This window comes from Trichomycterus rosablanca, chromosome 27, assembly GCF_030014385.1.
Source record: "Trichomycterus rosablanca isolate fTriRos1 chromosome 27, fTriRos1.hap1, whole genome shotgun sequence".
NCBI lineage: Eukaryota > Metazoa > Chordata > Actinopteri > Siluriformes > Trichomycteridae > Trichomycterus > Trichomycterus rosablanca.
The window spans coordinates 10,632,246-10,776,424 of NC_086014.1; the positions used below are offsets into that span (position 1 = coordinate 10,632,246).

General features: G+C 42.9%; 3 protein-coding genes across 6 annotated transcripts; 2 read left to right on the forward strand and 1 right to left on the reverse strand.

The window, feature by feature from the left end:
• Nucleotides 1-4,353: 4,353 nt before the first annotated feature.
• Nucleotides 4,354-5,376, forward strand: rxfp3.3a1 (relaxin family peptide receptor 3.3a1). Its single transcript, XM_062989315.1, has one exon. The coding sequence runs from the start codon at nt 4,354-4,356 to the stop codon at nt 5,374-5,376; it is 1,023 nt and encodes a 340-aa protein (XP_062845385.1).
• Nucleotides 5,377-8,870: 3,494 nt separating this feature from the next.
• Nucleotides 8,871-16,747, reverse strand: lctla (lactase-like a). Of its 3 annotated transcripts, XM_062989520.1 has the most exons (13): nt 16,621-16,747; nt 15,711-15,871; nt 14,720-14,807; nt 14,516-14,625; nt 14,279-14,407; nt 13,605-13,700; nt 13,404-13,458; nt 12,761-12,926; nt 12,397-12,667; nt 11,634-11,760; nt 11,349-11,548; nt 10,201-10,264; nt 8,871-9,285 (listed from the first exon to the last, which is right to left on the reverse strand). In XM_062989520.1, exons 1-13 carry the CDS (start codon nt 16,745-16,747, stop codon nt 9,170-9,172), a joined length of 1,710 nt encoding a protein of 569 aa, XP_062845590.1. In that variant the 3' UTR covers nt 8,871-9,169. The 3 variants fall into 3 exon arrangements, with proteins under 3 accessions (XP_062845590.1, XP_062845591.1, XP_062845592.1); XM_062989521.1 differs by lacking the exons at nt 10,201-10,264; nt 11,349-11,548; nt 14,516-14,625; ... (1 more) ...; nt 15,711-15,871; nt 16,621-16,747 and having other exon boundaries at nt 14,279-14,368; XM_062989522.1 differs by lacking the exons at nt 10,201-10,264; nt 11,349-11,548; nt 13,605-13,700; ... (2 more) ...; nt 15,711-15,871; nt 16,621-16,747 and having other exon boundaries at nt 14,279-14,368.
• Nucleotides 16,748-24,394: 7,647 nt separating this feature from the next.
• On the forward strand, nt 24,395-76,050 carry uacab (uveal autoantigen with coiled-coil domains and ankyrin repeats b). Of its 2 annotated transcripts, XM_062989554.1 has the most exons (18): nt 24,395-24,407; nt 24,523-24,605; nt 49,668-49,798; nt 59,147-59,235; nt 60,136-60,200; nt 61,572-61,629; nt 61,713-61,783; nt 62,573-62,679; nt 63,911-64,092; nt 65,514-65,551; nt 68,097-68,129; nt 68,235-68,321; nt 68,413-68,443; nt 68,959-69,008; nt 70,316-72,967; nt 73,187-73,339; nt 73,874-73,939; nt 74,935-76,050. In XM_062989554.1, exons 2-18 carry the CDS (start codon nt 24,558-24,560, stop codon nt 75,004-75,006), a joined length of 3,933 nt encoding a protein of 1,310 aa, XP_062845624.1. In that variant the 5' UTR covers nt 24,395-24,407; nt 24,523-24,557; the 3' UTR covers nt 75,007-76,050. The 2 variants fall into 2 exon arrangements, with proteins under 2 accessions (XP_062845624.1, XP_062845626.1); XM_062989556.1 differs by lacking the exons at nt 24,395-24,407; nt 24,523-24,605 and adding an exon at nt 48,646-49,193.
• Nucleotides 76,051-144,179: the final 68,129 nt, after the last annotated feature.

Consider the following 144,179-nt stretch of genomic DNA (forward strand, 5'->3'; position numbering starts at 1 on the left):
CTCTTTCCTAGGACCCCTAATAGCCAGAAGTCGAAGTCGGAGCAGTGCCACAACGCCTCATCCATTTTCATAAGGGGCCCAAAAGCAAGAGGCCCTGGGGTCAAAGTCCCTAATAGTCAGAGGATCCTTAAAATGGAGGGCCCTCGGAAATAAAAATATATTGTATCATAAATGTTGATAGGCATCGCAAAATGTTTTGGGCCGGGGCCCCCTGACCTCAAGGGCCCCTGGGCGCTGGCCCCACTGGCCCGGTCAGTAATCAAGCCATGCATGCAGTCAGGTTAATTGGAGACACTGAATTGCCCTATAGGTGAATGAGTATGTGTATGTATGTGTGTCTGCCCTGTGATGGACTGGCGCCCCGTCCAGGGTGTTACTCTGTGCCTTGCGCCCATTGAAAAGCTGGGATAGGCTCCAGCACACACACACACACACACACCCCATTCATCTAGATCTTTTAATTAAGGATTCATCATGTATTCAAAGCTTCAGTCAAACTGCCATCTCTGATATGTTGTGCTTTCATTTCTGTGCTTTGTTGCCAGTCCCCTGTTAATCCCGACAGTATTAAGAGCCGAATGGCGCACGTAGATGCTGTGAATGACGCCCCCACTAACAAACCCACATAATTAAATGATAATAGAAGCTGATTTATACTGAAGTCCAAGCTACACTCCCTACACTCGACCAAACCTGGCAAATCGTATTAAGTGACCGAGACTAATTTGGAAGTTGTACCGCTATTCCTCATGTGATGCACAGAACAGGCGCAGCCTATGTTTGAACACCGAACAGCTTTCGTTATCTCGAGATTACAAGATTAAACACACACACACACACGGCCTTTCTGGACTGTGTGTTTATTTTCAACCGATTTCAAGTCAAATCCATCTAGGCCTCTATCGCTTTTGGCTCGACCACTTCAGATTTTATTTAGACTTGAAGTCAGTAAACATGGAGAGAATCCAGCTCGTCCTGATGATTGAAATGAGCTTTTCAGAAATGTGTTTCAGTGTGTGGGTTCGCCTGGGTTTGGGTTTGTCATCTTAGCCAGAATAGCATTTTATATATATATACACACATACGCATATGTTCAGCTATTCGGGTTCAATTAAAGGATCAGAAATATCAGTTGAGCTGGATATCGAGCAACTTGGAGCACTGTGAATGCCAAACAAGCGGGAAACACTCACGTTTATGAGAAACTCATCTCTGAAAATGGCAAATTGTGTCTGTTCAGGTTCCGTTTCTTTGGTTCTATTTACTGTATTTGAATTCTGCTTATGAAACCAACTAATGATGCTTTGAATGACGAGCAAAATATCAGTAAGTTTCAGCAGCTTGGATTTAGTATGTGTTCTGTAATGACTGATACAGAAGTGTGTGTGCCTGTGTGTGTGTTCAATGTAAGGCTAATAATATGAACCCAGATGTTCCCGTGACGTGATACCTGGAGCATCACATCAAATCAGTTCGACTGCGCGACAAGTCTGATCGTTTTATTATTTTTCTGTTTGAATTTAGCTGCCATCTGCTCTCACTGCCTTAAACCTGATGAAATGGACTTCCTCTGTCTGTGGCATGTCCGCTAAGAGACACGACGGCTTTTCCAAGAAGATGTGGAAGTGATATTGTACAGTAAAATGTCAGTTTGTATAAAGTACTAAGGGAAAACATATTTATTACGTGCGTTGGAGGAAATTGTTTACTACATGAATGTTACTTGTTTATTTAGAGATGTTTAGGTGTAATAAATGCGTTGACATAACTTTCGATGTCTAATTCTATTCATTTATGTGTATTTTTATCTCTTATATGATTAGAAGCATGTGGACACCTGAACTTCATATCGATGTGTTTCCAAACACTGGCTGTTTATCTGAGAGTGATTTTCCTCTGCTTATGGCTTACAGTTGGCATTCCAATACACTCCAGAAGTCCTGTATGAGATCTGTCCACCAAGTTTTATGACTCTCCTTCTTCTAGGACTCAGGGGTCCAGCATTAACCCATTAAGAACAACTCCAGATGTTGTTTTTGTTGTTGTTTTTCCGTCCCACTGCTAGATGATGAGTCCTACTACAATGTGCTTTACATCATGTCAACCAATACTAGGCCAAACACGTGATGGTCTCTTCTAGGACTCGGGGGTCCAGTATTAACCCATGAAGAGCAACTTTAGATGTTTTTGCTCTACCGAACACCACAGCTGTCGCATCTGTCCATCCATCCGACTGCTAGATGCTGAATTATAATGTATTTTCTTGCTCCAGAGTCCTACTATAATGTGCTTTACATCATTTCAACCAATACTAGGCCAAACGCGTGATGGTCTCTTCTAGGACTCAGGGGTCCAGCATCAACCCACATCTGTCCATCCAATCCGAACCCGTTCATCCGTCCGACTGCTAGATGATGAAGTATAATGTATTTTCTTGCTCCAGAGTCCTACTACAATGTGCTTTACATCATTTCAACCAATAATAAGCCAAACACGTGATGGTCTCTTCTAGGACTCAGGGCTCCAGCATTAACTCATAATGAGCATCTACCGAACTCCACAGCTGTCGCATCTATCCATCCAATCCGAACCTGTTGATCCTTCTAACTGCTAGATGCTGAATTCTAATGTATTTTCTTGCTCCAGAGTCCTACTACAATTTGATTTACATCATTTCAACCAATACTAGGCCAAACACCTGATGGATTCAAGCTTGTGTGTGGATGCTCAGCCATAAAAACCCTATAAATGATTTTCCTGATCAAAAGGTCACTGCTTAAAGCCGCACCACTGCCTTAAGCAAGGCCCTTAACCCCTTAATTTCTTGCTTAGGGTATCCATGGCTGAGCAGCCACACACAATCCTAAGATCACCATGCGCAATGTCAAGCATCAGGTAACTGGTCTAAAGTATATTGTCTTTGGACTGTTGGAGAACGTTACATTTAAAAGGGGGGTTAATTAGTAGTAGTAGTTCTACTACTACTACTACTACTAATTGTTGGAAGCTCTTTTTAAGGGTTTAGCCTCTTTATGGATCTTAAATACAGCACACAATAATATAGAGAAACGTGTGCTTATAGAATGCCTTTATTTGTCATATATGTATCCCAGCTTGTTGGGAATGTTGGGGTCAGAGAGCATGGTCAGCCGTTTTACAGCACCCATAGAGCTGGGAGGGTTAAGGACCTTGCTCAAGAGCCCAACAGTGGCTGCATGGCATCTTCAGATTGATAGCCCAACGCTCTACCCACTAGGCTACCACTGTCTCAGCTAGTCAGTTCTTCTAATCATAGACATAGAAATAAACTGCTGTGAGTTTGACGTTAAAGTATCTGATTAGGAGGTCAAGGTCCTAGAACAGAACCATATTCTATATTGTACATTAAACAGCTGCCAGTTCAGAAAGGTTCAACCGTAAACACTTAGAGACGAGAATTAAAGTATCACTTTCTCCAAACAGGCTGCAGGAGACGTTAAGAAATGTGCTTTTTACGGCCCCAAATGTTTTTGGTTGGTGGAACATCTACTAATGGAAAAGGAGAGATAGTGTTATAAAAGATAAGACAGGTGTTAGCATGAGTGTGAGTAGAATGGCTGATGAATTCGTTTTATAACAGCGCTGCTAAATGTGCTCATTAACCTCCCAGACTGAAATCCGGTATCACCAGGAAACACTGGCGCCCACTTTAGGGTGATTCTGCACAAACGTTAAGACACAGCCGATCATGAAATAGCCCGTGTAGACGCCCAGCTAACTGGTAGCACCAATGAGATCCTAATCCAGGTTTAATAAAGCACCGTGCCAATCAAACACCAAAATTCTGGATGTTTCAATAAAGTTCATCATGTTTACATGTTGGCTTTGCGTCGACCCTTTATCTAAGGGCACAAGTGATCCAAAACCCTGGCAGCAAAATACCCCTCACAGCATCTGCACTTATCACATTTATCTGAGGTTTGTGTCTTTTTTCTGTCTTTATTTACTTGGTATTGGTGCCAGATCGCTTCAGGGCTTTGGGTACCTGGGTTTGAATTTTGCTTCAGTCACTGTCTTTATTTTTTCTGGGTTGTCTGGTGGGTCATCTGATTTTCCCCTTCTCCCCCAAACATGCAGAAGGTATTGCGATGGACTGGCATCCTGCCCAGGCTGTATTCCACAGTGTTTCCATTTGGCGCAGAATCCAGCACGACTCAACTAAAGCACAACTTGTTTTAAGCAATTGTCGCAGTTTGAGGTTTAGATCCAGGTTAGACTAATACAGATGTTCAATCAAAGAAGACTCACCAATAGCTAAGGCGGGGCGGGGTGTAGAGTCAGGGAAGCCACACTTTTACGCACGGTTACGCACACATGCCAGGGACGAGCTGTCAGTCAGTTCTGTGCGGCGGCGTCATGGGTAACACTGAGGCTGCATCACCGGAGGGTCCGACTGAAGATCTGTTCTTTCGGAGCATGACCGGGAACACTTCAGTGAGTTTTGGAAGTCTGGAGGATATAGACTTGTCCGCGGATGGCAGTCTGCTTCTGCGGTGCTTTATCTCCCTTACGTACTCGGTGGTCTGCCTGGCAGGGCTGGTGGGCAACCTATTCGTGCTGTTCTTCATCCGTGCGAGTCAAGCCCGCAGCAAATCAGCCACCAATGTATTCATCTTGCACCTGGCTGTTACTGATTTGCAGTTTGCGCTTACTTTGCCCTTCTGGGCGGCTGATGCTGCGCTGGACTTCAGCTGGCCGTTTGGAGACGCCATGTGCAAGCTTGTCCTCTCGGCGACTGTGATGAACATGTACGCGGGGGTTTTCTTCCTCACAGCGATGAGCGTTGCGCGGTACCGGTGCGTGGCATCAGGTGGACGCAGCACCTGGGTCAAAGGAGTCGCCGCAGTTCTGTGGATGTTGGCGATTGCTGCGACTGCGCCTACTTTTATTTTCTCCACGGTCACCGAGGTGGCAGGAGAGGAGCTGTGTCTGTTGCGCTTTCCGGACGGACAGCGCTGGTTAGCCGCGTACCACCTGCAAAAGATCCTGCTCGCGTTCGTCATTCCGATGGCCGTGGTCTCCATCAGCTACCTGCTACTTCTGAGACTCGTGCGCCGCCGCAGTTTAAAACCCAGAGCCGGAGTCACCAGATCGGTCGCCATCGTCATCCTGGCTTTCTTTCTGTGCTGGACGCCCAATCACGCCGTGACCCTTTGGGGTGTCCTGGTCAAGTTAAACGCGGCGCGCTGGAACAAGGCTTACTACGTCGTGCACACCTATGTGTTCCCGCTGACCGTGTGTCTTGCGCACACTAACAGCTGCTTAAATCCTGTTATTTACTGCCTTACGCGCACTGAGTTTAGAAGGAAAATAAAAGACATTTTTCTGCGAAGCTGAAAGCGCGCAAACGTACCGTGCGCTCCTGACTGCGCGTCTTTTACACGTGGAGTACACAGTGCGCTCATAATAGCGCGCTTATGGAGGACATGGAAGACATAATACACTTTCTCCAAGACTAGAATGGGTGCCACAGAGCAATGTATGCCCCGAGGACGCCGGTTTGATCCTTGCGCTCTGAGTGTGCCGTGTTATCTTTATACGCGCGGGTTTACGCGGACATCCCGGTATCCCCCATCTCCTCATGCAGAAGGTGGACTGGCTATTATAACCTGCCCCAGGTTTGACTGAGTGATTAAATGAGCAGACTGGTGTTCTGTACTGGTGCGTGGATCCCTGAAGGAATATATAAATAAGCACAAATGTTGCATTGTGCTTCTTATAGTGTTTATTAATTGTGCTTTTTATACTGTGCACCTTGCTTGGATTGCACTCACAACATATCCCTATACCATGTGCATAAGGTTTCTAGCAGTATTTAACGCTTAAATGCCAGGCTGGATGCACAGAAGGGTCAACTAACAGAGAAAAAAATTAATCAGCAGATTAACCAGCAGATTTAACCAATATTAATTGTTTTATTAATTATTTGTGTTAATAGATAATATTATAATAATATTCCACCTCAGACATGGTCACTGTGTATGTAAATTGCCCGACCATGCAGGTTTCAGAGGTGAGACATGAACCCGGAACTGATGTATCAACTAAACACCTGATTTATGTCATTTACCTTTATCTTAGTCAGGGTCATGGGGGGTCCGATATCACCAGGAAACACCGTCGCCCAGTTTAGGGTGATCCTGCGCTTTGAGCCTTGCGCTCAGTCTATCAAAAGTTAATACATAGCCGATCCTGACACAGCCCATGTAGACGCCCAGCTAGCCGATAGCGACACTGAGATTCTAACCCAGATTTCAGTGGTGGCGTAATATGGGGTTGCGTAATAGAGTGCAGTGCCAACCAATCACCTTGCCCGTTAATGCAATGTTTTAGATTTATTTAGTTCCAAAATTCTGGCTGTTTCAATAAAGTTCATCCTGTTTAGATGTTGACCTTTTCTCTTGGGGGGCAAGCGAACCCAAACCCTGGCAGCAAAATACCCCTCACATCATCTGCACTTATCACATTTATCTGAGATCTATCTCATTATGGCATATTGGACACAACCTATTAGTATCTGAATGTTCCATCATACTGAAAACAAATGGACCTAAAGCATGCCAGCATAACTGAGCCCTTACACCAGACACCCCAACTTTAGGCGTCTATGGATCAGACCTGTGTCATTCTCTTGGTGTATGCCATACATTCACTCAATTGACCTTATCGGTCAGATTCTTTTCCATTTTCCATTTTTTCCATTGACCCAAAACAGTTGTAAAGCATAAAGAACAGCCCTAACCCTAACCTCACCCTAATATTCAGTTCATGGCTACAGCCTGGAAAGAGAGTATTGCCATTTAAGCTTCTAATGTTATTTCTTGAGCTACAGGTTGCTAAGGAGATGCTTTTGTAATTTAGTGTGTATTTTAATATATGGTGTTTTATTTTTCTCTAAAATGACAACATAAATGATCGTATATAATATATTATAGACACGTCACTAAAAAGCTGTGCGAGTGCACCTTCTTGTTTAGCTCTTGTTTACCCTGGACTGAACAGCAACTAACCTGTAGCTTTTAGGGTAATGACCAGTGGTGGATTCTTACAGAATGTAAGTATTTTATCGCTGCTTGTGCAGCAGCTATGTGTCTGTTAAGCGCATGGACAAGTCGGTAGCACTGCTGGCCTAGACTCAAAAGCTCAAACTCGCCACAACACAATAGTGGGCTAGTGTATTAGACTGCTGGTCCTCCCGGCTGGTCTGCTTGGGGTATATTTTTAAAGGTGTGACTGGGATTGAATACATTCTTAATAACATGTTTAATATAATATGCAAAGCAGATTCTAATACTGAATTTTTGTACCTGTGACAAATGCAAGCTAATGTATTTTATTACTGTTTCATTTACTGTTATGAATGTGCTATGGTAGGAGTACATGGGATATGTACAATTATGTGTTATTTTTATTTTAAGTACCAATTTCGTTCTGTAAAACAGGTTATAATGTACATAAGCTGTTGTGTTTGTGGCTAGTTTTACAAAAATTTACCTGTATATTACATTCTAATACTTGAAAACATGATTAACCTTCAATTAAGCTTGAAATTCAGATTAACTCCCTTTTTCAACTGTGCTCTTTAAACCTAAATAAACCCGAGCATTTTAGCTATAAATGAACACGTCATCTCCGTCAAGAGTCTATTAGTTCTGCCACGTTCTCTCTGGTGAGGGAATGACTCACGTCCTTAACAGATTCAGCCGGGGCCCAATCATATCGGTCTCGAAATGTGTCAATTAAAAAAATCGTGCTGTAAAGATTGTGTGATTTGGATTACACTGGTCAGGAAAGAAAAACTAAAGGCTCTGTAATGAGGTACTTTTCTTGTTTGTGTGATACATGTGGTGTTCAGAATTAATACTGTATTCTATCTTAATGGCTGTATATACCTGAGTAAGTGTTGTGATGTCATAAAAATAGCATTGTAGTGGAACATACAGTATATGCAATGAGCTGGTAATCTACAAACTGCATTTCCAGAAAAATGCAATAAAACAATAATCTGTGATTTGTTTACTGTCCTGAATGATTTATAATCTTCCTTATTCCTTATCTAACCAACCTAATTAGGCTTTGTAAAAGATAAACCATGTAGCAACTTAAGATTGCAAATAATTGAGTTTTTTACCATTTACTGTACATAATATTGTGAATAGATCCGGAGAAATGTCTGTGTAGTCTGTGCTTCAGAAAACCGTCGTCACTTAACACAGTCTGCTGCAGGAAATGGAATGGAACTCAAATACACAAAGAAAAAGCCGTAGATTCCATGCAGAAGGATTGAAAGACACTGAACAGGAAACATATTATTTATTACAATATGAATACATATCTAATATTTTGCTTATATTTCTGCAGCAGCAAGGCAACCCAGATGACCTTCCTACCTCGGGCACGACAACTGTACCCTGGACGCCCCTGTCGGCTTGAGATCCAAACCTCCGTGAGTATATTTTATCATGTCAGTATATTGTGGTAAACAATGTACTTGATATGTTGTAGACCAGCGGTCCCCAACTTGTTTTGCACCACGGACCGGTTTCATATAAGATTTAATTTTACGGACCACCCGGGGCGGGAGGATTTAAAGTGGAATAACTATAGAATGGAAAATCAACAAGACACTGCTCCCACCTAGTGGTGATAGGAGACAAAAACACCTTGGACAATAATTGCTCTTGTAGTGATCTCTAATTATTTATTCTTTTGATGCGACCTGGTAATAAATGACCTACAGCATGGTACCGGTCCGCGGCCCGGTGGTTGAGGACCAATGTTGTAAATTGTTTACAGACATACAATAAGTAAAAACAAAACAAGGACAAGAATTTTATACATCTCACAATATTATGTTTAATATATTAGAATTTCCACTGTACAACAAGCCACTGTAAGTAAACAAACTGCAATTCAAAATCTCTTCTCAATGAAAATCCACCTTTAAGTACACCATATTAAGCATCAAACCTTGACTTACCCACTTAAACTCTAATTAAAATGTTTTCCAGTGGAAAATAGAAACACCATTAGGGCCATTTCATTGTCTCCTGAAGCTGGTTAATAGCTTGATAGGCCGCAGGAATGATTATGGGAGAAACATGCTCAACAGAAGAACAGAAATGGGATTTTATAGGCGACCTCGCAAAAGGAACATAAGAAAAACAGCACTGAGCAAAATACAGACGGTGCAAACAGTCGGAACCACAATCTCCGTCACCATCTCCATGTGGCTAGTTAGTGGATCTAAAAAAAAAGAAAGTTTTCAAGGTAAATCAATAAAATAGACACGATAATAACAATGACATGTGAAAACAATTCTCAGAAATACCTAAAGCAGTTCCTAGAACCTAAACCTCATCATGAACTCGCCAAACCTTTGGCATTTCTGCTTGTTCTTTATGTTCTTTGAAGTTTCTTCTAGCTGGAGGAGCAAACAAAGGAAAAGTCCTGTTAGAATTTTAAAAGCGAATTAAATGTGTGTGCATGTTTGTTGTTGCTTTTAAATCACGGTACCTAAATAGTTGATGTTTGATTCATTGAATCATGTCTGTTTTATTTATGATTCATTATTACTAGATTGGACTTGGTTTTCTTTTGTTTGCGTCCTCCTGTGACATTCAGATGCCTGTGTAGTCTTACAAGGCAAAACCAGCGACCTGTTGTTAAATACCACTTTATTAAACTTGGCCATGATTATATAGTCAGGCGTAAGGTTAAAAAAATCAAGGCTGATTATTAAGCCCGCAGTAATGACAGGAATTCACACCAGTGGCCCCAAATGAAAATATCGGCCTTGATAGTATCACAAGTCGCTTCTAAATACCAGCAGTTTTTGTGCTATGACTTGATGCAAATGCAAATGCAAAAGAAGCATTAGTAAGCTTAACTGCTTATTCTCACAATGATAGCAATAATCCTAAGTCATTATTAAATGTACAACATGACCAAATACTACTCTGTTTGGGACATAGCCAGTGTTTTTTACCCACTTTAACTTTACTTTAGACACGTGACAACATTTTTTTTAGTAAGATAAACCATTAAAACACATGAATTGTAAATATAATTATCATTGTCATGTGATGTTGGTTAATTAGCTTTTTTTTATTAAGGTCCTTGTCCTTGTCCTAATAAAATAAGTAGCATATATGTACTGACCTGCTGCTAGAAGCTGGTTACTAGAGGTGCAGGTCTCGGTCGCCTGTCTTTTCCAGATCTCAATCTGTTACAGATATTAAAAAGTTAATTTGAATAAACAGAGCTTTTACATTACATAACATACTTTAATGTAGTTCAGATAGTGGTAAAATAGTAATACAGCCTTCTAAAATAATCATTATTATAATAATACAACAACTACTACTACTTAAAATAGTAATAATTATTAAAATAATAATAAAAAAAACTACTACTACTACTACTACTACTAATAATAATACAAAAATAATTATAATAATAAGAATAAAAAATAATATGAATTATAATAATAATAATAATAATAATGAAAAAATAATAATTATAATAATAATAATGAAAATATTAATTATAATAATATAATGAAAAAATAATAATTATAGCAATAAAAATAATAATAATAATAATAATAATAAATAATATAAATTATAATATAATAATGAAAGAATAATAATTATAATAATAATAATAATAATAAAAATAATAATTATAATAATGAAAATAATAATTATAATAATACAGCAACTACTACTTACAATAATACAACTACTAATACTAATTATAATACTAATAATTATAATAATAATTATAATAATAATGAAAATAATAATAATACAACCACTACTACTACTACTACTACTAATAATAATAATAATAATACTAAAAATTATAATAATAATAATACTAATAATAATAATATAACTACTACTGCTTCTAAGAATATTACTAATAATTATAGTAATAATAATACAACTACTGCTACTACTCATAATAATACTAACAATTATAATAATAATACTAAGAATAATCATATTAACAATCATAATCATAATAATTCATTCATTATCCTGGTCAGGGTTGCAGTGGGTGCAATTCACTGGGCGAAAGGTTAAAAAACACCCTGGACAGTTTGCTGTCCATCGCAGGACAAACACACATTTACACCGTAGGCAATTTTGTATCTCCAATTAACCTGACTGCATGTTTTCGGACTGTGGGAGGAAACCTGACCTCCTGGAGGAAACCCACACGCACATGAGGAGAACATGCTAATTTCACACATGGTTCATAGGGTTGAATATGTCGAATCGCAGCTGTACATATAAACTCACTTCTTTTTGATTGGGGAAGCCGTTGGAGCTGATGATGCGTTTGTAGAAGTGAACGGAGGCTTTGGGGTAGCGCGCTTTATCCTTGCTCCCAAAGTCCACGTAGTAGAGGCCGAATCTTTCCGAATAACCTTCGTCCCATTCAAACTTATCAAGCAGGGACCATGTGGTGTATCCTTTCACATTCACTCCATCGTTTACCGCTGACGGAGTAAGAAGACAGAATCACAGGGCTTATTTACATGACTCGGTAGAGCAAATGCATGATTAGAGATGGCAGATACTGACCTTTAAGCATTTCGTTAATATAATCTTTGAGGTACTGCATCCTCCACTCATCACACAGGTTTGTGCACATCAGCTTTTCTGAGACGCCGTTCTCCGTCACGTAAATCATTGGGTTTCCATACAGTGACTGAACAAAAGAAATAAGATCATTTAAACCAAAGGTTTTAAAGCTGTACGACCTTCTAAAAGTCAGATTCCTTAGGATGTAACCAGCTGTAGCAACCACTGACCCTTAGCTGACCTTATATATGCATCTACATACAGTATGTTTCTTCTGTGGACTGCAATGGGTTTACAGTCTGTGCCAGATACTCTGGCAAACAGGGTACCAAACTCTTACTAAGAGCTTTAGCCATCCTCAGAAACCAGAAGAAATTGTGCCACTGCTTTACCATTCTCTTCCTATTTTTCATCCGACTTAGTCATTTCCAATTCCCCACTGTGCTTCCACTGCCACTTGCAGTTATACGCACCTCTGTTATAACCATGGAGTGCTGAGGCTATTATATGCCCCGCTTACACTATTACACTGTTTCATGTGACTCCTCCCTGCTCATCCTGGCACCCGGACCAGTCCCGGATATTGCATTTTGCAGTCCATTGAAGACCCAGCCAGATTGATACTCTTTGTCGTGTTGTGCCAGCATATTAGACCACTAAGCTACCAGTTTGATAATCTGAAGTAACCCTGGTGTATAGCAACTTCCCCAAATTTATATAACCACAGTTATTGTGTTTAGGTGCTTTATAAAAGTGTAAATACCTTCACATAGTTGAGTAGTCGACGGAAGCCCCATGGTACAGAGTACAGCCATTCGGAACCAGGATCAGGCCAGAGCGGGTCAACCAGCTCAGCTAAGTCCCGGTCAGTAAAATAGCTGCTCCCACGGTTCGAAGGAAAGTTCTTCTGTGTTACGTAACGTGTTGTGAAGTGTCCGATTCCCAAGAAATCACAAGTACCTCTGACGTAGCTCTTCTCTTGCGGGCTGAAGGTGGGGAGGCGAGAGCTACTCAAGCCCTGTTGTGCACTCTTCCTGCCTTGAGACGTCAAATAAAGACTGAAGATTAAAGAATAAAGACTTTCCGAGTTAGAAATGAATATATATGGCAGATACCGAACCATTAACTTGCCTACATAGTCCTTCATGGCTTGAGGGTAATCCCCGGTATAGAGGGGCGCGGCAAACCAGCCTAAAGAAAACTGCACGTATCTGTCTGCTGCTTCGATGTCTCTCTGATGTGAGACGTCCACCGGTTCTCCCCAGTCAGCAGACAGTGAGATGCCCACCATACCTGGAATCAGACAGATTGTAAATACTTTAATGGTTTCCCCTGGTGAAGCAGTTGTCCAGCGTGTACATTACAGAGAATGCATTTAACCCCATTTTTACATTTCCTCCCAATCTAGTTATATCCAAAGACCTGATTGCATTAACCTCCACTCATGATCGAGCAGACCCGTGACTAACACACGCCCCCTCCGACACGTGTGCAATAGCCGACTGCATCTTTTGTTCATATGTGGATCAGCTTTGTGTGCAAAGAGTCACACCCTGATCCAATCACCATCCCCCCCCCCCCCCCCGCGCGCCCCGTGTGCAGGCGCCATCGATCAGCCAGAAGGGGTCATAATTGCATCAACAAGCCAATCGTTGAGCGTGGAGGTGCCCAGCCTGCCGGTATAAATATATAAAAGCTCTTATGTGTTGTATTTATCTACAGTATTTGATTGAAACCATCAGCAAATTTGTGTTTGATCATGTTCCTTACCTTTCTGCTTGCTCCGCCACTGGATGTCATAAGTGTGCCAGACTTTAGCATGTGCCTGAGTTTAAAATTGAGAAAGGATGGAGTTGATCACCCCCAAAAGGGGGCAGATACTTTTACAACCTGTAAGTATAATCATAGTCGTTCTGTTGTGGTTTGTTGCTTGATTGTATATAATGAGAATGTATGTAGGTACTATTTTACCTTAATGATGTTGTGGGCAACCTTGTAGGCACCAGTGCCTTTCAGTTTCAATCCTGGCGCATGTTCACCTGTCTCATAGCCCTCCACTGCTACAGACTGCAAAGGAAATAGGTTTAGGTCATTATATCATGTTGAATTAAACACAGCTTCATCCTACTAGGGTCGCGGTGGGTCCGATGCACTGGCTGCAATGCAGGAAACACCCCAGACAGGTTGCCAGTTCATCACAAATGGATTACATTGCAAAAGTTAATTAGGGAAAGATCATCGATTTTTATGGTTGGTCTCAAATCCTACTCAGACACACGGGGGGCAAGATGGAGAAATATCCTACACAGGGCAACAAACACTCACACACTTACTGGCTTATTGTTTGTCGGAGCAATGGAAACTGAATACCCTCCCCCATCCAAAATAATAATAATAATAATAGGGTAACTAGCAAAGCTCCTCCTTAGCAGGAATCTATATGTAATTTATATAACAGGGAATCCATTTATTCAGGAGCTACAACTGAATTGGTAGCTCTACTCCAAACAAACCTGGCAACCTTAAAGGCGTGATCTGAATGAAGATTTCACAATTACATCAGTCTGAGTGTGTTTCTGGTTCCTGGTTTGCAGTAGGTTGGATGAAAATCAAGGCTCAATTCTCAGCGAGTCCTTTTCTCTTACCCATGGATTGTTGAAGGTGATCCAGTGTTTTACACGGTTGCCAAATCTTTCAAAGCACAGATTGGCATAGTCGTTAAAAAACTGAACCATGCTGCTGTTCTGCCAACCTCCATAATTTTCCTCCAGAGCCTGAAAATACGCACAAGAGTTCCAGAGAAGCAGTTTTATCAGAGATGTGGGTGGAAATATCACTATCACTCAAAAAATGTAAATAGTAGAGCTAGCTGAGATACATACCTGAGGTAAATCCCAGTGATAAATGGTAACAATAGGGGTTATTTGATTCTCTAGGAGCGTATTGATGAGGTTGTCATAGTGCTGAATTCCTTTTTCATTGATGTGGTCAGCTAACAAAGAAACACTTGTCAGTACTGGCTCACAGTGTTACAGGATTAATGACCATGTTAAACACATAATATACAGCCTGTACGTTCTTCTTACATTTAATTCCATTAGGCAGGATCCGTGGCCACGAAATAGAAAAGCGGTAGTGGTTTAGCTTCATATCTTTCATTAGCATTATGTCTTCCTGTTAAAGATAACGCAATACATATACATTATGCTGTCTGTAGTGTTACTACAATTATCAACACCTTTATGTCTAAGAGAATCTGACCCCTGTGTCACCTCATAAATATACCCCAACTTGATCAACTTGAAGTAAAATATACCTGGAAAATGCTCCAGTTACAATTTTTTAAGAAGGTTTAGGGAAGCCAATAATTGTGGCACACAGGGTTTTACATATATACATATATTACATATTTGATATTATTAATATAATGTATGTAATTATTATTATTATTAAATCAATATTTTATACAACATATTTTAAATATATTTAAATATATTTTACATTTAATACAGTTTACTAATTTTTATTTTTATTATTTAATATATTAGATTATTAATAATATAATATTGTTTTTTTAACTAATATTATTAATAAATTAACAGTTATACTAAATACAGTATATTATTATTGGTGTTAATTATATTATTAATATTAATAACATAACATTGCATTTAATTAATATAATTATTAATAAATTCATTTATAATTGTATTTTTATTACATACAATATATTGTTATTATTATTATTAGTAGTAGTAATAGTAGTATTAGTGGTATTATTATTATTATTATTATAAATTAATTAATATTAAATATATGATATATTTGATATTATTAATATAATGTATGTAATTGTTATTATTATTAATAAATAAATAAATATTTTATTCAAAAATTTTTAATATATTAAAATATATTTTATATTAAATACTGTTTTTATTATTAAATATATTATATTATTATTTTTATTAACATAATATTGTATTTTATAACTATTGTTATTAAACATCAACGTCTTACATTTTATGCAGCACATAACACTGACGTTAAAATAAATCATTTTGCATTGTTTATCACCTTGATCTTATAGTAGCCTTCACAGGAAACGTCCCCGGTGTTGTTTAGGTTGATTTTGCCCCTCTTGTGTGAGAACACATCCCAAATGCTCATCCCTTTGCCATCTTTATCCCAGGCTCCCTCTGTCTGATATGCTGAACCTCCAGCACCCCAGGAGAATGCTGCAGTATAACAATTCATCATACTATATTGCACTTGATAATGCTTTACTTGTTTGTAATTATAGAGAGGTTTGGACTGCAGACAGGCCGGTTTAGCACCTGCACCCTCCTACCATTAAGTCACATTGTTGTAACTCAAACAGTATGCAAGTAACAAGTAAATCTTTGTTAAGGTCTTATTAAAACAGCAAGGTGGTCACTGATTGAGGAGAGCTGCAGAGTATCACTCACCCCCACTGACATACAGTCACCGGCTGCTCATTTTCACTGGCTGTTTCACACATTCTGTATGTCTTCTACCCCTTGTGCAGACACCTCGACCAGCCAGCAGAGGTCACATTTGCAGCAGCACTGAAGAACCCTATTTACCTGTTTCCCTCAGGCACAGCCAATTGCAGCCTTGCCAGGTTGACAGCCGAGATTCGAGAGAGAACTCGAGAGATGAGGATCTCGGCAGAAGTAAGAGCTAAACCATTTCTAATCTAAATTGTTTTCCCATGATAAGTCACAGCCCTTTTTGTAGGTTCATTTTGAGTATTTAGAACAAGTCCATTGCTTGTGCAATAAAAATGCCTGCCTACAGAAATCCAGTCTATAAATAGCTACAGGAAGGACACGCTTCCGTAGACGTCATTAACATTATTGCTGTAATGGCCTATGGATGAATATGTATGGAGTCAGCAGGGCTGGTTGTAAGGTTAATATGTAACTTCTGACTCATGTGGATCAGTGGAGTGTGTAAAGATTACCAGTGGGAAATGTGCTGTATTGAAATGATCCCATATCATTATTGGTCCAGTCAAAGTCCTCACTTGCTGATGCACACATTGCCAACGGAAGAAGACGGCACAGTATCAGCACTGTGTACTGCGCCATCCTGTTCTTCTCATATGTATCAGTCATTTACCAGCTTGGCCTGATCAGAAAAAGATGTCAGAGTTAGAAAAGTTAAAACTAGTTATGATTATACCAGCATTATGTTAATAACTCTGGCAATCGTTCACTAAAACGGAGGGTATGGCAACACAATCGCTTGGTTGCTGTATGTTCATTTTGCCATGCATTCATTTATTCATTCATATTGTACTATATGCAGTAAGACGACACAAAAAAGCGCTAGTAAAATAATGTAGGGGCGACACAGTGGGCCGGTGGGCAAGTAGATCCTGGGTTTGACTCCCAGCCGGAGCGGTCCGGGCCCTTTCTGTTTTGAGTTTCTCCTCCGGGTGCTCAGGTTTCCTCCCACAGTCCAAAGACATGCAGTCTGGTTAATTGGAGATATTAAATTGCGAAGTGGGCGGCACGGTGGCTCACAGCAAGGTGGTCCTGGGTTCGATCCCCTGGCGGGGTGGTCCGGGTTCTTTCTGTGTGGAGTTTGCATGGGTTTCCTCCGGGAGCTCCGGTTTCCTCCCACAGTCCAAAAACATGCAGTCAGGTTAATTGGAGACACTGAATTGCCCTATAGGTGAATGGGTGTGTATATGTGTGTGTATGTATGTGTGTCTGCCCTGCGATGGACTGGCGCCCCGTCCAGGGATTTAATGTGTGCCTTGCACCCATTGAAAAGCTGGGATAGGCTCCAGCACCCAAAGCGACCCTAATTGGATAAGCGGTTAAGAAAGTGAGTGAGTGAGTGAGTGAGAAATTATGAAGTATGTATTTGTGTGTGTTTGTTTGCCCTGTGATGGACTGGCAACCTGTCCAGGGTGTTTCCTACCTTGGGCCCAGTGAATCGTACCCACCACGACCCTGAACAGGATAAAGTGGTGGTAAAACAGACTGAATGAATGAATAAAATACTATATTATCATTACATAAATAATCCTGCAACCCTTGATTTCTCTACCTCACAGAAAGTCATTTAGACCCTGTAGATTAACCAGTAAAACCACTTACACCAGTAATATCTGTATAAGTCATTTTATCCAGAGCCGCCAATATAAATGACATAAATAATTCATAATAATATTAAATCTATTAAAAAGACTCATGTAAAATCTAATTAATGTCAATTCTTACTTGTAAAAAGTTTGAATGCCCCCTTTTAACCCCTTTTAATCCCTCATTTACTCTCATGATCACACAAGCGCTCATACCTCTTCCTGGCCTTTGATTCGTCTCTATCAGAATCTACTCCAAAACCTTCCACACTGCTCTCCATGGGTGCTCTTCTGCATCCAGCAGGTCCCTGGGCTATTCACAACCAACACTCATGACCAGCACACCAGCACAAATAGTCCTATTCACTATCAAACAGGGGGGGAGAGGAGAAAAGTGCTGGTACAAACAGATTGAATAGAAAAGCAGATTCGACTCTGTAAGCAAAGCTTATGATAATGAGGCGGATTAAGAGTTTGTGGGAGTTTGATAGTAGTGACGGGGGTAAAGGCTAAAAACAGACAAATTTTTTTTTTACCACGCATATATGTGAAAAGTAGTTGCCTGTCTAATGTAATAACTGGTCATACCTGCTACTAAACACTTTCTGTTATTTAAAGGGCCGATTGTAACATATCCTGATGTGAATGCCATAACATTAAAACCTCCTTGTTTCTACACACTCTGTCCATGTTATCAGCTCCACTTACCATAAAGAAGTACTTTGTAGTTCTACAATAACTGACTGTAGCCCATCTGTTTGTCTTTCATGCTGTTCTTCAATGGTCAGGACCACCACAGAGCAGGTATTATTTAGGTGGTGGGTCATTCTCAGCACTGCAGTGACACTGGCATGGTGGTGGTGTGTTAGTGTGTGTTGTGCTGGACAGTGAGTGTAGAAACAAGGAGGTGGTTTTAATGTTATGGCTGATCAGTGTCTATACATTTGCACATGTACAGTACAAGGACATTCTTTTTTTGCGCATATCCCAAGTCGTTTGGAAGCTGGGGTCAGAACGCAGGGTCAGCAAATGTACGGCACCCCTGGAGCAGACAGGGTTAAGGGCCTTGCTCAAAGACCCAACAGTGGCTGAATGGCAGAGCTGAGATTCAAACTGACAATCTTCCAAGCGATATCAAATGAGGTAAACTGGTTGAATGAGGACGTAGGTGAGCTGTTATACTCTTCACAAGCGCCATATGATTGTTGGTTTCATAATTAAATAATGTGTCATTTTTTGCTTATTAAATTAAAATCATTTAATGTGACAAATGCAATAAGACAGGCAATCAGAATTCCCTTTACACACCAGTCTGTGTGTAAGACTTGCACTGCTTTAAAGAAGAGGATTTGTTTCATAATTACATGTAATTACCTTGAGATTTTCTTTACTTGATCCTGTAACTAAGGAACAGTGATTTACACTCCTGTTTCCCAGAATTACATGCTATTATGCTATTTGGCCAGGAGTGGACGCAACTTTTAAAGCTTCAGTTCTATACGTGGGTGTGAGTTCATTCTGAATTACATTTCCTGTTTCCTGCAGTTCTCTGATGTATTTGTATTTAGGTATACATCTTATGCACAGATGCTAAAAATAAAGCCTGTATTATTTTCTTATTTTCTTGTGTATTCTGGTTCACAGGTGAGAGTTGTGTTGGGTATATGTGACTTTATGAGTTTATTGTTTGTACTTCAATTATAAATACTTTATTTGTTGTTGAATTGGAATCAGTACTTCAGTATTTACCCTGTAAAAATACACCAAAATAACTGTATTTATTGGGTTTTTCAGTGGCTGTTATATATCATTCATTTATTTAGCACTGACAAAAATTCAGACACACAAAACACCAATTTAACAGACACTGGAACTTAACAGCCTACAAAAATAAACAGCATTCGATTAAACTCTGATATTTATCATTTTAATACAAAGATGTAGATGTAACGATGGGTCAGAGCACAACATGCCACCCTCAAATCCTTCTTACTGGCAATAAATAACAAATAACTTAGACGCCCAGGTGCCTGCAGCAGATACTTATTGGCCACTGTATCTGCAGGGTGGGGCCGGACTATGTGTGGGGCGGAAGAGACACCTGTGCAGAATGCAGGGGCGAGAAGAGGAGGGCTGTGCACCTGTCGGAAGAGGCGTGTACAGCGACGTGCTCTCCTCGGATGCAATCGGGTATCCCTCAGCAGCAGAGGACAAATTGAGTGTGCTAAATCGGGAGGAAAATGCATAAAAAACTAATAACTTGGGTATAATAGTGCCGTTTTAATATGGAATATATAGTAAACATTTGGAAGCTAAATGGCAGAGCTGGGATTCAAACTCTCAACCTTTCGATCGATAGCCCAAAGCTCTACCCACTAGGCTACCACACTCGCATATTACTGCTTTAAGCTTCTAAACATGAATAAAGTTTCTGGACCTCTGATGCCTACATAACACATCCAGAATAATATAACGGGGAATTTTCCTTTTGTTGCCGTAACAGCCTTTGGTCCTGTTTTGGAAGCATTAGCTCGGTCAGATAATGATGCTGAGTATTAAGGCCTGCTCTCTATCTGCCTTCCAATTCCATTCCATTTCAGTAATAGTATGTCCATTTCCTTTTAAAATATGGTGTAATTACTAGTGAATGGTCAGGCACATAAAACCATCTAAAACAGCACTAATCTATACAGCAGGCACTATGGTGCCTTACTCTATTGTTTCTCTGGCATCTGCCAAATCCGAGTTCACCAGTTAGTCTGCCAGATGGTAAAACAGGATCAATAAGTCCTAGTAATGTGTTTCGACTGCTCCAGAGATTGATAGTGGTGTGCCATTTTTACATCAGATTGTTCTTGGTATTGTACATGGTGAGATTGGGCTTCGCTGTTGCTGCTAGGCCTTGAAAAAAACACAATGTATATGAATGAGTTGAACTAAAAAGCTCATTGTTTCATGTGTTGGGGAAAAAAAACATGTACTGTTACCTTCCATACACTGTAAAACAATACTTAAAAAAATGAATGTATTTTAGCACTATTATTATTATTATTATTATTTCTACACTGGGTTAAGACCTACTAGCATCACTAGAAGTCATGGTAGCCCATGTTTTTATAAAAGCTAAAAAAAAAAACACCCAGTTTGGTTTCCATTAGGAGCTTTGTGTCATTATAATAAGAAACATTCCAACATTGGCACCCACTGGAAAAACATCAGAGTACATCAATACCCAGATGCGTGAGTACAACAGCCATTATGCTTGTAATGTGCCTATAATTATTTGTAGAGTGCTGCATTTGTGGGATCTAATTAGCTATTAATAGCCGTGCTTCTGGCTTTCCAGGTTTTTTGCTTAAATAAAAATGATTTTATTTAATATAACATAAAAAACACAATTTTTGCTTTACATTTTAATGGTGAACTATTTTTTCTTCAGAAGATGATCGCACTGTTTTTGTGTGGTGTGTTTGAGGCCGTATTCATGCTGGGAAATTAAATGTGTTCACGTATTTGGCTGTCTAGTAAATGTCATGTCTTTTTTTTCAAGAATTTGGGTGTATGTGGTTGTATGTACACCGATCAGCCATAACATTAAAACCACCTCCTTGTTTCTACCCACACTGTCCATGTTATCAGCTCCACTTACCATGTAGAAGCACTTTGTAGTTCTACAATTACTGACTGTAGTCCATCTGTTTCTCTGCATGCTTTGTTAGCCCCCTTTCATGCTGTTCTTCAATGGTCAGGACCCCCCACAGGACCACTACAGAGCAGGTATTATTTAGGTGGTGGATCATTCTCAGCACTGCAGTGACACTGACTGGTGGTGGTATGTTAGTGTGTGTTGTGCTAGTATGAGTGGATCAGACACAGTAATGCTGCTGGAGTTTTTAAACACCTCACTGTCACTGCAGGACTGAGAATAGTCCGCCAACCAAAAATATCCTGCCAACAGCGCCCCAGGTCTAGAAGATGACCAACTCAAACAGCAGCAATATATGAGAGTATATTGATGCTATATATGAGGTAGGAGTGTCTAATAGAGTGGACTGCTGTGTCTCATCCAGCACAACACACTCTAACACACCACTGTGCTGAGAATGATCCACCACCTAAATAATACCTACACTGTGATGGTCCTGTGGGGGTCCTGACCATTTAAGAACAGGGTGAAGCAGGTTAAAAGGTATGTAGAGAAACAGATAGACTACAGTCAGTAATTGTAGATCTACAAAGTGCTCCTATATGGTAAGTGGAGCTGATAAAATGGACAGTGAGTGTAGAAACAAGGAGGTGGTTTTAATGTGACTAAAATGAATGCTTCTTGTTTGTAAGACCTGAGGTAAACTTTATCTGATGGCTTGATCTGTTTCCAGCAATGCCTTGCTGCATGAACAGGAAATAATTTAACCCCTCATTTGTTCTCAATGAAGCCAGAAGAAGAAAACAAGTCTCGTGGTGAGCCTGTGATTATGTGTGCAATTACTGGTCATCAAAAAAAGAGTGTAATCGTGTGTAATAGTGTTGAGACCAAAACCTATCAATGCAAATCCCACTAATGTTCTCAATCAGAGCTTAGTGTAATGAAAATAATGCAAAATGACCTGTGATATTCGAACAATGCTTGATTGGTATGCAGGGGCCCGGTGTGTGCCCAGAAAACATTCCCCATACTAATATACCACCAATATCTGCCGAAATTGTTGACGCAAATCAACAAAGTTTATGGACGTACACTAGTTATGGCAGTTTCAGACCCTGCAGCTGTAGCCACACGTTATTCATCTTCTTGGCTGACGTAAAAAGGAATCAGTCTTCTGTTGTTGTTGCCCGTCCACCCCAAGGATTGACATGTTTTGAAATCTGTGATGCTTTTCTGCTCCCCATGTAGTCTTTCTGTCAGCTCGACCTCGTACAGCCATTCTTCTCTGATTTCTTTCATCAACCAGGTGCCCACAGAACTGCCACCCACTGAATGTTTTTTTCTGTTTTCGTATTATTGTGTGGAGTTTCTGAAACACTCAAACTAGCCCATCTGGCTCCCACGACCATGTACTGTCACTGTTTTATTGATTATGATGATAAATCTGGACGTTACATAAGCTCCTATCCTATGAATGCTTGATTGTATGCGCTTATAAATGGCTGATTGGAGAATTAAAATAATCAGCAGGTGTACAAAAGCATAAAGAAACATTTGACCTCACAAACCTCTCAAAATATAATTCCAATTATGCAAATCCAAGTGTTGAAACTTACTTTTACTGCTGAGATTCTTCTGCGTGTCCTTAAAAACAAATAAAAAAGTCCTTAGTCTGTTTGTGAGAAGGAAGTTTTATTGATTTCCAATGAACCGGAAAGGTGAAAGGTGGCAAAACAAAGATTTAAGTTCATTGGAAATCAATAAAACTTCCTTCAAACATACAGTATACACCGATCAGCCATAACATTAAAACCACCTCCCTGTTTCTACATTCTCTGTCCATTTTATCAGCTCCACTTACTTTATAGTTCTACAATTACTGACTGTAGTCCATCTGTTTCTCTGCATGCTTTGTTAGCCCCCTTTCATGCTGTTCGTCAATGGTCAGGACCACCACAGGACCACTACAGAGCAGGTATTATTTAGGTGGTGGATCATTCTCAGCACTGCAGTGACACTGACATGGTGGTGGTGTGTTAGTGTGTGTTGTGCTGGTATGAGTGTCCACTCCTACCTAGTTGGTCCACCTTGTAGATGTAAAGTCAGAGACGATCGCTCATCTGTTGCTGCTGTTTAAGTTGTTCATCTTCTTGACCTTCATCAGTGGTCACAGGACGCTGCCCACGGGGCGCTGTTGGGTGGATGTTTTTGGTTGGTGGACTATTCTCAGTCCAGCAGGGACAGTGAGGTGTTTAAAAACTCCATCAGCATTGCTGTGTCTGATCCACTCATACCAGCACAACACACACTAACACACCACCACAATGTCAGTGTCACTGCAGTGCTGAGAATGATCCACCACCTAAATAATACCTGCTCTGTAGTGGCATAGGCCCTTAACCCTTAATTGCTCAGACTGTATACAGTAACTGTAATGTAAGTCGCTTCGGATAAAGGTGTCTGCTAAATGCCGAAAATGTAAATCATGTAAAATGACACCAACGTAGTAATGCCATAGTGGTGTGTGTTGTTCTGGTATGAGTGTATCAGGTACAGGAGTGTTGTTTGTTTTTTTAATACTGTTAGCTTAGTGTTAGGTTATGTGTGGTAATCATATAGTATTTAATATTGGGCACTATCTGATCACGTGATGCTGCTGGCTTGAACGCATTAAACGTGTAATATGAATAGATCATGTTTATACACGTTATTAAACGTTATGGACACATGCGCCAGGTGAGTTGCACTAACACGTGGTCCACACAGTGGACGAACAGGTCCTGTGTGACTGTAAGCCCCGCCCCTTTCTACAGGTAAGCATGACGTCACACGATTTGGGTTAGTAAACTACACACCCACACTACTCTGTAACCGTCTGGGAAGTCCCGCCCTTAGGCGCATCTGATTGGCTGGTTTTAATCGTATGCATCGGGTTTTGCGGTTCCTATTGGTTGTCCCGGCTGTCAGTTCTGAGGTCGGCTCGCGCTGGAGGCGTCAGGTGAAGAGAACGGTTTGTTGTTTTGATGAGGAGATTTTTTTGTTTGTTTGTTTGTTTATTTGTTTCGGAATTATTACTTTTGTCGCTGCCGAAGTTCCGTTTTGTCTCGGTTTGTTTGTTTATTAAGCCAAAAGGGAAACTTTTGTTCAACCGAAGCCGAACATGAAGAGTTTGAAGTACCGGCTGAGGAGGCACGAAGTCACCATCACAGTAAGTGCAGTTTTAGCTGGAGTTTCTGTTGTTGTGTGCGCTGCTGGTTTTAGTTCTATGAAACTGGTTTTATTGGTTTTTAAAATCCTGTGTTTACATTATTTGAGTCGGAATGAACAACATGTTTGAGTTTGCGCTTTGTTTTGAAATCTTTTACCAAATTTATTGACTTGTTTACCTCAGTCATTGTAAATAAACCATCATCCTAGTACTGTATTAACTCTAACTAATACAGCGGTACCTTGAAACTCGACGTCAGTTGGTTCTGGGAGTGGCGTTGAGTTACAAGGTACCACTTTACTAAGCTTTTTGTTTATTTACTTTTATACAAAGAGCTTGTTTTGTTTATTTACTTTGGCTATCTGCTTTATCCTGGTGCCAGCAAATAATTTACTTACATTTCAGACATTTATACACATCTTAGAAGTATAGTGACCAATCCACCTACTGCATGTTTCTGTAACTTTGTAGAGATGATGGAAAACCCCTCACAAATCAGACATTTATTCACTTCTTAGAAGTAAACTGACCAATCCACCTACTGCATGTTCTGTAACTGTGTGAAGATGAGTGAAGTGACCAATCCACATACTGCATGTTTCTGTAACTGTGTGGAGATGAGTGAAGTGACCAATCCACATACTGCATGTTTCTGTAACTGTGTGGAGATGAGTGAAGTGACCAATCCACATACTGCATGTTTCTCTAACTGTGTGGAGATGAGTGAAGTGACCAATCCACATACTGCATGTTTCTCTAACTGTGTGGAGATGAGTGAAGTGACCAATCCACATACTGCATGTTTCTCTAACTGTGTGGAGATGAGTGAAGTGACCAATCCACATACTGCATGTTTCTCTAACTGTGTGGAGATGAGTGAAGTGACCAATCCACATACTGCATGTTTCTCTAACTGTGTGGAGATGAGTGAAGTGACCAATCCACATACTGCATGTTTCTCTAACTGTGTGGAGATGAGTGAAGTGACCAATCCACATACTGCATGTTTCTGTAACTGTGTGGAGATGAGTGAAGTGACCAATCCACATACTGCATGTTTCTGTAACTGTGTGGAGATGAGTGAAGTGACCAATCCACATACTTCATGTTTCTGTAACTGTGTGGAGATGAGTGAAGTGACCAATCCACACACTGCATGTTTCTGTAACTGTGTGGAGATGAGTGAAGTGACCAATCCACACACTGCATGTTTCTGTAACTGTGTGGAGATGAGTGAAGTGACCAATCCACATACTTCATGTTTCTGTAACTGTGTGGAGATGAGTGAAGTGACCAATCCACATACTGCATGTTTCTCTAACTGTGTGGAGATGAGTGAAGTGACCAATCCACATACTGCATGTTTCTCTAACTGTGTGGAGATGAGTGAAGTGACCAATCCACATACTGCATGTTTCTGTAACTGTGTGGAGATGAGTGAAGTGACCAATCCACATACTGCATGTTTCTCTAACTGTGTAGAGATGAGTGAAGTGACCAATCCACATACTGCATGTTTCTCTAACTGTGTGGAGATGAGTGAAGTGACCAATCCACATACTGCATGTTTCTCTAACTGTGTGGAAATGAGTGAAGTGACCAATCCACATACTGCATGTTTTTGTAACTGTGTGGAGATGAGTGAAGTGACCAATCCACATACTGCATGTTTCTGTAACTGTGTGGAGATGAGTGAAGTGACCAATCCACCTACTGCATGTTTTTGTAACTGTGTGGAGATGAGTGAAGTGACCAATCCACATACTTCATGTTTCTGTAACTGTGTAGAGATGAGTGAAGTGACCAATCCACCTACTGCATGTTTCTGTAACTGTGTGGAGATGAGTGAAGTGACCAATCCACATACTGCATGTTTCTGTAACTGTGTGGAGATGAGTGAAGTGACCAATCCACATACTGCATGTTTCTGTAACTGTGTGGAGATGAGTGAAGTGACCAATCCACATACTGCATGTTTCTGTAACTGTGTGGAGATGAGTGAAGTGACCAATCCACATACTGCATGTTTCTGTAACTGTGTGAAGATGAGTGAAGTGACCAATCCACATACTGCATGTTTCTGTAACTGTGTGGAGATGAGTGAAGTGACCAATCCACATACTGCATGTTTCTGTAACTGTGTGGAGATGAGTGAAGTGACCAATCCACATACTGCATGTTTCTGTAACTGTGTGGAGATGAGTGAAGTGACCAATCCACATACTGCATGTTTCTGTAACTGTGTGGAGATGAGTGAAGTGACCAATCCACATACTGCATGTTTCTGTAACTGTGTGGAGATGAGTGAAGTGACCAATCCACATACTGCATGTTTCTGTAACTGTGTGAATTGTCAGGTCAAATCTAGCTATTCTTCTCGACTTATGTTACCAACCTGATCTGACCATGCTGATCTGATATATCATCAAGTTTTGACCATTCCTCTCTATGTAAGCCTCTCTATGTTACCCTAGTCATAACTTGGTTGCTTCAGAGCTGGCCTTTTGCAGCTCCGTCCTGGCTGGTCTTTCCATGTCCACCATCAGACCGCTGCAACTGATTCAAAGTGCAACCACATGGCTGATTTTTACTTACTAATGAAAGCCCGGCACTGAGAGAGCATGTTCTTCAAACCATTATTGAACAGTTTTTCCCCAGCAGAACATTGGCCCAAAGCGTTGTGCTCCTCTCACCGGCTTGTCATTGTTTTCCAGTGCTCCAGTGGGCATCTCGCTTTCCCATCGTAGATGCTTTAGATGGGCTATGCAGCGACATCTGAAGGTGTTGATGCACAGTGTCAGATCTCCAGAATTGTTAATATCTGCAGTCTCATTGTCATCTGGGTTAATGAGGTTAATGGCTGGCCTACATCCTGTCAGGGGTTTGTGGTTTGTCCCTCTTCCGACCACCGTTGGTAGATACTCGCCACAAACTTTGCCTTTTTTCTGAGATATGTCAACCCTGGGCGTTATGGTTCGTCTCTGATTAAAGTCATTTAGGTTTTTGTCTGCCCGAATCTGCTGCAATTAAACACTGGTACTAAGAGGGACTACTGTTAGCTTAGCACCTAATAGAAACCTGAGCGTGATTTGAGGATTGTTACAAAACAGGCATTGCGAATTGTGTACCGTGGAAAAAGATAACATAAAAAAACTGCCCTGACTCAACTTTTAGAAAGTTCCTAACATATCTGAAACCAGTTAATGGTGCACGTATGATGGCATTATGATATGCCAATCAGGTTGTTTTTTTTTGAGGAGAATAAAGACGTTGTCTAATAGCTTTTAAATCCAAATCACTGAATGTTGAAATGCAACTCTAATACTGAAGTTAAAAAGCAAATTGATTCATTCTAAAGGTGTTCTGACTCCACATTATATAACAATTACACTATTATGTGTAACCTCTTGTTTACATTTAATTAAACATTATTTTTGCTGCTGGGATCCAGGGTTTGAATCTTTATTGGTGCCATCGGCCGGTCGGGCATCTACACACAGACATGATTGGCTTTGTCCTGAGTGGGTGGTTGTGGAGGGATGGCCAAGACTTCTCGATAGATTGGCGTTTTGTCCTGGGTGTGTAACTACATAGTGCACGGTGATCCTGGGAAGCCAGACCTGGCACAAACGAGGTTTGTTAACTAATGTTTCATTGATTATGTTAAAGTTTACATTTACAAAACAGGTTAATAATTATAAAAACTGGAACAAGTAGAGAACAATTTTATCAACCAGTAAGTAATAACAATTATTATAGCATCACAAATGCAGAAGATACCTACAGTAGATTCCTGCAACTTCACTCATGTAAACATCCACATTCATTTTCATTCTGTTGAGTGCGTGCAGCACTTGTTTTCATTTTTCACATTGTTTCACCCTTATTTTATTCTTTTGAAGACTGTGAAATTCCCGAGAAATTTCCTGCATTCTTATTTACTCCGTTAGAAAACAAAGGAATCTGTATTTGATGTACAGGCTTGTCTGCCAGCAAGTTTTGGAGTGCACATGTTTACCGTTAAAAATCATTTTATAATGTGTAAGTGAGAAAACCGGTCTTTGCAGTTTCTGGGCCACATTAGATAATATGCAGATGGAACAGAAGTGCAAGACAGTGTTGGCTCACACAGCGCACGGATGCGAACGCCTGCTGCTTGCAACCCTCTTGAATTTACATGTGAAAGAAAGCCGGCGCCAATCTTTGTATTGTGGCACAGAAGGCTACTCACTAAAAGACCTTTTGTTGTCGAAAGCTCTTTGGATTTTTTTTGCTGCATGTGTGTTGGCTAATGGTAGCCCTGTTCTTATCTTCCACTACCGTCTTGAAATGGTTTTCAGTATTTACGCTAAGCTGATTTTCCTTTCAGTTTTTTGCAGGAAATGAGACGTATCATTTTCTTTAGCCAGTTGTGCAACCGTGTTCTCCTGTTTGTTGTTGCCTGACCCTGGGGAGCGAGGTGTGGGCGAATATTTTCACAATATTTGACATGTCTCTAGGGATTAACTGTTATGTTGTTTCTAAGACCAGTTTCCATTAATCATCCTGTTTTACCACCGCTGTTCAAGGAGGCCAGTATTATAAGTAATTACATATTTTTAGATATTTTACTGCAACTGTTAATTAGGTAACACACACACACACACACACACACACACACACACACTATACAAAAATCTTATATATAAAACAAATTAAAAATTCAAAGTGTAGCCAAATCGAATGCAAAAAACACCAACACGGTGCAAAAAGAAGATAAGGGAAGGTAAGGGAATGTGGTGCGAAGGTGGTGAAGGGTTCTAACATGCTGATAAATGCAGCAAAAACGAAAGTGATGAGTAATATCAAGGAAGTACTGGAGTTTATGGTGGAAGGTAGGTAGATTGGAACGTGTGGACTTTATACTTCAGATGTAGAGTATCAAGTATTTTAGAAAGACTCACAATGGACAGGGCAGTAATGGTCAAACTGACAAGGATGTGCAAGAAATAAGCTACGACTGATTTAGCTTTAGTCTGGCTTTCAAAAGGTGCTAGCTGATCTTTTGTTTATGAAGCCTATATCGTAATATTAATATACTAATAACTGATAATAACAAAATATATTTACTGCACATGACTATATTCTACTTATACCTTTCCACATACCTAGCCTGCTTTCACCCTGTTCTTCAATGGTCAGGACCCCCACAGGACCACCACAGAGCAGGTATTAATTAGGTGGTGGGTCATTCTCAGCACTGCAGTGACACTGACATGGTGGTGGTGTGTTAGTGTGTGTTGTGCAGGTATGAGTGGATAAGACACTGCTGGACTGAGAACAGTCCAACAACCAAAAATATCCAGCCAACAGCGCCCCGTGGGCAGCGTCCTGTGACCACTGATGACGGTCTTAAAGATGACCGACTCAAACAGCAGCAATAGGTGAGCGATCGTCTCCGACTTTACATCTACAAGGTGGACCGACTAGGTAGGAGTGTCTAATAGAGTGGACAGTGAGTGGACACGGTGTTTCAAAACTCCAGCAGCGATGCTGTGTCTGATCCACTCATACCAGCACAACACACACTAACACACCACCACCATGTGCTGAGAATGATCCACCACCTAAATAATACCTGCTCTGTAGAGGTCCTGACCATTGAAGAACAGGGGGCTAAAAAAGCATGCAGAGAAACAGATGGACTACAGTCAGTAATTGTAGAACTACAAAGTGCTTCTATGTGGTAAGTGGAGCTGATAACATGGACAGTGAGTGTAGAAACAAGGTGGAAACAATGTTATGGCTTATATGTATAAGTGAGATTAGATTTGCATGATGAACTGATCATCTGTAAGAATTGTTTAATGGTAAACTACATAAAGGTGACTTTGCCTGAGCTTGTGGACACTAGATTAGATGTTTTCCTCAGTCCTCTTGTATCCAACACACCCTGCCATAACCAGACTCGAAAACACAGTTATTAACTAAGAGCCCTGTCATATAACACTGCACAAAAGGGGCTGAGTACACGCCCTCTGTATCCCGTGTTCATATCCTGAACTTACTTACTCGACAGGCACAGAATTCCCCAGAGCCTCAATAAAGGATGATTCAGTGGGCAGCACGCGTGGCAGAAATTATAGGATGATTATTTAGAAGGTCTCCAGGCCTTGTGTACGTGTTCAAATCATGTGTGATTTAACATTCTGTGTTCAGGTTTTAACTTTAACGTGTTTACTGTCATCATGGGCAATTATATTTTACACAACACGGTGTGCAAAAAATCAGTACACGAGTTGCTTGAGAGGTGCAGCGGCACACGACGCACTAGGAACTCAAGAGTTTGCATCTCAGCAGAACAAACACAATTGGCCGTGTCTGAGGGAGGGAAGGTCGAACGGGTCGAACGGTTTTTCCACAGCCGCTGCAATGATTTCGGGGGTGATGTTTAATGTTTGAAACGTATTTTTCTACGCAACAAATCATTTTGATTTATGATTGACTAGGTGGTGACGTCTTAGTTCTCATATTAATGTGGCTGGTTTGCCCGCACTGATTAAAAGTACATGGATCAGTGGTCTTTTGACAAGGTGACAGTGACACTGACATGTTAGTGTGTTTTGTGCTGGTATGAATGGATCAGACACAGCAGCGCTACCTAGTCGGTCCACCTTGTAGATGTAAAGTCAGAGACGATCGCTCATCTATTGCTGCTGTTTGAGTCGGTCATCTTCTAGACCGTCATCAGTGGTCACAGTGCTATGAATAAAGAGGCAGGTAGGTTTAAGCAATAAATACAAATACCACCAACACTGCTGCACCTGCTACAATCATACTACCTAATACATACAGTGCATCTATGTACTGTATATACAGTGATTTAACTTTGATACGTACTGTAAATGCTTGGGTCATTTCTTAATCAGAAAGTGGTCAGAAGTCAAACGGCGTGGACTGGTTCTGGGAAACGCTTGCACATCTCCGGCTGGATCTTCGTGTCCGTAAGGCTCAGTGTGTCTCTGTAACCCTGGCCATGGGATGTTACGCCCCAGAGTGCTGAGAAACTGCTAATGTGGACTGAAGGTTATCCTAGCATGAGTAAGTGCCTGGGGAATTTCAGGCGGTGGGAATGTGTTGGAGGTGAACTCCTCCATGGCTACACGGCTGGAACTCCTAAATCCATTCTCAGAGCTCTAATAAAAGGATTAAAATCACTCAGGACTGATTTAAAACAACGTTTAGATGAACTGTGAGCTGGTACTGACCCACGATGAGCTCAAATTTCTTGTTTTTTTTCCAGTGAGGATGAATCAGAATCTGTTTAGCTAATAGTTTGTATTCAATAGCAGAAATACACCGATCAGCCATAACATTAAAACCACCTCCTTGTTTCTACACTCACTGTCCATTTTATCAGCTCCACTTACCATATAGGAGCAGCATTCGTGCACTGTGGTATAGTGATGAGGACCGGCTAACAGTTATCGTTTGAAGTCATTCAGAATGTGTTGGGTGGGGTTGAGGTTAGGGCTCAGTGCATGCTAGTCAGGTTCTCCCACAACAAACCTTGTCTTGTTCTCTTGGGTGTATTGTCTACAAACAGAAGACTTTCTCCAAACTGTTGCTATTAAAAATGACCGAGAATAAAGACTCTTGATTAATTTGTTGGAAGTTGAAAAGCCGGTTTGAAATGTTTGTATTGAAATAAACACCAGCACACTCTCGTCTGTAAGAATTTGGATGAAGCAGGCTTGCTGATGTTATTTGAATGTGACATCTGAACACCTTTGAGGCTGTTTAAGTTTCTTAAAAATGACATTTTTTAACTATGTTATGATATTGGCGAGAAATGTAAAGCACATTTGAGTTGTCCTATATATATACTGCAGCAACCCCAGATCATAGCACTGCCCCCACAGGTAGGCACTAGGCATCACTTCAGTCTTAATAGTTAAGATCTCAGTAAGCCAGGTCAGTGCCTGTAGTAAATGATGGCCTAAATGCTGGATCAGATATAAAGTGGATTCCATAAAGTGATCTGTGGCTGTATTTAGTGATAGTGATTGAAACGACAGAGCTAAACGACAGCTGGGATAGCATGAGGAGATCCTTCATTTGGTTCTAATATCTCTATCGTTCAAATTTCCAAGTACTTTCTGCAATGCAGAATTGATTCCTTCTCCCAGCTAAGGTTAAACCGGAGCTGGATGAACACCAGGAAAGAAGAACGTGCTGATATGCTCTCCAGATGTTCCACTGCTTGTGGTGTATCTCTAGGGTTATCTTTTTCTCCTCTACATACCTTTTTTTTTAACTCTGCGTTCCTTTCTGTTGTTCCTTATCCCGCCGGAGCGGCCTGAGAGGACAAAGCCCGTCTAGCCGCCGCAGCTCACATGCCGGCTCATTTTACAGCGCTGAAGTACAATCGACACTCCAATCTACGCTCAAATATCAAAGCAGAGGGCTCGTCGTTCCCGGTGGGTTTCTGGCCTGCATGAAAAGTGTTAACTGGAATTAAATCTGAGGACTGCACTGCAGTGTGTGTGTGTGTGTGTGTCTGTGTGTGTGTGTGTGTGTGTGTGTGTGTGTGTGTGTGTGTGTGTGTGTGTGTGTGTGTGTGTGTGTGTGTGTGTGTGTGTGTGTGTGTGTGTGAGAGAGAGAGAGAGAAAGCAAAGTTCTGGTTAGAACGGCAGAGCTTGTACATCTGACTGGCTCATGTGCACAGAGGGTGGGTGAGGGCGCATTCACGTGTGAAGCGTTTTGCCTCGGCACAAACTGATGCTTTGTTCAGCACTTGGCTCGTCATCAAGGTGCGAATATGAGACCGTCAAATCCACTCTGAAAGCGTCCGCATGTATCTGTGTTTAGCTGGATTTGTCTCACTGTTTCACTTTTAAACTTGTTTTATAGCTCAGCGTGCTGAGTAATTGTAAGAATCAGCTTTTTTGAGAGAGTTTAAAGTGCTTATCGTAAAAACCTCATGTAATTATTACTGGTCATAAGTTCTATAAGTTCTATGTCCACTAATTGAATTCTTTGTTATTTTAATACATAAAAGTCTTGCAACCCTTAGGTGGGTCGCGAGCCGAAAAAATGGGTCGCAAAGAATAATAATAAATAAGTAAATACATTTTTATGCAAACACCCCCTTGTGGAGGCTTTATGTTACATCTTGTAAATCACAGTGGGACCAGATGGAGTAAGATGCATTGTTGCAAAATCCTGGACAAATTGTGGGTCACTTGACAATAAGTCACATTAAGCTTTGTTTACGTTAGGCATTGTTCGTACTGCCTGAGTCAGTTTTACCACGTCATATCAAACAGTTCGTCTCATTGGAGGCTCTTTGAAAAGGTCAGCAAACTGGACAAAGCTTAATCAGGTGAACTTTGAGCTAAGCGGCACCGCCACACTCCATAGGTAACAACGGCACAACCGGCGCAAAAGCGGTTTTCCCGCGTCTCATGTGAATGCACCCGGAGGGTGAGTTTCTAATCAGCGGTATGAACTCTCTCTCGGTTCATATCAATCGTCAGCTGTTTTAATGGCCTTTTTATTCAACAGTATTATTCAAACAATGAGTTCTTTGTCGGTTATTGTTTAACTGGTTGATCATTAACACGTCTAATCTAAAGTTACATTTTGGATACTGATGATACTGTCAGAAGAAAGTTTATAGCCGTTTTGTAACACTTCAGCAATAAAACTTTAGTTTTTAGGCAGTGAAGTCGCCCTCCTCTATTTGCCCACACATGTCCCGCACACACCCCACCTTTACCGTGACACCGTGATAGCGCCATCTCCTCAATAGCTCCATTTCTCCCACTTTTATGGTATTTTTCTTCGTCTGGAGACTTACGTGATCGTCCATTAGTTTTGCTCGTACACGTCTGTTCTTTTCTCTCTCCCACCTCTTCGCTGATAGTTAAATTGTTTTTGCTTTTTTCCTCTGTATTCTGTATCCCAAAATCTGAGGTGTTTCTCAGAAGGAGCTTTTGGAGCTCTGATTGAAGAAGTATCCAGCTTTTTGTCTCTCTCTGTTTTGTAATAGTGATGCTGGAGAATTAAACAAGCACTGTTGTTTATGTATTTATTTGTTTTTTGTTGCACACAATTAATTGCTCGGTTTTAATGACTAATGCAAATTTAAGACTTAATAAAAAAAAAAATTAGGTGGCCAGTATCGGGGTCTGGGTGTCGGTGGGGTTGTAGCTCATCTCAGAGAACTTAATCTCCTGACCTCACCATTATTGCAAAAACTGCTGATTCTGACTGATTTAAAACAACAGAAACTATAGAAGCTCACTAGAGTATATAATCAACAACTTCAAAGTCATTTAATAGTTTTTAAAGCTATTATTAAAAGCTAGGGACAGTGATAGCTCAGTGGTTAAGGTACTGGACTAGTAAACAGAAGGTTGCCGGTTCAAGCCCCACCACCACCACCAGGTGTCCACTGTTGGCCCTTAACCCTCAATTGCTCATCGTGTTCCGCTCATTGTGTAAGTCGCTTTGGATAAAAGCATCTGCTAAATGCTGAAAATGTAAATGTAAAAGCAGATTTTAGAACTTGGTTGTAATCAAGTTATTGTTGCAATATTTTACCTACTAATGAGTAGTTCATCACCATAATAATTCTCTCTAATAGTTGTGATTATGTAATACCTGGGTCAAAATGATGTCCTGATCCTGTATTTAATCCGTTTCCACAGTGGATTAATCAGTTTTAACATACCAGGGACAGTTTTAATGCCGGATACCCTTCCAGATGCAGCCCTTTTTCTTTTATCTGGGCTTGGGACCAGCAATAAGAGTGCACTGGTAATGACTGGGCTGGTCGAACACCTTCCAAGCACTCAAAAACAGCCAGCCATGTGTGCGTAGACACCCGACTGGCAGAAAGCACAGCAGAGATTCAAACCCCTGGATCCTGGATGTTAAATGTATTCTCATTTTACCCAGTAACAATATAATCATCATTTATTCACCATTTTTAGTTTATTTTGCTTTGTGTTTTCTTTGGAGCATAGGTTCTTACTAGCATGGCATGTTGATGAGTGTTGGACATTGCTGATGCTGCCCTCTAGAGGAGGGGTTAGGTGCACGACAGGACCCAGTTAAGACAGGTTCATTTATACATGTATGAAGATGAGAGAAAGTTTGGGACGTCCAGCATGTTTGCTTGTTTTTGCATCTTTATTATACAGTAATAATATTGATCAATTAATAAATTATTACTGAAATACATGATAAGCTTACAGCTCTGGGATTTGAAAGTCATGAATAAACTGAATAATGAACCTGGTGTTTGCAGATGCTCGATATAGAGGGGGCAGTGGAGCCTTAAATAATAAAAACTAGCTCAAATAATTGGGAGATTTTGATGTAGTCATGAGTTACAGGTTCATTACGTGAATCCAGCCATTATGAGAGGCACATGAATGCACCCTTAGTGCCGGTCCCAATCCCGGATAATTAGGCAGGTTGCATCAGATAGGGCAACTATGCTAAATCAAATATGCAATATGACAAACGATGATAACGGGAGCAGCCGGAAGAAATGATTCATTCATTCATCCAGTTTGATTCATAGTTCTTGCTTAATTCTGTAAGAAGGAAACTGAAATAATTACACAATCATTTTTGGTTTCCAATATTTGCTGCCCTTCTTTAGTCCGTGCTTTCTATCTAGTCTTAAAAGTTTGGGCACTCCTTGTCTTGTATTTCTTTCCTGTTCTTATCTAGTTGTATTATTTTCTTTTCATTTTGATTTTGATTCACTCTTGCTTACTTTAACCCTCATGTTTCCTTTTTTATTATCTATTTGAAATTTCTGCCACTCCAGGCCAGCATTCCTCCTTTTCACTTCTGTATATTTATTCTTTTTATTCTCACTATCAGTTTGACATTCAGTCCTCCTACACACATTTCATTTCCTTCATTTTTTAGCTCTGTTTGAAGTCTCTCTGTCTCTACCCCCTAACTTTCTCTTTATCTGCAACCCCTGCCAACATTACAAATCAAGCCGTCCTCTGCTTTTCAGCCCCCCCCCCCCTGCTTTTCTTTGTCAGTTACACAGAACCCAGAGCTGTCAAGCTCACCAGTGTAATCTCAATCACGCAGAAAAAATGACCACATCTAGTTTCTTTTACTAATCTAACAGCCTGCGTTTTTATTTGTAATGAACAAGAGCCACTAAAGTAAACTTTGGGAACAGTCACAGAACGGTTTGTTACATTGGTGTAATATTTCAACAGCAGGATGAATCAGTCCAGGCTGTTCCTAATCAGTTTCAGATTTTTTTTGCTACCAATCAGTTCCAGAATCTCTCTCTTTATAAGGGGCAGAATTAGGATTTAGTTTGACTTTGCCTTGTGCCTGTTCAGCAGAGTTTGTGTTGATGTTGCGCTTTTGCTTTTTCATTCGGAGCTGATGGATTAGGACGGAATAAAATTGAGATGAAAAATTCTCAGCGTTCTGGGAGGATTGAATATCCACATAATGGCAGGGATATGGGACACGTTTGACCTTGTAGGGCATCTTACGCCCGCCCCACCCCCATTTCCGCCTCAAACCTTTCACTCCCGGCCCATTTTCATGTGTACATTCACATTTTTGGCATTTAGCAGACTTACAGTATACAGTCTAAGCAATTGAGGAACAAGGGCTCAACAGTGGCAACCTGGCAGTGGTGGGGCTTGAACAAGCAACCTTCTGATTACTAGCCCAGTACTTTAACCGCTAGGCTACAACTGCCTTACTGGCTGTATTTAACACATGCCCCCTCCATCACGTGTGAAGTAGCCGACCGCTTCTTTTCACCTGCACAAGGTATCACACGCCGATCTCCATTACCCCCGTCCTGTCGCAAGCGCTATCGATCAGCCAGCAGAGGCCGCTATTGCTAGGGCAGCTGTAGCCTAGTGGTTAAGGTACTGGACCAGTAATCTGCAGGTTGCCGGTTCAAACCCTAGGTCGCCGCTGGTTGCCCTTGAGCAAGGCCCTTAACCCTCAATTGCTTAGATTGTATACCGTCACAGCTGTAAGCATCTGCTAAATGTCAAAAATGTAAATGTATTGCAGCATTAATAAATATCCTTTTGACCATACCTCCCTCCCGACAGACATAGCCCATGGTGTCTGTGTAGGCACTTGGTCGGTTGATAATACAGCTGAGATTCAAACTCATATCTCACTGCATTAGACTGCCGTGCTATTCAAAGGGCCTGCAAATTCTAACACCAATTCTAACACCTGTGCATGTGCGTTTTTAGCTTGAAGTGGCTCATCTGTGCTGGAATCTTCTCTATTATGAGCGCTTAACAAGCATTCACAGGATACCCACAGTCCTACTCTGAAATCCAGACTAGACTAGAGTGACGCTCTAGTAGTGTGTAATTTTGTGGAATATTTCTGATCAGGATGTGACCGTTGGTGGTCTGGGTGCGGTCGGTGGAAAACGGGGCTCGCGAGTCGAGAGGTCAGTGGGAAAGCCGATCCTCCTCCTTGTAACTCGCCTGCCGAAAATAGGGAAAAAAATACCACAGGAGGAACCTGGCTCTGGGGTCAGGGGTCAGACCTGATGTCTAGACATTGAAAAGCTCTGTGGACATACTTTCCACAAGACTGTAGGGGAAAGGTCAGCTTGGTTTCTCTGGATGGGGTGTTTGTAAGGATGATACTAATGGAGGGCTGTGCGCTAATGGGAATGGGACTTTTAGTGAATCAGACAGGAGCTGTCATGGGAGTCTAGCTGAGCACTTGTTACTCCAGTTTTATCCAGTGATGGCAGTTTAAATGGGACGTCTTTTATTAGGCTTGTTTTATTAAGGGGGAAGAGGCTGTGTTTCCGTTTAAGAGGAAATGTAAGCCGAAATTTTATGGTATTTCATTAATTTGACATTAACAACCGACTCTCCTGCACCATCCATTCCTATATTATGTCTTTTTTTGCCAGACTCTGCCTAAAGTACCTAAGAAAGTCTACAGGAAAACCAAGAGAATTCTGCCCATTAGTGCTTAAGTGTTTTCTGGTCTCTCCCCTATAGACCTCAGTGAGCGTCTTCATCCTCTGGCACTGGACTTCTGGCAGTCCCACTTACAAGACTCATGTAATGCAAAGGGCGGACAGATTAGCATGGAGCACAGCAGGAGAACACACTTCAGACTGTGATGTTCCTGTGAATTTAGACCCTACTAATTGAACTGAATGATGGAATAAATGGAAGCTACAATGCCCAGCACAGCCTTCCATCCGTGTTTTGACATCCCCCTCTGCGTCCTTAGAACTGGTTGGGAGTTTTCCAAACTCGGTTATCCGAGTCGTGTTTTTAGCTACTTTGGACCTTGACGTCTTGGACATTTTGTCTAACCGATTGCCAGTGTGACCGAGCACCTTTAGAGTTTGCTTTACTGGCTTGTTCTAGACAGAGATGATCACGTGTGTAGAGAAGCACACTTTTACGTTGATAATGGAATCCACTCAATACGTAAACACATACATCGGACATTGTCAGCACACTACACCACAGAAGAGTCTGTTACACTAACTTAATAGCTGTATGATTGCTAGCTCCGCCTAATTGTATAATGCACTAACTTAATTGCTGTATGATTGCTAGGGCTGCCTAATTGTATAATGCACTAACTTAATTGCTGTATGATTGCTAGCTCCGCCTAATTGTATAATGCACTAACTTAATTGCTGTATGATTGCTAGCTCCGCCTAATTGTATAATGCACTAACTTAATAGCTGTATGATTGCTAGCTCCGCCTAATTGTATAATGCACTAACTTAATTGCTGTATGATTGCTAGCTCCGCCTAAATGTATAATGCACTAACTTAATTGCTGTATGATTGCTAGCTCCGCCTAATTGTATAATGCACTAACTTAATAGCTGTATGATTGCTAGCTCCGCCTAATTGTATAATGCACTAACTTAATTGCTGTATGATTGCTAGCTCCGCCTAATTGTACAATGCGCCTCATATTTCAAATGCTACGAAATATGGCTCATTTCATGCTCTCTGATGTGATTTTCACAGCCGTGAATTAGGTAGGACCTTATTTATAGGTTTTATACATATATATTGCGTTATGCTTTCTCTCCACCAATGCCGATCCCCGCTCTGATCGAGGAGAACAGAGCCCCCCCCCCCCCGACACGTGGGCAGCATGCTCCCTCCAACACGTGGGCAGCAGCCGTATGCATTTTGTCACTTACACTTTGACGAGTGCAATGCGAATCAGCACTGTGTACGGAGAGACACACCCTGACAGCACTCTTTTGCAGGCGCCATCAATCAGCCAGCAGAGGTCGTAATAGCATTAGTTATGAGAGAGTCCCCATCCGGCTTTTTAATATCCCACCCCTTTCTGAACAACAGGCCAATCGTTGTTCACGTGGCCGCTCAGCCCAGCCGGCAGGCATAGCTGAGACTCGATACGATGTATTCGAGATCCCGGCTCTGGTGTTCCAGCGTGTGTTTTTATCGCTGCGTCACCTGAGCGGCCTTATTTATACTGTAGTTAGTCCTTACTTTGGTCATTTTATTTATGACAGTGGTGTTATATCATAACTGCAGTGATTCCTTAACCCACAGGTGTTAATAAGGTGGACGTTAAAGTTTCAGTAATCTTCCCAACTTAATCCAGGTTGGACGGGGTTAAGATAAGAGCTCTTTTATTTCTTTGTAGGCCACGTTGTTCTAGAACAGTAAAGGGTCTTCTCAAAACTGTTACCACAAAATTAAAGACACACAAAGGTCAACGTTACTCCCATTGGTCAGTTATAGCATTCTCTGGTACCCACCTCAGCAGGCATGGTGGACCACACTACCCTGCCATTTTTGTGCAAATTCTATTGAGTCTGTTGAGTGCTTGGCCAGGCCGGTGGCACCGCTGAGACCCAAACCTATGACCTGAGACCCTGGTCTTAGCATTCAAAAATGCCAGGCCACCCAAGTAGGCAATAAATCTTGTACGTAATTCCAATCCAAGTGCTATTTTTCGTAGAATCTGGACACTGAAGAAATGAAATGCAGCTGGTGTGAATTGAAATTTTAAATGGAGCAGTGGTCGCTCACGTGGAGGAAAAAATGCTTTAGAAGCCTGCATGGTGTGAAGACCAAAAATAGGTTCAGTGGAAGAAAAGGGGGTTTGTCCAAAATAGCCAAACCTGGCTAATTAAAAGGGCTGTCCACATACTTTTAATTAAGTAGTTTAACTTTGTTAGCAGGATTTCGTAGCTGGCCTGCAGGCTTTTCTCAATTTCTAGTTTGCATACCACCACAGGCCTCCCACGGCTTCTTGCTTCTTTCTTTGGCATACCAACACAGATGTCAGGCTCCCCACTTAGCCAAGATCTACACTCAAGCAGACGTAACTAAGTTTGCCGGACTGGAGATGTCCATTTAAAGCACGCATCTATACGACAGGCAGTTTGGCCAGCGTCCTGTAGTCCCAGGGTATCAGTGAATCTGGAAATAGCCCACAATTACAACCGTGCAGTCGCTAATCACAGGGCAGCGCTTCATTCAAAACATATCATTGATGGGTAATAGCAACAAGGGCGGAACGGTGGCTCGGTGGATAGCACTGTCGCGTCAGTCTAGTCGTATCCAGTTACCAGATTGCATTTCGCTTCCTCTCTACTGATGCTGATTCCACTCCTGACTGAGGAGAGCCGTGACTAACACACGACTCCTCACACGTATACTTATCCCAGTATCTGCACAGACGCCATAGATCAACCAGCAGAGGTCGTAGTTGCATCAGTTATGAGGAATCCCCTCCGGCACCCTCTCTTACAATCAAGCCAATCATTTGTTTGTCCGTGTAGGTGCCCAGCCTGCCGGAAGCAGAGCTCAGATTCGAACTCACAAGTGCCTCTGCTGCAGCTGTTGATGCTCGTACGTTAATTTTGGGTTCATAAAATGATTTATAGGCTCATGAACGGAGTATTACTTTTATCTGATGATACGTTATGATGCAACAGGGTTGCAGAAAGTATGGGTACCTTACAGCTCCAGGGTCCTGGTGGTCGAAAAGCTAAATTCTCCATATAGCTGCTGCAACTCTGTCATACTGTAGGTCAGACGAGCGGAAAAGTGCTCAGTACACACTCAGTGAAGTGTTTATTTCGCCGTTCGGGACACCTCCAAGCATTCCGGTTATGTCCGTATCCTAGGTCCAAGCTGCTGTTGCTTTACACGCGTCATTCCTTGAGTTTCCTTTTAGACTTGATAGTTTTTTACAAATGGACAGCTTGAGGAACAGCGCTGTGGATTGATTGACGCTTGGGCAAGTTCTGACTCGAGTTGCAAATCCCCGAGGCTCGTGTATCTCCTCAAAACGTGTCTCCGATTCTAATCATGTGATGTGCACAAGGCTTTTTTTCTGAATCGCGAAATACTCCTTGCTTTGCTGTCGGCGTAGTACAGGTGTGGGTCTGCTTAAGGCTAAGATACAGCTGGGAGATCTTCACATGTTCCTCGTTCGAAGTACATGCAGAGACTCTGCAGGAACAAGTGTTCGTGGTTGTCTGATCGTACTTTCTGTTCTGGATAGAATGACAAGTATGGCATTGTTATTTTTTGTACAACCGTCTGCCAATCTTGGAAGTCCCTGTCGATTATTTCTCCAGAATTTTCATCGAAGTGAAACGGTTGCAGCTGGTAGGAACTCGTCTGGCTGGAATAACCATCCATGGCTGTTTTGCCCCGGGTTTTTTCCTTTGGGCTGTAGCACATCTGCTTTGCAGTGAGAGAACCTGCCGTAAGTAATGCTGGGAGGTAAACACACACAATAATGAGCTCCTGTACCTGCTGGTTTTATCACTTCAGGTGATTGTGGGTATTCAGACTGATGCTTAAGAGACGGTCGGGAGGTGATCTCTGACTGTATTTATTACTCATGGCATTAGTAATTCATGGTTCTTAACATGTACCCCTACGAAATGTGAGGGTTAGTGATACTGGACTTGTCTCCTGCTCGATTTTCCTCTATTTCTTGTCCCATTATTAATTTTTTTATTTGGCTGCTCCCATATGATGATATTCATAATTTGAATATGAACTTATTTGGATTACTCAAAATCTAATAACCTGAGTACTGGACGTTAATCCAGATACCTTATATAGATTACTCATAATTCAAATATGACCTGTATAACCTGAATACTGGACGTTAATCCAGGTACCTTATTTAGATTAGTCATAATCTGAATATGATCTGAATACTCCAAGTACTGGACATTTAATCCAGGTATCTTATTTAGATTAATTTTAATCTGAGGTTGACTTGAATAACCTCAATCCAGGTATTTTATTTAGGATTAATCATAATCTAAATATGACCTGAATAACTCGAGTACTGGACGTTAATCCAGTTACCATATTGAAATTAATCATAATCTAAATATGACCTGAATAACTCGAGTACTGGACGTTAATCCAGTTACCATATTGAAATTAATCATAATCTAAATATGACCTAAATAACCTGAGTACTGGACATTAATCCAGATACTTTATATAGATGAATTATAGTATGAATATTATCTGAATAACCAGAGTTAATCCAGGTGCCTTATATAGATTAATCATAATCTAAATATGACCTAAATACCTCGAGTACTGGACGTTAATCCAGGTACCTTATTTAGGTTAATCATAATCTGATTATGATAGAACAATCTGAGTATTGGACATTAATTCAGCTATCTTAATTAGATTAATCCTAATCCGAGTATGATCTGAATAACCCGAGTACTGGACGTTAATCCAGGTACCTTATATAGATGAATTTAAATTTGAGTATGACTTGAACAACCTTAATCCTGGACGTTAATCCAGGTACCTTACTTAGATGAATCATAATCTGAATATGATCGATCATCCTGAGTATTGGACATCAATTCAGCGATCTTAATTAGATTAATCCTAATCCGAGTATGATCTGAATAACCCGAGTACTGGGCGTTAATCCAGGTACCTTATATAAATTACTCATCATTCAAATATGACCTAAACACACTGAGTGCTGGATGTTAATCTGGGTACCTTATTTAGATGAATCATAATTCAAATATGACCTGAATAACCCGAGTACTGGACGTTAATTCAGCTATCTTGATTAGATTAATCATAATCTGAATATGACGTGACTAATCTGATTACTGGACTGGATAATCCAGGTACCTTATATAGATTAATCATCGTATGGGTATTATCTGAATAAACCAAGTACTGGACATTAATCCAGGACAGGTACCTTATTAAAATGAATCATAATCTAAATATGACTTGAATACTTTGAGTACTGGAGTAAAACATGACGTTAAAATCCTAATAAACAAACAGATAAACCCTGAGCACTGGATGTTAATCCAGATACCTTATATAGATTAATCATAGTATGAGTATTATCTGAATAACCCGAGTACTGGACATTAATCCAGGTACCTTATTAAAATGAATCATAATCTGAATTTGACCTGGACTGAATTAAGATAATCATATTATGCTGTTTACATGACCATTGGAAAATCAGGTAGCTATTTTCTACAAAGGTCTTTAAACGTTAACACTTGTGTGAATTTTATGTTTAAGGTTTATGCTGATAAAGATTAGCCTTTATATCTGTAACACTAAAAGTGGCCAGTACTGAATGTTATACTATCATCAATTGCCTTTTGTTTCTACTACTTAACTTGAGATAAAGTAAACAAAGCAAATAAGTCTCTCAGATATGAACCACACGTTAGCAAGAATGTAAAAGTGCCACACCTTGTGTTTGCCTGCTAATCTGGCTGTAGACCTTCTCTGCCACCAGCTTTTTTACTGTCAACACCACCCTTCCACTGTACTCTCAGCTTGTTCTTACCTGTTAATCATGCTTTTAAAGTCTTACTCACCGTGTGCGCTCCGAGAACTCCTAAGAGCTGATTTGTCTTTTGAATGGGCGCAACAAAAATGTAGGAAAGAAGAGCTTGTTATTAGTCAAGGCCACGTGTGCTCGCTTCTTGATTTGCGTCACACACACACCACCACACCACTACCACCACCACCACCACTACCAAATTCCATTATTTCTTTTAAAAAGATGCTTCAGATTGAGTGCTGTACTGAAGTATGACTCTTGTTTCTGAGATTTTCTTCCATTTCCTGTGTTGCTGGATTCCAGACAGGTTGTTTTGCTGATTGCATCCAAGAAAGATGTTTCTTGGAAGGAGTCAGGACACATGAACACACACACACACACACTTGATTTTTGTTCATGCTTAAATACACCGACCAGCCATACCATTAAAAACCACCTCCTTGTTTCTACGCTCACTGTCCATTTTATCAGCTCCACTTACCATATAGGAGCACTTTGTAGTTCTACAATTACTGACTGTAGTCCATCTGTTTCTCTGCATGCTTTGTTAGCCCCCTTCCATGCTGTTCTTCAATGGTCAGGACCACCACAGAGCAGGTATTATTTAGGTGGTGGATCATTCTCAGCACTGCAGTGACACTGACATGGTGGTGGTGTGTTAGTGTGTGTTGTGCTGGTATGAGTGGATCAGACACAGCAATGCTGCTGGAGTTTTTAAACACCTCAATTTCACTGCTGGACTGAGAATAGTCCACCAACCAGAAATATCCAGCCAACAGCGCCCCATGGGCAGCGTCCTGTGACCACTGATGAAGGGCTCAAACAGCAGCAATAGATGAGCGATCGTCTCTGACTTCACATCTACAAGGTGGACCGACTAGGTAGGAGTGTCTAATAGAGTGGTCAGTACTCCAGCAGCACTGCTGTGTCTGATCCACTCATACCAGCACAACACACACTAACACACCACCACCATGTCAGTGTCACTGCAGTGCTGAGAATGATCCACCACCTAAATAATACCTGCTCTGTAGTGGTCCTGTGAGGGTCCTGACCATTGAAGAACAGCATGAAAGCGGGCTAAAAAAGTACGTGGAGAAACAGATGGACTACAGTCAGTAATTGTAGAACTACAAAGTGCTTCTATATATAAGTGAAGCTGATAAAATGGATAGAGGAGGTGGTTTTAAAGTTATGGCTGATCGGTGTATATGCGTGTACGACACTGCAGAGTAAAGACCCAGGTGTAACCCTGTGTTCAGATGTGAATCACTGATTGCTCATCGATCTGTGTTCACACCGGCAGCTTCATCGTTGCCATGGTTTAACTGTTTCACTTTTCCGCATCAGCAACATTAGCACCGCACAGGATTTCACCCCCTCGACTTGCTTCATCTTAGCAGTCGGTCTGTGAACACTGGCAGACGACTGCATTTGTCCAGTGGTTCCATCTTTTCCGCAACAGGGTGCTGCAGTTGGACGGTAACACGTTCTATATTTATGTAAATTGAAATACCTTTAATGTCTATTGTTATTTAAGGAGCCGCCGCCCTTTTTTCCTTTGTGATATGCGTGTCTGTTGAATATTTAACCTGACATTAAGTGAATGAGCTATAAACACCTCTCAGCCATCATTCATCATCCTTTCAGCAAGACTAAGCAAAAATACACACCCTGATTTAATATATATATATACACACACATGCGCACACACACTTGTACATATATTTACGTGAGCATATATAAGCGTGTGTCCATTTCTGATCTTTTGTCTCCGTGTCGCCGAGCAGGGTAGCCAGCGCCCCCCTCCCCTCGCAGCCCCTCTCATATGGCTCATTTAGAGCGTGTGAAGAGATTCTCACATGTTTTCAGAGATCGCTGCCACTCAGTCGGCTCCGCTCGGCCTCGGAAAGGGTGGCGGCGCTCAGGGGGGAGTAATCGGACGCCTCCCTGCGCTGCTGCAGTCTGTAAATTAAACGTGTCCCCCAAACCACCCTCCCTATCCCGATTTAAAAGATGATGTCTTGTATTTAAAATAGATTTTATACGCAGTGTTTACCACCAAGGTGCAGAGACGGCAGCGAGCGACCGGGGGGGGCTTTCGAAATTCCCAGACAGCCGATTGTAAAAAAGCTGATACCTAATCCTGCTACCGTGAGGCCGGATCAGCAGCACTGCCATCTCGTCCGGCACGAAGAGCTCCAGTTCGCACCACGATGCATCACCGACCTCGGGATCGTATCTGACGCTCTGGTTCAGTCCCGGGTTTGAATTTGCTCATGAGATAATAATGCATTTTTCCAAGTATGGCTCTGTGTGTTAGTGCATTGCGCTGTGTTACTGATTCCTAGGAAACCGGACCCAACACGACCATGACCAGGGAAAAGCGGTGGTAAAACAATAACAAATCAAATGATAGAGAAAGAAAGAAACCAGCAAATTGAAAGATTTTCTAGTATTTGACTGATTTGTAAGTTGTCACATTAATGGCAAGTTCATACTTCACGATTTTTGCCCTGATTTTCGCTCAGATGCGCCAGATTGGAGACAAATCAGCATTCGCTGATTTTCAGGGCTTGAAAATCGGCTCTCGATTGCTGTGTGTGCACTGTTTAACGTCTCACTTTGAACAAGACCGGCAGCGATTTTTCGTCTCTTGTCGCCCGAATTGCTGATCGCTCATCGCCCTGTGTTTACACCGGCATCATCATCATCATCATAACCTGTGGCCCTTTGGTTACCATGGTTCAAATTTCCTGCAGCGTAAAAAGTGTTGCGATCAGGTTGACTGGCAGTGACAGCCAATGAGAATGCAAGATACAGAATGAGGGTAAACCTGGGGAGGAGTTATAAATGTGTAGCGCTGGGGCATAATCTAGTTTCTATCAGAATACATCAGCACACACACAAGCTTTACAGTATTTGTGACCTTACTATCCGCTGGATCACCACACGCCCCCTCTGTCACGCGTCCAGTCTGCGTCCGCTTCTTATCACCTGCCAGTGTTGGGTTCCGTCAGCATATAAAGAGTCACGCTAAGCTCTATGTGATTCCCCATACTCGTCCAGCCGCCCAGACCACCAGTCCCGAAGATTGTGTGATGCAGTGGCAGCTGGATTAGACCCTGTCTGACCTTCCCTCCTTCAAACACAGCCAATTGCCAGGTTGGTAGCTCTGTCATGATGTCTCTTGTCGCCCTGTGTTTACACCGGCATCATCATCATTATCGTAGCGAGTGGCCGTTCGGTTGCCATGGTTTAAATTATGCCAAGCAAAAAGGAAAAGCGAATGCCATGGCAGTACCGCGCACGCTAAACATCTGGATCTGTCTGATCCCCTAAACCTGGGGAGGAGTTATAAATGTGTAGCGCGGGGGCATAATCTAGTTTCTATCAGAATACATCAGCACACACACAAGCTTTACAGTATTTGTGACCTTACCGTCCCCTCCGTCACGTGTCCAATCTGCGGCCGCTTCTTATCACCCGCCAGTGTTGGGTTCCCACACACACTCGTACTGCCTATAGAGAGCCACGCTAAGCTCTATGTGACTCCCCATACTCGTCCAGCCGTTCAGACCACCAGTCCCAAAGATCGCATAATGCAGCGGCAGCTGGATTAGACCCTGTCCGACCTTCCGTCCTACAAACACGGCCAATCGGGTTTGTCTGGATGCTCGGACGGGTCGGTAGCTCTGCTGAGATTCGGACACTTGCTCATTAGACCATTGTGCAATCCGAGCACCAGATGGACACGCTCTATATCACACAATATTTAAGTTGTAGGGGAAAAAAGGCACTTGGGCCAGTTTTTGATCAGTAATGTTACTGGAAATTGGCTGATTCCAGTCTGAGCTGGTCCACATTTTAACCCTAGTTGGAATGGACAGTTCTGATCATATTGAATTTGCAATACATGCATAAACACGGATTAACCGTCATGTGTAGTCATACCACCTCGTCCCTACCATGTGTTTATGCTTTATTAAAGATGTTCTTCTTGGCTGGCTTCACTCTCCACTCTCCACTATCATTACTCATAGGCCGAGCATGTCGGGATGGGTTATTCTTAGCGGCTGTCCCCTGATCAGTCATTGGAGAAAGGTTTGTGGGGGGGGGGTGTAAAAAGGTAACCAGTCGGAGAGTCGGTCTGCATGCTGTTTACAGGGATATTTTAGACCCCGAAGAGATCACATATTTATCACCAAGGACCGGACGGACCTTGTCATTCAGCTCTGAAGCGAGAGAAGGAAGCAGAGGCGGGTCAGAAGCTCAGACCGGGACAAAGACAGACCAGGAGTCCTGGAGTTTGAGAAGACCAGTGCTGTGTGCTGAATTCATCCGACAGGGCAGCAGAACCCGACGGGAAGAACTGAGATTTCAGCTTGAGGTGGAGCTGCTGTCCCAGGGCTGGCCCCTGTTCTGCAGCAGCTCCGCGCGTGAGGCGCGATGAGAGCGCAGGGAGGAGCGAGGACTCTCGGCACCCGGGGAGGAGCAGGAAGCCGTCCGGAGGGCAGGATTTTACTAGATCGAATTCTTAAACTGAAAGAACCTGCACTCGCTGGTAGAGTGTGACTTCCCTTTGACAGGGAAACAAAGTGTTTTTTTATTTTATTTTGTTTATTGTTTTTTCGGTGTCACCCGGTATCTTCAGAGCAGCTTGACGGACCAGCAGCATCACAGTCATGAGTCGATGGCTCAAATGCACCTCTTTGTACTTTGTAGGTATTGTTATGAATTCTCATGGTAGTGTTTGAGCAGTTCTCTACTCGAGGCTGTACGCACTTCTATAATTCATGCACGCTTTCGTTTCTTGTAATGCTTGTTTACCTGTGTTGGTTTCTAATCTTTAAAGACTAACATGCCGAGAATCCCGGAAAAACATTGCACCACAACATGCTGCAGAAAATATTTCAATATTTCCAGGCTTGAGATTTATTGACTTGTTTTAACTTGCAGTCTTCAGATTCCTTCCACACACTTTCACTGTAGTTTTCCCACTTCACACGATGCTTTTAAAATATTGATTTCCCCACAGAGAAGAGCGGAATTAAAGACCAATGAGCCAAAATTTCCTTTACAAAGTAAATAACGTGCACGTAGTTACGTTTCCTATAGCAAAACCTGTTTTTAACCGCCAGAATGAACCAAACTGCTATTTTAAAGCGCTCTGTGTGTGTTGCTTTCTTTTGCAGAACACAGACTGGAATAAGTACGATGACAGGTTGATGAAGGCGGTGGAACGGGGAGAGGTGGACAAGGTTTCAGCCGTACTTAGTAAGAAAGGCATCATCCCCACCAAACTAGACGTAGAGGGCCGTTCAGCGTGAGTACATCTTCTTCCCTCTGTTTGTGGGGGGTATTTATTCCAGTTTTGTTTGTTTGTTTGTTTGTTAATTACACTTTAGTTACATTCATGACAGGAACGGTAGTTTCGGGCATCAGGATTCAAAATAGAATAACTACACTGCTCACAAATGAGCTTTTTTCACTGCAGTGAGTCGCTGCTTCCACCTGGGGGTGATATGAGATGATAAACATCGGTATGTTGGAAATGGAATTAGTGTTTTCATTGCTGATGTAACGTCTCTGATTATTTATTCTTTCTGTGCGGCCCGGTAATAAATGGTTGGGTGGTTGTGGAGCACTGTATTAAAAGACTTCCTAACACCATCCATCTAATTATTAAATCATAATCAGAGTTTTACCTTTACACTCGGACATGATGTAAAACTTCCCAAAGGTAATGATACACACAGATCCACATGTGCAGAAATCAGAAATCAGAAATCAGCACGCAGTCAGACTTTAAATAATATTAATGCAATATAAGGACTTCCGTTCAGATTAGACTCTCTCCGAATACAGCTGTACACAGAGCTGCCACATGCACACTGAGAGTGGGTGAGGGTGTGTTTCAAATCAGCACTCAGTAGCAGCACTTAAATAAATAAGTAAAATAAAATAACATCAAGGATCAGCTGTTGGAGATGAATTTATTAGTTTATTATTAGTTCAGTTTATTGATTATTAGTTAATTGGTTGATTATTATAATTCCTAATTGCTGCAGGTAAGCAGTTATATACTTACCCCTGTATTTAAAAGTAAATAAATGGTACTGATTTTATTACTTGCAAGCAAAATCTTCCCACGAGGTAAAAATAGTGGATCAATCACAGCACACAGCAAAAGGCCAGCTGACCACAGGCTTGTTAGACATTACTACAATTAACGTCACATATAACACCCAGTAATTGTACATGTTACTCAATGTTACTATTGAATTCTGGACATGAATGTGCAATTTTGGTGTGACTCAATGTTTTCCCGTCATCCCATTTGATCAGACTGGCTTCCATTTATCACAGGCTGTAGTGGAATTACTAGTAGTTCTACCCCCTATATACCCATGAGGTCAGCAGCACTCTAATGCACTTTGCATTGAGGTTGTGGTACAAATCTCATTGCTTTTCAAGTACATGAGAGTTCAATTATCCGACTTAAAGGCTGCCAGTAAAGCAAAGGCGGCTGCCAAACACAGAAACATTTATTGCTGTATTAACAGTCTAAGATATAAAATTAGGACACGTTAAACTAGGCTGTTTTTCCTTCTTTCGGCTGCTCCCGTATTAGGGGTCCGCATAGTTTTACACCCCCAGCACATAGCCAATCATGTCTGTAAAGACGCCTGACCAGCCGATAGCACTGCGAAGAGTTGAACCCCGGATCCCTTGCACGTTTCTCTAAACTGTCCAACTTTACATCTGTATTCTTAAACACAAGCTGTCCAAACATCTCCTGCAGTCCCTATACTAACTATCATAACACTGTTATTATGGTGGTTTTCCTAACAAGTGATTGGAAATGTATACAGAACACCAAAAGCACCGAAAGCGTTCTGTAAGAATGTTTACGAGGCAAGAAACGAACTAAGCGTCGCGTGTTTATACACTAGCATATGGTAGTGATTATAATCTATTTGAAATCCCTGGTATTTACAGAACCCATGCCGGCCCGCGTCTGTGTCTAATCTAGGCTACGGCTTTCTCCGACCGACCCGCTGGACGCAGGTCCGTCTGGAAATGCCACCCCGGATAACATCTCGACCACATGAATATTGTTTCTCGTTCTGTCCTGCATATAAACACACAGAGAGGAAGAATGAGAACCATTTCAGTAAGGCGGTGACGTCTGGCATTGTGTGTTTACGAACCTGAAGTGTCACGTTGCGCTTATGTAATGCTTCTAAATGTGTTAGGGAATGGTTTTGAATTTTATAAGGTCCATGTGATGCTCATGAGGTCAACATTTTTCATGCATTTTTAGCATTCAGGTCACTTTGCATATGATCTCCGCACATCCTCCTGTATAGTTGAAATTATTAGTAGATTTTTACAATACATAATACACATCCTTAATGCACATCCTAAGTCCATATTGTTGAATATTGAAGGGGGGAAGTCTGTACGTCTGCAAGTCCGTTATAATGAGGCGAGACGAGATGTTTTATTTATGCATCTTCTCCCCTTTTCTGGCAATTTAGCATAGCCAGGTTGTCTTCCACAGCTAAACTGGCTAATCATGTCCAAGGAGGGTATATTTGCCTGACACACGCCCCCTCCGATGCATGAGCAGTCCACCAACCCCCTCATATTCGCCCATATTTCGGTGGATCAGTCATGCACTGATGTCCGCATTCCTCCACCTCTGTACAGGTGCCTTGGCTACTAATCAGGGTCCTTACACAGCGTCTGAGACCCCGCCCCCTTTTTTAAGTCACATTTTTTTTTTCCCACCCGGCAGACTGCAATTGCTAGGGGGGTGCCCAGTTGACCGGTAGCAGAGCTTACTTACGGCCTAAGCAATTGAGAGTTAAGGGCATTGCTCAGGGCAGCAGTGGCAACCTGGCGGTGGTGGGGCTTGAACCAGCGACCTTCTGCTTACTAGTTTAGTACCTTAACTTCTAGGCTACAATTGCCCTAGGCTGCAACTGCTACAAGATTTGAACTCGCTACAACTGCTACAAGATGGCGCAGCGGGACGTTCTGCTAGCACACCAGCACCGAGTTTCTGAACTCCTCGGTTCGAGACTCGGTGTTGCCACCGGTCGGCTGCAGCAGATACTAATTGCCCATCGTATCTGCAGGGTAGGGGCCGGACTATGTGTGGGTGGCGGAAGAGACGCCTGTGCAGAATGCAGGGCCGAGAAGAGGAGGGCTGTACACGTCTCGGAGGAGGCATGTACAGTGACGTGCTCTCCTCGGATGCAATCTGGTATCTCTCAGCAGCAGAAGACAACATTGAGTGCGCTAAATCGGGGAGTTCAGAATCCCAACGCTGGTGTGCTAGCGGAATTTCCCACTGTGCCACCTGGGCGCCCTTTTTCGGAATTTGCGATTTGGTTTGCGCAGACAAATGGGTGCGCATAGCAGAAGTAGTTAAGGCGGGGTATATCTATCTGATGGGAATTTTAGTAGCTCCTTTTGGACTTTAGGACAAAGAGAGAACATGCAAATGAATCGAACCCAGGCTCTTCTTGCTGTAAGGTAGACGATTGATCATTTACCTCCGGCTTGTTTTGATCCTGACTGTAAGTTCCCTCCACCCCTCAGTCTATCCGTATTTCTGCCCTTGTGCAAAATTCCTCCCGTGGTTTGTCGCGAGCGGCATGGAGACAGCGCCCGGAGTCGTAATAACGTCCTGGAATTTCTCAGGCCTAAATCAAGTGCACCGGACACCACAGAGTCGCCAGGGTGGCGAGGCGGCGTAACATATCCGGAGGTTACGAACATTGATATACGACTCGTACCAGTCAGCAGCAGCAGCACTCAGATCTGCACGACCGTCAAGCCCCTGTGTGGGAGGTCAAGTACCCGGGAGTGTGTGGGGTCACTTTTTTTTCCTTTCTTTGCTTTTGTTTTTAGACCTGGAGGAGTGTGCGGCTTGAAGGCTGACTTCATGTTTGTGTTGTTTCAGCTTGACGAGCGTATGACGGACATTCCGGCTGCGGAGACCACAGGGAGGGGACGCGGGAGTCCAGCTGGACTTAATGGTTATTCTGGGTCTAGTGATACATCAAGTGTTTTCTTTTAATAAAATGTGTTTAGCCTGGCTGGTAGAAATGCTTATTCAGAGAGTCTGTATGTGGTTAAACCCCCTACCTTTACTAATTAGGGATTATGGTCCACAGTTCACCCTTCCTTCAGTTACTACCATTTATTTATCAAATTTCTCCCCTAATTTAGTCATGTCCAGTTACCCTGATTGCATCCTCCACCGCTAACTGAGGACGCTTCTCAACCGACACACGCCCCCTCCGACACGTGCTCAGTACAGACTGCATTTTTCACCTGCACGAGTCGAGTTCATATATACCGATCGGCACTGCGCACGGAGAGCCACGCCCTGATCAGCGTTATTCCTCAGCCCTGTGCAGGCGCCGTAATCGCACCAGTTATGAGGACCCATGATCCGGCTTGCCCCTGACCCCATGAACATCAGCCAATCGTTGTTCATGCAGCCGCCCAGCCCAGCCGGGTGGCAGAGCTGAGTTTCGATACGATGTATTCGGAAACCCAGCTCTTCGGCCATCCCTTCAACCCCAGACCTTGCCCATCATAGCTGTGCTATCAGCCGGCTGGGCGCCCACACAGACAAGATTTGAACTCGAAACTGCAGCTGCTGAGATCTGGGTTCATATCTTGCCTGTGTGGGCACCCAAAATGCTATCTTAATGCTGACGTCTCTCTATGTCTGGACCCACGCTTGACACGAGCCGTGCTGCTTGCTAGGGTGGGATGCCGCTAGTCCAAGAACTTGGTCATCACAGGCAGCCGGTGCAGCACTATTGTGATGATCAGTTCCCATGTCTGCGCTGTCCCTTTACTATCCACTTTCTCCCTCGTGGGCTGCAGATGTTCGTCTTTTATTTATCGTTTATTTGTACCCTTTTTTTTTTTGTGTATTTTTAGCCACTGTGTTGTTCTGACTTACTTAAGCAGCCGGCAAACTGGGTTCATTTCCAGCTCTTGCAGGTGCGGTGCTACACCTGGCACTTCATGATCATTAGTTCATAGCTACATGATTGCTCGCTATTCTATTTCATAGCTACAGGATGTAGAATCTTGGCTTTTCTGGACCTGGCTAGGTGGAAGAGACTTTCTTAGACATACCTACACTGTTCCACCATAGCCTGTATGTTCTCTGACATCAATGAGTCTTGGCCGCCAAGTAACTTATCAGTCATTTGGGCCTTGTCCCTTATCAGATCAATTTCAATGGGTACACATTACCTGTGAGCACCCCTTGCTTTTTTGGAAATATGTCATTGGGTTATTATGATTGGCCCTTATTGAGGTCACTCATTACGCCTGATCATATCCGCTGGGATTATTAGATAATCTATGAGTTATTACCATCAGTTTACTAGATCCCTGACTGCTGGGTTCGATTCCCAGGTGGAGCGGTCTGGGTCCGTTCTTTGTTGAGTTTGCATGTTTTCTCTGTGTCTGTGTGGGTTTCCTCCGGGAGCTCCGGTTTCCTCCTCGGTGAATTGGAACCCTCTGACCTGAAGTTCTTGATTCCTAATGCTGAACAGTACAAGAGCTGTGCTTGTTCATCAAGTGGTTCCGCCCCCCCCACACGAACAATTTCCGTGCCCAAGGGATCCGCAAAAAGAACCAGATCCTAGCCCGAACGACACGTCCGCGCTGCACGTCTGCGCCCGTCCACGACACGCCAGCCGAGTGTGAATCAGTGCGCGTGTACCACATGAAGCGGGTCAACAGTGCATTTCCTCTCGCGTCCAGCCGTGGTTTACCATAATAAGGGGCTGTCAGTGCGTGTTCTTCTGAGGTTTTCCTGTGAAAGCCGGGCTGATGAAGTGCATTTCGAAGTACATGCGCCGTGATTTATTCGGTTCGATCGTTATAGCCTGCAGTCACCTCTTCTAAAAACCAATCAGATGTTTTTTTATTTCCCAGAATTCAAAGCGTATTCAATATGTCTTTGTGTGTGAATAAACCCAGTATTACTTTATTTACAGATGTTTATAATGAATGTTAAGCTATTACCACCCTTTAAAAGATGATTTGAATTCATTTCTGCGAAAGTTGACAGTTGGTTTGAATTGCTCACTTTCTCACACACACACACACACAAATAGACACAAGCGCCACAGGGGGGTAAAAGTGGTAATTAAATTTGACTCGGCGCTGTATTCCCTCTCTGAAAAGCACCGCGCTATAATAATTATCTAAAAATAATGTGAATGTAAAGTTTTCTGATGTCCCATGATACAGGCAGAAATACGGTAGCTTTGTGCTACCGATTGCAGATTGAGCACTGACCGATCATACCCTATATCCTTGGCGACTACGTGGACCAGTGGTGGCCACATAGGGGCGCAGTCCAGCACCTTCCTCCTTTTTCTTTGTTTAGTTTTTTTTTTTTAATGCATTTTCTTCCCTTTTCTCCCTACTGGTTCTGACCCCCGCCCCTGATTGAGGAGAGCGAACTGACACACACCCCCTCCGACACACGTGCATTTTTGCACCTGCACCAGCCGAGTTCATATGCGAATCAGCCCTGTGCACAGAGAGCCACACCCCGATCGGCGTTATTCCTCAACTCTGTCCAGACGCCATCAACCAGCCAGCAGAGATCGTAATAGCTTCAGTTCCAGCATGACGGTCCCCCTGTGCACAAAGCAAGGTCTATAAAGACACTCCAGTGGCCTGCACAGAGCCCTGACCTCAGCCCCACTGGACAGCTTTGGAATGAACCGGAACATGAATCGAGACTTTATTGACCAACATCAGTGCCCAGCCATACAAATGCTCTTTTGAGTGAATGGGCACAAGGTTTTGTGAGAAGCCTTCTCTTGTTATAGCTGTAAAGATCACATAGAGGTTTTAATACTGTTTGTTTTTAAAATTGGACGTCCAGCAAGCTCATGGTCAGGTGTCCAAATACTTTTGGCCATGTAGTGTCTCTGTCTAATTTTAATAGTATTTTTTCTTCTCTGCGATCCCCGGCTCAGTCTCTATAATACCAGTCGTGAGTCATTACTTTTCCCCGTTCTTCAACACACAAGAACATTATTACTTTTTATAGAAAGACAACAATAGCGATAGCGCCCGGTTAGCATGATGTAACCGTACGCCCAGAAGCCGAGTGCACGTCAGTCAGTATTCATACAGTACCACGCCGGAATGCTCACCTTTACGCGCGGCTTTTGCAGCCAGAGCACAAGGTCATGCAAGACTTTCAATAACCGTTTCTGAAATGAAGTGCCGTCGTGGTGCTTAACAGCTCCTTCTGTCCTCTGTGACTGTCAACACGGCACTGCTAGAAGTATGAATAGCACAGATTGATGGGAGACTGTTGTGGGTGTAATTAGAATGCGCCGTCTCGGTATAATAACCAGCAAAAGCTTTACAAAAGCCATCAGTCGTTTGTTTGAAGTGGAGGAAATCATAAATGCAGAGGCTTTTGTTTCCTCTTTTTTTTCCTGCTGTGATATTGGTTATGCTGTTCTGTTTTGCACGATTCAACTCAGTGTATATATTCATATCACCATGTTAATGATGTACCTAGATATATTTTTTTATATCTTACTCATTGAGAGCTATCAAACTGTTTCGTTCTATAACTACAATGACAATAGGAGGACTGAACCACTTCCTATCACCTTTACTTATACAGAACATGTAGTAATCCCGCTTGTTCCGTTAAACCCCGTTCTCCCAATCTAGCTGTTACCGTTTCCCGATTGCAACCACTCTTGCGTGCAGCACCCCTCTCTGACCGAGGTGATTTGCAGTCGTTGGTTGCTTCCGTTCACCTTCGTATCATCGCACAGTCCTGCCCTCCATGAATCATCCACCTCTCAAATCGGTGCCATGACCAGTGTACATCACCGAGTTAACCCCATCAGCTGCCTTCCCTGCGCCTGTTCGATGCCTGTGCTAGGTTGACGGCAATCCCAAGATTCAAAGAGAGCTCGAGCTCTTAGGGCTGGTGGTAGGTTAGCGTATTGGACTGTGCTACCCTCCACCCTAGTTGTTCTGTTCTGGAACAATATGAAACGGACGTTGCAGCTCCGTTGGGTCTGTCCGGAAACCTAGTGAGCCGTCAGTTTATTGCACCTAAGTAGGGAGCATTTTAAGGCATCTAAGAATGTAGACATGCCTTCTTTTCGGGAGCGTGTAGGGTGACGTCGAGAGCTCAGTAGGTTTTCGGACAGACCAATTCAAACTATATCACATAAATGGCATTGACTTGGTTTGCGGACATGTTTACAAGTGATTTCCTGGCTGCATCCCAAAGTGCATCATTTGTGCCACATAGTGTGTGTCATAGAGACATATATAGTACATAGTTTCATAGCTGTCATAATAGCAAAGCAGCCCGTCTGCACTTTTAGGAGGCAAAGATCGGCTTGTACGATTTAAACTGAGCTTGTTCCCACCCACCTTATGGCCAAAATGACCCACCAGATTGTCCAGATTTTAATCTTATTAGAGTATGGCCCCATGAGACTAGTGAGAGAGGCTAGATTTCAGGCACCGTAAAATACTCAGCAAGTATAAATCCATGGAAATAAAGAAAACAGTCATACTGGAGCGGGGACTGTTGTTACTTAGCTGTCAGTCTGCGTTTTATACGTTTGTCTCCCATTTTCTCCCAAGTTAGTGTAGTCGATTTGTTTTCCGCTGCTGGGGATCCCCGATTTTTTGCATTGTCCTCAATATATATTGCCGCCCACGCCTCCGACGACCCGCACACAGCCCTCGACGGAACCCTTTTCCACCCATGCACTCTGCACAGGTGCCTCTATCCGCCATTCAGGGTCCTTACACAGTGTTTGAAGACCCCGCCCACATATTCTGGTCACCCCTCCTTGCAGGCACTGCCAATTATGCCCAGCCGTCTGGTGGCAAAGCCGAGTTTTGAACCGAGGAGTTCATAATCTCGGCGCTGGTGTGCTAGCGGAATATCCCGCTGTGCCACCTGTGGTGCCTTTTATTTACTTTTATTTACTCATATTATTATATACTTTTCTCTCATATACTTATTTCATTTGATTATTTAAGGACTTCATTGTTGTGGGTATTTCATCAGTAGTGTATACACGTATGTGACAGTGAATGTTCCTGTTGCACATAATAAGGTCATTGTATTTTATATACTGTACATATATGTGATTATAAATGCATTAATTATTTAATTCATTCATTCATTCTGCATGGTGATATGTGATAGTTGTAATACCAGTGCTTAAGAGTCCTCTCTGTGTGAACTTACCCAGTAACAACAAGCATCAATTTTCAGCACTCCACAGCCCACTTCATCACTCTTTGACTCCGAGATGCTCCGGTCACCCTATCACCTGCCATTTTTGTCTAGTGCTATTTGTAATGCTCTAAAACCAGTGCGTAAACATTGCGTCACTCGGGAAATATGTACGCTGACAAAAACAAGTGAGTGCTGCCGTGTGATGGATTCTCGCTCCGTTCGGGGAGGGGTCCTGTATTGAGTCTGGTGTTGCCAGGTTGTCAAAGACTCCTAGTGACCTTGCTCAGATGAGCAATTGATCAATCTGCTGATCGTCTGCGTGGAACGTCGATTCTGATTTTGAGTAATCAGCTGTGTCTCTGTTTCTCTGTGCAGTTTCCATCTTGCTGCCAGCAGAGGACATCTGGACTGCCTAAACCTCATCCTCAACCATGGTGTTGACATCACAGCCACCGATGCTACAGGTAACACAGCAATACATGTGTGGTATTATTATAAGTGTACAGATTAAATAAACAGTTGATGATTATAAGAAGAACGAATAAAACTCATGATAATTGATCATATAATTTGGTAATCTTGCCTATTCAGTGTCATTTTAGGACCTTAAAACACATCATATGTACTAAATAGGACAGTGTTAGCCTAGCGAGTAGATCTCTGGGTTACCAGTTAGAAGGTTGTGGGTGTGAATCCCAGCTCTGCCATGCAGCCACACTTGGGCCCTTGAGCAAGAACCTTCCAGAGAAGATGGGATGTGTGAATAAAGCTTTTCATTGTACTGTACATGTGTATATGTGGCCTAAGATTTATTTGCGTACTACCAATGTAGAAAATGTAGAAATGTGGCAGAGATTTAGGTTCTGATCCTGGCTTTGCCAAACTGTCAGTGTTGGACCCTTGAGCAGGGTTTTTACCCCCCTAATATATAACTGTGATTTACTTTGAATACAAACATCTACCAAATAAATACAACAATACTACAGTCATTGTAATTTGGGACATGTGGCAATGGTAGCTCAGTAGTTAAGGTACTGGACTAGTGATTGGAATGTCCCTGGTTCATGCCCCATCACTACCAGGTTGCCACTGTTAGTCCGTTAACCATCAGCCTTGGATAAAAGCATCTGCTATATGTATTAAATAGTACTGGGATGGTATAAAGGGTGAGTGTTTATACCCCCCAAACCGCCCACCACCTCATATTTCTAACCTGACCCTTGGTACACTTTGCAAGCCTGTTTGAATCAGTCCTCTCTGTCTGAATGAGAATCTGAATGAGAGTCTCACACACTGGTAGGGTTGAACATGTGAGTTTTGTAACGAACCCCTGTAGCTCTTAAATTGTGATGTTTTCTTTTCAGGGAAGAGCGCATTGCACTTGGCGGCCCGGAACGCGCAGTCGCTGTGTGTGCAGAAGCTGCTCCAGGTAACGTTCCTGTAAATTCTAGCATTTGTACGTACATTCAAGGAGCTGATTTGGAAAACATTAGTTTGTTCATTGAATTATCATTACTTAGTCATTTCTGCTAGGAGATTAGTGCAGGTTAGTGGACATATGGAGCTTAAATGCAGCCACTTAATTAAGTCTGTGTGTCCTTGAAGGGTCCTTATTTCTTAATCTAAAAAAATAGAAACACATTCTGAACAACTTAAACATAAAACGGTGCACGTCTTGTCAGAAAGGATAAAAATAAATGTTGTGACAGACAGCTGACAGCAGACAGTTTAAGGGTTTATTTTATTTATTTCCATCAATCACTTTGTCTTGTTAATTTAACCATAAAAAATAAGCACTACTGATTGGTTAATAGTTGAAACATGGTAAACACATCACTGGTTTGAGTCAATACTTTTTGGCACGCTCCATTCTCCTGGTCTGCTCTGTAAGCACTCGGTGCTTACACAAACAGACCTCAAGCGCTTAAGTGTGTCGAAAGTGTTGACAGTTCCATCACCGGCGTAACCAGACCCTGTCCCCCCCCTCCAGCCCACCTCCAGCAGATACGGTTACTTTAGGCTGCAGTTAGATTGGTCAGTCACATGACCACACTGCTCGTTTTGGAGGCTGTTGCTGGAGGAAGAAGGGAAGAGTGGAAGCATGGATGGATGGGGAGCAAATAAAGCAACACAGTTGGTAATAGCAGGGGAAGGAGGAAAGTATAAACGAGTGTTGAGTTGGGAGCTCATGGACTAAATGTTCTGCTAAGTGAGGCCAATGCCATAGCAACTATTTCTCTCACTCATCAGGGTTTTACTTCTTTTAAAAGATGGGTATTTAAAAACGGGCTAACATCAAATCCAGCCTGAAAAGTCTTTTTTTTAGGGTGGATAAATTTAGAACTGGCAGTGAAGCTGGAGGAGATGCAGAATTCTAGTGCTTAAAGTCCACCAGTTCAAAAAGTACACCAGTTTGGGCGCTTGGGTGGCACAGCAGTCTACTGCATTATTAGAACTTGCGAAGCTACCGACCTGGCAGGGCGTCCACACGAACACAATTGGCTGTCTTGCCGTTTCGATATGCAGTCTCCGGGGCTGGTTTGAGTGCCTGCATTACACTTAGGGTGAGGGATAGTAGTCACACGGAGCCTAGACTTGCTCATATGTAGTACGGTTCTGTGTAGGAACCCAGCACTAGCAGGTAATGAGAAGTGGCTGCAGATTGGGGTTGTGCAATCACTAACAAATCCACAATTAGGCACTGGAAATGACTAGACTGGGAGATAAAGGGGGAACATTCCAGAAACAAATAAAAGCAGCAAGTGCTTATAAAATAATCGTTTGTGTTTGTGTTTTGTAGCATAGCAGCCCTGTTGGAAATGTGGACCTGCAGGGAAAAACAGCTCTGCATGATGCAGGTGAGTAAAGGAACTCGGTAAAGGAAAACAGAACGTCTTTGTTGAAGTGATGATTTGTTAATGCATTGTGTCTTCTTTAATAGTCATGGCTGGATGTTACTCCTGTTTAAAGCTGTTGTGCGACAGTGGGGCTTCTGTCAACACCAGTGATTTTGTAAGGTTTTATTCATTTTATAACATTATTCCTTCACTTACAATGTTGTTTTTAATGGTTATTCCATCTAGAATGGCACAACAGTAGCCAGATCTGTCAAAATGTTCCATCAAGGACAATGAAGACACCAAACTATATGGCTGAAATAGTGCAGACACATGACTGGCATTAATAAGGACTTGGCTGCCTGCTTGTAGCTTTAACAGCCTTCACTGTTCTGAGAAGACTGCAGGGTTCTGTGTAGTCCACTGGAGTTCCCTCAAACCTAAGCTGTTAAATCACCTTTGTGGACCTTACTTTGTGTACCTGGGCACAGTCTGTACATCCGAATGTCTGTATCGTTTTGGTTGGTATGTGTTACTGCTGCTATCTTAATATTGTAGATATTGTAGATATTAAGATACATTCGGACACGACCCTGTAATAAATGCAGTACTTGGTAGTGTTCCAGCTTGCTAGACATGCGCTAACGTCCCATAAATCACAGTAGAAGCTGGCAAGCAACATTCTTATAGTGAATGAACTTGAATAAACTTAATGTTCTGATTATCAGCTGCTCTCTAATGCTGGTAAACAATGTAAATATCACATATTAAAGCTTAACGTACCCTTAATATAACATAAATTATCATATACACTTGTCTGACTGTAGCTTTTCAATCATATTTCAATCATTCCTTTATCTATCTTCATTCTTTAAAGGGGTTTCTGATCATTTGGCCACTTCTAATGCTGTTCAGTTGTGTTTGTTTTCATAATACCATGCCGTTTTCATGTGTGTGAATGCAGGATGGTCGAACTCCACTGGTGCTCGCCACTCAGATGTCTCATCCCCGCATCTGTCAGCTCCTGCTGGAACGTGGAGCTGATATCCGAGTGCGAGACAAGCAGCACAAGTACGACAGATTTTAAGTTGATCCCGGCGGCTAGGATTAACATAGTATCCGAGCCTTTCTGAACCTTATGTGTGAACTGTATGTGTGTCTAGCTTTAAAATGTAGAGCCAATAAATTTTTAGATGTTTTCTTTACTTCAGTATATGTAAATGAGGTATCTGTGAAATTCAGTTTTAATGTTATGCACAGATAAAAGACCATAGCATTTTGAATTATTCATGTGTTTATATGATAATCAGCAGGCAAAAGTTCAACATGATTGCATGCTTTACTTTATCTGTATGTACACTATAAGGACAAAAGTATTGAGACACCGGTCCATGAGCTTGTTAAACAACCTATGTAATATGTAACTTTTATATCGTCCACTCTTCTGGGAAGCCTTCTGCAAGATTTTGGACGGTGCCTGTCAGAGTCAGAGAGGTCAGGCTGGCTTGCAATTCAAGTTTATTTCACCCCAAAAGGGTTCAGTTGCGTTGATACCAGGACTCAGTGTGGGCAACTGGAGCTAGTGAAACCATGTGTTTATAGATCTTGCTTTCTGCTCAGGGGCTTAATCATATTGAAAGAGAAAGGAGATTCCCCATACTGTTACTACAGTGTTAGGTGTATCAGTTACCTTGCCATTCTGTATACACCTGTTAGCAATGGGTATGACACAAACAACTACATTTAATCATTAGGAGTGGTGTCCATATACTTTTGGCTGTATATTGTATGTGTACTTGCCACATTCTTTAATGTCCCATTTAAGACATTTACTGTTCGAATGTAATAACTAAACTTATAGGTTTTATATATGCTACTTGAACAGGGATAATCCGCTAGCACACCAGCGTCGAGATTCCGAGCTCCCGGGTTAGAATCTCGGCTCTGCTACCGGTCGTCTGGGCGCCCATTAGCAGGCACAATTGGCTAATGCCTGCAGCAGACAAAATTGACTTCCAGTCTGCTGGGTGGGAAAGATCGGACTAAAGGGTGGGGTTATACCTTGGTTGCAGAGATCAGGGCGTGGCTCTCCATACACGAAGCCGACCTCGCACGCAAATCCACTGAAGTATGGATGAATAGGGAGGGATTGGTGGACTGCGCACACGTCAGGTGAATACACACCCTCTTTGGACGCCGTCGGGGTTTCCAGCAGCGGATTGGCTACGCGTACAGAGCCAGTTTATCTTATTTATTATAATGATATAATATTTCATTTCTCTCTGTGTCTGTCGCGCTTTAGAACTGCATTAATCCTGGGCTGTGAATACGGATGTAAGGAGGCCGTGGAGGTTTTGTTAAAGAACGGCGCTGACGTCACCGCTGTGGACAGCTTTAATCACGACAGCTATCACTACGCTCGCCTCACCAAAAACCCCGAGCTGGTCAGCCTCATCAAGAGCTATTTGGACAACGCCACTAAAGGTACCGGCTCTAACAGACCACATTTATTTATAAATAGTAGAGCCCATCCTAGCCCCCCAGTGGGAAGAAAAATAGGTGAAAGTAGGAACATTACTTCTAGGAAAGCTTGTCAGCTGTTTGGACAACTCGGCTTACTGCATGAAATCGTTCTACCTGTGGTTCTAATTGTGAAGGAATTGAATCTACATGGAAAAAGAAAAGCATTATAATGTTTCTTATTAAAAAATGTGTAAATCTGTGCAATGTGTCACTGTGATGCTGTGTTTTTTGTTTGCATATGGTACAAGGCAATGACACATTACCAGATGAAACATAGAGACCTACTAGGACCTTTTAGGGGAGAATTGAATCTTAGAAGTCAGAAAGCTTTATTCGGAGAGAAGACAAGACACCAAATGCAAACATACATTCAATTTAACTTGTGACTACTTATAAAGTGTAATACTTTAATTGTCTTATGACTTTCTGGCTCAAGTGTGCAAATTGGAAGTGTCGCCAACCACCCAAGCTTCACATGGCCTGCATTTCCACAATAGAACAGGATTTTTTTAAATTGTTTGAATAAATACTTCACTTGTTTAATAGTCTTTATTTTAATTTAAGCTTTTTGGAAACTCACTAAAGCAATAAGCCACGAGAGGCCGTGCATTACTGTGATTTTAGCACGGGGATGACGTTTTTGGCACGACGCGAAGCGGAGTGCCTAAAACTTCTTTCCCCGTGCTAAAATCATAACAGTAATGCACGGTCTAGAGTGGCTTATTGCTTTTATAAAACGGCGGTCAACATAAAATATAATAAATACAACAATGTTTAATTCATAAATGTATTTATTGTGTATAAACTTACAATAAAGCATTCTTCCGCGACGCAAAATAGTTCGATTAACAGTGTTGCTAGGCAACATGAGGGCGAAAATAACATTAACTTTTGTATTCAGTGGCGTATTAATATGGAATGATGTGAGGTGGTCATAGGTGTGCGTTTATCGGGGATTTTACAACGGCTTCGAACGCGGCTCAGCCAATCAGATTTTAGGACCGGAACTATCCGTTTTATAATGTTCATTTTGGCCCCGTTTTAGATGACTCGTGTTTACTGAATAATGGAAAAGACCTTTAATAACTTAAATATACTTTAATAGTGACTGTATTGAGTCATTGCATTCATCACCAAGCCAGTGCCAATTAGAGCTGCAAGACAATCTATGCTCATCAATTTTCAAAAGTACATCTGTTGCACACATCTGCCTGTGTGTGTATTGGTTCAGGGACCTCTTTTAATGAGATTAAAGACAGATTCATCATCACGAAAACAGTCACAATGCAGTGACCATGCTTACATGAGTGCAATCTGTTATTTAGTATAACCAGAGTTTTAATATATTCAGATATTGATTGTGGATTTCATTTGTATTACAGCTAAAGAGACTGTTAGAGTGGAACCAAAGAAGAGACAGGTACTGCAATACATTCACACTGGATTAATGTATTTTAATGTAGGTTGACATTCTTCTAAATAAGGAATTTGGGCTGTTTCGACTACAACTTGTGCAGGATCAGATCAAGCATATTGGTATGCAGTCTCCAGAGGCACAAACAGGCAGTAGAATAGATCATATTAAAAGCTTAGTGTACCATCATTGGATGCCACCGCATATTCCATATTTTGCACCTTTTATTAACTGGCCTGCAGCAAGACACTTCAGTGGCAAAAAGCCGCTTTTGTTTGCCACACAAACACACATTAACATACAGTATAAGAATTTTAGGATCATAGCATTGTAGTGTTGGTCGCACCATTGTGTCACTGGTCACATACGGCCCATAATCCACAGGATAAAACCTTCTGGGCTGCCGCTTGATTTTTTAGTTTAAGCAAGAATTAAATGCATTTATTAAATACAATTTTTTTTATATATTAGCTTTATTTTTAAAAATACACTTTACATGGGGTCCTGACCCCAAGGTTAAAATCTGTAGGTCTAGATGGTTGCAGTGCAGAACAGTTTAGCAAAAGCTGTAGACCACAGAAGATCACAAAATGCATAGAAATGTGTTCTTCGTTGCAGCACTACTTACTAAATCAGCTCTTAAAGCGAAGCACGAAGATAAAAAAAAATGTGCGCTTCAGTTTTATAAATGGGTTTCCTTGTATAGCCACACAAAGCTAATATAAGATAAACCTGATGGTGTGAAGCAGATCTGTGGAAATGCATTCATCCATTCTTGCTTTAGTAAACTCGGTTGGTTAATAAACTCAGTAATACACATAGTACGTTCTGTAAGGAAGCTGTTTGCTGCTTCTATATCAAATTCAAATCCTAGTTCTTCTCAACTCCAACCCCATCCAACAGCTTTGGGTTGAATTGACAGACCCAGTATCTGTGCCGGACCTCATTAATGCACCTGTTGGGCAATTGAAGTAAAATAAAAAGTCTTTCAGAAGATTGGAGCCTGTTACAGCACCATACTGGGATCGAGTCCAAATTGGTATCCAGAGATTTGTAATGACAAATAACTAGCACTGATGGGTGGGTGACTGGTGTCCACATACTGGCATATGTTTTGCTGACTAGTTCAGATTAGTAATATTAATGAATCAATATTTACTAATCAGAGAACTGTGTAAAAGTGTTTGGGGTGTGTGTGTTGTGGTTAAGTGTAATTTTTAGGTTTATTAGCATAACATGTATGGGTATAAAATCTTCGGATTGAGCTTTTTATTACAAAGCTTGGCACTACTGCCATCTACTGTTAATCAAAGGAACTACATGGAATACTGTACTCTGTTGGCCAAAATTTCTGTATTTCTGTGTTGTTTTAGGGCAGGGGAATTTTGTAACACCACCTGTGACCCTGCCAGATACAAAGTTATATTAGCAGACTCTTTTGTCTGCTTTCTGAGGAAGCTTTCTATGCCTGGCATTCCTCGCACATGCAGTTAAACAGCAGTTGTTAGGTCAAGTGCTGATTTTGAACAAAATTCCTTGATTCTAATTCATCCCGAATGACTTTAATAGGGTTGTTGTCAGGGTTCATTGCGAAAACTTGTCCATTCATGTTTTTACCAGCAAAGTTAATATAGCGGGTATGTGTAGTTTATAGAATGGACAAGGTAAAGCTAATAAAGTATGATTTTTAACTGAAGTGGATATTTTAAGATTGAAATTTCCACCTGGTTTAGCTGTTTTTTTTCACACTTTGTTTTACAGCCCTCTGTGAATGTAGCTTTCGAAACATCCTCTAACAGGGATTGTATAATCATTTCACGCAGATGTGTAATCTCCATTGTCAAATCCTGTCAGTAACAAGAGTCGTACTAAAGAGCTCACTGACGGGCAGCACGGTCACAGAGTGCCACTTTTCAAACATGTCATTTTGGCAGATTTCTGCCCTTATTCAGCTGCCAAGTGCTTTTATTGCAGAGCAACTAGAGAAACAACTGCTAGGCCAGACACGGTCACAGAATGCCGAGTGCTGAAAACTGAACTGTCAGAATTGTAATGGATTGAGATCTTAGCTGCAGACAAATCCTACATTTTGAATCTCAGATTTCTTTCGTGTGACCCGTTCTACTGCCAGTGTTTGCCTATTTAAGCCACAGCTGCTGTTGTTGTTTCCAAGATTAAGCAGATATCAATGCAGTTATATAGGCAAACAGTTGAGGGACAGAGGTTGTGCTGCAAATTTAAGAAAGGCCCTTAATGCTTAGTTACTTAGAATGTATCCTGCCTCAATTGTAATTTGCCGAATGTACACAATGTCCAAAGACTGCACCATACCTTACAGATGTGGTAGATGAACATTAGGTTGGAAAATGCTTGAGTACAATGGACTGTATTGTAATGCTTATAAAAAACACCCAACCTTCCTTCCCCCTTTTCAGAACCCTTTGGGTTCAATCGGGGTTTATCTGGAAGGAATTCTTGTCTTAATTGCCGTTATATGCACTACTAATTCATTGTTTAGTAACTGTGCCATTCTGTTTGTTCTCTATTCCAGGAAAAGTCAACAGTGGAAGACATCCACAAAGAGGTAGCGTGTATTTTCCTAATTATTCTTTTTATGTTACGCTAGACGAAGTTTTGATTGAATAATGATCAACTCCTTTCATTTCCACGTCACTGTGCTGTTTTTCAGAAGGAACAACTGAAGCGAATGCTGTCTGCCAAAGACAGAGGTGCCTGTGCTACAGAGACCGGGAGGGTTCAGCAACGAAGCTATGCGGTATGTGACCACACATAGTACTTGGATGTAAGATTAGAACTGAAATAGAAAAGTCCTAAACATCTGATTGGTTTTGCTTGGTATTCTGCAGGGAGATCATGTAAGCCCATCTGTCATTAAAGGTGAGTTTGTCATTTTCATTGTGACCTACTATTAAGAAATAAGCAATACTCATTTTTTAATGATTTTTTTAAGCCTAATATTCTTTTATATATCTTTTATCACGTTAAAAGAATCAGTTGCCGGTCTAGAATTTTGACAAGTTACTGTGTAGTGAGAAGAAGCATTGAATTCCTCACAGCTGAAGTAGCTGGTGGCTGTTTTAAACACTTATTGTTATTACTGACTACTGCTGACTTGCAGAAAGGTGGCACGTTTTAGGTTTCAAAGCTCCTTATCATGGTCCGTTCTTCTGCCAGTGTTTGTATACAGACGTTGCATGGCTTTTTAATCCCTTATTTAATCCTGCTATTTATTATTTACATACATTAAACATTCGGTCTGTGGTAACATAAGTGTAGATGCTGCAGAGAGGGTTAAATATGCTGGAGCGTTTCTTAATCAATACCCTGAATTATTTATCTGAAGTAATGACCATTTTGTGATTAGAAGTGATTAACTTTATTATTGCTTGTAGGTAAAGACAATATCCTCGTCAGACAGTCTCAAAGTCTGGATTCAGCTCAGGTAAATGACTATCTAAATAAGCACATTGTAATTGTAATGTAATGTAAATTTTCTTTGCTAGATTGTGAACTAAGAATTAACATTTAATTAACATGCCCAAACCACAGATTTAACGTTTCTGGGGTCAAATCTCAAAGGTGCCACTGGCCTGACCAATGTGCTCAACAGAGTGAACCGAAGAAGGCTGGATATGGTTTCTCATTGCTAGTGAAACAGCAGCCTCTGCTGTCTGGTCAAGGTGCTGGCAAAATAGTGGAGAACCACACATGGCACAGCCTGATTCTTCACTATAGGACTTGCCTGGTGTTTAGAAATGGCCAGCCTAGCCTCTCAGAATCTGTGGCTAGTAAACCAATAGTAAGCCGACCTATGATCACACCCCTTCTAAATACTGGGTTTAGATGTTTCAGCCAGACTTCCACAAAGAGATGCTTGGAGAAGGTTAGTTTGGAGAAGCACTAGTGGCCTAGTGAGAAGATTGGGATGCTGTTTAAGGGGCAGGACTCTTGACTAATGAGCACAACTGGGCATGTGGAAATCCCTCCCAGAAGAGTGGAGGCAATTATAGCCTAAAGGTGGGGGCACTCGGTATGAGTGCTTATTGTTTCGGAAGAACCTCACGGACAGGAATCCACATATTTTAACCCATATGTATGTGTACATCTAGTTAATAAGCAATCAAGTTTTTATTTGTATCTGTTCACAAAATACCGAGTCACGATTTGCTAATCCAGGTTACTGGAATAATCAGTAGTTCCATATGTCCTGGATTTTATACTAATTCAACTCAAGTACTTACATAAAGGAAAGGTATGAAGAACAGTAGGACAAATGTATATATAACACCAACCTAACTATAGGAAAACAACCAACTTTACTAGAAAACAGTTAATGGGATTAAGTAATATACACAAGGTGCTGCATAGGCCCACAAAGCGAGGCATATTCTTCTTTGATTTCTGCTTTATGAGTGAAGTAAGAGGGTTTTTAGCATTCCAAATGGATGATATTTTGAGGAATGTTTCACCTAAAAAGATGTTAGGATTCCTAGAAGCAGCCTGCATTAAGCCACTCATGTTGAAAGCTGGACTGGCACTTCAAAACAGAGCAGAGGCGTACTCGTTTACTTATTTTGAACTGAGACATGTTGTTAAATGAAACACAGACTACTCAAGTACTTGAAATACTGCCAGGCCTGATAACTAGTTAGACTGAGAGATCTGCTATTCTATCTAGGAGGTGGATTAGTAAAAATCTTTGCATTCTCAGTGCTTCCGTTGTACTTATTGATTATTGTATTATTGCAGATTCTGCAGTCCCCCTCTTTTTCTGTGTCTCGACCCTTGGAGCTCCCTCAGCAAGCAACCGTAACCCCTAGTGAGGTAGAGACTTTACATAAGGAGCTGAGAACCACCCGCAAGCAGCTGCAGGCTGCCCAGGAAGAGGTCGGCCGCCTTCAGGCAACCCTCACACACAAGTCTAAGGAGTGCGAGGACCTGGTTCAGAGCCGTGACTCAACCAAGCGCGACGCAGACCGGCAGATTCAGGAGCTGGAGGGGGCACTGGGAGACGTGCAGAAGAGAATGTTAGACTCGGAGGCCAAGGTCAAGCAGCTGCAGGCTCATGTTGTTGCTGTGAAGGAGCATCTCAGTAACCAGGCGGTGGACGACTTGAAAGCACAGCTCGGTGAGGTCAAGGTTAAATATGAGGGAGCGTCGGCTGAAGTAGGCCGGGTCAGGAACCATCTGAAGCAAAGCGAGAAAGCTTTGGAAGAGTACAAAAAGAGTGAGAGACTCCTGGCTGAAGAAGTTGAGAAGTTGACCGAAGAGTTAATTTCTATGAAAGAAGAGCGTAACAACATGGTTGAGACTCTTTCAGAAATGGAATCTCGGGTTAAACAGACGGAGGGCCGACTGGTAGCCGTGGTGCCTGGAGAAAAGTTTGACAACATGAAGAACCTCCTGACCAACGCTGTGGATGAGAAAGAGAGGCAGCTGGCAGAGCTAAGGGAGGATTATGACCGTGTACTAGAGGAGGTGGCCGAGCTCCACAGGCAGATGGACAGCCAGGACAACGCCCACCTTCAAGAGCACGAAAAAGTCAGGACTGTTCTAGAGGAACAGAACACCGTCCTGAAGAAAAAACTTACCGATGTCACCTCCAAGTGCCAGTCTCTGATCCGGGAAGTAGAGGAGGCCGAAGATGAGAGGGAGATGCTCAGAGAGGAGCTGCAAGAGCTCACGCAGAACCACGAGGAAATGAAAAACGCTCTGGAACTTGCACTGGAGGAGATGAAGGATCAGCTTGAAGAAGCAACCGCAAGAGGAACGTATGCTGAGCAACAGTTAAAGGAGCTTTTGGAAGAGAAGGTCTCTGTGGAAGAATGTCTGAGCAGTCTGAAGAGCGCTCACATTGCCTGTGAGAAGTATGAAAGCGAGGTGGCCGCTCTTTCGACTCACAGCAAAGGGGTAGAGAAAGATTTAGATGATCTCCAGAGGAAGTATAAAGACAAGGAGAAGGAGTTTGGATGTTTGGCAGCCCAAAATGAGGTGCTGAAACAAAGCATTGAGAAGGAGTTTGTTAAAAAAGAAGTGTATGCGCAAATGCAGGTGGAATTGAGTGACGCTTTGGAAAAGGCCAAGGCAGATATTCAGAAATTGGAGAACAATGGAAGGGTGAAGGAAAAGGACTTGAGGAAGGTGAAAGAGGAAAGTGCTACGTTGAAAGAGAATATGCAGAAGCAGCTAGAGCAGGACTTTGTCAGTCTTGTCGAACACGAGGCAATGACAAGCAAGCTAAACAATGCGTTAGCTGAAGCAGAAAGTAGATTCGAAGAGGCCTTATCCAAATATCAGTCCGCTCAAGGCGGTAACTTAAAGCTTCACAAAGAAATGGAAGAGCAGAAGAAAGAACTGGACACTATTCACGAAGCGGTTAAATCCAAGTTTGTCCCAGTTAGTGTCGTGGAGGAAAAAGAAAAGTCGTTTAACGCAACTTTGAAGGATCTGAGACGGGAGCTAGCAGAGATGGAGGGGAAGTACAAGAAAGCAAATGCTAATCTAGAATGTCTGAAGGAAGAGAAGGATGCTGTGAAATTAGAGATGGAATCTGTGCAGCAAAAAGTGCAGACTAACTTTGTATCCACTGAGAAATACAAGGAGGTTGAGGACTGCTACAAAGGCAGGATTGAGACGTTAAGTATGAAACTGGTGGAACTGGAGCAACAGTATATGGAGGTAACTGTCCAGAGAGCTGAACTGGAGGAACAAAACTCGCTCTGTACGTCAAAAATGGAGAACCTTCATCAGCGTTTAGAAAGCGAGTTTGTTCACAAGGAGAAATTTGAGGCCATGCAGGACTCCCTGATAACCTCTTTACAGGAGGCACAGTCTGAATGCGAGCGCCTCCAAGAGGCCTACAATCAAGAGGTCCAGCGTGTCCGCAACCTCGACAAAGAGCTCCAAAGTCAGACCGCTAATTCTGACCTGCTGTCTCAAAACAGCCAGGCCAGAGAGGCCCTGGAGAAAGAAGTAACCGAGCTGCGTTTGGCCCTGAGGGAGGAGGAGGAGACCAGTGCCCAGAGAGCTGAAGACGTAGCGACCCTACAGGCCGAGCTCCTCAGAGCCACCCATGCCTTGGATGACCTTCGCATCCATGAAGCCCAGGTGGCTGAGCTTCAAGCTGAGAAGCAGAAGCTGGAGGAGGAGTTGAGCGAGCTCGGCGATCGACTTTTAGGCCTGGAGGAACAGCTGGATGAGCTCTACCAGGAGGCCGCCCAGGCCAAAGAGGGTGAGAACATGGCAAGACTGGAGACCGAAACCCTGCAGGCCAAAAGTGACTCGATCGAAAAAGAGATCCAGGAGCTGAAAGAGAGATATGACGACTCTCTTAATATTATTGGAGACCTGCAGAAGAGGATTCAGACGTCCGCCGAGCAAACTGAGGCCAAAGACAAAAGGGTAAGATTACCTTTAAGTGTGGACATTTGTGTGTTGTTTTAAGCCCATAATGATTTGGCACCTGGACTGGAAGGTCTGGACTGCAGACAGGCAAGTCTAGCACCCACACTCTGACAGAGCAGGCAAACTTATCAATAATGAAAATGTCATCTATATGGAAGTCTAAGTATCCAGATGTGCAAGTTACCCCTGCTGTAACAGGATGTGTTTATGTTTCAGATCACAGAGCTGTTGGCAGATGTGGAGAGACTGAAGCAGGCTCTCAATGGCCTTTCTCAGCTGGCTTACAATGGCAACACACCCAACAAGAGAAACGCCCAGCACATCGACGCTCTCCAGGCACAAATCAAGAGCCTCCAGCAGCAGCTGGCTGTAAGTTTTACAGTTTATTATTAATTCGAATCTTAGCTGTGCTACCAACTGGCTGGGTATTCTCGCAGACTTGATTGGCGGTGATTAAGGGAGGGAAGGGTCAAACGAGTTCCTTATTGCTTCTCCAATTGCAGCCTCTTCTGGCTGGTCTATGCACCAGCATGACAGATGGGTGATTCACGGATAGAAGTGAGTGACTCTCCATACCCTACACTGCTCTCTGTAGAAGGTGGACCCACTCTTTTGAAGTTGGATCTCAGTAGAAAGTATTAAATATGGTTTGAATGAAAACGGATGGATGTTAAAACTGTTCTTTAGAACCAATAACCCCAGAGCAGATGCACCCTTTACCTTACTGAGCTCATAAGACGTTGGGATGGTAAAATTCACAGACGTGCACTTGATGATTCATGTTTTTTTCAAGCTAGTAAGACCACGACCGCTGCTTATGATTGAAACAGACTCATATCAGCCATCTGTTTTCGATCGTGGGCTTGGTTACCCATTACCGTCTCTTTTTTTCCACTTTCACAGGATGCTGAGAGGCAACACAGAGAGGTGGTTTCAATTTATCGGACTCATCTTCTCAGTGCCGCGCAGGTGAGTGCATGTCCCGTACTGATACGCTTCAATCTTTTGATGCGAAACACATGCAGATGTTTTTCATCTCGGGGCCGTTTATCGAACCCTGGTGTGACGGTGTAAAATGTAATAACGTGTTTCAGAACAACAGGTCAGATTTTAGATGAACTCTGAAGGGTCACAGCAGAAACAATTGGACTCATCTTCAGATAGTGCTGTATCTTAATTACTGTATATTAATTATACACACCAGTTACCCAAAACATTAGCACCAGTGCTGGCTGTTCTGCCCAAAATCGTGTCTCATCAGACCTGAGTCTGTTTAGCAAATTCCAGACTCAACAACGGCTTCAGTCTTACCAATCCGAGTGTCGCAGAGATGGTTGTTCCTCCAACAGGTTCTCCCATCTCTGCACAGGGGCCATTGGGTTCTTTCTCACCCCTCTGCCCAAGGCACTTCTTTCCCAGACGCCCAGTTTGGCCTGATGGCCAAATCGATGAATGTCCAAGCGTCTTCCAATTCAAGACGTTTGTGGTTCCTGCGAGCACTCGAAGCCTCCCGAGCCTTTCCTCCCAATCTAGTCATGTCCAATCACCGGATGCGTTTCGCTTCCCCTCTGACTACCACTCTTGTCCGACACGTGTGCACTAGCCGTATCTTTTCACCCGCGCAAGACGTGTTCATACGGGGCTCAGTCTCACATACGGAGAGTCACGCACTGCTCTCCATTATCCCCCGCCTCTGATCAGCCAGCAGAGGTCGTAATTGCATCAGTTTTAAGGAATCCGCTCCGACATCCAACCCCGACTGACGAGCCCATCATCGTCCGTGTAGGCGCCCAGCCTGCCGGTAGCAGAGCTGACATTCGAACTTACAAGACAGCTCTGGTGTTAGTGGTGCTAGTGCGTTTTATCGATGCACAACCTGAGCGCCAGTTTTTGATTGACAAAATAGCTACAACATCAAAACACCCACTTTTTTCCACTAATTGCTTACTTTTAACTGCTTACAGGGTCACATGGATGAAGACGTCCAGGCTGCCTTGCTGCAAATTATCCGAATGAGGCAGCAGTTTGTGTGTTAAACCCGGACACCACCGACTCAAATCTATTTTTCTCTCCGCCCTTCTGGATTAGTCAGCAAGCATCCAAGACATTAGATATATGAAACTCTCTGGCTTTAGGGTTCATGAAAACAGATAATATGAGTATTAGTGATAAGTAAAGGATGTTTCTTACTGGTAATATGATTGAATCAGTGGATTGGAAGAAAGTATTGTGGTGTAATATTTGACTGGCAGTATTGAGTGGTTAAGGTAGTGTTAAGGTAGGTGGTCAAGGCTTCTCGTTACAGTTAATGTGAAGGGATTTGATTTAGAATGTAGTGGAGTTTCATTTATCTCCTCCTTACTCACAGGTGGCTAACAGAGAAGACTTAGTATTAGTATTTCTTCAGCCTGATCTCGATTTCTAGATACTTTAAATAAAACAGTCAAGGAGCAGGACTCCTATTACACCTATTTACGTCTGTAGTTTGTAAATCTCCTGATGTAGCTGTTGGATTTGAGTCAGTGAACATGAACACTTTCAGGTAATGTGAGACAGAACTACAGTTTCCAGGATGATGATGATGCCTTCCTTTGGTGACTTGGCTGGCCAAGTTTCAGGTGCATACACACACAGCTTATTGCAGTTCATTTATCTGTGAATTAGTCCAACACATAAAAATAGTTTGTGTGTGTGGGAGCTTCGTGAATCTGTTATTTTTTTTATCAGGCCTCTTTACTACTCTTGATTATCTTCATGTTTATGATATTACTAGTCAGCAGGACTGGACTAAAATGACACTATACCTAGATTTAAGGTACGCTGCATTGGCTTTTAAACTGTTCGTTTTCTCTTTTCCCTAATTAATAGAAATAACAGTGTATAGAGAAGCATTAGTTTTAGTTGTTATTAGCACATATGTGTTTATGCTGGTTATAGCAATGCAAAAAGCTACTGTTTTCTTAGATGAACCGAAGCATTTAGTTCATTATTGGCTACTAACGTTTTAAGTATTTAATTTTTTCTGTTCTATGTTTTTTCTTGTTTGCTTTTCTTAATAAAAGTACCAGTTTTAGATTGAACTATCTTCGGCTTTTTTATTTAAGGAAACGTACCGTGTTTTTACATCTCTTTGTAATTTACATTTAATACTTAATACCTGTTTATAGTTTGATAGAAATAAGAGTATCTTAAAACTTTTATGGGTGGCACGGTGGCTCGGTGGGTAGCACTGTCGTCTCACAGCAACAAGGTCCTGGGTTCGATCCTTTCTGTGCAAAGTTTGCATGTTCTCCCCGTGTCAGCATGGGTTTCCTCCCACAGTCCAAAAACATGCAGTCAGGTTAATTGGAGACACTGAATTGCCTTATAGGTGAGTGTGTGTGTGTGTGTGTGTGTGTGTGTGTGTGTGTGTGTGTGTGTGTGTGTCTGCCCTGCGATGGACTGGCGCCCCGTCCAGGGTGTTACTGTGTGCCTTGCGCCCATTGAAAAGCTGGGATAGGCTCCAGCACCCCACGCGACCCTAATTGGGTAAGTTTGGTATTGAGCTTGAACTGATGAATCTTGTGTAACCTAAGTAAATAAATACTTGAATTGACATTGTTGGATTGTTTCTGTTTTGACAGTGTATCATTTTGATTGTTAGAAAATAACTAAAAAGAACGCCAACACAATTACACAGCCTGTATTTATTGATTAGAGGTTTAATAGCAGAAATAAAGCATTGTGGTATCATGTCACTGCCTCTAAGCCCTCTGAAAATCATCAGGTTCCAGTATGAAAACCGCTAGTCAAACTCACTTAGTCCGTATGACTCACTCTCGATTCATATTTATTCTCCTGCATGTGGTTCCACTTTAAATGCAATCACAGCGGGAATCGTGGGAGCCGTTTGGCACGAAGGATCCGCTTTTATCTCCCTGCTCGCACTGATTTATACTTGTGCGTTTCACTGAAACCTTTGTTATTCCACACATACCTATAAAGTTAGACTTGGTGTCGAGACAGTATGAGGCTTAAACGAAGGATTAGGACTTGTTTGAAGTTACAGGAGTGGTGCATGTTGGGTAATATAGCATCCTTTTTTTCTGTTCTGTGTTCATTGGCTTGTGTAGCGGTCACTCTCAGGTACAGTCCATGTGTTTGCAGAATGTTATTGGCTGTAGCATGTGGATCTGATCAGGATTGTAGGTCTTTTATCTGAAGTATACCACCTCCTTGTTTCTACACTCACTGTCCATTTTATCAGCTCCACTTACCATATAGGAGCACTTTGTAGTTCTACAATTACTGACTGTAGTCCATCTGTTTCTCTGCATGCGTTGTTAACCCCCTTTCATGCTGTTCTTCAATGGTCAGGACCACTACAGAGCAGGTATTATTTAGGTGGTGGGTCATTCTCAGCACTGCAGTGACACTGACATGGTGGTGGTGTGTTAGTGTGTGTTGTGCTGGTATGAGTGGATCAGACAGCAGCGCTGCTGGAGTTTTTTAATACCGTGTCCACTCACTGTCCACTCTATTAGACACTCCTACCTAGTTGGTCCACCTTGTAGATGTAAAGTCAGAGACGATCGCTCATCTATTGCTGCTGTTTGAGTCGGTCATCTTTGAGATCTTCATCAGTGGTCAGAGGACGCTGCCCACGGGGCGCTGTTGGCAGGATATATTTTTGGTTGGTGGACTATTCTCAGTCCAGCAGTGACAGTGAGGTGTTTAAAAACTCCAGCAGTGCTGCTGTGTCTGATCCACTCATACCAGCACAACACACACTAACACACCACCACCATGTCAGTGTCACTGCAGTGCTGAGAATGATATATATGTGTATATATACTCTAATACATAAAAAGTGAGAGCAGTTTATTTTGCAGGCTGCTTATTCTCCTTCTTTCTGTCCTGCACTGTCTGTTTTTTTTAATGATTGTGTCATTTGTGGCCTGCGTGGTATAAGCTGTTCACAGCAATTATAGCAAATACAATTCAATCTGCTTGGAGATTTCCCTTTAATCTCATTTCCAGACCATAATGAGAAACAGACCTTCTCTTTCTGGACTCATTAATCATTTCTGTAAGGATCACAGTGCCGGCCTGCTGTTTTACGCGTCCCCTGGCAGCCATTGAGAAAGAGGGGGCATGTTCCTGCTCATGCGCTTCTGATGCGCTTAGTTGCATCGGTTTGTCTGCTGTATGTGTGTGATGCGATTCTTCACGACGCCGTGTCTTATTGGGTTTTACAGTGTCTGGGCATTGTCGGGACCCGTTTGCTCTGTAATGCTTTCACTTTCTTTTTAACTTGGTTACTAGCCGTCTCCCGGCGTTCTCTCCAGGTTCCAGGTTTTCCTTTTTCCCATTTTCCTTTTTTCCCGTTTTTCCCTTATATATACAGTATATACTATATATATATATATATATATATATATATACACAGTATATATATATATATATATATATATATATATATATACAGTGTATCACAAAAGTGAGTACACCCCTCACATTTGTTTGTTAGTGTTACTAGGTCTCAGGTGTGCATAGGGAGCAGGTGTGTTCAATTTAGTAGTACAGCTCTCACACTCTCTCATACTGGTCACTGAAAGTTCCAACATGGCACCTCATGGCAAAGAACTCTCTGAGGATCTTAAAAGACGAATTGTTGCGCTACATGAAGATGGCCAAGGCTACAAGAAGATGCCAACACCCTGAAACTGAGCTGCAGCACAGTGGCCAAGATCATCCAGCGTTTTAAAAGAGCAGGGTCCACTCAGAACAGACCTCGCGTTTGTCGTCCAAAGAAGCTGAGTGCACGTGCTCAGCGTCACATCCAACTGCTGTCTTTGAAAGATAGGCGCAGGAGTGCTGTCAGCATTGCTGCAGAGATTGAAAAGGTGGGGGGTCAGCCTGTCAGTGCTCAGACCATACGCCGCACACTACATCAAATTGGTCTGCATGGCTGTCACCCCAGAAGGAAGCCTCTTCTGAAGTCTCTACACAAGAAAGCCCACAAACAGTTTGCTGAAGACATGTCAACAAAGGACATGGATTACTGGAACCATGTCCTATGGTCTGATGAGACCAAGATTAATTTGTTTGGTTCAGATGGTCTCAAGCATGTGTGGCGGCAATCAGGTGAGGAGTACAAAGATAAGTGTGTCATGCCTACAGTCAAGTATGGTGGTGGGAATGCCATGGTCTGGGGCTGCATGAGTGCAGCAGGTGTTGGGGAGTTACATTTCATTGAGGGACACACAAACTCCAATATGTACTGTGAAATACTGAAGCAGAGAATGATCCCCTCCCTCCGGAAACTGGGTCGCAGGGCAGTGTTCCAGCATGATAATGACCCCAAACACACCTCTAAGACAACCACTGCTTTATTGAAGAGGCTGAGGGTAAAGGTGATGGACTGGCCAAGCATGTCTCCAGACCTAAACCCAATAGAACATCTTTGGGGCATCCTCAAGCGGAAGGTGGAGGAGCGCAAAGTCTCGAATATCCGCCAGCTCCGTGATGTCGTCATGGAGGAGTGGAAAAGCATCCCAGTGGCAACCTGTGAAGCTCTGGTAAACTCCATGCCCAGGAGAGTTAAGGCAGTTCTAAGAAATAATGGTGGCCACACAAAATATTGACACTTCAGGAACTTTCACTAAGGGGTGTACTCACTTTTGTTGCCGGTGGTTTAGACATTAATGGCTGTATATTGAATTATTTTGAGGGAAGAATAAATTTACACTGTTATATAAGCTGCACACAGACTACTTTTCATTGTGTCAAAGTGTCATTTTGTCAGTGTTGTCCCATGAAAAGATATACTTAAATATCTGCAGAAATGTGAGGGGTGTACTCACTTTTGTGATACACTGTATATATATATATATACATACACTGTATATACTGTATATGTATGTGTATGTATATATGCATATATCAGTATGTGTGTATATAGATATAGGCATATATACACTAATATATTCTGATATGTGTACATATGTGTATCTGTACATGCGTGTGTGTGTGTGTATATGCAAATATCAGTATGTGTGTATATATAGACATAGGCATATACATATATATACACACTAATACATTCTGATGAGTATATATACTGTATATATACAGGGGTTGGACAAAATAACTGAAACACCTGTCATTTTAGTGTGGGAGGTTTCATGGCTAAATTGGACCAGTCTGGTGGCCAATCTTCATTAATTGCACATTGCACCAGTAAGAGCAGAGTGTGAAGGTTCAATTAGCAGGGTAAGAGCACAGTTTTGCTCAAAATATTGCAATGCACACAACATTATGGGTGACATACCAGAGTTCAAAAGAGGACAAATTGTTGGTGCACGTCTTGCTGGCGCGTCTGTGACCAAGACAGCAAGTCTTTGTGATGTATCAAGAGCCACGGTATCCAGGGTAATGTCAGCATACCACCAAGAAGGACAAACCACATCCAACAGGATTAACTGTGGACACAAGAGGAAGCTGTCTGAAAGGGATGTTCGGGTGCTAACCCGGATTGTATCCAAAAAACATAAAACCACGGCTGCCCAAATCACGGCAGAATTAAATGTGCACCTCAACTCTCCTGTTTCCACCAGAACTGTCCGTCGGGAGCTCCACAGGGTCAATATACACGGCCGGGCTGCTATAGCCAGACCTTTGGTCACTCGTGCCAATGCCAAACGTCGGTTTCAATGGTGCAAGGAGCGCAAATCTTGGGCTGTGGACAATGTGAAACATGTATTGTTCTCTGATGAGTCCACCTTTACTGTTTTCCCCACATCCGGGAGAGTTACGGTGTGGAGAAGCCCCAAAGAAGCGTACCACCCAGACTGTTGCATGCACAGAGTGAAGCATGGGGGTGGATCAGTGATGGTTTGGGCTGCCATATCATGGCATTCCCTTGGCCCAATACTTGTGCTAGATGGGCGCGTCACTGCCAAGGACTACCGAACCATTCTGGAGGACCATGTGCATCCAATGGCGGTGCCGTGTATCAGGATGACAATGCACCAATACACACAGCAAGACTGGTGAAAGATTGGTTTGATGAACATGAAAGTAAAGTTGAACATCTCCCATGGCCTGCACAGTCACCAGATCTAAATATTATTGAGCCACTTTGGGGTGTTTTGGAGAAGCGAGTCAGGAAACATTTTCCTCCACCAGCATCACGTAGTGACCTGGCCACTATCCTGCAGGAAGAATGGCTTAAAATCCCTCTGACCACTGTGCAGGACTTGGATATGTCATTTCCAAGACGAATTGACGCTGTATTGGCCGCAAAAGGAGGCCCTACACCATACTAATAAATTATTGTGGTCTAAAACCAGGTGTTTCAGTTTCATTGTCCAACCCCTGTATGTGTATATGTATATATCAGTATGTGTGTATATATGGATATAGGCATATATATACATATATATACACACACTAATATATTCTGATGTGTGTGTATGTGTATATATATATATATATATATATATATATATATATATATATATATATATATATATATATATATACAGGGGTTGGACAAAATAACTGAAACACCTGGTTTTAGACCACAATAATTTATTAGTATGGTGTAGGGCCTCCTTTTGCGGCCAATACAGCGTCAATTCGTCTTGGAAATGACATATACAAGTCCTGCACAGTGGTCAGAGGGATTTTAAGCCATTCTTCTTGCAGGATAGTGGCCAGGTCACTACGTGATGCTGGTGGAGGAAAACGTTTCCTGACTCGCTTCTCCAAAACACCCCAAAGTGGCTCAATAATATTTAGATCTGGTGACTGTGCAGGCCATGGGAGATGTTCAACTTCACTTTCATGTTCATCAAACCAATCTTTCACCAGTCTTGCTGTGTGTATTGGTGCATTGTCATCCTGATACACGGCACCGCCATTGGATGCACATGGTCCTCCAGAATGGTTTGGTAGTCCTTGGCAGTGACGCACCCATCTAGCACAAGTATTGGGCCAAGGGAATGCCATGATATGGCAGCCCAAACCATCACTGATCCACCCCCATGCTTCACTCTGGGCATGCAACAGTCTGGGTGGTACGCTTCTTTGGGGCTTCTCCACACCGTAACTCTCCCGGATGTGGGGAAAACAGTAAAGGTGGACTCATCAGAGAACAATACATGTTTCACATTGTCCACAGCCCAAGATTTGCGCTCCTTGCACCATTGAAACCGACGTTTGGCATTGGCACGAGTGACCAAAGGTTTGGCTATAGCAGCCCGGCCGTGTATATTGACCCTGTGGAGCTCCCGACGGACAGTTCTGGTGGAAACAGGAGAGTCGAGGTGCACATTTAATTCTGCCGTGATTTGGGCAGCCGTGGTTTTATGTTTTTTGGATACAATCCGGGTTAGCACCCGAACATCCCTTTCAGACAGCTTCCTCTTGCGTCCACAGTTAATCCTGTTGGATGTGGTTTGTCCTTCTTGGTGGTATGCTGACATTACCCTGGATACCGTGGCTCTTGATACATCACAAAGACTTGCTGTCTTGGTCACAGATGCGCCAGCAAGACGTGCACCAACAATTTGTCCTCTTTTGAACTCTGGTATGTCACCCATAATGTTGTGTGCATTGCAATATTTTGAGCAAAACTGTGCTCTTACCCTGCTAATTGAACCTTCACACTCTGCTCTTACTGGTGCAATGTGCAATTAATGAAGATTGGCCACCAGACTGGTCCAATTTAGCCATGAAACCTCCCACACTAAAATGACAGGTGTTTCAGTTATTTTGTCCAACCCCTGTATATATATATATATATATATATAATGTGTGTGTGTGTGTATATATACAGGTATATATATATGCATATATCAGTATGTGTGTGTATATATACAGTATATACTGTATATCTATGTGTATTTATATATGCATATATCAGTATATGTGTATATATACAGTGTATCACAAAAGTGAGTACACCCCTCACATTTCTGCAAATATTTCATTATATCTTTTCATGGGACAACACTATAGACATGAAACTTGGATATAACTTAGAGTAGTCAGTGTACAGCTTGTATAGCAGTGTAGATTTACTGTCTTCTGAAAATAACTCAACACACAGCCATTAATGTCTAAATGGCTGGCAACATAAGTGAGTACACCCCACAGTGAACATGTCCAAATTGTGCCCAAAGTGTCAATATTTTGTGTGACCACCATTATTATCCAGCACTGCCTTAACCCTCCTGGGCATGGAATTCACCAGAGCTGCACAGGTTGCTACTGGAATCCTCTTCCACTCCTCCATAATGACATCACGGAGCTGGTGGATGTTAGACACCTTGAACTCCTCCACCTTCCACTTGAGGATGCGCCACAGGTGCTCAATTGGGTTTAGTCCATCACCTTTACCTTCAGCTTCCTCAGCAAGGCAGTTGTCATCTTGGAGGTTGTGTTTGGGGTCGTTATCCTCTTGGAAAACTGCCATGAGGCCCAGTTTTCGAAGGGAGGGGATCATGCTCTGTTTCAGAATGTCACAGTACATGTTGGAATTCATGTTTCCCTCAATGAACTGCAGCTCCTTAGTGCCAGCAACACTCATGCAGCCCAAGACCATGATGCTACCACCACCATGCTTGACTGTAGGCAAGATACAGTTGTCTTGGTACTTCTCACCAGGGCGCCGCCACACATGCTGGACACCATCTGAGCCAAACAAGTTTATCTTGGTCTCGTCAGACCACAGGGCATTCCAGTAATCCATGTTCTTGGACTGCTTGTCTTCAGCAAACTGTTTGCGGGCTTTCTTGTGCCTCAGCTTCCTTCTGGGATGACGACCATGCAGACCGAGTTGATGCAGTGTGCGGCGTATGGTCTGAGCACTGACAGGCTGACCTCCCACGTCTTCAACCTCTGCAGCAATGCTGGCAGCACTCATGTGTCTATTTTTTAAAGCCAACCTCTGGATATGACGCCGAACACGTGGACTCAACTTCTTTGGTCGACCCTGGCGAAGCCTGTTCCGAGTGGAACCTGTCCTGGAAAACCGCTGTATGACCTTGGCCACCATGCTGTAGCTCAGTTTCAGGGTGTTAGCAATCTTCTTATAGCCCAGGCCATCTTTGTGGAGAGCAACAATTCTATTTCTCACATCCTCAGAGAGTTCTTTGCCATGAGGTGCCATGTTGAATATCCAGTGGCCAGTATGAGAGAATTGTACCCAAAACACCAAATTTAACAGCCCTGCTCCCCATTTACACCTGGGACCTTGACACATAACACCAGGGAAGGACAACGACACATTTGGGCACAATTTGGACATGTTCACTGTGGGGTGTACTCACTTATGTTGCCAGCTATGTAGACATTAATGGCTGTGTGTTGAGTTATTTTCAGAAGACAGTAAATCTACACTGCTATACAAGTTGTACACTGACTACTCTAAGTTATATCCAAGTTTCATGTCTATAGTGTTGTCCCATGAAAAGATATAATTAAATATTTGCAGAAATGTGAGGGGTGTACTCACTTTTGTGATACACTGTAGATATAGGCATGTACATACTGTATATATACACACTAATATATTTTGATGTGTGTGTATATACTGTATATATGCATGGATTACAATATACAGTATATTACACTAATAATTATGTATACAAGTCTAAAAATTATTGTTGAATTTTAACATATAAAGCAAAATGTAATTCTATTGTATACTTCAAGTCAGAGCGCAGGGTCAGTCATTGTACCGCACCCCTGGAACCAAGAGGGTTAAGTGCCTTGCTTAAGGGCCCAACAGTGGCTGCAAGGCAGAGCTGGGATTTAAACTCTCAACCTATCAATTGATAGTCCAAAGCTCTACCCACTAGGTTACCACTGTTCCATGTGGTGATCTGATGTATACTAGTGTTCCTTCTTTAGTTGAGGTTATATCTGCTTTCCCCTTTTCCCCTCTGGGTTGTTCGAACCATGTCTGGGTCATTAATGGACTCAGTATTAGTTGGTCTGCAGTCCAGAACTCCCTATTCTCTCTCATTAGTCCCATCTGAACTAAGCCCTCCACTCCTTTCTTCCGCTGTAATGTTCTTGCAGAATTCCCCACACTGCGTTTGCCCCAATAAAGTTCATTTATAGGATAATGGCACTTCAGAGGACACATGGATCTGATTTGGGCTGGATGGATTCAACATGTCTCCACTCTGATCCTCCCTGATCCTGACCTGACCCTGCCATTCTGACACCTGGAAGGAGGGAGAGATGTTGAAAGAACGAGTAAGGAGAAAAATCTGAAGAGAAAGGAAAGACACACAGAGGCCCTTTCATTTACCAGGATTTATTGGTGTGCTCTAGAGGAGCTCCATTACTGGTGCCAGGCCCTGGGTTTTTCTGTCGGGAGATCTGCTTTTATGTGCCAGGACTGACCGCAAGCCCGTGTTAGCTTCACCAGTACGCCATCCTGTAAAACCATTTGTTGTTTTAAACCAGCCCAGATCTGCCCTTATAACTTAGGCTTTAAATGGTGGCAATAAGCAGCCGGGACATGTGCTTATATAAACCTAACCCCTGCTTTGCTTTTTGATTAGTGCCCACAGGTTTAAGAATCCGAAGCCGTCTACGCTGATTCGAAACAGACTTCTTTTAACCGCACTGTAAATACACTAGAGGAGGTTAACATGACGCACCATCTTTCCCTTGAAACGCAATAAGGACGTTATACGCTGCACGATAAATGGTTTCATCTGAGCCCGGTGTTTTCCTTCTTCCCTCATTAGCTCTTGGTTAACCGCTAATGCCCGGCGTATCTGCTCATTCTCCGGTTCTTCTTCTCACTCAAGGACTTAGCGAAACCATATGTGGCTTCATTCCCTTTAAGTCCGGGTTCTTAATAATCCACGAGCCAGAAGGAAAAGGGGGCCTTTCCCTGCGTCTGCTGAGAACGAAAACTACGGGGCCTTGTTTGCGGTTTAGCGGAGTAAGCTAGCTGAATCATTGACCGGGTGTTTGGAAACGGTGCCGAAGCCAGCGCCGAGGCCTGTGAATGTAACGTTCTTATTTTCTGCATTGTGGATTCGGGGCTGTGCTGTGGTTCTTTACAGGCTTGTTAAGAGGAAAACCACAGAGGAAAGGGTTGGAAGTGTCTGTTCTTTCTAATTATTTGGACTTTTTCTTTTGGAATCAAAATGAAATATCAAAATAGAAAGGAAAAGAGATCTATGAATCATCTGTGCTATTAATTATTTTTTATTAATTTTATATTCATTCTTAGATCAAATTAAGAATCTAGAACAATTAAAGCAATGGATGAAGATCAACTGGTCTGTCAAATCTTATTTTCTGCTAGATTATGTTAATGTTTAAGTATGTGTGCCTCATTATATATCCATATATACCCACAGAAGAGATGCTACCAGGATGCACTGTAGGCCAATCCACCTCACAACATAGGAACTTAAGGCCCTGCTGGTAACATATCGGTACCCAATACCACAAGACTCTTTCAGATCTATTGTCGAGACCTTCTATTTTCAGCAGCATATTAGGTGGGTGGTTTAAAATTTTGTAGCCAATCGTTTGTATGTACAAATCACAGTTTTCACCATCTACTGTGTATAATATTGTGGAAAGATTTAGAAAAGCTGGAGGAAATCGTCTGCTTTTCCAGCTTTTGTGGAGAACTTTTGTGGACAGCTTTTTGTGTTATTTACTAATAAAGCAAAATGTTCAGTACTGCTCATATACTGTACAGTATAATAATAACAATATACTCGGCCTGGCTAATAAAAAGTCAACACTGGGTTTAAATAAGCGAATACTTGAGATACTTAGATTGATCATTACTGCAGTGATTATGTGAATAATGTTTTTGCTTGCAACAATTCTTTTACCCTTAACTGATCCAGTGAGCCGAGCAGCTTCTCATCTCTTAAACAGCCATGTCGGATGAGGTATTCTGTGGTCGTACAGATGATGTTACTGTGTTTTAGAAGGGTGAAATTACTGACCTACATCAATAAAGGAAACGACCAAGAAGAACTGTCCAAGACATTACTAAAACCTGGGAGGATACAGTAGTGGTGAACGATCAAGTTTGTGGAGGAAATGTGGTCAGAAATCGGAGGTCCCTTAAATTCTTGGCAAAGTCAGATCATAAAAAACTGACAGTACAACTCACGGCTGTGTTTAATAGTATTTCCACATGCGTAATGTGACGAGAGCGCAAGGGATTGGAACGAAACAACTTTGCGGCCACGATAGCGAGGAAAGGCTTCAATTATGTAATGGGGGAAATAAAGATTGGACTTAGCAGAAGCTTTTATCAATTGAGAGTTAAGGTCCTTGCTTAAGGGCCCAACAGTGGCAACCTGGTTGAACCAGCGACCTTTTAATTACTAGTCCAGTACATTAACCACTAGGCTATAACTGCCTATGGTCATGTTGTCTGTTTTTACCCTATTCCAGAGCGATGTGTGCATCAGGGTAAATCAAGAAGTGAATGAAGCGATGCAGTGTCCTGATCTGGGTTTGCTTCTATTACACGTTATGTGGCAATAATATGAAGTCAGCTGACTACCTGTATGTACTAAGTCAGCACTCCCCGATACCTTCATATATAAGATATAATTTCACTGACCCGCGCGGGGGGATTTAAAATAGAAGAACTATAGAATGGAAAATCGGTGTGAATCCTGAGCTTATACAGCTGCAACGAGACGCTGCTCCCACCTAGTGGTGATTGGAGACAATAACACCCGAAGAGTATTGGAAAATTAAACGCTCTTGTAGCGATCTCTAATTATTTATTTTTTCTGTGCAGCCCGGTAATAAATGACCGGTCCGCGACCCGGTGGTTGGGGACCACTGTACTAAATTGACTTTTTTCTTCTTTGATGGCATAGGCACAATTCATCAGATGGTAGGTCATCTTCTGGACCTTCATCAGTGGACACAGGACGTTCGTTGCCCAAGGGGCGCTGTTGGCTGGATATATTTTTGGTTGCTGTGTGTCTTCCACTCATACCAGCACAGCACACACTAACACACCACCACCATGTCAGTGTCACTGCAGTGCTGAGAATGATCCACCACCTCAATAATACCTGCTCTGTAGTGGTCCTGTGGAGAGTCCTGACCATTGAAGAACAGCATGAAAGGGGGGTAACAAAGCATGCAGAGAAACAGATGGACTACAATCAGTAATTGTAGAACTATAAAGTGCTCCTGTGTGGTAAGTGGAGCTGATAAAATGGACAGTGTGTGTAGAAACAAGGAGGTGGTTTTAATGTTATGGCTGATCGGTGTATAATTTAACACTGGAATACAGAAAAGTCAGTGTTTTTCTCAGTAAAACAGTGGACACCCATAAAACATCTATTTTTAAATACACCGCAGGTATTAGAGGAAAGTCTGTTTAATCTCTTTATGCTGCTCTTCTAACCAAGAGAATCACAAGTGTCATTTTTCCCAAAGTCTTTAAATGAAATTATTTACTTTAATTGCAGTAGCTTATTTACCCCATTCAACAGTCGCTCCTTCCCCTCCATTCCAGGCAGCCCGGCCCCGTTCAATTAACCCGCTTCTCGGCCGTTTGTTTGATTTAGGGTCCCCCCGCACATGACCCCATGCGTCCACTCTCTTAATAATGCCTCCAGCAGGAAGTTGGACGCAGGGCCAGGGCGCAGCAGTAAAGGTGTTGGAGAGGTTTAATGTTCCTTAACGTTTCCCTCCGGCAGGAGCGCGCAGAAGGAATCGGTTTCCTTATTACTCACCTGCTTCCTAAGCGGTCTGCTTTGGGTCAACTCGAATCTGTGCGACTGGGGTATAACAAATGTTCTTTCTCCGGGCTAATGAGCCACAGTCACACAATCCAATTACAGACATAAGAGCCCTCTTCTGAGCACGGGAAGGAATTCAGGAGATGTAAACAGGTTGTAAAGGGGGAAACCGACACCCGTGTTTATTTTTAAACGCAGCCACATTTGGAAATACTTGACGAGCAGGCTGTTCAATTAAACCACTGTGTGCATGTGCCTTGGCTCTTGGCTGAATCAATTAATCTGTTAATCATAATCTGTTAATCAAACCAGAGATACAGCCAGGAAATATTCAGTAACATTGGCGGTAGTCACTATTCAAGTACTTTTAAAGCTTGGTACTACAATTAATGTCACCTAAATCTAGAAAATAAGTTCATCAGATCTTGTTGGCATGAATTGGAAGGCTCACTTTAATAAAACTGATGCTGACAAACTGTTCTAGATGCATGACGGCCTCGGCTCTCCGTAGTTTAAAGGGTCTCCTACTCCTAGACCATACACCGATCAGCCATAACATTAAAACCACCTCCTTGTTTCTACACTCACTGTCCATTTTATCAGCTCCACTTACCATATAAAAGCACTTTGTAGTTCTACAATTACTGACTGTAGTCCATCTGTTTCTCTGCATGCTTTGTTAACCCCATTTCATGCTGTTCTTCAATGGTCAGGACCCACACAGGACCACCACAGAGCAGGTATTATTTGGGTGGTGGATCATTCTCCGCACTGCACTGACACTGACATGGTGGTGGTGTGTTAGTGTGTGTTGTGCTGCTATGAGTGGATCAGACTGTCCACTCACTGTCCACTCTATCAAACACTCCTACCTAGTCGGTCCACCTTGTAGATGTAAATTCGGAGACGATCGCTCATCTATTGCTGCTGTTTGAGTCGGTCATCTTCTAGACCTTCATCAGTGGTCACAGGATGCTGCCCACGGGGCGCTTTTGGTTGGTGGACTATTCTCAGTCCAGCAGTGACAGTGAGGCGTTTGAAAACTCCAGCAGCGCTGCTGTGTCTGATCCGCTCATACCAGCACAACACACACTGACACACCACCATCACGTCAGTGTCACTGCAGTGCTGAGCATGATCCACCACCTAAATAATACCTGCTCTGTGGTGGTCCTGGGGGGTCCTAAGAAACCGATGGACTACAGTCAGTAATTGTAGAACTACAAAGTGCTTCTATATGGTAAGTGGAGCTGATAAAATGGACGGTGAGTGTAGAAACAAGGAGGCGGTTTTATTGTTATGGCTGATGGGTGTATGATTTAGCTCATGAGCAAGTTTTGACCCTGTTTATGCAGAATCAGTTGTGTTGGGAACTGGGAATGCTTAAAAAAAGCCAGGTCCAGTGTTGATGTAGTGTTTTATCATCCACCTCATATCGTATTTCTGCTCATTGTATTTAAACTGCAGTGAAGTCTCAAGGCTGAATTGATTTTGTTCTACCTGACTAATTATACCTAATGAAAATTGAATCTACTAATAGATATGAATTTTTATACTACATTACAGGCATTGAATTATAATTATTCCTCGAGAAGGTGGGTCACCGTCTTCTAACGCGGCTTCAAATCTCTCTAATCTCGCCTCTCTCATGTTCAGCCCTCCCTAGTCAGACCGACACTGATTGCCGTCTGGCTCTGATTGTCCATTTAAGCCTTTAACGTGTCTTTGAATCACAATGCAAAAGCCTTGATTAGCTTTCTGCCGAACGGTCCTGTGCCCTAGGAGGTGGCTTCCCACTGTGACCGGTGCCTGGGTGAATCTGCTCCATCTGATCTGCTCTCACGGCCGAGCCCGAGGTCTACGGGACGTAGGGTACGGGCAAGCGTGCACTTTCATGTCTCGACTTCAAATACTCAGTCACTAGCTTTTAAACTCGACTTCAATGGAGGGCAAAGGGAAATATTTATGAGTGATCGGCACAGATAATACCCAGACACGTAGTGAGTGAGCTGTGCAAAGTATGCAAGCCCTAAAATGTAAACAACAGTACAGGTAAAGCACTTTGTAGTTCTACAATTACTGACTGTAGTCCATCTGTTTCTCTGCATGCTTTGTTAGCCCCCTTTTATGCTGTTCTTTAATAGTCAGGACCCCCCACAGGACCACCACAGAGCAGGTATTATTTAGGTGGTGGATCATTCTCAGCACTGCAGTGACACTGCCATGGTGGTGATGTTAGTGTGTGTTGTGCTGGTGTGAGTGGATCAGACACAGCAGCGCTGCTGGAGTTTTTAAATACCATGTCCACTCACTGTCCACTCTATTAGACACTCCTACCTACTTGGTCCACCTTGTAGACGTGAAGTTGGAGACGATCACTCATCTATTGCTGCTGTTTGACTTGGTCATCTTCTAGACCTTCATCAGTGGTCACAGAACGCTGCCCATGAAGCGCTGTTGGCTGGATATATTTGGTTGGTGGACTATTCTCAGTCCAGCAATGACAGTGAGATGTTTTATTTACTCATACCAGCACAACACACACTAACACACCACCACCATGTCAGTGTCACTGCAGTACTGAGAATGATCCACCACCCAAATAATACCTGCTCTGTGGTGGTCCTGTGGCGGTCTTGACCATTGAAGAACAGGGTGAAAGCAGGGTAAAAAAGCATGTAGAGAAACAGATGGACTACAGTCAGTAATTGTAGAACTATAAAGTGCTCATATATGGTAAGTGGAGCTGATAAAACAGACAGTGAGTGTAGAAACAAGGAGGTGATCTGTGTATACAGGTTAGTGTGAACAAACTAGCAGTCTAGACATTTAAAAGAGATGTTACACATCAGATGTAAGACTTTGCAGACTCTAATGCTACACACCCACCGAGCTAAGGCACTAGCCCCCTCTAATTACCATGCTAACACACTCCATTAGATATTCACCATCTACTGGCTCATTAGCTTCTGCCGCATAATAGCTAAAGAGATTTGAGTGAAATGGGCTGTAATCTGCATAGCTAGCCAAGCCGAAGCACAGCCTGGGGCTCTTCTGTCTGAATGGATTTGATTGGAGAAGAGTGACCTCGTTTTTTCTTTATAAGAGCTATTTGAGGCCACAAAGCCTCCAGTACCATACTGTGGTTTTTTAACCATTTAGTGTTGTTTTAGGGTTAGCCAGCAGAGGGCAGCCTTGCATTGTGGTGTTTGTGATCTATGGCTGGACGAGGAAGCATTGGTGGTTCAGCCATAACATTAAAACCACCTCCTTGTTTCTACACTCACTGTCCATGTCATCAGCTCCACTTACCATATAGAAGCACTTTGTAGTTCTACAATTAGAGACCTGTAGTAGACCTGCTTTCACCATGTTCTTCAATGGTCGCTGCAGTGACACTGACATGGTGGTGGTGTGTTAGTGCTGGTATGAGTGGAGTTCTATGAGACACTCCTACCTAGTCGGTCCACCTTGTAGATGTAAAGTCAGACACGATCGCTCATCTATTGCTGCTGTTTGAGTCGGTCATCTTCTTGACCTTCATCAGTGGTCACAGGACGCTGCCCACGGGGCGCTGTTGGCTGGATATTTTTGGTTGGTGGACTATTCTCAGTCCAGCATTGACAGTGAGGTTTTTAAAAACTCCATCAGCGCTGCTGTGTCTGATCCAGTCATACCAGCACAACACACACTAACACACCACCACCATGTCAATGTCACTGCAGTACTGAGAATGATCCACCACCCTAATAATACCTACTCTGTAGTGGTCCTACAGGGTGAAAGCAGGTCTACAGTCAGTAATTGTAGAAACAAGGAGGTGGTTTTGATGTTATGACTGATCAGTGTATATTTGCGGCACCACAACTAACTGATGTAGATATATTTGATATATATCACCTACAACTACGTGCACTATGCACACATGCAATTATTACACTGTTAAACGATTTTAACCCTCTTTTGTAACACAAGCGTTTTCTTGAACGTGTAACCGATTATACTTGTCACATTCAACAATGCCTCATTCTACTAGTTCATCCTATGATGAGCAAATATGGACTTGGCTCTAATCTAAAGAAAGATCGCCAGGAAAGAATAAGTATTTAGATCTATATTTACTCATAAAATTGACTGTTGACAAATGTTCGTGTGATGCAGTAGTACTTATTTTGGCTACACAGCTTCCAGCTGATTGGTGCAATGCTCCAGAAAACTACTGGACTCTTGGCAGCAAAAGTTAAAATCACACTCTCCAGCCTGCTGAAGTAGTTGTGGCCGATCCTGGACCGACATCCCCACCAGGGAGGGCTGCCAGGCTCGATTATAAGAGTAAACACGCTTAGGTATGACCGTGGCCGCTGGGTGGAGTTGCCCTTAGATGTCAGAACAAATCATCGGTCGATCACTCTACCTGAGAAAAGCCGCCCAAGCGATGTGATTGCACTGGAACAAAGCGACAAAGGGGCTTAAACATTCCAGAGGCTGAACATGTGGTTTCTTAATCTTCATTTTTATTTTGCAAAGCACATGGACTGTTGGGTGTCTGAGCCCTACAGTCAGCACAGTTGTAATGCAGATGTGTAGTCGGTTTGTACTAGAATAAGTAGAGGTTTGTAGTAGAGCAATTCGGACATCCTTTGTTTCCCTGTGTACTGGTCAAATGAAGTGTAATTAAAAATAAAAGCGTGGGATTTCATTGTAATAAAAGCATGACATGGTGGTGGTGTGTTAGTGTGTGTTGTGCTGGTATGAGTGGAGTCCACTCTATTAGACACGCCTACCTGGTTGATCCACCTTGTAGATGTAAAGTCAGAGACGATCGCTCATCTATGGCTGCTGTTTGAGTCGGTCATCTTCATCAGTGGTCACAGGACGCTGCCCACGGGGTGCTGGCGCTGTTGGCTGGATGTATTTTAGGTTGGTGGACTATTCTTAGTCCAGCAGTGTCAGTGAGGTGTTTAAAAACTCCATCAGCACAACACACACTGACACACCACCACCATGTCAGTGTCACTGCAGTGCTGAGAATGATCCACCACCTAAATAATACCTGCTCTGTGGTGGTCCTGTAAAAACGTATGTAGAGAAACAGATGGACTACAGTCAGTAATTGTAGAACTACAAAGTGCTTCTATATGGTACAATGGACAGTGAGTGTAGAAACAGGGAGGTGGTTTTAACGTTATGGCTGATCAGTGTATATGCTACAAATACCCTCAGACTTCCGGCTGATAGACTTGAGTACTTGAATACTCGAGTACTTGAGTAGTTGCTTCTTCTGATTCTGTTATTATTTAACTCGTGTATTTCTGTGTGTCTTTACAGAACATGTTTGAAAGCTAGATTTCAGTTGACGTCATACAAATCTAAAAGGTAATCCATCATGATCCTTCATCTTTATTCCACACGCATAACAAAAGATCTCTGATGATCTAATTTAATACGACTCTATTATTCAATCTACTACATATCAGTTATATTCATTCCTTACATGATTATTCCTTATATTGACATATCTTATTAACCTTTCTATTGTAACCTGCAGGAGCATAGTTAGATGTGGGCCAGCAGTTATTTAAAGACATTAAGAGCGAGCCAGAGGCCCCCATTTGGCTCTGATCACGCTCTGAGTGAAGCCTCATTCCCACAGCTTCCCACAGACAGGTAAAGCTCCCGAAACGAAAGTGCACCAGAGACCCGACCCTCGCAGAATGAACGCCGGTATCAAAAGCTATCAAAGCCCCCTTTGTGGAGCACGAGATATAAATTATTTGGACCTGACAGATGTTCTCCGATCGAAATCAGCATGAATAAAGGGGCCACTAGCGGTGTGCGGCGTGACTTATTAGTTTTCGTGATGCATGCTAGAGCGGCTCAGATTTACAGATCCTTCCAGATTTACCGCCACCATAAATCAGCGCCCGTCGCCGTCCCGGCCACTTTGCTAGAGATTATTTCGCTCTGCTAATAAAGCAACTCCGGCTCAGCTATACAAATGCCTGCAGGTTAACAACCTTGGCGGTGATGTGATGATGCGCAGTGTAATTTCTCCCACACTTTACAGTGTGAACAGAGGAAAACCCCGACCATAATGGAGCCTGAAATGGATCCCGTGTGGTTTTTAGATCCCAACCTGTTTCAGGGTTGATTTGTTTTGCCTCTAATGGTGCTGTTGCAACATCATCGAGAGCCAAAAATACACTTGTTTGAGCTTGTAGTATGGAAATAGGACCAGATCCTATCACAAATGTACATGATTTGTGTTTTTCCCTCCAAAAAAGTAGTTCTCAACACAAGGCATATGTGGTTATGACTAAAAGACCAGACTATTACTCAGTTATTTGTGTCATCAAAGGAAACCATGCACTGGGAGGCAAGGCTGACCACACATTTCAGTCCTGTTCTCATTTCTCTCATTTCCCCTTTTAACGAGTCACGTGACGGAGCAGTGGGTTATACCCTGGGTCAGACATGTAACTAAACTCTTATGTTGTTGGGAATTTTGTAAAAAGGAAGTGTGTTTGCATTCACACATACAACGATCAGCCATAACATTAAAACCACCTCCTTGTTTCTACACTCAGTCCATTTTATTAGCTCTACTTACCATATAGAAGCACTTTGTAGTTCTACAATTACTGACTGTAGTCCATGTGTTTCTCTGCATGCTTTGTTAACCCCCTTTCATGTGTCAATTGTGTAAAAAAACTCAAATGAAATTTTAAAACAAATCCAACATTATATACAGTGTATCACAAAAGTGAGTACACCCCTCACATTTCTGCAAATATTTTATTATATCTTTTCATGGGACAACACTATAGACATGAAACTTGGATATAACTTAGAGTAGTCAGTGTACAGCTTGTATAGCAGTGTAGATTTACTGTCTTCTGAAAATAACTCAACACACAGCCATTAATGTCTAAATAGCTGGCAACATAAGTGAGTACACCCCACAGTGAACATGTCCAAATTGTGCCCAAAGTGTCAATATTTTGTGTGACCACCATTATTATCCAGCACTGCCTTAACCCTCCTGGGCATGGAATTCACCAGAGCTGCACTGGTTGCTACTGGAATCCTCTTCCACTCCTCCATGATGACATCACGGAGCTGGTGGATGTTAGACACCTTGAACTCCTCCACCTTCCACTTGAGGATGCGCCACAGGTGCTCAATTGGGTTTAGTCCATCACCTTTACCTTCAGCTTCCTCAGCAAGGCAGTTGTCATCTTGGAGGTTGTGTTTGGGGTCGTTATCCTGTTGGAAAACAGTTTTCGAAGGGAGGGGATCATGCTCTGTTTCAGAATGTCACAGTACATGTTGGAATTCATGTTTCCCTCAATGAACCGCAGCTCCCCAGTGCCAGCAACACTCATGCAGCTCAAGACCATGATGCTACCACCACCATGCTTGACTGTAGGCAAGATACAGTTGTCTTGGTACTTCTCACCAGGGCGCCGCCACACATGCTGGACACCATCTGAGCCAAACAAGTTTATCTTGGTCTCGTCAGACCACAGGGCATTCCAGTAATCCATGTTCTTGGACTGCTTGTCTTCAGCAAACTGTTTGCTGGCTTTCTTGTGCGTCAGCTTCCTTCTGGGATGACGACCATGCAGACCGAGTTGATGCAGTGTGCGACGTATGGTCTGAGCACTGACAGGCTGACCTCCCACGTCTTCAACCTCTGCAGCAATGCTGGCAGCACTCATGTGTCTATTTTTTAAAGCCAACCTCTGGATATGACGCCGAACACGTGGACTCGACTTCTTTGGTCGACCCTGGCGAAGCCTGTTCCGAGTGGAGCCTGTCCTGGAAAACCGCTGTATGACCTTGGCCACCATGCTGTAGCTCAGTTTCAGGGTGTTAGCAATCTTCTTATAGCCCAGGCCATCTTTGTGGAGAGCAACAATTCTATTTCTCACATCCTCAGAGAGTTCTTTGCCATGAGGTGCCATGTTGAATATCCAGTGGCCAGTATGAGAGAATTGTACCCAAAACACCAAATTTAACAGCCCTGCTCCCCATTTACACCTGGGACCTTGACACATGACACCAGGGAGGGACAACGACACATTTGGGCACAATTTGGACATGTTCACTGTGGGGTGTACTCACTTATGTTGCCAGCTATTTAGACATTAATGGCTGTGTGTTGAGTTATTTTCAGAAGACAGTAAATCTACACTGCTATACAAGCTGTACACTGACTACTCTAAATTATATCCAAGTTTCATTTCTATAGTGTTGTCCCATGAAAAGATATAATGAAATATTTGCAGAAATGTGAGGGGTGTACTCACTTTTGTGATACACTGTAAGTAAATGAATAATACAAATAAAGAAAGTATCCTCACATAAATACATTTGGCTGGAAAATCCCCAACCTGGCAACTTTGTGCCGTCAACCAGGCGAGGTGAATAGCGCCAGTGCCCTGTGCTGTTTAAAGTGTATATCGATTCATCTTAAATGAATAACCGATTCGAATCGTGGCACATGTGTACCGATTTTTAACTGTCTTGTGGTGCATCGTTACATCCCTACTGTATACTGTCACAACTGTAAGTCACCTGTTAGCAAGTCACTTAACGTTTCACTCTTTTGCCTCTGTCCCAACTCTTTTGAGTGTCTTGCAGGCATCAAATTCTAAATGTGGAAGCAGATCAATCAGGTTCCTCTATGTATTGCATTTGACAAACTTTTCTCGAAATGGGGTTTGTACTTGGTTCTTTACCTTGAGATAACAATGTGTTGTTTTTTTATTTTACGGGTACTTCAACAGATCCACGTCTAGGCTGCTTAGTTCTTGGCAGATCACTTCGTTTCAAATCACTCTGTAATTGCCGCTGATGAAAGAACAACACTGGTAATTAGTAATGATGAGTAAATGTATAATATTGATTTATATACCGTGCGTGTGAAAACAAACGTTTGCCTAGATCAGCACGGCTAATGCAGGCTAATGAGTATTTTACTAATAGCGCTTAATCGCCTTGATTGTGTAAGTATCCCCTGTTGCAAAGTGCTGACTACAAGATTAAGCTTTAATGCAAAGTGATTCCTGTGCGATCGCCGTTCGCCACGGGGGGCCATCTTTCTCCCCACAGATACCATCCGATATCCAAGTTTATTACAGTGACAGATCTCTTTCATTAAACGCGGTCCGAGGCCGATACCATCTTCGCCAGCGTTATTCTCAGGGCTAAATTGTTTCTTGATCATTCCTGTGCGTCGACTTCAAAAGCATGGCCACCGGTCCTGTTTTTATTGCTTGTCTCATCTCGGAGAGACACGCACATCAAAGCGGCGCTTTCCATATTGTAATATGGGGACGGGATTCGCCCCACGGGTGCGTGTTTGTCCGGTTGTACAGTCTAGCCGAACTGCGTTTCATCTCCATTCAAAAGCATGAGAACAGGAGCGATCTGTTGATGGAATGGGAAATGAAGGACCCGAGCCTTCCTGTTTTTCGTGCTTATTTTCCCTCCCGCTGAGAATGCGAGCATCGTCGCTCGTGGATTCTAGCTTGTGGCGATTTGGGGGGGGGGTTCGTACTGACAGCCACAGATGTCCGTTCTGTTCCCGGCCTTAAGGGAGCCGGGCTGATAGCGGGGTCGATCTAATCGGCCGCACAACCCGTTGCATTAAACGCGAGGCCTAATTTTAATCGTCTCCACCGCTTCCACATACAAACCACACAATAACAAAAGGTCTGGCTTCCGATTCAGCTCTGCAGAAGCGACGATACCGGAAATCACGATAACTGAAAAAAGCTACGCAGCACTGTCCACCAAGCAAACAAAGCGTGTGTGGTTTAGCGCCTAGCCTCGGTTTTCTCAGCTACGCTAAGTGAAACAGAGAGCAGTCGTGTTTGTGGGTTTGTAAAGAGGAAATGAAGTCGCCACAGTTAACGCTGTCACTCGGGCCTTTCCTCTCAGAGCTAATGACCCTGACGGGGAGCATAAAATGCTCTAATTAAGGGAGTAAAGTATAGAAATAGGGAAGAATACATGAAATGAGAAGAAACGGGGCAAAGGCAAGCAGTGTGGTTAAAGCTCGACCTCAGAAAGGTGGGGCTACACTGAATGTGGTCTGACCTTCAAGTCTCTGTGATAACATGGTTTAAAATAATGGGTTTCGCTAGTCAGTTGAGCTCATATTGGTCGATATGTTACACTGTTAACTGTCTTTTGCCCTTCTAGAGATGTTTAAGCACATCTGGATGCTTAATTGGCACACTTGGACTGAGAAAGGACCAAAAACTGGCTTGTTTTGTGGTCAATAAACATCTGTGGAGAGCTCAAAATTACAGTATGGTCCAAAAGTCTATCCCACTACTGAACCTGCAGAATTTGATACCTGCAACACTTGCAACAAGTTGGGACAGAGGGATGTTTACTACTGTGTTACACCACCTCTAACTGTTGCAGTTTTGAAAATGGAATTTATGATCTGGGCTGCAGGCAGGCAAGGCAAGCAAACACTCTCCTTGAGCAAGCCACACTCCCCGACAACCCACTATACTATACACCTCTGCATCAGTGATACCTTTACACATATTCAAGTCACCCTTACCATTGGCATTGGTGCACGACCATGCATCTTTCACTGATAACAGTCTGGATGGTCCGATTCATCTTTGGCACAGGTGAGTAAAGCAACGATGATCTATTTCTCAAAAACAAGCCAAGATGTGGACTCACACCAGTTCACTTTTCCACTTTATTTCAGACCAAAGAACCTGGCAGCACTTCTTCATACCTGATGAATGACTCTCTCTGTGTGGAACTCAGCTTCAGGTTAAATGACAGGTAGGTTTGTGTACTCATACTCATAAGCCCATGTGGGCTTCAGAGTCATGCAGATTCGACAGCCTGGTTGGTTTAAAGTGTATATCGATTCATCTTAAATGAATAACCGATTCGAATCGTGGTTTCCAGCCTTGCCCTACATGGACTTCCGAAATCTTTCCACAATATTATGGACGGTAGATGGTGAAACACCTAAATTATGTGCGATCTTGTGCAATATTGTATATTCTCTCATGAAGTGTGGCCAAAGTGGTGAGCTTTGACTAGGGCTTTGGTAGATCCTTCTTTTATACCCAATTATGATTTCCTAACCAGTCACCAGCTTGGCGTAATTGGCGTAATTACATTTGTCTCCTCTTGGACTCCTGGCACTGTATGGTAATCCTTGACTATATGGTAATCCTTGACTAGTCGGAAACCCAATTTGAAGCAATGTCTCTAGCACGGCCTACTCCACTGTCATGTCATCAGCTCTATTCCATCTCCTCCTGCCAATCCCAAAAAGCTTTTTATCCTGTTAATACGTTTATCTGTCAAGACTAAATGAACGTGCGAACCAGCCATTATTTCAGATGAATAAAAAGCATAAAAAGGACAATGGGATGAAAGGCAAAGTCATATCTCATGCTTCTTTTTAAAGGAAGGAAAATCACATTTAAATCAGACTAAGCGACGATCAGACCTGTTTCCCCTCTCACTTAAAGTCTTTAGTTAGCAAGGGTGAAAATCAGACCCAGGTCAGGAGGGCTGGCACTAATTGATTCTGCATGGCTTTGAATAACAATAAGCCTGGATGTAATTATAAAATCACTCGGAGACACACATGGTGCTGAGAGAGAAATGGTATTAAAAGAGAACTTGCAAATTCAGTGCAGGGAGAGAGCAAGACTGGTAATGTGTAGAGAGAAATGAGTGAGGTTAGAATACATTAAAACCACCTCCATGTTTCTACACTCACTATCCATTTTATCAGCTCCACTTATCATAAAGAAGCACTTTGTAGTTCTACAATTACTGACTGTAGTCCATCTGTTTCTCTGCATGCTTTGTTAGCCCCCTTTCATGCTGTTCTTCAATGGTCAGGACCCCCACAGGACCACCACAGAGCAGGTATTATTTAGGTGGTGGATCATTCTCAGCACTGCAGTGACACTGACATGGTGGTGGTGTGTTAGTGTGTGTTGTGCTGGTATGAGTGGATACGTTTTTAAACACCTCACTGTCACTGCTGGACTGAGAATAGTCCACCAATCAAAAAATATCCAGTCAACAGCACCCTGTGACCATCTCCTGACTTTACATCTACAAGGTGGACCAACTAGGTAGGAGTGGCTAATAGAGTGGACAGTGAGTGGACACGTTCTGATCCACTCATACCAGCACAACACACACTAACACACCACCACCATGTCAGTGTCACTGCAGTGCTGAGAATGATCCACCACCCAAATAATACCTGCTCTGTGGTGGTCCTGTGGAGGTCCTGATCATTGAAGAACAGCGTGATACCAGCTAAAAAAAGCATGTAGAGAAACAGATAGACTACAGTCAGTAATTGTAGAACTACACAGTGCTTCTATATGGTAAGTGGAGCTGATAAAATGGAAACAAGGAGGTGGTTTTAATGTTATGGCTGATCAGTGAATATGTGGATATTAATTTGCATTATTGTGTGTGTTTATATCATGAGTTACAGGCTGTAGATTAATTGTCTGGTAAATTAGCACCCTCTATTGTTTTAAAATTACAGCGGTTTAATTAAAGAAGTGCCGTTTCCCGTTTCTTAATAAGCTCATGTTAATTTGGACCCATAATTACCTAATTAATTGTGCCATTTTGATCGCGCCCGTTGCTGTTTGCTTTGCCGAGACATGAACCTGCTCTGTTTGTCTGTTTGAAGACCGGCGTGTCTCGCTGAATAATTCATAGCGCGCTCCGCCGACAGACAGCATCACCATTTAAATTATGAACAGATTCATGAAATGCTAACCCTCTCCGCCTGCCTGCACTGAGCCAGAGGAAGAGAAATGAATTTCTCAACGCACCCTACTTTACCTTTAATGAAAGGGGGGGGAAGGGGGCGGAATGTCGCGCCAGGGATGGTTCAGGGGGTTGACTGGTATTATTAGACTTTGCGTTCCGAGGCTAGAACCCTTTATCAGTACAGACCACATTTATGTATATATTTTTATTTGAGGTTTTCTGGTTGTTTATTTAAAAACCACGATGACGGCACGTATCCAGAGCGGCTGTTTGAGGACGGTGAGCGAATGAGGGCAGATTCAGGGTTTGTGTTTGAACCTGGAGAGCAGGCAAGGAACCGAATATCAATCAGGCAGCCGTGCTATCCATACCAGGTGTGTCCAGAGCAGAAGAGACAGACACATGGTGAGATAGAGAGAGACAGAGTTTGTATAGAATGCGGTGGGAGCTTCTGACCTTTACTTTTTTGGCTTGATATCTGTTAGCATGACTAAGCAGTCGCACACAATCCTAAGATCATAATGCACAAAATGCCTTATGTCATATAAAGCACACTGTCATTAAAGCAATACAGTTTTTGTTGGGGAGGGGGGTTGAAATGGGTATTAAACACCGTAAATCATTTTTAGAACTGAAGTCTTTTTTTATGCACCCCCCCCCGGTTAAATTTTCCTCCCAATTTAGGCACTCTTGACCACAGCCTCCGTCACGTGTACAACAGCCGCTTCTTTTTTTTTTTCCACATGCATGAGGCGGGTTCATCTGGAGATCTGTATAGTGCACGGAGAGTCACACACTGATCCCCATCATAGTAGTTGTAGCCTAGTGGTTAAGGTACTGGACTAGCAATCAAAAGGTCACTTGTTCAAACCCCAACACTGCCAGGCTGCCACTGTTGGACCCTTGGGCAACCCTCAATTGCTTAGAAAATATGCCGTCATGGTACTGTAAGTCACTTAGAATAAAAGCTTCTGCTAAATGCCGAACATGTAAATCTAAATGTAGATGCACTCTGCAACCGTCTCTGGGCGGTTGCCATCGACCAGCCAGTAGAGGCCGCAGTTACAGCATTTATGAGGAATCTTTTTGGCCTTTCGTATTGTTCATATAGGCGCCCAGTCGGCCGGTAGCAGAGCTGTGATTCGAACCTTCTTGTGGGTTGTGAGTTTGTGTGCTGTACTAGTTTGTGTCTGAGATACTGTTGCATTAAAGAGCAGAAATAGGATGAACTACCATCTTATGGTACTGCATTACTGCATTTCATTGCCTTGTACTTGTACATGTGTAATGACAATAAAGTTTAATCTAATCTAATCTAATGAGAAGGCCTGTTGAGATGAAGTCACCTTAGTACAACCCATTCTACATCTACAGGTCACAGGGTGTCCGCGTATATTTGGCTACGTTCGTGTAGTTGGATGCAATCTGAACTGTCTCTTATAGCAGGGCTTTAGGTGGGTCGTATAGAAAAATAATAATATTTAAATATACTTGTACATAAATGCCCTTTTGTGGAGGCTTTATGTTACATCTTGTAAACCACAGTGGGACCAGATTGCACAAAAAGAGTAAGATGCATTGTTTGTGTTGCCTGTGTCGCAATTTACGGTTATTTTATTCAATAGAGAATCACACACATATATACTTTATGCACCGATCAGGCATAACATTATGACCACCTTCCTAATATTGTCTTGGTCCCCCTTTTGCTGCCAAAACAGCCCTGCAACTATGATGCACTGTGTATTCTGACACCTTTCTATCAGAACCAGCATTAACTCCTTCAGCAATTTGAGCTACAGTAGCTCGTCTGTTGGATCGGACCACACGGGCCATCAATGAGCCTTGGCTGCCCATGACCCTGTCGCCGGTTTACCACTGTTCCTTCCTAGGAGCACTTCTGATAGATACTGACCACTGCATCTATGAAATATATTGCTGCCTAATATATCCCACCCATTAACAGGTGCCGTGATGAAGAGATAAGCAGTGTTATCCACTTCACCTGTCAGTGGTCATAATGTTATGCCTGGTCTGTGTATGCACAATGCATCCTCTCTACTGATGTTGATCCCCGGCCTGGTCGAGGAGAGCCGAGGCTGACCCACGCCCCCTCCTACAAACTATTCTTGCTTAAGTATCTTCATTAGATCCTAAGTCACATGACCACACAGGCGCTTTTTTCTGTTCCAGCTTTTCCACTGCGTACTACATTCCGACGGTCGTAGCCTCCACGTGAGCTATGCTAATACGCGACGCCGATTTACATAATTAGAGAGAGAAATGGTGTTATTATTAAGAGAAAACGCCCGAGCGCAGGAAGTTGTTCCTTCATTCCTTCTCCTTCTCTCAGCAGCACACATTCATCATAATTAATTACCCACGATATATCTTAATGATATTTACTTTTTTTAATATAATCATTTGTGCTTCTCAAAGTTCTGCGAACGCTCGTGAAGGAGCCCGTTCGCCAGTGGAAACAGGGAAACAGAAAGCCTGCGAGTTGGATTATTACAGGATTTTTTTTTAATATGCTTGAGGTGCATCATTAGTTTTATTCCCCCCGTGTGTTTGTGTTTAATAAGGCTTCATCACTTTGACTGCACAGCGCACACCAGGGAGAAATTCAGCCAAAGCCGCTATTATTCTTCTCCTCGTTTAGAAAGCAGATAACAACCGTACGTGAGAGCGGAGCGGGCCGATACCTGCTAATGAGGCAGATAGTACCCCAGAGTTAGTCCTCTGGGTAACACGGTTTGATCCCTGCTGATCTGTGCTGTTTTGTGACATGAAATCATTTTCCAACATACACCCATCAGCCATAACATTAAAACCACCTCACTGTTTATTTTATCAGCTTCACTTACCATATAGGAGCACTTTGTAGTTCTACAATTACTGACTGTAGTCTATCTGTTTCTCTGGATGCTTTGTTAACCCCCTTTCATGCTGTTCTTCAATGGTCAGGACTCTCACAGGACCACTACTGAGCAGGTATTATTTGGGTGGTGGATGATTCTCAGCACTGCAGTGATACAGACATGGTGGTGGTGTGTTAGTGTGTGTTGTGCTGGCTGAGCAGCACCTCAGTGTCACTGCTGGACTGAGAATAGTCCACCAACCAAATATATCCAGCCAACAGCGCCCCGTGGGCAGCGTCCTGTGACCACTGATGACGGTCTAGAAGATTACCGACTCAAACAGGAGCAATAGATGAGCGATCGTCTCTGACTTTACATCTACAAGGTGGACCGACTAGGTAGGAGTGGACAGTGAGTGGACAGCACAACACACACTAACACACCACCACCTAAATAATACCTGCTCTGTAGTGGTCCTGTGGGGGTCCTGACCATTGAAGAACAGGGTGAAAGCAGGTTAAAAAAGTATGTAGAGAAGCAGATGGACAACAGTCAGTAATTGTAGAACTACAAAGTGCTTCTATATGGTACGTGGAGCTTGAAATTCAATAAAATGTTGCCTTTCAGTTTATAAGGGGTTGGAAATTATTTATAAAGCAATAATCTGAGTGTCTCCTCTTTTCTCTCTCATTTGTTTCTATTTCAAAGCTCGACCAGATTTGCACAGATATGAAAGGAAACGACAGGCTGGATAATTATCTACTGTCTGAATGAGCAGAAAAATAATTCATTTGCTTTAGTTTGTGTCTCGGAGTCGATTATAATTCGCGACTTCAATCCACAGCAGCAGGCTTTTCATATCAGGCCGGATATTTTATTGACGCTTAATAGACTGAGAAACGACGGCATCATTTGCGAGTCATTTAGCCCTAATGAACTCGTGACTGTTTCAGAACCGCATTCGTTTCAGACACGCCGAAGCAAATTAATAACCGACGTTGTGCTTTGATTTAAATAATCCATTAACCACATGGGATTGGGCTTATCTCAGATCCAGATACCATGTATTAGCTCACAGTATTCTGTTATTTCACTTCATACACCGATCAGCCATAACATTAAAACCACCTCCTTGTTTATTTTATAGAAGCACTTTGTAGTTCTACAATTACTGACTGTAGTCCATCTATTTCTCTACATACTTTTTAACCTGTTTTCACCCTGTTCTTTAATGGTCAGGACCCCCACAGGACCACCACAGTGCAGGTATTATTTAGGAGGTGGATCATTCTCAGCACTGCAGTGACACTGACATGGTGGTGGTGTGTTAGTGTGTGTGTCCACTCACTGTCCACTCTATTAGACACTCCTACCTGGTCGGTCTACCTTGTAGATGTGAAGTCAGAGACGATCGCTCATCTATTGCTGCTGTTTGAGTCCTTCATCAGTGGTCACAGGACACTGCCCACGGGGCGCTGTTGGCTGGTTATTTTTGGTTGGTGGACTATTCTCAGTCCAGCAGTGACAGTGAGGTGTTTATAAACTCCAGCAGCGCTGCTGTGTCTGATCCACTCATACCAGCACAACACACACTAACACACCACCACCATGTCAGTGTCAGTGCAGTGCTGAGAATGATCCAACACCTAAATAATACCTGCTCTGTAGTGGTCCTGTGGGGGTCCTGACCATTAAGGACAGCAGGAAAGGCGGCTAACAAAGCAGAAAATGACCCCTTCTTCATTGGCCAGTTAGTGTCTGCTGCAGGCACTGCCAATTGAGCCTGCTAGATGGCGCCCAGAGACGAAATTCGCTTGGGCGCTCATATTTGGTCTTATTTACTTATTATTAATTTTTTTTGCATTTAGCTCAAGTGTCCTCCTAATCTAGTCGTATCCAATTACCAGATTGCGATTTGCTTTCTCTCTGACCGAGGAGAGCCGTGACTAACACACGACCCCTCAGACACGTGTGCGGTGGCCCAGACTGTGTCTTTTCACCTGCACGAAGAGACGAGTTCATATAGGGCTCGGTCTTGCACATGGAGAGTCACACACCGATATTTATTATCCTTTGCCTCTAAGGCAGGCACTATCAATCAGCCAGCAGGGGTCAGAACCCAGCCGGCATCCAACCTGATAGGCCTAGTGAGGTTTGAACTTGTGAGCTGCTGGTGTGCTGATGTGTTTTACTTGGCAAAGTGGGTAGTCATCATCTCCGACTCCAGCACCAGGATGAACCTAATGATCCAATGTAGAATCAAACTAATGGGATTCATATACAGAGGATAATGAATAATAAGTGATAATAATAAGGTTATTGGTTCGTAATCAGCTAATGAAGTAAAACTAATGAGCTAATGATCATTATTATAAAGTGTCACCAGCCTTAATATAAAACATAACCCACAGGCTTGCTGACATTACAAACTCGTATTCATTCTGCCATAAATAGTGCACTCATGGCCCGGTTGACCCTGTGCCTAGGTGTGCCAGCACAGCAGGTGGGTGGCAAAAAAACACATTTTAATGAGTTCCTTTGGGAACGCCGGTTTCTCGCTTGTCTTTTTGAGTCAGCGAATCCGCACACTGCACTCCGCTATATTACTGTCAGCTGGTTTCCCATCATGCTTTGGAGGTTTGGCTTGTAAGCGTGTCTGTGTTGTCAGCACTCTCTCCGACACACACACACACACACACACACTTTCTCTCTCTGTGTGTTTCCCACACACACACACACACACACACGCTTAACTGAACAGCCAATATGACAATTTGTCATATTTGTCTCCGGGCTCATCATAACCCGTACGCACGCTCCGTTCCGTCTGGACGTGTGAAATGAAACGCGGGCGTGGGATAGGTGCTTCCTTTCTTGCCGTTTTGGCAGTCATTACTGCATTATTCATAAGTGCATTAATGTCTTCAGATAACATCACCGTGGCACACCCTGTGCCTTCTCTCTTTTACCACCCCCCCCCCCCCCCTTCTTTCCTGCCTCCTTACCCACCCTTTTTTTTCTCATCAGGTCCTTTGGGAAAACTTTATTATGCTGTGGTCTGACAGTGAAGTATACAGATAAAAGATAATTGCCTGGCTTGACTCCTCCATTGATATGAAAATGGGATCTAAATTATTCAGTGTGGTTTAAAGGTTAGTTGAAGGTTATTACTGTAGAGAGGCCCGGGCAAAAACATTGTGTGTGTGCGTGTGTGTGTGTGTGCGTGTGGTCTCTCACACACATCCGAAAGACTAATTTGCAGTGCACGACGCTCCTCAGTCTCCCGAACAAACTGGATGTCTCCTCTGGGATGCGGACGACGGGAAGTCAATTATTTACAGGCAAATTAAAGCTGACACGGCCACAGCAGAAACACGCTTAGCTCTGCCTGGGATAGCCCGCTGTTCCAGCTTTCATCTAGAGCTGTTAGACATATAACACAGCCCCACGTCCCTCTCTATAACTTGCCTGTTAGCGGAGGAGCTAACGCTATTTGTTGGGAGCAAACTGCGCTGCGTTAGAAGAGGCCGCGGCGTGCAGGATGTGTCGCCGTCGAATGAAAGAAAGACAGGAATATCGACGTGTTAGCCTGGTTTCACCGAAATGATAGGAAAGAGTCAAAAGCTAAATCTGTGACTGCATTATAAGGGATTATATGCTAGAAGCCTGAATTTAGCCACATATTTATGAACAATTTAGTTTTCCTCCGCTGATAAAGTACCAACGCTGGTTTTAGAACCAGTAACCTGCAGGTTCTTGTCAAAATCAGTAAGGCTTCAGTACCTGCTGGTATGGATGTTTGGGGACGATGTTATTGTGTTTGTAACAACAAAAACCTTATTCTTGTTGGTCCTTAGCTAGAAGAAATCTACCTTGTTTTTTTTTTCAGTGCCACTGTTATTTCATAATAATAATAATAACAATAATAATAACAACAACAAAACAATAATAATAATAATAATAATAATAATAATAATAATAATAACAAGAAGAAAATAAGAATAATAACAATAATAATTATAATAATTATAATAATAATAAATATGAATAATGATAATAATAATAATAATAATAATAGTAATAATAATAAATATTAATATGGTGCACCAACTACAGTATGAAAAATAAAGGCACTTCATCTGCCAAAGATTAGGAAGAGGAGGAGGATGATGATGATTATTATTATTTTATAATAGAGTGGCATTATTATTACTTTTATTATTAGTATTATTATTTTAAAAATAAAGTGGCTATTATTATTATTATTATTATTATTATTATTGTTATTATTATTTAGAAATAGTGGCATTATTATTATTATTATTATTATTATTTAGAAATAGTGGCATTATTATTATTATTATTATTATTTAGAAATAGTGGCATTATTATTATTATTTAGAAATAGTGGCATTATTATTATTATTATTATGTTAAAGTTGAGTGGCATTATTATTATTATTTTATTATTATTATTTAGAAATAGTGGCATTATTATTATTATTATTATTATTATTATTATTATTATTATTTAGAAATAGTGGCATTATTATTATTAATATTATTATTTAGAAATAGTGGCATTATTATTATTATTATGTTGAAGTTGACTGCCATTCTAAATCATTCCTAAAATATCACCAATTGATGGGAATACTGACGAATCCTAAAATTATACATAGACAGTGAGTGGAATGTTTGTTTATCATATTTACATCAGTATAACTTTCTTAAATGACCTTTTTAACCAACAGCATAAATCAAACAATGATCGCTAATCAATCATTGATTAACCAGATAATCATTACCATCCTGTGTAGGCAGATGTGTTTTAATCAGTGCTTCAATGTGTGGCTTTCTTTATAAGGTGGGTTGAGTTTAGATGCGGTAATGAGTCATTTGTGTAGATAGCAGTTATGTAATAAGACATGCAGAAGTGTGTGTGTGTGTGTGTGTGTGTGTGTGTGTGTGTGTGTGGGTTGGAACACTGGTTTATTGAGTCATGCAGCAGGGTGAGCACAGCAGTGAGATGACTGGCACATCGGGGGGCGACTTGAGGAAATTACCTGCTCGATTGTTGTCTGCTCTCTATAGAGGCCGGCTGTTAACAGCATGGGGGAGCGTACATTCCCCACCTTATTACCTTTGCAAACTTAAAGCATATACCACATACTAGGTTGCACTCAGTACCATGCTCCCACACTGATGACCTAGTATATATATACTGTAAATACAGTAGATTCTCAGCCATAACATTAAAACCACCTCCTTGTTTCTACACTCACTGTCTATTTTATCAGCTCCACTTACCATATAGAAGCACTTTGTAGTTCTACAATTACTAACTGTAGTCCATCTGTTTCTCTGCATGCTTTTTTTTGCCGGCATCACCCTGTTCTTCAATGGTCAGGACCCCCACAGGACCACTACAGAGTAGGTATTATGTAGGTGGTGGATCATTCTCAGCACTGCAGTGACACTGACATGGTGGTGGTGTGTTAGTGTGTGTTGTGCTGGTATGAGTGGATCAGACACAGCAGCGCTGCTGGAGTTTTTAAATACCGTGTCCACTCACTGTCCACTCTATTAGACACTCCTACCTAGTTGGTCCACCTTGTAGATGTAAAGTCAGAGACGATCGCTCATCTATTGCTGCTGTTTGAGTTGCTCATCTTCTAGACCTTCATCAGTGGTCACATGATGGATATTTTTGATTGGTGGACTATTGTCAGTCCAGCAGTGACAGTGAGGTGTTCCACTTATACCAGCACAACACACACTAACACACCACCACCATGTCAGTGTCACTGCAGTGCTGAGAATGATCCACCACCTAAATAATACCTGCTCTGTAGTGGTCCTGTGGGGGTCCTGACCATTGAAGAACAGGGTGAAAACAGGCTACAAGGGTATGTAGACAAACAGATGGACTACAGTCAGTAATTGTAGAACTAGTGGAGCTGATAAAATGGACAGTGAGTGTAGAAGCAAGGAGGTGGTTTTAATGTTATGGCTGATCGGTGTATATTTGACATTCTGTTCTATGGTCTTAACTGTTATTTAATAATTCATCGTGTCTCCGCACCGACTGTATCTGTTTGTATTTAAAATTCAGAAACGTCTTCCCCAGGGAGATCTGGGATGATCACTCGTATCGATCACTCACACCGAATCATTCCACACTGCTTCCACGAGGAGCGAAGCAGAACCATTTTCCTGGTTCCTTCTTTTTTTTTTTTAATTAGTGCCAGCACCCCGTAGGCACTAATCTATGAGTCCTACTCTGATATTCTTCTGATGTTGGGCACTTTGATTTCTCTGACCCTACAACGTGTGCTGGGAAGCAGGGATACTGCCTGAATCTTAATGCTGCCTCTCTATGACTGGTGAGAGAAAACTGAGGAATAATAGCAGAGTATTTTTGGGTTGCCAGATTACTACGGACCTGAGCACTGCGAACACTTGATAAAAAAGAAGAATTCATGGATTATGAAAAGTGGAAAATCACCATTAATTAACAGGATAACATGAGGACTGGTATCAGGAAGAGTTCATCTTTTAAACTATTTGTTTGAGAAGCATCACGAATAGGCTTAAGCTTGACCTTAAGGTCACTTATCTTAATCAGGGTCACGGGGGCGGGTGCTGGAGCTCTCAGTGTGCGCCAGGCACACAGAAACACCCTGGACTGGACCTTCACACCTTAACACAGCTGTAGCCTAGCAGGTAAGGTACTGGACTAGTAATCGAAAGGTCGCCGGTTCAAGCCCCACCACTGCCAGGTTGCCACTGTTGGGCCCTTGAGCAGGGCTCTTAACCCTCAATTGCTCAGACTGTGTACTGTAACTGTAATGTACGTAAGTCGCTATGGATAAAGGCGTCTGCTAAATGCCGAAAATGTGAATGTCAATGTAGCACACACACTTGTCCTTGGACTGTGGGAGGACACCGGAGCACCCGGAGGAAACCCACATGGACACTTGGAGAACATGCAAACTCCACACAGAAAGGAGCCCAGGACCTTCTTAATAAGTGGACCCTAACCCTAACCCTATGGAAACATACTATAAACATTTTACCATACAACCTCTAGAATCTAGAATCACCTAACAGCCCTTTACTGTAATGAGACCCATACAACCACCTTTGACACACCACAATCGACCCTATTTCTAGACACACCCTGAAGTGGACCGGGTCTTAAAGACAGTCAAAAAGTGAGGAATGCTAGAAGCTCTTAACAAGTCAAAAATGCAACATCTGCGTAAATTCCCGTCCTGGTAGAACTCCCTGGAAGCTCATTAAGGACGTGTGTGTGTGTGTGTGTGTGTGTGTGTGTGTGTGTGTCCAACAGAAAAGACAGAGTGCTGTTGGACAGACTGCTGAACCTCAGCTCATTTGAAAGAGCGGACTTAATGCCCACTCAGCGTCTCGAAAACGCCAGACACCCCCATCGAGCGCTTTTATCGCAGCCTAGATTCCGCTTTAGAACGATATAGGCTGACTGACGCTATCGATTTCAGCGCGAACACACTCCCCCGCGCCCGCCCGCTATATTAAGCGATCGTCCGTCCTGCCGATGACAAAGCTCCCTCCCAAGGCACCGGCCAGCGCTCTAATAGGCCGGGAATTACTCATGTTAATTGATTGGGTGACACTGGAGGGCCAAGGAGAGAAAAATTACGGTCCTTCTGAGAGAAAATCAACACAAGTGCTCGTAATTAGCGAGGAGAGAAACTCGCTTTAATTGAAAAAGCTTGAGTCTAAAGAAACAAGAAGCGATGGGATAATGACGGACTCGATGGGTTCAGGGTTTTTTTTTTTCACACCAATTAAAACCTGTATTAATATTGCAATAAAACACAGTGTGTGTTGTCTTACTGTTTAATTATTTTAGGTGCATAGTATTTTTTTATGTATTTATTCAATTAAACCTGACAGTTTATAGACGTTTCTATGTACTAATGTAGAAAAATTTACATCCTGTTTACTCTAACTCACTTATAATGAAAGTCTTGACCCAGATTTATGTTGTTTTTTCCCCCAGACCGGCCTATGGAACATCTGGATGGCTAGATGTCACGTCTTTGAATGTGCCGGCGTCAACAAAGTCACTCCTCAGATCTAGAGCGTCTACCAGGTAAGAGCTGTAACTGTTCTACTGTAGTAAGATAAACGTGTCCCAAACTGTAAAATAGTGCACTACATAATATGCCTAATTAGTACAGCATTAGTGGGTTTATGCGGTGGGGTTCTGAGCAAAACAACACATCACATGGCTACTATTCATACTATTCCTTCTGTGAAGCATGGTGGTGGTAGCATTTTGCTATCGAGGCGTTTCTGTTAAAAAATGAGGGACAGCGTAATGTAGCCAAATATAGAAACATCCTGACTGTGGTGACAGTTTATCTTTTAACACAACAATGACCCAAAGCATGCAGCCAAAACAACACCAGAGTGGCTTAAGGGCACAGACTTAAACCCCAACGAACATCTGTCGAGAAACCTTATTATGGCAGTTTACAGATGCCTGATATGCAATCTGTCAGAGTTTGAATGAGATAAACTTCCAAAATCCAGATGTGCACAGCTTGTAGAGATTAATGAATAAAAATAGCAACTAAAGCCATTCAAAATCATAAGGTTAAGGGGTCTGAATACTTTCTAAAATTTTTTATTATTCTTAATCACCCATATTGATGTTTTTTTTCCATTAAATTAAATTAAAAAAGCAGTTAAATGTTAAAATCTTGTGTTCACAAAAGTATTTACGGTAGACCCTCTATTCAGTATAACACTGGCAGACAATATGAACCCAGCCATTTAAATTTCTTGATATACTTCCATTATAAGCAGGTTAATGTTTTCCAGTCTTTTCTCAGGACGTGGCAACACATTAAAATTCTTGTCCTGGGTAATCGTTCATACGCTGTAGATCCAACGCACAGGGACTAGACTGAAAAACGCAGAGAGGTACTTAGCACAGCGTTGGTTCCAGGCTGCTTTTTACATCAGCTAAGCAGTGAAACTCCTTAATATCTCAGTCCTGCCAAGCACTAATAAATCACAACACACAGAGGGAAGAGGGCCCAGCCGGGGCCCATAAAGCACTCCGTAGTCACGCATGTTTGGATATACAGACCTCTCGTCCTGCTGTTGATTAGGGCACGCACGGTGGCCGCTTGGATGCCAAAGAAAGGCAAATAGGAGACAGAAGAGGGTGTGATATTTGATATTTCTTCCATCAGGATTGCTAATTCTTCTGGCATGGTCTTTTATTATTTGGCTGAGCTCTGTGCGTGCGTGTGTGTGTGTGTGGGTTTGTATATTTCTGTTTTTAACTCGATTAGTTTACACTGTTTCTGATACAAAGCCAGTGGTATCGAAGTTTCTGTTTGAAGCATTGTGGAATAGTGTACCAGTCTGCATGATCAGCCATAACATTAAAACCACCTCCTTGTTTCTACACTCACTGTCCATTTTATCAGCTCCACTTACCATATAGAAGCACTTTGTAGTTCTACAATTACTGACTGTCGTCCATCTGTTTCTCTACATACTTTTTAACCCGCTTTCACCCTGTTCTTCAATTGTCAGGACCCCCACAGGACCACTACAGAGCGGGTATTATTTAGGTGGTGGATCATTCTCAGCACTGAAGTGACACTGACATGGTGGTGGTGTGTTAGTGTGTGTTGTGCTGGTATGAGTGGATCAGACACAGCAGCGCTGCTGGAGTTTTTAAATACCGTGTCCACTCACTGTCCACTCTATTAGACACTCCTACCGACGAGACGATCGCTCATCTATTGCTGCTGTTTGAGTCGGTCATCTGCTAGAACTTCATCAGTGCTCACAGGTTGGTATTTGGTTGGCGGACTATTCTCAGTCCAGCAGTGACAGTGCGGTGACAGTGCTGATCCACTCATACCAGCACAACACACACTAACACACCACCACCGTGTCAGTGTCAGTGCAGTGCTGAGAATGATCCACCACCCAAATAATACCTGCTCTGTGGTGGTCCTGTGGGGGTCCTGACCATTGAAGAACAGCTTGAAGGGGGCTAACAAAGCATGCAGAGAAACAGATGGACTACAGTCAGTAATTGTAATAATAATAATATAATAATTAGTGTATATACAGGGCTCTAGTTAAAACGTGCCTGTTTTGGCAGTCAAGTATGACAGTTATTATGCATGTCATTCACTAAAATCTGGCAACCAAGCAAAGAAAAACATTTACAGTCAGTACTTGCTCCTGTGTGAACATTGGGAAAAAATATGTCAGGAAAACAGGATATCAAAAAAGCCCATTTGCTAATGTTGAGTGCTAATGTTTTGGTCTAAAAGTTTATTCGAGTAGCTGGCAGCTTCTCCTACCAGGACGGGACAGCACAGACTGTCCTCCTGTTTGCTGAAGCTCCCCCGTGGACGCGGCCTGCCCGAAGGTCAGACGTCTGCCTGCTGACAGCCATTTGCTTCCTCGCGTAAAGGTGAGCGAAGGGCACGGAGGCTCGTCCTCTCCTCCAGCTGTAGGACCGTCTCCGGCACACTCGGTCCTCCTTCACAGCTGAGCGGTACCCCCCGCTCCACATTTAACAGCGCGGATCATTTACATAGACAACAGAGCTAATTTTCATAATGTTTTCTTTATTATCGGAGGGAGAAATTAACCCAGGAATATATTTACATACCAGGCGCGAACGGTAACAGCTGGCTAATTGCCTGTTAGATGATTAATAAGCTTACAGAGATGCTAATGAATGGAATGCTCAGTGTTTCAAAGGTGCTCTGGTGGTGCGCTTGTTTTGGCAGCTTAATTACGAAGATAATTACGTACTTGTTGCATCTGCTCTCAAGCAACCGTGAGATAGCGAGGAATATGAAGTCGAATTCAATCTTTAAGAGCTAATGAAGCTGAAGTGTTGACACTTGCGATTGCTCGGAGGGATACACGACTGTTTCTGAGTTATATCTCAATTCCTCATGTTAAGAGCTTTTGGCGTCTGGATGCACGACTCGGCGTGTGTTTGTTCTCTCTCGCGGCCGGGCCGTGAGTCAGCCGTCTTACTCAGTAACCTTTGCTGAGATTTAAAAACACCAGACGTTTCGGCTTGTTGGTAATCCGTACCGTACTGTTTATCTTCTGCTGTTGACTTGCTGTACGTAGGTTTCAGGCTGGTGAGGAGGCACGCACACGGTTCAACCCGGTACTGTTGTTGATCTCTGAGGTTTGTTTGACCTCATGCAATATCGATCGGCACAGAAGCCGACGGTACACTGTCGGACTCACAGATCTATTTTATTTATGCATTTTCCCCTTTATCTCCCAGTTTAGCCCAGTTCATTTGATTTCCACTGTTAGAGACTCTGGTTGTGTCCGAGGAGGGTCCCCACCTCCCTTGTGTGCAGTCCACAATCCCTTCTTATTAGCCCATAATTGGCCATGAAGAGCCACGCCCTGATCTCCGGACACCTTCACTCTGGACACCTTCACTCTGCCTGCAGGGCCCTCCGGTCTTTTCCCACCCTGCAGACTTTAATGGCCAATTTTGCCTGTTAGTGGCGCCCAGCCGACCGGTAGCAGTGCTGAGCTTTGAACTCATAAGGTTCAGAATCTCGACGCTGGTGTGCTAGCCGATTATCCAGATGTGCCACCCGGGAAGGGTGCCCGCCTCCCTTGTGTGCAGTCCACAATCCCTTCTTATTCGCCCATACTTGGCCACGAAGAGCCACGCCCTAGCGGATTATCCAGATGTGCCGCCCGGGGCCCTGGACTCACAAATCTTGATGTGTAAAAGTGTATGTAAGTGAGAGATACTAAGCTACACCACCCACTCCAATGTGTACAGTATACCGTCTAATCAATTGAGTATTAAGGGCCTTGCTCAAGGGCCCAACAGTGGCAACATGGCAGTGGTGGGACTTGAACCAGTGACCTTTTGGTTGCTTGGTTCCTCATAACTAATTGATTGATGACGCCAACACAATTAAATGGGTGGCCCTCCATGCGCTATACGGATCCCAATATGAACCCACCCTCCATGCGCTACACGGATCCCAATATGGAACCCGGGATTAAATCTTTAAAGCGTCCAGGCTGAGAGGGTTGCTCTGTGTAATAAAAAGCCAACCTTGGAAACAACCCACATTTTCTACAAGCAGCTCCTTCCATCTGCAATGCAAATGTCGTATTGAATTTATCCACGCCGTCTGAGCATACGCAGGCCGTGAACGTTTACATGTACCACAGCACCGGCGCACTCACGATCAGCGCATCCAACTTTGTTTGTTCAGCTCGCTGTTATTTTATTCATCTATTTATTTAAGCAACAGCTCACGCCGGCTGTCGCGTCTCCCAAGCCGCTCTTTAAGCGAGCGTGTAACAAGGTGCAGGCGGAGTGCCGCGTCTCTAAATTTAACCCAGAGGGCATGCCAGCCAGTTTGTTAAAGGCTTTTGTGGAAGCGTGTAGGTGCAGAGCTTCTGTCCTCTTGCATCATTTCACTTCCACCTGCTGCGATGTTCTGTCGTGTTTATATCTGCACTCGAGGGGATAAGAAGACGGCCGAGGTGTTTGTGGGATTAGTTAGTGTTTTTTCTCCACTACTAGTCAGATAAATCAGTCTGTTATAGAATAATGTGTCTCCGAGCAGTGTGCAGTAATTAAAATACACTGTTATTAGCGCAGCGATCTATTAAGCTATAGCCAACCACCTCTGAAATCCAGGTTTGTATCTCAGTGTTGCCATTGGCCAGCCGGGTGTTTAAAACAAGTCCCCTATTGGTACCCATACATTAAATACTAGCAACTACCTTGTTGGTGGCTCTGTGGGTAGCACTATCGCCTCACAGCAAGAAGGTCCTGGGCTTGATTCCCAGGTGTAGTGGTCCGGGGGTTTCGGTTTCCTCCCACAGTACATAGACAGGCAGTCAGGTTAATTGAAGATACTGAATTGCCCCTAGGTGTGTTTGCCCTGTGATGGACTGCTGACCTTTCCAGGGTGTTTTCAACCTTTCACCCAGTAAATCAGACCCACCACGACTCTGAATCAGATAAAAACAGACAATGAGTTAATGAACAGTCACAACTACTTTTCAGTCAAAAATCTTTGCAGATCTTTAGCTTTACCGTCCGGTTGTTGCTAGGATTCATCCATCCATGCATCTATTCACATCCATCCATCCATCCATCCATCTACATCCATCCATCCATTTACATCCATCCATCTACATCCATCCATCCATTTACATCCATCCATCTACATCCATCCATCCATTTACATCCATCCATCTACATCCATCCATCCATCCATCTACATTCATCCATCCATCCATTTACATCCATCCATCCATCCTTCCATCCATCCATCTACATTCATCCATCCGTTTACATCCATCCATCTACATCCATCCATCCATCCATCTACATTCATCCATCCATCCATTTACATCCATCCATCTACATCCATCCATCCATCCATCCATTTACATCCATCCATCCATCCTTCCATCCATCCATCTACATTCATCCATCCATCCATTTACATCCATCCATCCTTCCATCCATCTATTTACATCCATCCATCCATCTACATTCATCCATCCATCCATCTACATCATCCATCCATCCATTTACATCCATCCATCCATCCATCCATCCATCCACATCCATCCATCCATCTACATCCATACATCCATCCATTTACATCCATCCATCCATCTACATTCATCCATCCAGCCATCCATCCATTTACATCCATCCATCCATCCATTTATCCATCTACATTCATCCATCTATCCATCCATTTACATCCATCCATCCATCCTTCCATCCATCCATCTACATTCATCTTTCCATCCATCCATCCTTCCATCCATCCATCTACATCCATCCATCCATCCATTTACATCCATCCATCCATTTACATCCATCCATTTACATCCATCTATCCATCCTTCCATCCATCCATCTACATCCATCCATCTACATTCATCTTTCCATCCATTTACATCCATCCATCCATCCATCCATCTACATCCATCCATCCATCCATTTACATCCATCCATCCATCCATCCATTTACATCCATCCATTTACATCCATCCATCCATCCATCCTTCCATCCATCCATCCATCCATTTACATCCATCCATCCTTCCATCCATTTACATCCATCCATCCATCTACATCCATCCATCTACATCCATCCATCCATCCATCCATTTACATCCATCCATCCTTCCATCCATTTACATCCATCCATCCATCTACATCCATCCATCCATTTACATCCATCCATCCATCCTTCCATCCATTTACATCCATCCATCCATCGAGCCTGTTGTAATAGGAACTGCAGTCTTGTAGGTAAATCTAAATTCACATTCTAAATCTAAATAAGTGCACAGTTTTGTAAGGGAGAAATAATGATCTGGACATTAGTTGAAGGCCCTTAGTTGAAGAAGATCACTTTCAAGGCTTTCTAAAGACTTGTAGTCTTTAAAATATGGTTTGTTAAGCTTGCTGTGGAAAACATTGACTGGTTTACCCAGTTATAGATGAATTGTTGGTAGTGCCTTGTTGTCTTTATGCCCAATTTTAGAATTTTTGTGGTTGACAGAAGTTTTAATGTGCCAAAAGCTAGTAAAAACAACGTGCTAGACAACTGGGAAATTCTGGCAACATACCGAGCCAAAATCAGCTAGACGTAGTGAAATAAATCAACAATAATGCACATTTATGCTTTTTGAAGAATGTGTAGTTATTATGTTTTTCAGGCAACCCGGTCAGATAATTATTCACATGTTTAGACCTCTGTGGTTGCCAGGTTGCTCCTATTTTAAGCAGATGATGCAGGCTGTATTTTATGACTGAAATCAAGTGCAAAGCCCATCTAGAAAATGTAGGATGTAATATTAGGAGGGACCGACACCTTAACAGACATCATTTCAGATGTGATGTGACCATGTTAAAATATGCAGTAAATAATAATAAATAAAACACTTCACACCGATTCAAACAGGCAGTCAGTTCTGTGTCAGAAAACAAATGACCGAACTAGTACTGCCTGTTTAGGCACTATTTGATTCCTTTATTGCTGATCCGTGTGAGTGAGCGAGCGGGAAACTCTGACTGCTTAATGAGCTCGATGCCCCTTGAGCTGGAGTGTTGTAATTCTCATTAGCCTTCATTAGGGAGCAACAAAATCACCTTCTTAATCAAACCGGCTCTGCTCGAATGTGCTGCGTGTACAAGTCGATAATTCCCTGGCACGCTCTGTCGAGTCTCATAAAACAAACTCGTCCGTGAAGCTCCGCGCGGTGACCTTTCGGTCAGGAAATGCTACCGGCTGATGTGGTGAGCTGACCTGTGAATTACTCGTGCTAACGCGATCCAAAACGTTGCGATCGACGTTATTGTGACTCACGTTCGCTTCTACTTGGCAGGCCTTGCATAATGTAATGTAACGTAACGTCAGGGTTTCCTAACCGAATCAAAACAGCTGGCTGTACCGAAAATGTCGTACCGTTCTTATTAGCGAATGAGATAAGACCTGATCCGAAACCCCTCGGCTCTCAGATCGCCTGATGGCTGTAAGCCGAACTGATTGGTAACATTTTCGAGCTTAATTACTGGGAGGATGAGTGGTCTCGGGCTCGCTGCTGTAATTGCAGATCAATCTCAACCAAACTACTTCTCTCTCTCTGGCTGCAGGGAGAACGAGCGCATAAGTACTGTCACATGATCAAATCACTGTGACCTTAGAGCTAATCTGGGCGTCAGGGACTGGACGGCGTACTGATCTCAGATCTGTGCTCGGAATGTATCACGCAGTACAGCTGAATCATGTAGAAGCCATATAGAAGCACTTTGTAGCTCTACAATTACTGACTGTAGTCCATCTGTTTCTCTGCATGCTTTGTTAGCCCCCTTTCATGCTGTTCTTCAATGGTCAGGACTCCCACAGGACCACTACAGAGCAGGTATTATTTAGGTGGTGGATCATTCTCAGCACTGCAGTGACACTGACATGGTGGTGGTGTGTTAGTGTGTGTTGTGCAGATCGCTCATCTATTGCTGCTGTTTGAGTCGGTCATCTTCTAGACCTTCCTCAGTGGTCACAGGACGCTGCCCACGGGTGCTGTTGACTGAATATTTTTGGTTGGTGGACTATTCTCAATCCAGCAGTGACAGTGAGGTGTTTAAAAACTCCAGCAGCGCTGCTGTGTCTTATCCACTCATACCAGCACAACACACACTAACACACCACCACCATGTCTGTGTCACTGCAGTGTTGAGAATGATCCACCACCTAAATAATACCTGCTCTGTAGTGGTCCTGTGGGGGCCAGTCCATCGCAGGGCGGACACACACACACATTCACCTATAGGGCAATTCAGTGTCTCCAGTTAACCTGGCTGCATGTTTTTGGACTGTGGGAGGAAACCGGAGCTTCCGGAGGAAACCCACACAGACACAGAAAGGATCGAACCTAGGACCTTCTTGCTGTGAGGCGACAGTGCTACCCACCGAGCCACCATGCCGCCCTTGTTAGATACTAGGACAAGCTTTACCCTTCTGCTGTGTCCTGGCACTCGTAGTGATCTAAGCATATAAAACATAATCAATTTTTCATACACAGAATAAACAGATCACTGGGATCAAATCCATGTGGTTAAATCTAATTACAGCATAGCTTGACACTAGTAGTGCCTTTGTTACTGACCGCACACTGAGACAACACTCTCACATGCACTGTCCAGTCCAGAGATTCCTTGGAACCCGGGCATTTCTCATTCTTCAGTCCAATCACACACACTGCATCCTAAAGCTGGAAATATTGGTGGAAATAAACGGCTCCTTCTTCATTCATTCTTTGTTTTTCCTGCCCTGGGCGAGAATATAGACGGCTTCTTGCAGAGAAAATCTTCTGACAAAATATCTCACCCCCCCCCCCTTCCGAAAATTGATAAGCCTATAAACAAACAAGCTGCAATATCCTGTGTTATAAATATATAATTTCCATCTTTGATAACAGGCTAGCCCCGGGGGATCCACAGCAAATAGCTTGGCAACCTGTGATATTTGTGCATAAAGTCCTGTTGAATAATTAAAGCATCTCTACTGACATCTGACATTGCCGGAGCAGCTTCCAGATAGCAAAGACCTCCTGGCAGTACTTCTCATTTGGCCTTTAGAGCACAGGGTTTGCAGGAAATCTAAGACTGCATGTTTCAGATGCTGGTCTCTAGGATTTTGATTAGTAGAGCCCTTTGTTGTCTAAATTATGTAGGCTAAAGGGCAGATTGCTTTCTGCTTATGCATTAATATTACAGCTTAAATACACTATATGGCCAAACATATTGGACACCTGACCACGAGCTTGTTGGACATGCCATTTCGAATATTCACAAATGGTATTAAAACTAACTATAACTCTGTGTCATCGTTAAGCCATAACAATAGCCACTCTTCTCAGAAGGCTTCTCACAAGACTTATTATTTCTATGGGAATTTGTGCACCCGGCAATGAACCAGTGGCATTGGACGTAGGTAGGTAGGTAGGTAGGTAGGTAGGTAGGTAGGTAGGTAGGTAGGTAGGTAGGTAGAGGTGGACGAACGGACGGACGGACGGACGGACGGACAGACAGACAGATGATAGGTAGGTAGATAAATACTAGACAGACAGATTGACAGACAGACAGACAGACAGATATATACAGTAGATAGATAGATAGACAGACAGACAGACAGACAGACAGATATATACAGTAGATAGACAGACAGACAGACAGACAGACAGAGACAGATATAGATAGATAGATAGATAGATAGATAGATAGATAGATAGATAGATAGATAGATAGATAGATAGATAGACAGACAGACAGATTGACAGACAGATTGACAGACAGACAGATATATACAATAGATACAGACAGACAGACATACAGTATATACAGTGTATCACAAAAGTGAGTACACCCCTCACATTTCTGCAGATATTTAAGTATATCTTTTCATGGGACAACACTGACAAAATGACACTTTGACACAATGAAAAGTAGTCTGTGTGCAGCTTATATAACAGTGTAAATTTATTCTTGCCTCAAAATAACTCAATATACAGCCATTAATGTCTAAACCACTGGCAACAAAAGTGAGTACACCCCTTAGTGAAAGTTCCTGAAGTGTCAATATTTTGTGTGGCCACCATTATTTCCCAGAACTGCCTTAACTCTCCTGGGCATGGAGTTTACCAGAGCTTCACAGGTTGCCACTGGAATGCTTTTCCACTCCTCCATGACGACATCACGGAGCTGGCGGATATTCGAGACTTTGCGCTCCTCCACCTTCCGCTTGAGGATGCCCCAAAGATGTTCTATTGGGTTTAGGTCTGGAGACATGCTTGGCCAGTCCATCACCTTTACCCTCAGCCTCTTCAATAAAGCAGTGGTCGTCTTAGAGGTGTGTTTGGGGTCATTATCATGCTGGAACACTGCCCTGCGACCCAGTTTCCGGAGGGAGGGGATCATGCTCTGCTTCAGTATTTCACAGTACATATTGGAGTTCATGTGTCCCTCAATGAAATGTAACTCCCCAACACCTGCTGCACTCATGCAGCCCCAGACCATGGCATTCCCACCACCATGCTTGACTGTAGGCATGACACACTTATCTTTGTACTCCTCACCTGATTGCCGCCACACATGCTTGAGACCATCTGAACCAAACAAATTAATCTTGGTCTCATCAGACCATAGGACATGGTTCCAGTAATCCATGTCCTTTGTTGACATGTCTTCAGCAAACTGTTTGCGGGCTTTTTTGTGTAGAGACTTCAGAAGAGGCTTCCTTCTGGGGTGACAGCCATGCAGACCAATTTGATGTAGTGTGCGGCGTATGGTCTGAGCACTGACAGGCTGACCCCCCACCTTTTCAATCTCTGCAGCAACGCTGACAGCACTCCTGCGCCTATCTTTCAAAGACAGCAGTTGGATGTGACGCTGAGCACGTGCACTCAGCTTCTTTGGACGACCAACGCGAGGTCTGTTCTGAGTGGACCCTGCTCTTTTAAAACGCTGGATGATCTTGGCCACTGTGCTGCAGCTCAGTTTCAGGGTGTTGGCAATCTTCTTGTAGCCTTGGCCATCTTCATGTAGTGCAACAATTCGTCTTTTAAGATCCTCAGAGAGTTCTTTGCCATGAGGTGCCATGTTGGAACTTTCAGTGACCAGTATGAGAGAGTGTGAGAGCTGTACTACTAAATTGAACACACCTGCTCCCTATGCACACCTGAGACCTAGTAACACTAACAAATCACATGACATTTTGGAGGGAAAATGACAAGCAGTGCTCAATTTGGACATTTAGGGGTGTAGTCTCTTAGGGGTGTACTCACTTTTGTTGCCGGTGGTTTAGACATTAATGGCTGTATATTGAGTTATTTTGAGGGAAGAATAAATTTACACTGTTATATAAGCTGCACACAGACTACTTTTCATTGTGTCAAAGTGTCATTTTGTCAGTGTTGTCCCATGAAAAGATATACTTAAATATCTGCAGAAATGTGAAGGGTGTACTCACTTTTGTGATACACTGTATATATATATATATATACAGTAGACAGACAGACAGACAGATGCAGATAGACAGACAGACAGACAGACAGACAGGTAGATACAGATAGATAGATAGATAGATAGATAGATAGATAGATAGATAGATAGATAGATAGATAGATAGATAGATAGAAAGATAGATAGATAGATAGATAGACTACAGACAGACAGATTAGTACAGTAGATAGACAGACAGATAGACAGACAGACAGACAGACAGATAGATAGACGGTCTACAGACAGACAGATTAGTACAGTAGATAGATAGACAGACAGACAGAGACAGACAGACAGATATATACAGTAGATAGATAGACAGACAGACAGACAGACAGACAGATAGATAGACAGACTACAGACAGACAGATAGATAGACAGACTACAGACAGACAGATTAGTACCAGTGTTATTCACTTCACCTGTCAGTGGTCATAATGTTATGCCTGGTCAGTGTAAGGAATCAGTGAATGAATGTGCAGGGGGTGTAGTTTCAATATAAAGTAAAAATTATATTTTATTACTAATTGATGTACTAATGTAGAACTAATTGATGAATAACCATATTAAAAATACTGAAACACGCGACTCTATCAGTAATTCTCATCTAAGCACGCTGACGGTTTTCAATAAATTGCGAGTGCTTAATGTATTTCTGCAATCAGTGAGGTATAAAGGAATAAAATGAGAGAGCGCGGGAGAGAGTGGAGAGAGCATCCATATTCATTAAACATCAATCTCCCACTTTGTGCTCCTGTGAAAGATTAGTAATGCATGCGTAATGATAGCAGCTACTAAGCACGTAGCAAGCCGGAGAAGGAAGATGATATCACGACGGATGGTGTTATTGTCTCCTCCTTCTCGCCGTCTCCCGCTCCGGTGATTCATGTTGCCCTGGCTGCAGCGGAGGGTCGTTTTATCTAACGGGCAGCTAAGAATTAGCAGGCGTCACAGATCACAGAGATGACCGTCATTAAAGTTTTGAGGTCTAAGAGCAGGGCAGGCAGCACTCCTGATTCACTGTCTGTAAAGGAAATAAGACAAACCCATTACATAGAGCTAAAGAGAAACAGCACGGGTATTAACCTTAATGGTCCAATTTGTGCTGATGGACTGAACACCTACTTGAATACCTTTGACCGGTGCTCCAAAGAACCATTAGTGAATGTCTAGTGGATTTGAAATATACTGTACATTGCTAAAAGCTATGCACACACCTAGTGATTGAGTTGCGCAATGTTAATGCTCTGGAAAGATCTGGACTACAGACAGGCCAGTCTAGTACCTGCACTCACTACCAGAAATCCATGCTGTTGTAACATGTGGTATATAATACACTGATCAGCCATAACATTAAAACCACCTCCATTTTATCAGCTTCACTTACCATATAGAAGCACTTTGTAGTTCTACAATTACTGACTGTAGTCCATCTGTTTCTCTGCATGCTTTGTTAGCCCCCTTTCATGCTGTTCTTCAATGGTCAGCACCCCCACAGGACCACTACAGAGCAGGTATTATTTAAGTGGTGGATCTGGTGCTGGTATGAGTGGATAAGACACAGCAGCGCTGCTGGAGTTTTTAAATAAATGCCGTGTCCACTCACTGTCCACTCTACTAGACACTCCTACCTAGCTGGTCCACCTTGAAGATGTAAAGTCAGAGACGATCGCTCATCTATTGTCCTCACATACTTTCCTGTTCACCATGGTTGTGCTGCAGTCTTCATGTTAGTTCAAACCACTCACTCACTCACTCACAGGATTGCCACTCACTGGATGATTTCTGAGAGTGAATAACCCAAAAGATCAACAGCTTTTAAATATTTTTTTCCCCATTCTGACATTTGATGTGAATATAAATCGAAGCTCTTGGTCTGTTTACATAAATGAACAAGCGTACAGTCCAGGACTAAAACCATAATGACACCAAAATGGTGTGGATAGGGCAGTGGATAGGTCACTGGTCCAAGCCCCACCACTGTTGGACCCTTGAGCAAGACCCTTAACCCTCAATTGCTTAGACTGTGTAATGTCACAGTAATGTAAGTCACTTTGGATAAAAGTGTCTATTAAATGCCTGGTATTTAATTTAGGATTGTGTATGTGGTTTAGGATGCAGCACAGAGATCTAATTAATGCACATTATGCACATCGTGCATTATCAGCTACCCCTAATTAGCGCATTAAATCCTCCTCTAAATGCATGCTCATAATGACCCAGTACTAACACACACGCCGTTAAGTACGCCGTCGTCTGATCTTAGGCGCCGCCACATTTTTACATGAAATGCACCTGAGGTACTTTAACACACACCGACTTACTTTAGTAATTAATCACCTAATAACCGAGAGTGGTTTTCTCGTCAGGCAGGGACGCAGTAATGATGATGGCAATAAACATCAGAGCGGCGAGGATATAATAGCGCTGATGAAAAAAAACCGCAACAAAAGGAGCGAGAACGAGGCGGCACTTGGCCTGCAGTAAAAGCGTGAGGTTTTTTTTTTTGTTCTCATGCTGATAATCAAGCATTTATTTCACAAACAATAAGGCAAACAGCATGGGATTAGTCTAACAATGGCTCATTATACGCGAGTGTATATTTCTTCCAATAATGAGTAAAAGAAAAGGGTGAATAGAAACGGTAGGCAGAGGAGGAGGAGGAGGAGGACGAGAAGGAGGGGAGGAAAATCCCTTATTAATTTGCAAGAAATGGAATTAGCATTCGAGATCGTGGCAGCGGAGTTCTAATTTTACAGAGGCTTTACGAGCTGGTACGCTAGCGGAAAATGGAGATTTGTCACACTCCACTTGGCCGCCTTCCCAGCAAGCAAAGGCTTGATGAGCTACCGCTGCTGCTGGAGAGAGATTGGAGGAGAGAGAGAGGGAGAAAGCCATCAGTGATGCCGTGCCAATGTGGGCAATATATCAGCGTTGACAGGGAAGACTTTACCTGGTGTCCTTTTTTTATCTGTCCTCAAAACACGCAGAGTAGAAATGAAATCAGGACACCTGGAAGACAAACATAAAACAACTTAGATACATAAGAAATACCTCAGTTACAATAGCAGCCAGCTGGAAGGTTGTGGGTTTGAATCCAGGCCTCTGCCCCTAACCCTAACCCTAACCCTAAACCTTAACCCTGTTGGGCCCTCGAGCAACGTCCTTATTTTTCTCAGCTCCAGGGGTGCCGTACAGTTCCTGACCCTGAGCTCTGACCCCGAAAAAGCATTTTATATACACCGACAAGTGTTCCCGATCTGCAGTGGTCAGTATCTATCAAAAGTGGTCCAAGGAAGAAACAGTGGTAAACTGGTGACTGGGTCATGGGCGGCCAAGACTCATTGATGCACGTGAGGAGCAAAGGCTGGCCTGTGTGGTCCGATCCAACAGACGAGCTACTGTAGCAACTTACAGGAGTTAAAGGATCTGCTGCGTATCTTGGAGCCAGATACCACAGCACACCTTCATGGATCTAGTGGAGTCCATGCCTCGACGGGTTTGGGCTGTTTTGGCAGCGAAAGGGGGACCAACACAATATTAAAAAGGTGGTCATAATGCTCTGCTGTGGCAGAGACGGATTCTTACAGAGATCCGTATAGCGCGTATAGAGAGTCACACACTGTTCTCCATTATTCCCCATCTCTGTAAGCCAGCAGAGGTCAGACTTGCATCAGTCACGAGGAATCCTGGACTGAGAATAGTCCACCCAACAGCACCCCATGGGCAGCGTCCTGTGACCACTGATGAAGGTCTAGAAGATGAGCGACTCAAACAGCAGCAACAGATGAGCGATCGTCTCTGACTTTACATCTACAAGGTGGACCAACTAGGTAGGAATGGACAGTGAGTGGACACGGTATTTTGGCAGCAAAAGGGGGACCAACACAATATTAGGAAGGTGGTCATAATGCTCTACTGTTCAGAGATCCGTATAGCGCACAGAGAGTCACACACTGATCTCCATTATTCCCCGTCTCTAAGCCACAAGAGGTCAGAATTGCAGCATTCCCACCCTCGGACGAGCCAATCATTCGATTTTTTATTCACTTGATACCACATGTAATGCTTAGCTATAATGCTGTGGACTTTTTAGCTTATGTGTATGTATTTGCATGATTTTCCCGTTGTTTTCCTTTGTTTTATATACAAAATAATCTACATGGCTTCTGAAGAAGGATCGAGAATGAATATGCCTAGCGCTCAAAGGTCACCACAGCAGTGTTACCGCCGTGATAAACAAGGTTGCGACCTTTACTCCAGACAAAGACAACAAACACACCGTTTAATACCAAAGTAAACTGTAGGTCAGTGGAATCAGTTTGTTCTCTCTCGCGCCTTCCGGCTGCTTCTATGAGCGTATTGATTATGTGGGTGATGATGTGGGTGGAGGAGTGATGCAGTTTTGCGAATTAATTCTGGTGCTCTGTGCCGTGCTGGCTCGCTAAGGGTGTTTATAGAGAATATTAGATCATTTATCTACACCGATCAGCCATAATATTAAAACCGCCTCCTTGTTTCTACACTCACTGTCCATTTTATCAGCTCCGCTTACCACATAGAAGCACTTTGTAGTTCTATATTATTCAGGTATTATTTAGGTGGTGGATCATTCTCAGCACTGCAGTGACACTGACATGGTGGTGGTGTGTTAGTGTGTGTTGTGCTGGTATGAGTGGATAAGACACAGCAGCGCTGCTGGAGTTTTTAAACACCTCACTGTCGCCGCTCAGGTGGCGCAGCGGTAAAAACACGCTCTGCAACCATATACCATGTATCCGGAGTCCAGCTCTGCCTTACCGGCTCGAGGCTGAGTGGCTACATGAACAACGATTGGCCGGTTGTTCAGCTGGGGGGCGGGACAAGGGGCCGGGAGTGGGTTTCTCCCTGTCAGAATGGTGCAGTTACGACCTAGAGGCGCCTGCACAAGAGATGAGGAAGGAGTGCTCTTAGGGTGTGTCTCTCCGCATGCAACGCTAGGTGGCACAACACTCGTCAATGTGTAGGTGAAGAAATGCAGGCGGCTGCTGCTCATGTTTCGGAGGGGATGTGGGTTAGCTTCGATCTCCTCGATCAGGGCAGAGTTCGGCATAGACAGAGAGGACGCGTGATGCAAATTGGATAATTGGATGTGCTAAAGGGGAAAAAAATGCAAAAAAAAACACCTCACTGTCACTGCTGGACTGAGAATAGTCCACCAACCAAAATGATCCAGCCAACAGCGCCCCATGGGCAGCGTCCTTTGCCCACTGATGACGGTCTACAAGATGACCGACTCAAACAGCAGCAATAGATGAGCGACCGTCTCTGACTTTACATCTACAAGGTGGACCAACTAGCTAGGAGTGGACAGTGAGTGGACACGGTATTTGATCCACTCATACCAGCACAACACACACTAACACACCACCACCATGTCAGTGTCACTGCAGTGCAGAGAATGATTCACCACCTAAATAATACCTGCTCTGTGGTGGTCCTGTGGGGGTCCTGACCATTGAAGAACAGGGTGAAAGAGTTTTTAAACACCTCACTGTCGCCGCTCAGGTGGCGCAGCGGTAAAAACACGCTCTGCAACCATATACCATGTATCCGGAGTCCAGCTCTGCCTTACCGGCTCGAGGCTGAGTGGCTACATGAACAACGATTGGCCGGTTGTTCAGCTGGGGGGCGGGACAAGGGGCCGGGAGTGGGTTTCTCCCTGTCAGAATGGTGCAGTTACGACCTAGAGGCGCCTGCACAAGAGATGAGGAAGGAGTGCTCTTAGGGTGTGTCTCTCCGCATGCAACGCTAGGTGGCACAACACTCGTCAATGTGTAGGTGAAGAAATGCAGGCGGCTGCTGCTCATGTTTCGGAGGGGATGTGGGTTAGCTTCGATCTCCTCGATCAGGGCAGAGTTCGGCATAGACAGAGAGGACGCGTGATGCAAATTGGATAATTGGATGTGCTAAAGGGGAAAAAAATGCAAAAAAAAACACCTCACTGTCACTGCTGGACTGAGAATAGTCCACCAACCAAAATGATCCAGCCAACAGCGCCCCATGGGCAGCGTCCTTTGCCCACTGATGACGGTCTACAAGATGACCGACTCAAACAGCAGCAATAGATGAGCGACCGTCTCTGACTTTACATCTACAAGGTGGACCAACTAGCTAGGAGTGGACAGTGAGTGGACACGGTATTTGATCCACTCATACCAGCACAACACACACTAACACACCACCACCATGTCAGTGTCACTGCAGTGCAGAGAATGATTCACCACCTAAATAATACCTGCTCTGTGGTGGTCCTGTGGGGGTCCTGACCATTGAAGAACAGGGTGAAAGAGATGGACTACAGTCAGTAATTGTAGAACTACAAAGTGCTTCTATGTGGTAAAATGGACAGTATGTGTAGAAACAAGGAGGTGGTTTTAATGTTATGGCTGATCAGTGTATGTGCGGACGTCACAGCAAGAAGGTCCTGGGTTCGATTCCCAGGCGGGGTGTCAATAACGTGTCATAGACCAGTACTACAGTAAGAATACAGCCACTTATAAAATGCGCCGATGCATGACAGTGATGACCCGAAGCTCAGCAAAGGAAACAGAGCTAATACAAAGAAGCCTGCCCGCACTAACCCCGGGGTCAGAGTTCACACCTGTGGAAATCTCAGCTGTCAGCTCTGTCGTGCCGCTTGAACATAATCTCCGTAATCCCAAATTATCCCAGCAGCCATTCACTCACTCCATCACCCTGTAATCCCCCTTAATCCCTCCGAGTCTGCACACACTCAACCCGCCGTCGAAAAAAAGCCTCGCACGGCACAAACCGGCACACAGCGTATGTGTCCGTGTCTGATCAGCTTATGCACTATGTTTTTATAATCCTGACCGATGCATATAAACACGTTTCAGCAACCGTTACCTAAAAATAAACACTACACATTTAGGGTGTCATAAATCAGACCCCCTGCGTCTCTCTGATATAGTATAGCGGCCATCAGCCAGACACACAGTACATGCAATAAATCCACCTCCTTGTTTCTACACTCACTGTCCATTTTATCAGCTCCACTTACTATATAGGAGCACTTTGTAGTTCTACAATTACTGACTGTAGTCCATCTGTGCCCCCTTTTATGCTGTTCTTTAATGGTCAGGACCCCCACAGGACCACTACAGAGCAGGTATTATTTAGGTGGTGGATCATTCTCAGCACTGCAGTGACACTGACATGGTGGTGGTGTGTTAGTGTGTGTTGTGCTGGTATGAGTGGATCAGACACAGCAGCGCTGCTGGAGTTCTTAAACACCTCACTGTCACTGCTGGACTGTGGGCAGCATCCTCTGACCACTGATGAAGGTCCAAGTCAAACAGCAGCAATAGATGAGCGATCGTCTCTGACTTTACATCTACAAGGTGGACCAACTAGGTAGGAGTGTCTAATAGAGTGGACAGTGAGTGGACACGGCGTTTCAAAACTCCAGCAGCGCTGCTGTGTCTGATCCACTCATACCAGCACAACACACACTAACACACCACCACCATGTCAGTGTCAAAGCAGGGCTGAGAATCATCCACCACCCAAATAATACCTGACCATTGAAGAACAGGGTGAAAGCAGGTTAAAAATTATGTAGTGAAATAGATGGGCTACAGTCAGTAATTGTAGAACTACAAAGTGATCCTGATAAAATGGACAGTTAGTGTAGAAATTAGTGTTAGTGGTTTTAATGTTATGCCTGATTGGTGTAAGTTTCACCTACTAAGTTTCGCTTACTAAGCTAACACAATTAGCCTCAGGCCATTCAAACCTATGGGCTGAGACGGCACAATCGCTAGCACACCAGCTAGTGACGGCAATTCTATATGACAACTTGGTCATAATAAATTTAGATTTTTATGTAAACTAGCATTGATTAATAATTAGAACTACATCTCACCAATTGGGCAATGTATTTTTTTTATTGTCAGCTTGGTGGGAAGCACTGTCGCCTCATAGCAAGAAGGTCCTGGGTTTGATTCCCAGGTTGAGAGGTCTGGGTCTTTTCTGTGTGGGTTTGGTTCAGGTGCTCCTGGTTTTCTTTCACAGGCTAAGGATGTGCATTCAGGCTACATGTGTGTGTGTGTGTGTGTGTGTGTGTGTGTGTGTGTGTGTGTGTGTGTCTATAAACACGACCTCTGACCTCCCAGGCGCTGTCAGGAAGCCATAATGGAGAAGCGCACGCATGGGGAAAACACAGGCGAGTGTTTTGTCAATGTTACGGAGCAGTTAGCGTGTTGACGGAGGCCACCTGTGCCCAGGGCATAGACACAAACTCGGACTTAAATGCTATTCAGACCCACAGGACACAAATTTCCACAGATCTCGATCCAGTCGAGCGTCTGTGGGGATCCATGGAGGCGTCACGTCTCAACTTACTGGAGTTAAAGGATCTGCTGCTGACATCTTGGTGCCAGATACCACAGCACACCTTCAGGGGTCTAGTGGAGTGGTTTGGCAGCAAAAGGGGACCACGACAATATTAGGAAGGTGGTCATAATGTTATGCCTGATTGGTGTATAAGTACTAGGAGAAGTGGAGTGAGTTTGTATCTTCTAGAAGTTTCCTTTCTCTTTTGTTTTTCTCACGTGTGACGGTTCAGCCGTGGGTCTATTTTTAGGGTTGTTTTCACCTGCTGTGTGTATATGGTGTGTGTGTGTGTGTGTGTGTGAGTGTGTGAGTGTGAGTGTGAGTGTGTGTGAGAGTGTGTGAGAGAGTGTGTGAGAGAGTGTGTGAGTGAGTGTGTGAGAGAGAGTGTGTGTGTGTGTGTGTGTGTGTGTGTGTGTGTTATCTATAAGGTTCAGCTGTGGCTTGGTGCAGTGCATTAAATGTGCTGAGTGAGAGACGTTTGCTCTTGTGAAACCTCACTGACCAAAAACCACAAGCTGTTTCTTCAGAAGCGCTGCCCTTCTTATCATAGCTCTCTCACTCACACTCTCTCGCTCGCTCTCTCTCTCTCTCTTTCTCTCTCTCTTACCAAACCTTTCTCTCTTTTTTGTCTCTCTTACCAAACCTTTTTTCTCTTTCTCTCTCTTACCAAACCTTTTTCTCTTTCTCTCTCTATCAAACCTTTCTCTCTTTTTCTCTCTCTTACTAACCCCTTTCTCATCCTCTCTCGCAATACCTGTTTCTTATTCTCTCTCTCACTGTCCTCCTCTCTCTTTCTCTCACCATACCTGTTTCTTATTCTCTCTCTCACCGTACCCCTTTCTCTTTCCTTCATCAAACCTCTTTCTCATCGTCTTTCTTGCCATACCCCTTTTCTCATCCTCTCTCACCATACCCCTCTCTTTTTTTCTCGCTCTTATCAAACCCCTTTCTTATTCTCTCCCATTGTACCCCTCTCTCTTTTTCTCATCAAACCCCTTTCTCAACCTCTCCCATTGTACCCCTCTCTCTTTTTCTCATCAAACCCCTTTCTCAACCTCTCCCATTGTACCCCTCTCTCTTTTTCTCATCAAACCCCATTCTCATCATCTCTCACCATACCCCTCTCACTTTCTCTCATCAAACTCCTTTCTCATACTCTCTCTTGCCATACCTGTTTCTTATTCTCTCTCACCATACCCCTCTCACTTTCTCTCATCAAACCCCTTTCTCATCCTCTCTCTCGCCATACCTGTTTCTTATTCTCTCTCACATTGTACCCCTATCTCGCTCTCTCTCTCATCAAACCCCTCTCTCTTTCTTTCTCTCTTACCAAACCTTTCTCTCTTTTTCTCTTTCTTACCAAACCCTTTTCTCATCCTCTCTCGCAATACCTGTTTCTTTTTCTCTCTCACATACCCCTTTCTCAACCTCTCCTATTGTACCTCTCTCTCTTTTTCTCATCAAACCCTTTTCTCATACTCTCTCACCATACCCCTTATTATCTCTCACCATAACCCCTCTCTCTTTCCCTCTGTCTTACCAAACCCCTCTCTCTTTCTCTCTTACACTGAACCCCTCTTTCTCTCTCTAATCATACCCTTCTCTTTACCTAGTTTCTCTCTCTCTCTCTCTCATCAGCTTTCTCACTCTTACACACAGACACACACCACATTACTTTTATACACTGTAACTTTCTTTTACCACACCTTTGTCTCACAAGACCTCTTCCTCTCGCCATACCACTTGTTTTTCACTCACCACACCCCCTGCTCTCTCACATACCTCTCTCTCTCTCTCTCTCTCTCTCTCTCTCTCTCTCTCTCTCTCTCTCTCTCACTTTACCCTTCATTGTTTGCATTGTTTGAGAAATAAAATACTATTCTCACGTCATGCTACAGATATAAACTATTGAAAACGTTCTTTACAGCTTCTCCGTTGAGTGTTTTGTAATCGCTTGCTCTAGTTTAAAGGTCAGTTTGCAGAGTATGATGCGAGGATGTTTCCTCACACGCCTTCGCTCCGTTCTTGTGGTCTGCTTTCAGTTCTCTGTTTATCATCTCGCTCTTTTTTCCGTCCTTTGCCGTCTTTCTGATGCTTTCTTGCAAACTTCGGTGCGGATGAACTTCGGGCCTGCGTTGTCATGGCAACTGAGAGGATGTTCACACCAAATGAGTTTTCTGCGTCTATCTTGCGGTGCGATCATTATATATTCGCCCTGGTGTCTGATTTCCTGTTCCTGCTCATTCATCACAGTCTGTGGTTTTATTGTGAACTATCAGAGTTTTAATCTCGATGTTATTTTAACAGATACGGATTGATCAGAGACATTAATGGCTGTTCTATATTAAAACATACTGAGCTTACTTTTAACATGGACCTATTGTGTATAGCTCAGGGTTACTTTGATATTTCATAGCTGTCTTGTCGTCTCAAGCTCTCGATAAATGGCCAGGCCAACAGGGTTTGATATCTCTAATCATGGGAGAACAGAGGGATTACACCCTGATCAGGGCACTAGTCTATTGCAGGCCAGTGCACATACACCCTGATCAGGGCACTAGTCTATTGCAGGCCAGTGCACATACACCCTGATCAGGGCACTAGTCTATTGCAGGCCAGTGCACACACACCCTGATCAGGGCACTAGTCTATTGCAGGCCAGTGCACATACACCCTGATCAGGGCATTAGTCTATTGCAGGCCAGTGCACATACACCCTGATCAGGGCATTAGTCTACTGCAGGCCAGTGCACACACCATTGCATGTAAATTAAAGTAGCTGATCCACTTTGTGCATGGAGAGCCACACCCCGATCAACACCATTCCTCGACTCTGTGCAGGCAGCATCAACCAGCCTGCAGAGGTCATAATTCGCTCAGTTATGAGGTCCCTATCCAGCTTGTCCTATCTTAAAAACAACCGTTTTAAAAAATTAGTTTTTAAAACATAGTGTAAAGAGAACTTGCTAAGAGTACACAGTAGTTGTATTCCAAGAAAGAAATCCCTTCATTGGTCTTGTAGTGCTGGTGGCTGGTCCAGAATCTTATGTAGGTGTTCAAATGGACATTGTAAAGTCCAGTGCCCCATTGCATGGTGATGAGCTATAATATTATGTTCAGAAATACATTCAGAGTCTTGCTCAAATCAAGACCTTTCAGGTGAAGCTCCTATTTGATTCAGTCTCTGATCATGTCTCGGTCTGAGTGCACAGAAATGGAGAGCTGATAAAAAAGAGCTCCGGGCTTTACACAAACCTCTTATCAAAACATCTCAAGTGCAGCTCTTTGCCTTCTCGAGTCTGTAGGTGTCAAATTGGATTTCACACCTTCCGCCCCAGCACCTCGTCTCTCATGCACGAAGTGTTTAGGTGCTACACGTCACGCCGCACTGTACACCCCCCGCAACTCCGTGCAGTTCTGCTTCTGGTTTGTCGCTGTCAACCACACGTGTGGTCAATCAGATACGTCCCCGGGTCTGACACGCAGGTGCTGCAGCTCACGTTGAGGAAGAAGTTAGCACGCGATGCTCCTTGAGAGACGCAGAGACCGAGAACAAAGCCAGGTCACAACCACACATTAGCGCCTGTGCTAGTGAGTTGTTTAGAAAGAGAAGGGAGGAAATGGAAAGTGTGTGAGTGTGATGGCAGTCTGCTGGGGATCAGATACAGTTTGCACAATACTATAAATGTGTGTGGCACCCACTTACACGGCATATAGCAACTAAGAGTACGTTACACAAACATGCCCAATCCTCCCTCACAGGGAAAAACCCTGTGTGTACCATTCACTGTACTATTTTTAGCTACATTTATTTTATTACAGTAATAGAATGATCGTAATTACACCCATGCACTGGTTACCATTTGTCGTTGTCGTTGTATTATCTTCCTGGTTGAGAACCCTTGCTGTAGGGTAACTGTACAATGGAAAAGGGCTATAGGTGTGTATAATAAATGTGTATAATAAATTCATTGTCCATTTTGACACACTATATGGTACATTTGAATGTGGCTTTTACCAGAAATATTATCAACAAAGCAATAATTTAATAAATTAGGTGTGTTAGTGTGTGTTGTGCTGGTATGAGTGGATCAGACTTGAGACCTCATTAGCCTCAGCATTTTTATACACCCTGCATTGTGCACTGTGGCATCGCCATGCTAAAATGCAATGTTGGAAGTTATTGTGTGCTGTAGTGGCTCTGGGGACGGTGACACTAGACGTTCCAGTGTGATCTATTTTATTGCCAATGTTTGTCTCTTGACCTGTTAGTAATGAGTGTGGGTGAAATAGTTAAGTACACTATTAGAAGGGGTCTACTCGAACGTAATATAGCATGTGCCTATTATGTCACATATACACACACATAGACACAATAGAACTTAGCCATTCATACAGCCAGCGGTAATCAGTTTAACCCCACATTGGTCTTCCATCCTGTCAAACAACTTCCTAATTACTTTACCTAATTCTTCTCCCTTTTACTCTCTCCCTTATTCACTCGAAATGAAGCACAGGAAATGTGTGTCCTTTATTTTAGCCCCTTGGATTCAGGTCTGTGTGGCAGATCCTTCCTCACCTCCTGCCTTTCAGCCTCACTAGCCCCTCTATTGAATTTAATAGCTCAGAGATCAGCGGTGCGTCTATAGGGTTTTTTTTTTATTATATCGGCTGTGAAATAACAGAGTGGATAGGCTGTAAGTTTTCCATGTATTGCAATCAAAAATGTATAAATTGCTCTATTAGCTCGACTTTCAGTGGTCGCTCCGTGAGCGTTAGCAATTATTTTCAGGCGGGACGTGCTCATAAAGACGATACTCCGGTGATTTAGAAGGACACAGTGGGAGTCGCCCTTCTTTGTTCTTCTATCTTTCGACTTCTCTGGCAGAAATCCGTTCTTCATTCCGTCCGTTAATCGCTCGTCGTATCGGAGTCCTGCTGCTTTTATTCCTGTACAATCAGTGAATACAGTCATGGAGTGACAGACAGGCTGCTGCTGACATCTTTCTTCCAGCTGGTAGAGAATGTGTGAGGAAGACTGGTGTTTTGACTGGTTTTTACACTGATGTTTACACTTTACACTGTACTTTACATGTGCCCTACAGGTTTCTGCTTTACACCTTACTTTACAGGTACCTACTGGTGTTTACACTTTACACTGTACTTTACAGGTACCTACTGGTGTTTACACTTTACACCTTACTTTATAAATACATACAGATGTTTACACTCTACACTGTACTTTACAGGTACCTACGGGTGTTTACACTTTACACTGTACTTTACAGGGACATACTGGTATTTACACTTTACACTGTACTTTACAGGTACCTACAGGTGTTTACACTTTACACTGTACTTTACAGGTACCTACTGGTATTTACACTTTACACTGTACTTTACAGGTCCCTACAGGTGTTTACACTTGACACTGTACTTTACAGGTACCTACTGGTGGTACTAAAGTACAGTGTAAAGTATAAACATCTGTAAGCACTTGTAAAGTGTAAACACCTGTAAAGTAGGTACCTGTACAGCACAGTGTAAATTGTAAATATGAATAGGTACCTGTAAAGTACAGTGTAAATACCTGTTAAATACGATGTAAAGTGTAAAATACCTGTAAAGTAGAGTGTAAAGTGTAAAAACCTGTTGGTGCCTGTAAAGTATATTGTAAAATATATTGTAAAGTATATTGTAAACCCCCCCATATTGTAAAGTAAATTGTAATATTCCCCTCCACTCGATTTCTACTCATGGAGATGGATGTATCAGGCTGCTGGAGGTGAAAGGCTCTGTATTGTGTGTGTGTGTGTGTGTGTGTGTGTGTGTGTGTGTGTGTGTGTGGAAGTGTGGAAGTGTGTGTGGAAGTGTGTGTGGAAGTGTGTGTGTGTGTGTGTGTGTGTGTGTGTGGAAGTGTGTGTGTGTGGAAGTGTGTAGGTCAGCCGAGCCTATAGTATTGTCGCCCACACACACTATTCCTAGCCCATTAGAGATCAGGGTGAAAATGAAAGAGAGGGGAAGGGTATCGGAGGGGAATGAAATCCCATGAGATCATAAATCTTGTGAGCTGATAATAGCCCCTGTGACATCATCACCATGTACAAGCTTTCTCTGCTCTGTAAGGCTGGAGGGAGAAACTCACACATCCAACATACACCAATCTATAGCAGGGCAGCATACATTTATAGGACCTTTGTGCTGTGGTGCACCCACAGTACCTGCTGACCACCATGCCAACACGGTTCCAGTGAATGCCAGACTAAAATTCACCCCCTTTAGGATCTAAAATTTCTGAATAACATTTGATTAAATGGCTTAATTAGAGAATGAAGGTTAAAGAATTTGATTTACACAGAACGATACAAAAAACATCCAGTAAGTGGAAGTTTAGTGTGCAGTAACAGCTTATAATAATAATTTTAATGCATTTTGATACAAAACAACCTGTTAACTTTAAATATATTCACAGATTAGCACTAACCTTCTACCTGAACTTAGTAATTGCGGTAAAAACAAGCTATTCACATGATCGTTGCAAACTTAGCTGTTCCATCATGAGCTGTTATGAGTTCTCTGTCTGTACACCTTGCAGAAACTGAGCGGATCGCGCTGACTTCACCGTGTGGGAGTAGTAATTAGCATTGCAATGTCTAGCCATTGTGAGCCTCTCCTTTCCCAGCCTGTAATGAGAACGTAGCGTAGATCAGGCTCTGCGGGTGGAGAGTTCGTACACAAATGCGTGTGTGATGTGTATAAGATGCAAACTCCCATACACGCCCTGTCTGCCCTTCCTCCTCCCCCCGTCCTATTGTACCGCATCATGGAGCGCACACTTCTTTAATTACTCACACACAGAGCCGTATCCCGCCACCCCGGTGGCCACGGACTCATGGCGTTCTCGATCGAGGGTGTGGCTTCTGTGTTGTGTCTGTTCTGGTTTAAACTCTGTTTACGTTCGTGTTTTTCAGCACCCGACACAAGACCACAATAACACACAGACACTCCGAGATACACCACAATGATCTGGCCTGCTCAACCGCCACTCCCACGGAGTGTATCATTACCCGACGAGCAGCACCATTTCTGAAGTCGCACTGTAATTTCTCCTGAACTAGCGTCTCCAGAAAGGGGATCTCCATCCCGCCGCCTTTCTTATAGGCGGGTTAAGGAAGTGTAGTGTATTGGGGATGTGGGGAGGTGCGGAGATCCTTTGAGGTCCTTCCAGGAGCTGGAAGTGGATTCTTGAGAATTGGTAGAACTGTGCACTGTAATGGACTGGTGACCTGTCATCCAATGAATTAGACCCACCCTGACCCTGACCAGGGTAAAGCACTGGTAAAACAGGCAATGAATGAAAACAATAATGGCACTTATGAACATTTTCAGACAAATATAAATATGTTCTAATTATTTAGTCTCAGGTCATTAAAATACCAAGACTGTTCTGGCTTTCAGCCCCAAATCAGTAAAAGTTGGGACAGTATAGTGATATCGAAAATTTACTTTGATGTGTAAACACAAGATATTTCATATTTTGTCTGGTCAACAAATGTCCATTTCTGTAGTTCAACCCTGCAACACGTTTTAAGTACAATATAATAGAATGTCTTTATTTCATATATATAAACTGATGAGCCATAACATTAAAACCACCTCCTTGTTTCTACACTCACTGTCCATTTTATCAGCTCCACTTTCCATATAGAAGCACTTTGTAGTTCTACAATTACTGACTGCAGTCTATCTGTTTCTCTACATACTTTTTTAACCTGCTTTCACCCTGTTCTTCAATGGTCAGGACCCCCACATGACCACTACAGAGCAGGTATTATTAGGGTGGTGGATCATTCTCAGCACTGCAGTGACACTGACATGGTGGTGGTGTGTTAGTGTGTGGATCAGACACAGCAGCGCTGCTGGAGTTTTTAAATACCGTGTCCACTCACTGTCCACTCTACTAGACACTCCTACCTGGTTGGTCCACCTTGTAGATGTAAAGTCAGAGACGATCGCTCATCTGTTGCTGCTGTTTGAGTCGGTCATCTTTGAGAGCTTCATCAGCGGTCACAGGACGCTGCCCACGTGGCGCTGTTGGCTGGATATATTTGGTTGGTGGATTATTCTCAGTCCAGCAGGGACAGTTAGGTGTTTGAAAACGTATCCACTCATACCAGCACAACACACACTAACACACCACCACCATGTCAGTGTCAGTGCAGTGCTGAGAATGATCCACCACCTAAATAATACCTGCTCTGTGGGGGTCCTGACCATTGAAGAACAGGGTGAAAGCGGGTTAAAAAGTATGTAGAGAAACAGATAGACTACAGTCAGTAATTGTAGAACTACAAAGTGCTCCTATATGGTAAGTGAAGTTAATAAAATGGACAGTGAGTGTAGAATATCTATATATACATACATACATACACATGTACAGTACAACAGAATTTTTTCTCGCATATCCCAAAGCTCTAACCACTGGGCTACTACCGTCTCAGATTCAGAAGGATCTTGATCAAAATAAGGCTCATATGGTCATAAGAATAAATAAATAGACAGTTCAATTTGGAAAGCTCTACCTGAGTAGCTCCTCACTGTAAAAGTACCTACGTCTAGGTCTCTCTGGTTTGTGAGTTTCTCTTTTTTTTTTAAATACATCCTAGTGGTGACGAATAATGAGAAGGGAGCTTGTGAGTTCGAGTTTAAAATGGAGACATGAATGTGACAATTATGCCCTCATAGACGCAGGCACACACAACCACTACTTACACCAAAGCTGCACTAAAGTACTGCTTCCTCTCTCTCTCTATTTGGCAGCGGCAACCTAGTGTTAAGTGGCTTTTCTAGTTTATCCTAAGAGGTCAGCGGGAAAAATAAAACATCACTCGAGATCTGCAATTACCGCCCTCCAACATGACAAACGTCTGCTCGGGACTCACCCCCCCACCCCACCCCCACCCGCCCCCCCCCACCCCCCACCCCTCCTTTTCCTTTTGAAAGCGGTTCCATTTTTTAATGGCTGGTTCTTGACACTGCATAAACAAACATGGAGGACCGGTGGTGTGGTGTGTATGTGTATGCGTATGCGTATGCGTATGTGTGTCTCAGGCTCAGCCAGGACAGGCAGTAGCAACAGCAACAGCAACAGCGACGGCGGTTTGGTGGTGAGTGAATTACAGCCTGCTGCAGAGATGTGGTTTAGCCTGCACACGCATACACACGTATGCACACACACACACACACACACACACACCGAGCCTGACATGGTCTGTGCAATGTGCCATTGACTCACTGATCTCTCATTATAAGCTCTTATTTCATAGGCTCTGGTGCTCAACGCCGCTGTAGGCCACGGGCAACACACACACACACACACACCCTTGATGTTCACTCTTACTTGGGTGGGCCGTGAGTAGGAGCCGAAGTTGATCCCGTAGCTTCGGCGTTAGCCACAGGTGCTTCTCTGTTCTGTCTGTGTGGGCAGCGTGACTACACACACAGTGGCTCATTACCACTGTTTTCACTACAGTCCTGTGGATAAACTTGGCCAGATTTATTGGAGTCTGCTGTCTGCCATCCCTCGGCGGTTGCGGAGAGAGAAATTAAGCTATGTCCGACCACGTGGTAAATGCAGGCTCGGTGTTGGCAGCAGCAGTTAGAAGCAGTAGAAATTTACCCATCAATCAAATGTTACACACAAAAAATAACATAATGCTATATGCTGCTATATGCCAATGCCTAGAAAGTCAGTGCCAGGACATAAAAGGCTCAGGTGTGCCACATCACATCATACCTTGGTCTACATGTTGGACCATGATTGCCTCCAGGTATGAACCCTCTCTGCATGTCGAAGGGCACTTGTAGCCTAGCATTTAAGGCTTTGAATTAGTAATCAAATGGTTTCTGGTTCAAGCCCCACCACTGAGCAAGGCCCTTAACCTTTAATTGCTTAGATACCGTATATAGTATATTGACACAGCTGTAATGAGCCCATTGCCGTTGGGATTAGCAGTGTTTCCCAGTTACGGAATCATGTCCTTCTGCTTTCCCACATTTGACCGGCAGATGGGGCATGGAGGTGCAGATGACTGAGCATTAATTCCCTCTTCATGGGCGTGTTTCTATACCCCACTTACAGACCTGCCAGCTCCTCTATTGGCAAACCTGATGCTGAGCTTGGTCCGGTCCCGTTTTCTGCTGGTGGATGTGACCAGCATACTTTATCTTTTTTATGGAAGCCTGGCCAAGGTTGCTGCACTTTCAGGCCTCATGATAGAATAGCCCCATGAGAGCGAATTGCCATCCCCGCTTGTTTTGAGAGTTCCCAATCTTTCCTCATTTCACGAGAACTGGGTTGTCGCAGATGGCCGGAGTAGCCTGTCAGTTCTGCGCTATCCCTCTTATATCCACTTTCTCCATTGCGGGCTGTGAATGTCTGTTTCTGTTGTTTAGGCCGCCGCTTTTTATTTGTGACTTAACCTGGGTCAAGCATTGTGCACTTGGGTTAATTTTCAGTTCTTGCTCTTGTGAGGCTTTATCTCACAATTTAGTAGCCGTGTTATAATAAACACGCCTCCAAAAGCTGATTATTCCACAACCTTGTGCCTTGAGCGTTTTATGATATTATGGTTGCTGTAAATAAATACACCATCTGCATCCGTAGTGAACCACTTTAGACAACTTGATACCAAAAGCTCCTAAAGTTGTATCATTAACCCAGCTCTGCAGTTCTTGGTTCCTTCTAAGACTCAATAATAGTTTCAGGACCTGCGAGTGAGAACAGTCATCACAGCATTTTCTCAAAGCAACACTTCGCTCTGTGTCTCTAGTAGACAATAGATTTGCTAACGGTTGGGTTTCGGTGTCTGTGGTGAAGCTGCAAGTGGTCTGTTTGTGTTCCACTGCACCCTGCACCAGCGCCGCGTGAGAGATACGAACATACGAGTGCAGTCAGTCTGCGGTGTTCCAAGACGCGCTGCAGCCCAGCTTCAGTGTGACGCACTTCCCGTGTAGTGCCATTTTCTGTTTCTGAAAACTCTTGACCTCAGCAACCACTTCCTGTCTGAAATGAGTTTATTCTCCATGTCTTTAAGGGAGAGCGAAACATGGAGGTATAAGAGTGTCCTCAAAAGACAATGTGTTTGTCGACTACTGCTTCTTGGAATCGGTCACGTACATAATCAGGTCAACCACTATTCTACTTTACTCTATTTTACTGCTGCTGGAGAGAAAGATGAAGACATTTGAATTGTTAGCACTGAGATTTTTGAGTATTAAAGGATGTGTTGTGGTTGGTTTCAATAGGTTTTGAATGGAGCTGATGCTTTTTCTTATTGAGTGTACAGGAAACTTTCCCTTTGTTGTTTTGTTATTTATAGACTCATTCATTTTTGCTTTAATGGTATCAGGTAATCACAGTCCATTGTAAAGCTAGTAATGTTTTTTAAGTACGATTATTAAGGTTAAAGTAAGTCCCATGATATGTAGCTCCTTAAGCTAGCCATGTAATATAATAATAATATGCCATAACATTAAAACCACCTCCTTGTTTCTGCACTCACTGTTCATTTTATCAGCTCCACTTATCATATAAAAGCACTTTGTAGTTCTACAATTACTGACTGTAGTCCATCTGTTTCTCTGCATGCTTTGTTTGCCCCTTTCATGCTGTTCTTCAATGGTCAGGACCCCCACAGGACCACCACAGAGCAGGTATTATTTAGGTGGTGGATCATTCTTAGCACTGCAGTTACACTGACATGGTG

Bases quoted from the DNA above. Each gene is read 5' to 3' on its own strand.
- rxfp3.3a1 (XM_062989315.1), top strand. From the start codon at position 4,354: ATGCCAGGGACGAGCTGTCAGTCAGTTCTGTGCGGCGGCGTCATGGGT.
- lctla (XM_062989520.1), bottom strand. From the start codon at position 16,747: ATGGCGCAGTACACAGTGCTGATACTGTGCCGTCTTCTTCCGTTGGCA. The intron at 14,408-14,515 runs GTATGTATCTCA...GCGTATTTTCAG, and splicing joins ATCACTGGGATTTACCTCAG to GCTCTGGAGGAAAATTATGG. The intron at 9,286-10,200 runs GTCAGTACATAT...CTTTTTTTTTAG, and splicing joins TAACCAGCTTCTAGCAGCAG to ATCCACTAACTAGCCACATG.
- uacab (XM_062989554.1), top strand. From the start codon at position 24,558: ATGAAGAGTTTGAAGTACCGGCTGAGGAGGCACGAAGTCACCATCACA. The intron at 49,799-59,146 runs GTGAGTACATCT...TTCTCTGTGCAG, and splicing joins GACGTAGAGGGCCGTTCAGC to TTTCCATCTTGCTGCCAGCA. The intron at 73,940-74,934 runs GTGAGTGCATGT...AACTGCTTACAG, and splicing joins ATCTTCTCAGTGCCGCGCAG to GGTCACATGGATGAAGACGT.